Source organism: Vitis vinifera, chromosome 7, assembly GCF_030704535.1.
Source record: "Vitis vinifera cultivar Pinot Noir 40024 chromosome 7, ASM3070453v1".
NCBI lineage: Eukaryota > Viridiplantae > Streptophyta > Magnoliopsida > Vitales > Vitaceae > Vitis > Vitis vinifera.
In genome coordinates this window covers 17,786,660-17,930,838 of record NC_081811.1, presented here as the reverse complement: position 1 = coordinate 17,930,838, position 144,179 = coordinate 17,786,660, and the positions used below count along the sequence as shown (strand labels likewise).

The window sequence follows — 144,179 nt, the reverse complement described above, 5'->3', positions numbered from 1 at the left end:
ATTTTGTTTTACGGGTGAATGGGACCATGAAAAAGGAAAAAAAAAAGGAAAAAGTTAGTAGATATTGAATAAAATGGATAAAACACACACACACACACACACTCACAAATATAAAAAATTCCTCAACCGGTTTAGAAAATTCCTCAATCGGTTGAAAAAAATTCCTCGACCGATTGAGCAAATTCTCAACCGATTGCCACTGGTTAAACCGGTTGCCACTAGTTAAAAAAATCCTCAATCGATTGACAAAATTCCTCAACCGGTTGAGCAAATTCCTCAACCGGTTGCCACTGGTTAAAAAATTCCTCAACCGGTTGAGAAAATCCGTCAATCGGTTCCCTTAATTCCTCAACCGGTTGCCACTGGTTAAAAAATTCCTCACCCGGTTGTTACAATTCTTTAACCTGTCTCCACTACCTTCACAAGTCGTACCTATAATTCACACCATAACCTATAGTCCTATAGGTACTAACTATATAATTTTTAGCATAGATAAATGAATATATATATATATTTGAAAAGCAACCCAAACTATATAGGGACAAAAAAAAATCTAATTATCTAAAAGATCGTAGAAAATCAAACATGTCGAACATGACGATATGTGGAGATGGAAATTATAAATATTAGAAAAACAACAAATATCATAATAATAAGTTTTTCATTGCTCGTGTCGACGTCTTTGTACAAACAATAGCGATGATGGTTTGTTTTTCTCTATTGCCTTCGTGTAAAACTAAATCACTTGCTATTTCCCGACGTAGTTTAACAGAATTACATAAGTCGGAGACCATCATGGAATCACCATTGTTGAATGTCTGCATATGTTTAATGACATGCACTCCACAATCCCACCTAAGAAAAATAAAAGAAAAGAAAAACAACTTATTGAATGGTTGTATAATTATAGCTCAGATAAACAATAGTAATGTGAGTTATGTATTATACTAACCCATTCTCTTGGGTCGGAATCGAAGGAGCCCAATCAATGGAGAATTGGAAGACATCTTTCCCTATGTCATACAGTTTGAAGAACGTTTGACAAAATTCAACCTAATTTATTATGAAAGTGTTAATAAATATGGAAGAGAAAAAAAAATAGAATAAAAGAAAAATATAAACATGAAAGCATACCACTGTTTTGACACTCTGAAACCGGAACTTGTCTCGATTATTCGATCGTAATGAATCCAAAATTTGGATATGTGAGTTTTTGAAGTCAATGATGCACAGATACCAATGACCGGGGCATTCGTCATGCATTGGAATAAATAGTTGTAAAGTTAGAAAAACAATATATATGAGTTGGGGCACAAAAAATCTACTATATTATAGGTGAAAACAATATTTATTCTTAATTTCATATATGCAATTAAACATTAGAAATAATTACTAACCTTCTCGCAATCATCCAATTCGCTAATGTACTTACTCATGATGGATGTTTTTCTATCAAAAAAAGGATGAGGAGTCCCGCACAAAATCATTTGCTAATAATAAAACATAATACAAACATTAGTATATTGTACTTAATACGTAAGTAAACAAGAAGAGAAATATGAGCTTACTGAAAATGTCGTGGGAAGATAGCATCTTATACTTGTAATGCCTATAAATTGCCTCTGAAAATAATTTAGCTTTGAGGCTTCTAGATTTATTACCTGTTGTTAAACAATAACTTCAATAAATTAATTTAATTAATTTAGCACACAATTGAAATAAATGAAGTAGGTACTTACAACATCCATCAAATTTTGTCTAGGGCGTAAGCACTCAAAATCTCCATGAACTCCATGTTCATGATCAAAGTCAACAAGAAGCTCACTAAAATAATAATATGTTAAAACATTCTTTACTAAATTGGAAGCATATGAAGGCTAAAATTGTAACAAGACATCTATTAATATTCTAGACACTACAAACCTTTTTGACAATGCTTTATTGAAAACATAATCAGCAACAAGAGATTGAAGTACATTGAATGATTGACCATCCACCACGTCTTCACGAATGGACATGGGGATTGACTAAATCGAAAACAGGACATAATTATTACCTATATATGTTGAGTATCCAAAATAAGAACATGATATTAAACTATTTGTATTAAACCTCTAATGTTTGACGTTTTCCCATCTTCCTTAAATTGTGTACAAACGGGGAGACCTTGAATTTACTTGGTTTCCTCTCCCTTGATGTACGTGTTTTCATGACATGATCGGGATAACCACATAGTGCTCGTAATGGTTCCTAATATGGAAAATACCACTAATATACATCTATTTACTATGTAATGGTTAAGTAGTTGTAAAGAAAATATTTTTTTTCTTTTGTATGATACATACCTTTCCATAATCTCTTCTACTCCTTTTGATTGGAAGTGGTAGAATATCTACATTTTCGTTTGGAATGATATGCACTTCAATTGATGTAGCACATGCATCTTCATTCTTTCCATTCAAGTCCTCAGTGCATAACTTCTCAATTGACAAAGTGCGAACATAATGTTCATTTCCATTCTTATTGTCCTTATCTTCCAAACTTCTCTCGCATGAGAGAATGTCATTCTTCATTCCCTCATCGTGCATTCTCAAAGGTTTTCCGCTTGATCCAACGAAGAGACCTTTCAATGTAGTATATTTCTCCTCAAATTCAGTCAAAACTTTTTCACACCTACTACTTGCACCATGACACAAATCAATTAGATGTGTCTTTAATTGTTCAAAGGTTTTATCCATCTCCATTAAGCTTCCACCGTGTTCCTAGTGATATATAGGAACTTCATTAATAACATAATAATACAAGGGTTCACTACTAATATTGATACTCACAATGAATATTGTAAAACGTACTCGTTTAATAACATCTTTATTTGGATTGATTTCAAATTTCTGCTCATCATCATTCTCCCTCTCCATTGTCATCACATTTCTATCAACACAATCCCTTATCTCATTTTGTATCACCCATATTTTGACCTACAATATATTCATCAAAATATAACACATATCAAATTAAAAATCACTAAAAACTTAAACCAATATTAAAAGACTTTTGAAACTATAACTTACATTGTCATTTGCATATCCACTGACTTTTTTCAATCTTCGTTTCATGTCCAGTACTTCATCATCTCCCCAAGCAGTAATTCGAGGACAAGGTCGAGTATATAATGGTAGAAATTTCTCTTCAAACGATATATGCTCGTGGTAGAATAACTGCGATTATATTTGACATACATATATAGTTAGTTAACAAATTTTATTATAACAAATTCGAAATTCACTATGATGTCGATTAATTACAAGGACATTACCATTAAAAACAATAAGCAACCGCAAACCCCACTTTGTTGTTTCATCTTAAACTCTTCAATCCCATGCATAAGATAAGACAACACAAATTCAGCCCAATTCATCTTTTTTATTGAATTGATGTCTTTCACAAGATGTAAGAAAGAACGTTTCACAAAAAGCTTCATTGTTGGGCACAATAATGCACCCAACACAAATAATACAAAACGAACTTTGAAATCATTTCCACCTTCTTTATCCTCCCTAATTTGATTTTCTAACATCACTAATGGCAATCGCCCATTTTTATCACAATATTTTTTACATAAATCATTGTTATGACTAACATCTTTGTTCATGCCAATCTTCAACCCTCTTGCCCTCAATCCCATAATAAATTCAACATCAACGAAGGATAATTTGATACAAGTATTATACAACTCTAACATATAAGTGTTCGGGTTGAAACTATTTATCAACCAAAGACATAACCCATGATCAATTTTCCTACATCGAAGTTGTAAGAGGCTACCAAAACCTATTTCTTCTATGGCTGCTCTTTGCTTTGGTTTTAATTCTTCAATAACTCTAATCACTCGCTCGGGTGAGCATCGAGTCTAAAGATATAACTGAAAAAAATACACAAACATCAAACATGTTTAAATTAATATAATTTCCAACAAATACATAAGTAATGAAATTAAATATTCATTACAAAAAAAATACCTTTGGAACCACACCCTTTTGAAGTGATTGTTGTTTTGAACTTTCTTTGGACTTTGCCATGAAATCTTCTTTTTCTACTTTTGAAAGTTCATTCCACTTCTTGCCCAATTTTTTCCTCAACTACATTAATTGGTCACATACTTTAAATTCTAATTTTAAAATGTAATTATATTAGACACAACAATATTACTCTTTACATCATCATTTATCTTAACTCCTTTATCCTTCTCTTTGATCATGGCCAATTGATCGTTACTACAAAACAATTTCAAACAAATTTAACTATAACAACCACAAAAAAATACATTAAAAAACATATTCTTTTACATGTTTCCATTTTTCCTTACTAGTAATGTATCCAAGCTCCAATAGGCCTCTTTGGATTTCGAACAACTTCAACAACATTGCGTTCGCTCCTATAAATTAAATCAAATCATTTAAGTCAATTTTTATAATATGATTTCAAATATAATAAATCAAACATACTTTCACCACCACTACAAAATCCTCTCTAAATCTATGTACATTTTAAATGGTCACAAAATTAGCATATCAATTATTTTCAATCTCCAATTATGGATCTAACCACATTATTTTCATTAATGTCATCAATCCATAAATCTCACAAAAAGCATGAAATATAATGGCTACAATATTGTAAAACACATTATCAATACTCACAATTTTTTTCCTTGATATAGAACTCGGCAAATAATTACAACACAACCGCCTTTCGATTAACAAAAAATTGTGTCCTTTTTAGCTTTCTTTCTCTTAGTACTACACGTCTTCTTCTTCTTCTTCCAGCTATGTCTTCAATTCGGGTCTTCAAACCATGAAATTTAAAAGCTGAAAACACCCCTTAAACAAAATATAAAATATGAAGAAAATACAAGGGTTATGGATAGGATGGGGGAGCGGGAATATCATACTCTTTACTTAAAAACCCGAAAAAACCCCAAATATGAAAACTAAATATGGACATAATCAAAGGGGATACAAAAAAAGCCAGAACTTGAAAATATGGCCCCCGAAACGGCTACAATATCTCACCCGAAAACACCCAATAACACAAAAACATCCAACAATACACAAAGACAACTGAAAACACCATAAAATAACAGCCGATGGAGATGAGCAGAAAACACAAGTACCTGGAGAAGAGCCGAGTATGGAGAAGAGAGGAAAAGAGAGGAAAATATCGGGAAACTCGATAAAAAAGGGAGAAAACAAAAACTCGACTGAAGATTAATGGTGAGAGGGGTCTCTATCTCCTTCTTCAGTGCTTTATTTCCCCCATTTCTTCATTGTCTCGCATTTGCCTCTTAGGTTTCTTCCGAATATAGGATTTCTTTTTTTCTTTTTCTTTTTTCTGGAGTAGACTCTGGTTTTTAGGTTGGTTTTGAGTTTATTTCGAAGTTGTTTGAGGTGGGTTTGGAAGATGATGAGATTGTGAGCCAAGATTGAGAGAGGGTTGTGATTGTGGAGGCGGGCTGGAGATGAGAGCACGAGACACAGCCAACCATGGAGGAGAAGACGCACGGCTATGAAGAAGAAGAGAGGGGGAAAATGGGAAAAAAAGGGCTGAGAGGGGGAGACAACAGGTAGCCAGTTTTTCTTTTTTCATTTTTTCTTTTTCTTTTGAATGGTTGAGATTTAATATCTTTCATCCAACGACTACAAAAAAATCTGAGGCATGGTACCTCCCTCGGCACCATAGAATTTTTCTTTCCCTAATTAATTATAGGGAGAATTGTGTTTTGGGCCCAACTGGGCCCAAAAATTAATATTTGGTCCATATAACTTCCATAATTGATGGAAATGATATAAGATGTTAAAAGACCAATATATCCTTCAAATTTCTATACATTACCTTTTAAGGATATAAAATAGTGATGGACTAAAATACCATCTGACCTTTCACATAAGCTTTTTTTGTCTTTATTGCACCACTATTCATGCAACCATAATAATTATATTTTAACAATTTGGATTTTTCATTGTTTTTTTAAAAAAATTTATAAATAATTGAAAATCGGTATTATTTTCTATTTTAAATTATAAATAAAGAAAAATTATGTTCAAAAACTATTTTAAAAAATACTTTCTAAAAAATAATAATATGATTTATATTTTCTTTTTGAAAAAACATTTAATTAAAAAATGAAAACTATTTTTAAAAATAAAAATTGAAAACATGTTTAGTACTATTTTTTATATGAAAATAATAAAAAGAATTAAATTTCATTCATTGATTATCCATTTTTATTTTTTTCCATTAGTTATTTTAATAATAAAAAAATATATAGTATGTTTACAATTAAACAAAGAAATTGATCAATTTTGTGTTTTTTATGGGACTATTTTTACATGAAAAATAATTAAATAACTAAATTATATATATTTATTACTCCTTTTAATTTTATTTTCTTTATTTATTTTTTGTCTAATAGAAAATTTTAATATATCCATAATTAACAAAGTAATAAATCAATTGTGCACATTTTAATCTATTAAAATAAATTACTTTCTAATTTAAATAAATAAAATGAAATAAGTAAATAAATTTGGGGTTATTTCTATTTTTTAACATATCTTATATCAATATTTTTTATGATTAAATAAATTTTTCATTTTTTATTTCTTTAATTCCAAAAATAAAATGAAATAAATAAATAAATTTGGAATTTTCCAACTGATCTTATATTCATATTTCTCATGGTTAAATAAATTTTTTATTCTTTTTTCTTTATTTCCAAAAATAAAAGGAAATAAATAAATAAACTTGGCTTAAATAATAGTTTTTAAGTAATTTCTTTGTCTTATTTTTAATTACATTTTGCATTGAAAATAAAATAAAATAACATTTTATTTGAGTCACTGTACAAGATATTTACACTAAGTGTACATGACAAATATACTAACTGTACAAGGGTGTACAAAACTATTATTTGTGAAGGATTTTAAGTGATTCTAAAAAACTTGTTTGTTTATTTCCCCTAACTGATGATAAATGACATTCCTTACACACATTGGTTAAGCATACATTCATCTCATGCACTTTATCTAACTTGTATATGGTCATTTGAATAGGTACCTTACTTATGATGATTGTAAAACGAAATTATACAACAATTTTTCTTCTTTTTTAAAACCAAACCAATGCAAACATGGTTAACCGACCTATTATCAGATATTCATGAGATGATATATGAAATTTGAGTTATTGTACAAGGGTATTATACTAACTGTACAAGACAAATTTACTAATTGTACAAGGGTGTACAAAACTACTTTTTGTTAAGGATTTCAAGTTATTTTGAAAAACTTTCCCATTTTTTTCCATTCAAATATTTTTTTCCCCACTCAAGAATTGTTTCAAATTTTATTTTTAAATTTCATCATCAAATTTTTGTAATTGCATATTTTGTTTTTGTAGTTTTAGCAATGTTCTTTCTTTCTACTATTTTTTTTTTTTGGTGAAATTTTATCCAAATGAATCTATATTTAAAATTATAATCATATTTATCAAATTTTTTTACTAAGATTATCTTTAATTCTTTTAATATATTTATACTCATTTATTTAAAAAATGAAAAACTAATTTATTTATTTTTTTTAAACATGTTCTATTACCTTTCAAGTAAAAAAATTAGATAAGTTTGAAAGTCAATAAAAAAAATTAAATACCACTTTCAATAATTTTTAGATAAAATTTGAAATTTGAAAATATTTTTGAAAATTTTAATTTTCAGTTGTAAGGTTTGAATACAAATCACTATAAAAAGTTCTTCAATTTTTAAAATTTTAGATTAAAATTAGATTTTTTTTTATTTTATTTTTTTATGCTAGACAAAATATCTAAAACAACAATTGAACAAAATGCAACTTTTTTTCTGAAAATATTTTACAAAAAACATCTTTATAATGAATTGCCATTTGTCAGTCTTACTTGATGATATAGTCATTAAAAAAAAATTATTATTTATTATGTTAATTTTAAGACATTTAAGGCTTTTTAAAGTAGTTTAAAAAAATAATTTTTAAGAACTCTTTTTAAAAATGGGTTTTAATTATTTTATAAACAAAATTTTACTTAGAAAAAATTAATGAATTTATAAATTATCAAATTATTTTTTATATTTTCAATTTTTTTCTCAAAATATTTTACAAAAAAAAGACATCTTCAAGTATCTTAAATTTGTTTGAAAAATATAATAATGACTAGTAATGCTAATAATGATTTAAGTGGTGTTTTGTTTTTGGTCGAATAGTTTGGCTTTTTCTATTCAAGTTAAAAGTAATTTGTTGATGTCAACTAATATAACTAAAGTAAACTTATTATCAATAGATTCATTTTAATTATGTTGGTTGATATCAATATGTTATTTTAATTTAATAGAAAAAAACAAAATTTTAGATTTTTCCTTTAGCTAAAAAAACAAACACCTATAAATTTGTTTCATTTCTTCTTTTGTCCCTCTCTTGCTCTATGTGGAGAAAGGAATTAACTATTAACTTTTCTTGCCATAGAACTTATTAAGTTATATTCGATTCTCGAAAAATTTAAGAAAAAATGCGAAGGAAAGAAAATAGTGAGAAAAAGTATAAGGAAAAAAAATAAAAGAAAAATAAAAAATAAATTTAAATTTAATAAATTATTTTTATATATTTCTTTAAACTCATTTTACTTTTTTTATTATAATAATATTAAATAATTTAAAATTTATAAAATTTAAAATAATTTTAATTATATTTAATTTTTTTAATATTTTTTTAGTGAAACTAAATATGAAAAAACTATTTTGTTCTAAGATTTTTTTTTTCTAATATTTCTTCAAACCAAACATAACCTTAATAAAAAAAAAAACTATCAAATAATTTTTAAAATTGTAAAGAATAGAATACTATTTTCAAAAGAGATCCAAAGCAAGTCGTCGTTTTTAATAAAAAAAAATTGTCTCATGTGGAAGATGGTTGAAAGAGTGACTTGAATCAAATCAATTGCTTAGCTGGCAAAGCTGAGCTGGTCAACTTGATTTGCTTACATATAATTAATCAGGGAAAACATGTCAGGTGGGTGAGGGGGTGGATTTGGTCATCTGGTGGGCGGAGATGGAAGAAAACAGTACATATATAATTATTGGAGGAGGGTTGACGTTGACTGCCAGGGCAACTGAAAATGACAACTCATGCAGTACTTTTTCACTTCACTGGACTTTCTCCCTCCCTAATATGACAAATATTAAATGATAGGTGACGTAGCAAAAACCACGTCACCTATGTTGAAAATATGTATGAAAAAAAATAGAAATGGGATGATGCACATGGCCTGAGCCGTACGTTATTAATTTGTTTTTGTTTTCGTTTATTTGTTTCAGCTTTCGCTTGTATATACTAAGTAAATCAACGTATCCTATACATGTGAAAGTGCATGTATACTCAGATCGACACATGCTATACATGTGAAAGTGCACATGGATGATCTCCTAATTTAATTTTTTTTCAATATTAAGTGTGTATATTCATCATCAAAATTTTTACTTCTAAATAACATATTTATTATATATAAGACATGTATTTGTTTCGTGTCATTATCTAATATTTTATCTTATTTTAACTAAATTGTTTAAATTAAAATATATTTTAGTAATTTGAAATATCCAATTATTTAATATTTGAGAATTAATTTTAATTATTATTTTTAATAATTATTAATGATTTGTATTATATTAATAAATAGTTATAATTCATATTATATTATTAAATTATATCAATCCTAATTAATTGGGAAATTCATTCGGTATATCATCATTATATCATTATAATGGATAATATCGTTTCTTTTACAATTTACACGATGTGATAATGATGATGATAATAATAATAATTTATATTATTATGTTATATATTATATATTTCACTATTATATTGAATTTGTTCATTTTTATTATATTTTTTATTTTAAAACATTTTGTTAAGATATTCTAATATATTTATAATTAATCAACTAAATTATTTTAATATAAAAATATATTAATTTATAGTAATGAAATCTAATAAATAAACAAAATATTTATAAAGTATATAATATTTGCTTTCAAATATATATATAATATCAATAATATTTCTATTGCTCATATCTTATTGGTTTCAACTTTTCTAATTAATTTAAATTACTTTTGGAATATATATATATATATATATATATATGTATATATATATATATTTAAAGCATATAGGTTTTAGATATTTTAAAAATAATAAATATTTGTTAAAAGGAAATTTTTTTTCTTATTAATATCAATTTGACTTTCCATTGTATCCTTGCTTCATAGTTATTGATAAATATTTTATAATTAATTAATTTATTAAATAATATGAATTCTGTGACACAATACCATATTAAAAATAAGAAAATACAATCTTTAATCTAATATAATTCTAATAATGAATATAATACAATCTTTAATCCTTTTACAACATCAATCTTCATGAAGAGGATCAATAACATTGGGTGCTATGGTAGCCTTAGAGAAAAATCATAACTACGAAAAAGAATGGCATCGAGCACCAACCCTTTCCTGAGAGAAAAAGAGAATTCAAAACTATTAATGCCTCCATGAGAGGAAAAACATAGAATTTGAACCCTTAGGAATCAAACAATTAGAATAAGGAAAAATAGAGAATTATGAGGCGAGAATCCGAAACTCTAGTAGAGGTTAGGTTCAACCACAATGTGAAAAATAAATGGAGCATCTCACATGGCATCTTCACAAACCAAGAAATATGATATTACCCCTTTCATTCGGAGGTGACATAAGAATCATGTATTCAAGTGTTTTTGAAACTATGGAAGATGTTTCTTGAAAAAAATACTTTTAGTATAAATTTAATTTTTTTATTATATAAATGGATATGAAAATTACGGAAGGTATATTTTGAAAAGGCACCTTTTATATGAATTCGATTTTGTGTAATTTTGGAAAGCGTCTTTTCAAGAGAAACCTTTAGTATAAATTCAAATTTTTAACGTGTTTGACCGATAAAAAAATTATAAAAATATATATAAATTCAATTTTTTGAAATTGTGGAATGTATCTCTTCAAGAAACACCTTTATTTTAAATTCAATTTTTTTTATAATATTTATCATTGATATGAAACCGGTGAAAAGTGTCTTTTGAAGAAAAACTTTTAATTTAAATTTTTTTTAGCATGTGTCATTGATATGAAAATAAACAAAAACATGCGTTTCTCTAATACATCTACCAAATAGAGCAAAAACAAATTAATAACGGCTCACGCCACGTGGTATTAATATTGTCTTGCATTATCCTCTTTGTGTTTTTTTATATATATTTTTGAGAGTTTTTTTTATCAAAGTAATATGTTTTTATTTATTTATTTTTTAATTCTCAATCTAAACTTACGTTAAAAATATTTGTCAAACTAGTGTGTTGGTACAACATCAAGTTCCATTTTATTATTATTATTATTATTTGTTTTAAAACCACATAATTAACTTTTTTATGACTAAGATGACAAATGTCAATTCATTGTAAAGATGTGTACTAAAAAATTATATTATTTCAAGTCTATGGTCCGATTTAAGAATTTTGAAAAATGATTTGGCAACGAAGATTACTTATTGAAGCCTTTTTTTTTTGTTAACAAAGTACTGGCTTGCAAGAAATGAGCCTTAGAAGAAAAAGAGTTTCATTTTTTTCAATTGTTATTTTATATATTTTTGTCTAGCATAATATTTTTTTTAAAAAAAAAAAATCTAATTTTAATCTAAAATTTAAAAAATTGAAGAAATTTTTATATTGATTTGTATTCAAACCTCACAACTAAAAAATTAAAATATTCCAAAAAAAAAAAAACGGATCTTTCTCTAAGATGGGAAGGGGCCTCTGTTATCTCTGAATTTTCATTTGGAAATTGAAGGATGAGCATCTGTGTTCAATCACGACTTTTTATATGGGTTATTTAATTAAAAGGATCATTAAAAACCCAAAATATGAAATTTAATCATTTATTCTATTTTGGTCTCATTTAGATAAAAATGTCTTTTATTATTTTTTTGTAAAAATAATAACCATCTCTTTTAAAACCTACATGTAAATACTTAAAATGGTGAATGATATTTATATAAAAAAAATTAGTTATTTTTTAAATAAAACTATGAGAGGGGTTAGATTGACAGATCGAATGATCATTACATCCCATTTAACTAATTAATATATATACAAAAACGAAAAGAAAAACAAATTAACAGTGCCAGAAGAAAATATTCAGGTGGAGGATGGTAATGGTAGGATCTTTCTATCTGCAAGTCTATTCTTTATTTTTTCTTTTATCCATTTTTTTTCTTCTGTAAATTAATTTGTTTTTATTTCTTTCTCATATTTTTCTATTTTTTTTCTAGTTTTAAATATTAAATTCTCATAAAGTGTAAAATGTGGTATGAATGTTGGAATTGATTTGTTTGTAGGGATTTATTTTGGAAGAATTTAATATATAATTAAACTCAATTAAAAATAAATAAATAAATTATAAATTATAAAATAAATAAACTAAAAAAATCCAAAAAAAATTGTAAAGAATTTGTGGCCATTTGATTAAATTGAAAAGCAATGTTTATCTGTTTCATGGTGGCAGGTGAGAGCATGTCTTCTGAGACTGCGACAATAGAACATGTAAGTATTGACTTAATAAAAGAAAGTGAGGGAGATAGGGAATTCAAACTTGAGAGGATATTAGAGGAGTCGAGTTCACATAAGTTATACGAGTTTTGGGCCAAAATGGCTTCTTCAGAAACTTAATATTAAAAGTGGGCTTCTTCCAAAACTAATGTTCAAAATAGCCCCCATCAATCCACATAAGCATAAAACTCAGTTTTTTTATACTATTTTTGTTAACTTTCCCAACTTCCCATCCCGTGCTCTATTCTTTGTGTAATTTTTTTCTTCAAAACCCTAGCCCCACTAGTGGGCCACTGTAAGAGAGACATTGTTGGAGCTACAAAGCATCAAGGTTGAGGTTGGTCCCAATCTTCTTTTTGGCTTGTTGTATGTAAAGTTTTTAGCACTTTCCTTTTTTTTCCCATCTCGGAATCTCAGTTTTCAGAAGAAAAAAAAAATTCTCATTGCTTTTGGTTTTCTCTTTTGTTTACATCCTTCATGGCTATTTTAATATAAATGGTTTGTTATCATCCAAAGATTGAATCTCTTTAAGATGCAGACGTTTGTTGAAGTTTTTGGGGGAAATCAAAATTTCTGGGTAAAATGAAATTTTCTGGGGAAAAATGACAAATCCGTGATTCTAATATCTGACATTTATTCTAGTCTATTTTTTTTGTCCCTTTTCTATTGGGACTTTGGGATAATGGATTTTATATCATTCCTTAAAGTTACTTTCCAATGCATCCTAACTTAAGACATACATGTGAGCTTGGTGTCTCACATAGGGCCTACAATTGTATATTGTGATGATTAATGTCTTGAGGGTTGGTTTCAGCTTTGGCCTTATTAGCTTAAACATCATATAGGGTAACCTGCATGGAAAAATAGGGCTCGATTTTGTAGCATTTGTTTCTAGATCTAGATCTGCAACGCACTTAAATGGTCCAATCTTGATTTCTCCTATGAATCAGTTCAGTTTTTTTTTTTTTCATTTTTTGGTTGGTAATAAAATGCTTTTAAGTCTTAATTGGTTTTTAGCTTGAAGGTGCCCATTATAGTGCCTGATAGCTTGAAGCTATAGTTGAGTCGTCGAGTAGCAAAAGAAAGGGTTTGTTTAAGGGTTTTAGGTCTTTTAGGTCAATTATTATTAAATTAACACTACTTATAATATAATTTATGTCATCTACATCAAAGACTTATTATTACTTATTAAAAAAAATTACTATATATTTGTAATATATTTTACTATCCTAAACTCGCTTTTGGATTTTTCAGGGGCTTAATGTTAAGTTTTTAACTTTTGTGAATTTGATAATATCATTACTAAATTTATAAAATATTTATATATTTGGATATTTAAATGAATAAATGAATATAATAATTAAAATTTGAAGGCATAGTAGAGTCATTTTTATAAATATATCATATTTAAATACTTCATTTTTAAATAAACTTTATAAAATATACTGTTATTTATTTTTATTTTCATATTTTCAATTGCTAATTTACTTAATACCTTGTTTTTAAAAAAATAATATTATTTAATTTTATGACAAGTCAACACAATACATGAATAATATTTAATAATTAAAATATCAATTGTATTTATTTTGACACATTAAAATCTATATATAGACCCGATGTGATTTGATTGGTCGTGTTTTTCAATATGTATCGAATCAATTCGGTAGTTGGATTGAGATCACAACGAAAATTTGGAGACATGATGGGCCCTAGACACAGTAAGAAGAGTAAGAAAAAAAAAATGTCATTCATCACTTCTTGCTCATTGGATCTTTTCATGTATGGGTTTGTGAGAAACTAACCAAGAAATGCTTCCCAACATTATCCCTTCTATAAGATAAAAGGGACAAATCCTTCGTAGAAGGATGAGCCATATCACCCGAGGTTTGCTTTACCACTAGCTAAAATAAATGCTTGGATGTTGGAGGAAATAGCCAAAAAATAATAATAATGAGTAAATATTAGTGCTAGTAAATTTCATCAAAAAAATATTCTTTTATTCCTCCCTATTTTTAAACAAACAACAACTTTCTAATGAGTAAGCAAACTAGAATAAAAAATGCATGATATTCCCATTGACTATTTAGATATATACCATGTACCATTCCCAGAACCTCCACGTACAGAAAAACATAGTTTTCAGTATTGGGAATTTTTTCCCTCTGTTCTCAAAGAAGGAAGAAGCTTTTAAGTTTATTCCATGTTATATGCATCGAAGCCACTCTATAAAAGCTATTTTCCAACCTACTTGTAACTTGTAACTTATAATGTTACATCCTTCTCAATGTATGATGCATCCTATCCTATATTCACAAAATACTAGATGCTAGATCTTGTTTTGGTTCTCAATTAATCGATATTGTTAGGGTACTCAAGCCCCATGAAAAGAACTTGAATCTTACCTAAACATTAACGTCTATATCATTGAAAGTTAAACACATGTTTTAAGGGTGTTCATACAAAATTTTAAATCACGGTTCCCAACGTACATTTTGTCAAAAAAATTGACATATTTAACATATATTTATTTTAAAATTTAATTTTTAATATAAAAATATTAATTTCATTTTATCAATAAAATATTAAAAGTTAATCTCATCCTAATTATCAAATTAGAAAAATAAACTAAACGTGTTTATAACCCAAACACATGTAAAACATTTTATTGGACAAAAAAATAACATAAAATAAAATACGTCAAATTACACAATAATAGACATAGTAGTAAGCTCAACAGTTTCTCAACATCCAAACAAGAAAATTACCATTAGATAGTTTTCTAAAAGTATTTTATAATTTTTTTTATTGTATATAAGTATGTTGTAATTTTATGAATAATAAGTTGAGAAAATTGTATTTCATATTTCAATTCTCGAACATAAATTTGTTTTTTTTAAAACAATTTTTAAGAATTATAGAATAGAGTTAGTTGACTAGTCTTTTTAGATGTGATATATGTTATTGGAACTCGGGGAACTTCCTTAGTTGCCTTTTATTTTTATTTGTTTCATGTGTTTGTACAAATCGTCAATGGAGAAACCGTTAGGTAGAAACTAGTATTTAGGGAATGATGAAATAATTCTTATCCATTTCAAATATACTACCACCCCAAACAAGGGTCCTAATGTCCATATTGATGTTTAGTATTATGACCAATGCTACAATTTATTGCCATTATTTAGGCCATCTAAGACATACTCACGATTTTTTATTTAAAAATCAATAAAAGAAATTGAACCTAAACCCTATGCTATTTTATTTTATTTTTTTACTATAAAATGACATGTTAATTTGTTGTCATGAGTTCTTCATCTCTATGAGTTCTTCATTTTGAAATATTTATGGATATTATCATATTAATTCATAATGTCATCCTACTCTTTACTTATACACTTATTTGCTTATAAATTGCTTTCATTTGAGTTGAACTTGGTATTTAGACATGAAACTTTGTTACATTCCAATATTTATTTGGCTTATTCTTGTCTTTTATGAATCATTGACTGTAAAGTATTACTTTTTACTTGAATAAATATTATTTTTTATATAATAACCATTTGTTATTATCTATATGAAGGCAATTATGACTAATTCCACAGTAGAAGTGTTATGTTATTAGAATGGAACAATTTTGAGGACAAAAATGGATTTGAGATATATTGGAAATAATGTAGAGATTGAGCCTATAGATGTGCTCATTCATATGACCTTTGTGGTGTTGTTGAACATGACATATGATATCATTGGTGTTGACAAACACTATCAGTTGGTCTTGAAATGTCAACATCCAACTGAAATGAACAAATTTCAACCATTAGTGGTTAGGAATGATCGGACAGTTGCACGTATGCTAGTGATGCCATCAAAGTATGGAATGTCTTCAATTTAATTATTCATCGAGCAAGATCCCAATTACAATCATTTGAGTAATGAAATGGGTCATTTGACACGGTTGTCGGCAGGTGATACTGATGTTGATGATGAAAATGAAAGAGATGAGGAAGATGATAGAGATGATGCAATCAATACAGATAAGATTCATTTACCTAATGATGATGAAAATTGTTGTGAAAGATGAAATATTGATTTGGTGATGGTCCAACAAGTTATGGAATGTGAAAGCATAAGATATGTGAACCTTGAAGTTGGTGATAGGTCTAATAATCTCGAGGTTGAGTTTGAGGTTGAAAACACATCACCAGTTGCCTCCCCACATGGCACCCAAGTTAATATCTCTAATGACAACCTAGAGGCAACATTTGCACCCATTTCATACCATATGCCACCTACACGAAATTTTTTTAATATGGACGAGGCAATTAATTGTGTTGTAAGTGATTGCACTCCGTGGAAAAACCCAACTTTAGGAAATGTTAATGGGGAGTTATCAATTGGCCAAATGTTTTCCTCAAAATCAAATTTTCAACATGTTGTGAAGATGTTTTCCATAAGTCGCACCAAGAGTTTACTATTTATAGATCAAATGCAAGTATGTTAGTTCTTAAATGTAAAAAAGCACCAGAATGCCAATGAAGACTAAGGGCAATGAAGGTGAAAGATACAGGTATGTTTAGAATCACAAAGTACAAAGGTCATCATACATGTATCAATCCATGTATAAATCAGGATCATTCTCAATTGTATTCTAGCTTTGTATCTGAGTATATTGAAACATTGGTGAAGACATAAATAGCCATTACAATTGCTACAATTCAAGCTGTTGTTTCCAAACAATTTGGTTACCAAATTTCTTATCAAAAAGCAATGAAGGCTAAAAGGAAAGCAATGACTCGATTATTTGGTGATTGGTACAAGTCTTATGCAGAGTTGCCTCGCTTCTTCCTTGCTTTAGAGCAGTCAAATCCTTGGTGTATTATGTATTCCAAAATGGTTCCTGGAAACAACCCAAATGAAGAAATTTTCCAACGTGTTTTTTGGGCTTCGCTCCATCTATTAAAGGTTTTACTCACTATCGACCAGTTCTTAGTATTGATGAGACACATTTGTATGGAAAATATAAAGGGACTTTATTGATTGCTATGGGATGTGATGGTAATAACCAATTGTTTCCACTTGCATTTTCCATTATAGAATGAGAGCATACAGATAGTTGGAGTTGGTTCAGAGTTGGAGTAACACAAAGGAAAGGCTTGTCTCGTCATCCTAGCATTATAGCTACTGTGAATGAAACATATTCAGGATGGACTGAGCCAAATGCTTAGTATAGATTTTGTATGCTTCATTTAGCAAGTAACTTCAACACAAAGTTCAAAAATAAGACTTTAAAAGATCTCATGTGTAGGGCTGCTATGGAGAGTAAAGTTAAAAAGTTTATTTCTCACATGGATACAATTGGCCGAATAAATGTCAAGGCTAGAAATTGGTTGGAGCATATTCCTTTTGAAAAATAGGCACTCTCACATGATGGTAGGCGGAGATATGGGATTATGACAACTAACATGTCTGGAGTTTTTAATGGTGTCCTTAAGGGTGCTCATAACTTACCAATAACAGCTTTAGTCCAGTTAACTTTCTATCGGGTTAACAGTTACTTCATAGTCAGGTGAGAGCATGGTGCTAATCGACTCGCTTCAGGTGAAGAATTCACTCCATATATTAAAGCCAAGATGAAGGTTAAAGTTGTCAAGGCAGGTTCACATGAGTTTGTTTTGTATGATCATGTGGTGGGACGTTTTCATGTTAAAACTAGACACTCTGTTGGAAACAGTAATAGTAAACCTCACACATATCATGTTACCCTTCAAACGGGGTCTTGCACATGTAACAAAACACTTTTGTTATGATTCCCATGTTCACACATTCTTGCTACTTGTCATTGTCGAGCAATTGATTTTCAACAATTTGTACAAGGTTATTACACCACTTGTGTTTACCTATCAACATGGGCTCCCTTGTTTTATCCCATATTTGATGAGTTGGAGTGGCCTTAATATAATGGATCAATAATTGTACCTTCAGACTCAATGAAACGGCTAACTTATGGTCGACTAAAATCAAGTCATTTGTATAATGAGATCGATGCAAGGGAAACTAGAACTCCACAAACATGTGGACTTTGCAAGCAATCGGGTCACAATCGACGTTTTTGTCCTAATAGAGAAACCAATGATAGGAGAAGTTGATGTACTTCATGAAAATCTTATTGTACTGTTTTTTTTTTTTTAATTTACTAGTATTGACCTTAATCGTTTTAAGATATATGTAGAAACTATCTTATTGAACATCTTATTGATGTTTGCTTGTTTGAAATTGTTATTTTTTGTCAATTCATTCTTATTTTGCTTATACCAGGTTACATGGAAAAAATATTAATCTCTATTGTTTAAGGGAGATGTTGCTCAAATTTTTAAAATTTTAATCATGAAATTCATATTGTTAGAAAATGTTGTGAATTCATTCATATTTTGCTTATATCAGGTTACATGGACAAAAACTGAATCTCTATTGTTTAGGGGAGATGCTACTCAAAATTTTAAAATTTTAATCATGAATTTCATGTTGTTAGAAATTGTTGTTTTTTGTCAATTCATTCATATTTTTCTTATATCAGGTTACATTGAAAAATTTTGAATCTCTGTTGTTTAGGGGAAATGCTGCTCAAATTTTTACAATTTTAGTCATGAAATTCATGTTGTTAGATATTATTGTTTCTTGTCAATTCATTCATATTTTGTTTATATCATGTATTGATGTACATGCAGACATGGAAACTCTGTTGTTTCCTACTCGTCCTGACCTTGAGGATACATCTGTGCTTACTCTTCAGCGTCGACATCGATCATCCACCATTCGTGTTGATCCAAATATGGGTAATGTTTTGACTTGTCGACACAGGTTTCATCAAGAGTGGGTTTTGGATGATCGTGTTCGGCCATACATTATACAATCAAGATTTTATGTCTTTCATCGAGTGGGCCATGTTAAGGTTGATTGGCCTTTGATTACTGCACTGGTAGAGAGATAGCGCCTAGAGACGCATACATTCCACATGCCAATTGGTGAGATTACCATCACATTGAAGGACATAGCCATCTTTTTTGGATTATGTGTACATTGTCATCCTGTCACTAGTTCTACAAATATTGATTGACATGCACTTTGTGAGGAGTTACTAGGTGTTCAACCGACAGAGACTGATATTCATGGAGCATCCCTTAGAGTTCGTTTTATTACTACCCATTTCTCCCACTTACCACCAAGGGTTGTAGATGAGGTCACGTTACAGAGTCATGCTAGAACATATCTTTTATTGTTAGTTAGTGGTTCATTATTTCTAGATAAGAAGGGAAACTATATCCAATTAGTAATTCTACCCATGTTAAGAGATTTTGGTGAGACTGCACAATATAGTTGGGGGAATGCAACACTAACACATCTTTATCAAAAGTTATGTCGAGCTAACTTAGATAGTGCAGAAACCATTGCAGGACCATTACAGTTGTTGCAAGTATAACTACAAGTCTTATTAATTATGTAATTTTATCATAATTATGTGTATTTAAACATAATTTTGTTTCATTTTTAATTATGGTCATGGGAGCGATTACATGCGGGTCATCCTAGTAGATCACTTCCTCATGCACAAATGCCTATAGATGAGAGATTCCTTCTAGATGCAATAGAGAGTAGGTGGAGAGTTCTCTTATCCTATACATACACTCCTCATCATGTGTTGGTCACATACAGAGATGAGTTTGATAGACAACGATCTGATCAGGTTTGGGCTAAATATTAGTATTCTTTAACAAAATTATTAATATTAATATTATAATTTAAACTTTATTAAATACATACTAAAATTTGAATATATCAGGTATTATGGAAGTCTTACACAGATGATATACTAGTATTGCTTCTAGACATTTGTTTAGCTGATCAGGATATTTGGCGGACGATGTCACCACTTTTTTTTTTTTTATATATTATTGAGTGGCATCGTCCTGAGCGTGTGTTGCAACAGTTTGGACTCATACAAGGTATTCCTTCGACATCCCCTGTAGATTCTAACCTTCACTCCATATATCGATGTGGTTGACCTCAGTTTGATTGGAGGTTGTATCATGAGCACTACATGGCATTATGGGAGGCTGGGGGGACCACATTGTCATTGCGGAGCCTATAGAGCCTCATATGGACTACCATGCTCTGTACATGACATGGTATCGTCGTATTACACGTTGTTTTATTACACCTATGGATGATTTTGGACCTATGCAGTACCAGGCTATTGCCTTATTTACCCACTTATTGGTTTGTATCACTTTAATATTATGTACATATTATGTATAATATTTATTCTAACAAATAATTATTTATCATTTTATGTGACGGATTGAGACTATGACATCTATCATATCTCAAGGAGGTCATCCATTGGAGGACTCTGATAGTGATGCTTGTCACACTGGTATTGTTGATATTATTTGTATGGCCACTAATGTTATGTGCATTATTCAGGAGGATTATCGTATCCCACATGTAGAGCATGGAGGAGGTAGATCACCAGCTCAGTCAATAGTTGCTCGACTACCACTTGTTCGAGGTTGGTCGACATCTCGAGGGAGAGGTAGATATATTAGTTGTCAGCTCATCACATCGTCAGTATCAGCATCATTATAGCCCTCTACCTTTTTATCCTCATGATTAGTATAGTCACTCATATCTTCAGACGTACCATCAGTGCAACACCCTATTTATTCAGACCTACCATCAGTGCAACCCCCTACCTCTTTAGACCCACCATCAGTATAGCCCCCTATTTCTTTAGACTTATCTTTAGTTCAGGCCCTTACTTCTTCAGACCCACCATCAGCACAATCCCTTACCTCTTCAAACCCATCATCAGTACAACCCCTTACCTCTTTAGACCTACCTCCATTACAACCTCCTGTCTCTTCAGACCCACCATCAATGCAAATTGACACATATACTCAGCTAGATTTACCACCAGCCATTCCAAGGGGTAGGTGGGGCCTACGTCGACCTAGATTACTATTTCCACCACCACCTCTATTTCCAACTCCAGCCCCATCACAGACAGATGTTCTTCATGTGTCACATGTAGTGCCTGCTACAGTTTGAAAAAAACGTCCAAAAAGGAAAAGAGTACCAGTTATACATAGGTTCTCTCCTTGTGGAGGCATGTGAGATTATAGATGTTTTTTATTTTCCACTATATTAATGTTTATTGGATATTTTTTGAGACTTTGATTAAACTACTAAAAATTACATTTTGTAGTAGACTTTTTCTAATTAATTTCATTAACTAATTTTGTCAAAAAATCTATATATGACAACTGCGGCTTAAGAGTATACTATTATTTCAATAAAGATAAATTTGTCATAATACAAATAAATTAGTATCATAAAAAACAACAAATTAAATATCTTAAATTAATAAATTATACAATTTTATATATTATTTATATGTTATATAAGTTTATTATTTTAAGATTATTAATTTATTAATAAATAAAATATTCATTTATAATATCTTCTATTTATGAATTTATGTTTGTTGAAGTAATACTAGATTCTTAAGTTTAAATATAAATAATTTATTATTAAAGTATATATTTTTTATTTCAATAATAAATTGTAATTTAATAGTTTTTAATTAAATTTGAAAGTAAAAAAAAATTATAATTGAAATCTCAGTTAGCAACTACGGCTTAAAAGTATACTATTATTTCGATAAAGATAAATTTGTCATAATACAAATAAATTCATATCTTAAAAAATGATAAATTAAATATCTTAAATTAATAAATTATGCAATTTTATATATTATTTATATGTTATATAAATTTATTATTTTAAGATTATTAATTTATTAATAAATAAAATATTCATTTATAATATCTTCTATTTATGAATTTATGTTTGTTGAAGTAATACTAGATTCTTAAGTTTAAATATAAATAATTTATTATTAAAGTATATATTTTTAATTTCAATAATAAATTGTAATTTAATAGTTTTTAATTAAATTTGAAAGTAAAAAAAATTATAATTGAAATCTCAGTTAGCAACTACGGCTTAAAAGTATACTATTATTTCGATAAAGATAAATTTGTCATAATACAAATAAATTCATATCTTAAAAAATGATAAATTAAATATCTTAAATTAATAAATTATACAATTTTATATATTATTTATATGTTATATAAATTTATTATTTTAAGATTATTAATTTATTAATAAATAAAATATTCATTTATAATATCTTCTAGTTATCAATTTATGTTTGTTGAAGTAATGCAAATTCTTAAGTTTAAATATAAATAATTTATTGTTTAAGTATATTTTTTAAATTTCAATCATAAATTGTCATTTAATAATTTTTAATTAAATTTTAAATTTTTAAAAAAAAATTAACTAAAGTCTCAGTTGACAACTGCGACTTTAGTTAAAAAATGAAGTCTCAGTTGGCAACTGTGGCTTTAGTTCAAAAATGAAGTCTCGGTTGCCAATTGAGGTTTCAGTTTAAAAATGAAGCCTCAGTTACCAACTGCACCTTCAGTTCAAAAATGAAGCTTCAGTTGTCAATTGAGATTTTAACTAAAATGATGAAAATATATATATTTTTTAATGACATAGCGCCTACGTGGCATCAAAGAGGTCAATTTGAACATAAATTTCAAAAAGTGACTAGATCTTTTTTTTTTTTTTTGAATAAATGGGTCATTTTGACCCACAACTCAAGTTTTGTCCTAATTGTAAAGCTTGCATCGAAAATATTAATGTCGTTCGTCGAGGAGACCAGGAGCCATCAAAACCATTTGAATGTACATTCTGCAGCAACTTTCTGGTTGTCATAGGTACTCTTTTATCCCATTCCCATCCTTGTCTTAAAGTCACTTACTTGCATGATGTTCATGAAGGATCTGTCATTTTATCACCATGCATAAGAGATTGAAACCTGATTTATGCATGTTCATTTAGTATAAGTATAGTCATGTTAATGTCAACTTTGTAATTTATACATATAGATAGATAGATAGATGATTCCAAGGGGTTAAATGGATCCAAAATCTTGTCAGCTAAATACTAAGACTGTTGCTACCTTATCAACACCGTTACACCACACTCTCAAGAAAGAATTGAATAGAGATTCCAATAATGGGTCCAAAGTCTTGCCAGATAATAACTAAGACTGTTGCTACCTTGTCAACACCGTTACTCCACAAACTTTCGAGAAAGAATTGAATACAATAATAATAAGTCCTAAACCTTTAAAATTATATAGTATAGGGAAGAGATTTCAATATTATTAAGGTTATCTTTGGTTTTCGGAAAATACATATTTTTTATGTAGTATAAAAAAAAGTAAAAGAAAATAAAATATAATCAAAATTAATAAGAAATGCGTATGTTTTTAAATTATTTAAAGTTTGTTTGGTAACTATTTTTTATAACAATATTATGTTCTCCAAAAAAAAAAAGTTTGACAACAAAAACTTCTTTTTTATTTTTTGTTTTTAAGAACAAAAAATAGGGTGTTTTTAGAGAACATATTTTTGTTTTTTGTTTTTTATTTTTTTGTTATTTTTAATTGTTTTTTAGGGTTGTTTTAAAAAATAATTATATAAACATGTAAAATGATTAAACATAAAACACTAGACATAAAAAATTATTTTTAAAACATATTTAAAAATATTAAAAACAAGTTAAAAACATTTTCAATTTTCATACAAACTTTGGTTCTACAAAATATTATAAAACAATTTTTAAAAACTATTCTTAAAAACTATTTTTTTAGAATTGTTTTCGAAAATAATTATGAAACATACCCTTAATCTTTACAAGTGAAAAGAGTTTGAAGTGGTATATAAAAATAATTTATTAATTTTAAATCTATTTTTAATTTTTCTTCATATTTTTTTACTTTTCCTTTCTACCTTATTTCCCTTATATTTTTTTCAAACTTTCTACGAACCAGCCTAAGTTTTTATACCTTTTAGACTAACCGGTTTTATCATCTTTAATATTTTTATTGTTGAACTTTTTAATAATAAAACTTAATTTATTTTAAATTAATGCTTTTTATTACTATTTCCTTAATACAATAAAATCAAAACTATAAAAATTATCTACTATAGTTGATCTATGGGATTTACTTCTAATGAAATTCTTCTAAAAATTTTACAATTTTTTGCATTTCATATTTATCATTTTTATGGAATAAATATTTTTATCTAATGATTTTCTTTTAAAAAAATTATAACTTTTTGCATTTTATATTTATCCATTTTATGGAATGAATATTTTTAATATAAATTTGTTTAATTTTAAATCTTTTTTTTTAATCATCATTTTCTCCATGTAATAAAATTAAAATTATATTAAATTAAGCCAAAATATATTTTTAATTATTTTTGCTAAAATTGAATTTCATTTAGAATAAAATTCTTATTTAATAAACCCTACTTTATTCATTTATAAGAACTAATTTTTCATTCAAAGGTTAATAAAAACTAAAAACTAAAATTACATTTCTTTAAATGATTTTGATAAAAAATAAAAATGGTGGTTAATATATCATTTCTATTTATTATGACGTATTTATATATAAAAGATTTGTTTTCTTTCCTGTAATTGAGATTATGTGATATCCTACATTGAACAAGTTTCTGTGATGATTGTAATATTGTACCTTCAATAAGGGAAAGAGTTTTTGAACTTCTCTTAACTTTGTAGACATCTTTTAAAAGTTTTAGAGCAGATAATATTTATACAATTAGGACCAAGTCATTACAAGTTGAGTCGATGGTCAAGTCTCTCTTCCCCTTTTCCCCTCCTCTTCTCCAAAACTAGTCATATGACGGAATTGATTGACTGTGAAACATCATGAATGGCCTATTCCTTTAACGTATCATAGAATATTATTTATATTTGAAATTTGTTTTTGCATTTGTCACCAAGGAGCTAGATTCCTATTAAAAAAATGGAAGAAGAAGCATATATTAAACCTGCTCTTTTAGGTGTACAGACAAGACCTGAAAATGATAATTGGTTGCTTTATTTATATTTGGTATTTAATTGCGCTTTCTATTAGATGATGTAAATAATAATCAAAATGTGTTCCAATTCTTATGATTAAATTTAGGCCTATTTACTTGATGTGCTAATGTAGGAGATAAGAGGTCAGCGGCCATGGGAGATCCTCATGATGAGCCTTTGGTACCACCACAAGGTTTGGGCATGTCACCAACTTCTCACAGTAATAATCAACCTTATGGTAGGGAAAAATATGTGATGGATATTGCATTCCTAAACCAATAGCTTCTCTAACCACACAAGTTACTCCTTTTCCAAGCGTACCTGTAAAGAAATGGGACATTCTAAAAAGCATTGTGTATGGTGGTTCAATAGAATCAATTACAAGCCTCAACATTGTAACCTCTGCAGCTGGTGTTGATGCTATACCGCATGTAAGTTTTTTTGTATTTAATGCACCATATATAAAACACTAGTACAACAAAAAATCCCATCTATTATTTTTTCCTACCACCTTTAACTTCTTAAAAGTAAGGCTACAACTTGGACGGGCTGATTGGGTTGATGGTTAATCCATGCCCAACTCAAATTTAGAAATAACAAATTCAAGCTCAACCCAACCCAACCTCTAACCCAAGATACTCAACCCAAGTCCAACTCAACCTCATTTTTTTAAACTCGGGTTGAATTAGGGTTGAACTTGGGTTGATCGGGTTAAACTCAAATTGATCGAGTTAGACTTAGGTTGATGACTGGAGTTAGAATGCATTTGGTAGTGATTTTAGGAAGTATTTCTAACATTTATTAGTTTTAAAAGATAAAAAATTTTAAAAGGTTAAAAGCATTTCCTAAAATACCAAACGGACTCTTAGTCGAGTTGATTGAGTTGCATGATTCAAAATCCATTTATAGTGTTAAAAAAAAAATCTATATATTTATACCAAAATAGTAAATAAGACAAAATTTCAAGATAACAATAAAAAAAAAGTAAAAATAAATTTATATATCTTTCTAAAACTGAAAAAGTATATGATATAATTATAATTTGATATTTTAAAAAAATCTAAAAAGAAAATGAATATTATTATATAAGATATAAATATTAAAAAAAAAAACATTAAATCGGGTCCAGGTTAGGCTCAAGTTGTTCAAACCTTGGTCAAAACCCAACCCAAATTGAGTTCAAGTTAAAAAAACATAACCCAAATGTGGAACCCGTATTTTGGCTCGATGTGTTCCCACTCGATGGCGAAACTCGTTTTTTTTTTTTTTTTTGGTGAAAATTTGATTTTTTTTTTAGGAAAGACTTAGAGTTGCCACTTATTTTTGTTTTATTTTTAAAGGGTAAACAAAATAAGAAAGAAAACCCTAAATATGACTCCTTATTTGGAAAAGACAGTTTGCGAGAAACCAAAAACAAGTTCGAGGGTCAGGTTACTTATCGGGAAGGTACGATAAAGACCATAGCACCCCTCTTAAGTCCTTAAAAACGGGTCTCTACTAAATAAGGTGAGGCAGATGTGGCAATTGATGAGGAAGTCAATGGATACCAGTGAAATAATCAAATAATAAAGTGAATCATGCATCGGAATAAGCGAAGTGGGAATGAGATTATACCTTAACAGCAATTAATAGTGCGTTATCATGGAAAGAATGTTAGCTCAAGTATAAAATCATCACATGCATATCAAAGAGTAAGACAAAGATCAAGCAATATTCATTAAGCATAATAGCTGACAATCAAGAGAGAAAACTCAAGTGTAGGGCCCCCACCAAAGCCCAATTTATCTTGCATGAATTAGTTTCACAAATTCCATTATTTTGGAATTGTGAAAAATTCATTCTTGCTTATTTAAAAATCAAGAGGAACAGAAAAATTATTTTAAAATCAAATAAAAATTTATGAAGGTGCTTGCCTGAAAGAAAAAGGCAACAAGTATACTAAAAACAAGATTTTTGGTGACCCCAAACCTTAAGGAAAGATGAAGAGTGGTAGAATTAAAGAAATATTTGAAAACTGAAGTGAAATCAAAATTATTTGAAAGAAAACTAAAGTTTTGAAATTTATTCGAAAATTAAAAGCTCGAAAATTATTTGAAAATTGGCGTTTTGAAAATTAAATTTAAGAATTGGAATTTTGGGAATTAAATTTGAAAGGACTTGGAATTTATAAAATTATTTGAGAATTGGAGTTCAAGAAATTATTTGAAGATGGTATTTAGAAATAGATAAATAAATAAAATAATAATAATAGTAATAGACAAATATGAAAATTGGAATTTTGGAAATTGGAAATTAAATTAGGGAATTGGAATTTTAAAGAATTATTTAAAGATGGGATTTTAAAAATAAACAAATAAATAAATAGAATAGTAATAATAATGAAAATAATAATGATTAAATAAATAAATGTGAAAATTGGAATTTTGGAAATTGGGAATCAAATTTGGAAATCGGAATTTTGAAGAATTATTTGAAGATGGAATTTTAACAATAAACAAATAGAATAATAATAATGATTAGATAAATAAATGTGAAAATTAGAATTTTGGAAATTGGAAATTGAATTTAGAAATAGGAATTTTGAAGAATTGAACTTTAATATCAAAATATGAAGGAATAAATAAATAAATAAATAAAATGATGAGTGGTGGTGATGGATTGCATGCCAAGATGGCCATGCAATGTGTGGGCCCACGTGCAAGGTGGTAGGTTTAGTTGAAAAGTGAGTTGAAACACTAGCTGTGAAACCAATTGCAAAGTGGAATTTTGTTTATAAATAAATAAATAGAATAATAATAATAATGAAAATAACAATGATTAAATAAATAAATGTGAAAATTGGAATTTTGCAAATTGGGAATTAAATTTGGAAATCGGAATTTTGAAAAGTTATTTAAAGATGGATTTTTTTAAAATAAATAAATAAATAAACAAATAGAATGATAATAACAACGAAAATAACAATGATTAAATAAATAAATGTGAAAATTGGAATTTTGCAAATTGGGAATTAAATTTGGAAATCGGAATTTTGAAGAATTATTTAAAAATGGAAGTTTGAAAATTAAATTTAAGAAAATGGAATTTTAAAGAATTATTTGAGAATGAAATTTAAAAATAAATAAATAAAATAATAATAATAATAAATAAACAAATAGAATAATAACAACAATGAAAATAATAATGATTAATAAATAAATACGAAAATTGGAATTTTGGAAATTGAGAATTAAGTTTGGATATCGGAATTTTGAAGAATTATTTAAAGATGAAATTTTTTTAAAATAAATATAATAAATAGATAAAATAATGATGATGAAAATAATAATGATTAAATAAATAAATATGAAAATTGGAATTTTGGAAAACGATGATCAAATTTGGAAATCAGAATTTTGAAGAATTACTTAAAGATGAAATTTTAAAAAATAAGTAAATAGAAAAATAATAATAACGAAAATAATAATGATTAGATAAATAAGTAAATATGAAAATTGGAATTTTGAAAATTGAAAATTAAATTTGGAAATCAGAATTTTGAAGAATTATTTGAGAACGGTATTTTGGAAAACCAAATTTTGAAGATTGGAATCTTGGGAAATTATTTTGAGAATGGAATTTCGGGGAATTAAATTAAAGAAATTGAAATCTTGAAAATTTATTATGAGAATGGGATTTCGGAAAATTAAATTTCGAACATTGGGATCTTGAAAAATTATTTTGAGAATGAAATTTCGGAAAATTAAATTTTGAAAATTGAAATCTTGAAAAATTATTTTGAGAATGGAATTTTTATAAGAAGACGATTCAGGAGGATGACACGTGGCCTAAGGAAAGGCGGCCATGCATAGCCAAACACTCCAACGTATGCTTTATATATAATATCAAATTCAAATCAAGCTTGTGGGGCCTCATCCCAAAATTCATTTATCCATGTGTTCAAGCCTATTCCTAACTTTATTGTGTTGTCTCCAGTACGCAACTAACCCATTTTCATATTGCAATAATATCATACCCACACCACTATCCTATTTTCCAATGCATATATCTATCATACACCACAAACCCATTTTTTTATGCATATTTAATGAGTGAATCTCATACTTGGGATGTGGTTTGTGAACGACGAAGAGACCCGTCTTATATTTCTACCTCCCATAGTCCAAAAGATGGCAGGAGCCATCATCATAGGTGCACAAAGGGGTCACGACGGAAGGGAATGCAATTAATGGGTAGTGGTAGAAGTGGATTGGTGGGTATTGGAAGATGATGGTTTGAAGGGTAGTGTGTGAATTTGATGAATAGGTAGAAGGCAGTGGGTATAAGAGAAGTGAGGACGGCCATGCATGCATGGTTCCTATGCATGAGTGAGAAATGAGCAGTAGGGCAGCTGGTAGGGCATCTTGGGCATGATGGGTATGGTTATATATAAGGTTATGGGTATGAGGATGTAGAGAGAATGAAGGTGGCCATGCGCTTTGGACGTCATGCACGCAGGAAATGGAGCTAAACAGGTAGGGAATGAATGATAAATGGTGGGGGTGATAGGAAAATAGTGAGGGAAGTGGATGATGGAGGTATAGAAAGATGAAAGGATGTAGTGAGATTATGGGAGATAAGTGGTTCAATGGGTATGGAAAATGGGTATATGCATGAGGGGGCATAAAAGATGGGTATGAGAATGTGATGGGGTGAAGCTTTCTTTAAAAAGGAGTAGATGAGGACCGAATACCCAATGAACATGAAGAGATCCATTTCATTTTTCCTTCATCTGTGGGCTCAAAAATTGGTGGATTAAACCAGAAAAATGTCTAAAAAAACAACAAAATATGAGGATGTCCTCAAATGTGAAACAAACAATCAAAACACAGTTAAATTGTCCTTGAGTGAAAAACGGAGAAGCATGGAATGAAATTACATTAACCAAACCAAAGTCAACTCACAAACGATGCAAAGTAATTACTTGAAAAAGAGACGAGAGAAGTATGATGACATAATGAACTATGAACACAAATAAACTTACTAGGTAATGCTTATCTCAAAACTGAGTTTGCTTAGCTCCTCAAAACTAACTTCCTCTGCTCAGCTCATTTTCCTTTTCCCCCGCCTTGTCCTCTCTACCAAGCTACTAAAATATTTCTCTATAACAGCAACGGAAATCCCCTTCTATTTGTAACCAACAGCAGAAATCACCCAACACGCTCCCACTCTCCCACAGCCTCCAAAAAACGCCCATTTCTCTCTCCGAAACCTCTCCATTTTCTTTCGTTTTTTTTCTCCAATTTTTCGCTCCCATCTGGATGTTTTTTTCTCTTGTCAACTCTTTCTTTTCATGCAAGCTGCTACCCGTCCTCCTGTTCCAGTCGTGCTTCCTTTTTACTCAATTATGTCCCCTCTTTGCCCAACTATGTCTCTCCTTTTTGAAACAACTCACCCATTAGTTGTTTTTCTTCCCTAATTCCATCCTATCTAGCCACCCAAAAACAGCTCATTCACAGTCCTCTCTAGCCGCCTAAAATGACTCATCCTCGGGGTGGTAAGAAAAATGGGAAACCTTCTCCTGAGAGGGCCTACACCAAGTTCAACCAGAGTATTGAAAATATTTGTCCAAACCTACTCAAACATCGGGTTGTATTCAAATTGGGTCGGACCAACCTCTCCAAGTTGCACCCCTACTTAAAAGTCATGATTTGTTTTTGAATAGATATATCCCATTACTTTCTTCTTTTAGGTATTAGACAGTGTTTCAAATTCTTATTTGGTATAATGCTTTTTGCAAAGAATATTATATAGAATATTTCTATATTGACATCATTGTAATATTAGATTTCCTTACAAAAGTAAGAAAACTTATTAAAAATGTCTTTACAAATATTCTAAGTTATTAAAAAAAAAGTTGAGATGAAAATAAAGATATATGTAAATTTTATACTCTACAAATAAAAGATACGACAAAATATGAAAGATGTCTGGTATAACAAGATCTTACAATTGAGAGCATAGAATAGACTTAACGATAATTATTTTTTATAATATTATTTGTGATATTGTAGAATGATTCTCACCCTCGTAGATGTAAGTATGGTTCTTCGAACTATGGTGTTGATGATTTTATCCTTATGTTATTATAGAATTCACTCATGGTGCATTAAAGCTTCCGTTAACGTAATACCAAGAATAATGTTTTATAGTTAGGTGTAGTTATAGTTGAATTATATTAAATCAAAGCAGTCAACAATGGCATCTATGATGTAATATGGTTGCAGCTAGCAATGAAATTAACTTATCTCAAATACTTTGTAATAGAAGTTTTCATCTATTGTTTGATTTGGGGAAAACAGATCAACTATTTTCCTTTTGTTTTCACTATATAAGATGGTATATAATCAGTTTGTGACATAAATTTGTCTTTTGTTATTGTAGTGAACATTTTAGCTTTGGGATTGGCAAATCTGATTGGTGGACTCTTTGTAATTGGACATGATGTCTAACCCTAAACCCATAATGAATTTATGTAAGGATATAAACTAACTTTAGTTACTAGGGGGCTATTGGTTAGGCTTGGATGACTAAAGACCCATTTATTGGCTTAAGTAAGTAATGCCCCATTAATTGTTAAATAAAAGCAGACCAACTAATAAAGAGAACTAGTCTATGTCTAATTAAATATCATGATTCAGTTTATCCTTGTGACACTAATGCTCCTCGTTACACCTTGCTGAAATCCGAGACTTGACATCTTAATAGGATCATTTAGACTTGATAAGTTTGAATCTCACAATTGATTCCCAACTAAAAATTGTTGCTAAGACCTTATTTGTTAACTGTTTTTAAAAACAGTTTTTAAAAATAGTTTTTAAAAACAGTTTTTAAAAATAGTTTTTAAAAACAGTTTTTAAAAATAGTTTTTAAAAATAGTTTTTGAAAATTATTTTACGATATTTTATAAAACAAAAGTATGTTTGGGAACCTGAAATGTTTTTAACCTATTTTAAATATTTTTAAATATGTTTTAAAAATAATTTTTATGCTTATGGCTTTATTTTTAATCATAATACATGTTTATATAATTATTTTTTAAAATATTTCTAAAAAAATAAGTGAAAACAACTGAAAAACAATTAAAAGATGTTATCTAAAAATACCCTATTTTTTGTTTTCAGAGAACAAAAAAACATAAAACAGTTTTTGATTATCAAACGTGTTTTTTAATTTTTTTTGTTTTGGAAAACAGAAAACTGTTCTAAAAAACAGTTGTCAAACAGGTCTTAAAACTCTTATTTTTTGGATTGAAAGTATTTTTGAGAATATTTCAAGATAATTTAATTGATTTTTGGAATTCTAAAGGAAATTGGAAAACGAAATACATGGACAAACTAAGAAATGAGAGAAAAATGCAGGATAAGCATCCTTCGTGTGCGCCCATGCAAGTGGCCAAGAGGACTTGGCACGCTTGTCCAAGTGAAGAAAGCAAGGCATGATGCAACTTTAGTTTAAAAGAGTGGCGCACCATAGAAGAACTCAACCTCAAGGACAATTAAGTTGGTAAACCCTTGGTTTGAGAAGTTGGCACACCCTCCCCCAACATAAGTGACACACCTTCTAAATGCACTTAAGAGAAGAAAGAGCTATGACACACTCTATAAGGCTTAACTGGCACACTCACATACCACTCTTGACCCACAAAAAGACTAATTTTGTGACATAATTTTGGAGTTCAAAATTTGATCAACCCCCAATTATACCACACAAACACTACCCCTTCTAGCATTGGAACTTAGAGTTACTATCAACAAACGAAATAATTTAGCAAATCAAGGAATCAGATTAGTATACGATCAATAATCTAATTCCTCTATATCCTCTAGACATGCAAGAACACTTGAAGGTAGGAGAACCTAAACATGATATATTACAAAATTTTGTTCAAGCTTTTTCTGCAAACTAAGCAAACTAACTCAATTGTTCCGGGTTCATGAAAATCCTAATTAATTAACTCAACCAAACCCTTTAGATGTTAAACAACTAAAACTAATATGCACAATCTTTAATTACTCAGCAAAAGAATCTAGTGAGGAAAATTCCAAATTTCCAAATACAATAATAAAGCTAAAAAAGAAAAAAAAAAATCAAGCAATGTGTAAATCTCCATTTATTAAAGACTACACAACACCAAACCCATTGGAATCATAAATTAAAAATACCTTAAAAATATTGTTCAAATATACTTTACTGTGAAGCATTGCAAAGAGAATCCACTTTGTCTTATGCTGAGAATAAAATTCAAATGAGAAATTTCATACATCATGTTTAAACCAATGAAAAAGACATATACTTGCTAGTAAATTATTAAGAAATCCTAAAAATCAATAAATAATTATTTTAATTTATTTATAAATGATTTTTTCACAGCGTTTTAGTGTTATAACTTTATATCATAAAATAAGTGGCAATTTTTCTTTCATAAAATTTTTATTTTGACAATTTTTTTTTATAAAATTTTAAATATTTTACAACTTTTATAAAATAATTTGTTAAATATTATAATTAGTTGTGGTAAAGATAACTTAAATGTGAGGTACATGAGATTGCTTCCTTTTAAAATATATTTTTTTTTCAAATTTTTTATTAAAACAATTATATTTTAGGGGCGAATATGAGGTTAAAATCCACAAAAGGTATAAAATTCGATTCAAAGATTAACAAACATTTATAATTGATAATGAGGTTAAGATCCACAAAAGGTATAAAATTTAGTTCAAAGATTAACAAACATTTATAATTGAGTTAAAGGGTATGATTTTCTCGTAATGTCAAAAATACTTAAAGATATGGAAATCATATAAAATGAATTTGTTTTGTGTGATTATATTGTATATAATCTACCATGCACCCTATTTTTTTTCTTTAGGCTTCTAATTCTCTAGTGATTTATATTTTAAAATGATAAAAATAAATAAATTAATCTCATGTGCAAAGTAAAATCTTGATTTGAAAAGTTTATTTAATATATAAATTAAAATTATTTTTAAATAATTTCAACATGATTTTTATTTTATATAGTAACAATATATATAGTATGAAAATTCTAAAATATATGTGTGGACCCCGCATTTCGGCTCATGCGTTTCCCACTCGATGGCGAGCTCAATTTTTATTTAAAAAAAACGATTTGTTGATTAAAAATGACTTGGAGTCGCCACTTATTTTTGTTTTATTTTTAAAAGGGCAAACAAAATAAGAAAGAAAAACCCTAAGTGTGACTCCTTATTTGGAAAAGGTGGTCTACGAAAAACCGGATCGGGCTCGGAGTTCAGGTTACTTATTGGGAAGGTACGGTAAAGACCATAGCACCCCTCTAAGTCCCTAAAGTTGGGTCTCTACTAATACAATGAAATTGACGTGGCAATCAACGAGAAAGTCAATGGATACTCACCTAAATCATGCACAATATGGGAATCAAAACACGCAATAGAAATTGACTAGAATGAGAGTGGATGCGTACCTCGGCCACGAGTCACAATGCGCTATCAAGAAACGGGATTAGCGCACAATTAATGAATACAAAATATAGCTCATACATATCGAAGTGCAAAATGAAGGTCAGACAAAATACATCAAGTGCAATAGTTGACAATCAAAAGGGATCAAACATCGGGCCCCCACCAAAGCCCAATTTATGGTTCATGAATTAGTGTTACACATTTCGTGTTCTAGAATTATGAATAAATTATTTTTGTTTATGTAGAATCAAGAAGATCAGAAGATTATTTAAGAACCGAAATGGAATTAAAACTTTTCGAGTGAAAACTGGATTCTTGGAGTTTATTGGAAAATTGGAGTCTTGGGAATTAAATTTAAAAGATTAGAGCTTCGGTTATTAAAATGAAATTTGCCAAAGAAAATGAGAAATGAACTTTAGGGAATTAAACTGCAAGGATATAGATTTTGAAAGTTGAATTTGTAATAATAATAATAATAAGGAATGAACTTTAGGAAATTGAACTGCGAGAATATAGATTTTTAATAATAATAATAATAAGAATAAGAAATGAGCTTCAGGAAATTGAACGACTAGAGTATAGATTTTTAATAATAATAATGATAACAATAATAATAATAATAAGAAATGAACTTCAGGAAATTGAACGGCTAGAGTATAGATTTTTAATAATGATAATAATAATAATGATAATAATAATAATAAGAATTTAAAAGTTGAATTAATAATAATAATAAAGATAAGATTTTAAAAGTTGAATTAATAATAATAATAATAAGATTTTGAAATAATAATAATAATAAAATTTTGAAAGTAGAATTAATAATAATAATAATAAGATTTTGAAATAATAATAATAATAATAATAATAATAAAATTTTGAAAGAAGAATTAATAATAATAATAATAAGATTTTTGAAATTATAATAATAATAATAATAATATTTTAAAAGTTGAATTAATAATAATAATAAAGATAAGATTTTGAAAGTTGAATTAATAATAATAATAATAATAAGATTTTGAAATATCGAAAGTAGAATTAATAACTATAATAATAATAATAATAATAAAATTTTAAAAGTTGAATTAATAATAATAATAATAATAGATTTTGAAATAATAATAAGATATTGAAATAATAATAATAATACTTTAAAAGTTGAATTAATAATAATAAGGATGAGGTTTTAAAAGTTGGATTAATAATAATAATGATAAAAAGTTTAAAAGTTGAATTAATAATAATAATAATAATAATATTTTAAAAAGTCAAATTAATAATAATAATGATAATAATAATAATAATAATAAGATTTTAAAAGTTGAATTAATAATAATAATGATAATAACAATTTAAAAGTTGAATTAATAATAATAATAATAATAATCATAATAATAGGATTTTGAAAGTGGAATTAATAATAATAATAATAATAATATTTTAAAAAGTTGAATTCGTAATAATAATGATAATAATAATAATAATAATAATAATAATAGGCCTTGGACTTCAAAAATGGGTCTTGGACTTAAAAAAAAAAGCCTTGGTCTTCAAAAACGGGCCTGGAAGTGCAAACTGGGATTGGGCCTGGAGATGGCTGGCATGGAGAGCATGAGGCCCTCCATCAGCATGCTTGGACTGGGCTGCTTCTCAAGCCCAATATCTGCCACCAATGGGCAAGCCCAAGGCTTCCTCACCATCACAGCTTGGGCCTAGTGTCCCAACTCAAGCCTAAGCCCAATACTTCATCTCCTTCACCACTTGCCTCTCCCCCTGCGTATCAACCTCATAGGGAGCTTCCACCATCGACGGCACGAAGAAGAGAGGAGTTGTGGCGGTGGTCCGGCGGCGTCCAGAAGATGTTGCCGCCATGGCGGCCGGTGCAGGTGACGATGACATTGATTCTGATGGGGATTGGCCAGCACTAGCCGCAGGTGATGACGCTGGAGACTTGCCCGGAGACGCTGGCTTTGGAGACTTGGCTGAAGACACTTACTCGAGAGCCTTGGCCGGTGCAATCAATGCCGGAGTTGCAAGTGGAAGTGCGGACGGTGGAGTAGAACGAGAGAGAAGCAAGCTTGACGGGCGTGAAAGATGCATGTGAGGGTGTTTGGGAGGTGAGAAAACGGGAGGGAAACGAAGGATAAGGGTGGATGGGCAATTTCTGTGTGCACGGGTAGGAAGTTGTGGCATGAGAGGTATGAAGAAAGGGATTACAAAAGAACAGGGCAAGGATGAGAGGTATGAGGATTTAATAACTGTAATCTCACCTCATGAATCATCAACGGATTGAAAGAAAAAAAAAAAAAAAAAAAAACAGTAGAACAAACGGGAAATAAACTAATATAGGACCATCAATCACCAACTTGAGCCTAAACATGAATCTAACCATTGGCAACCAAAGAATAAGTAAATATGAAAGGGAGCCAAAACAGAGCAATACTCACAAGCAATCGGGTCCATCCATGCCAGTCTAAAAAAAACTCGGAAGTCTCAGCAGAGAGATCTCCCTTCTTCTTCGCTCCAGATCCCCCCCCTCTGCTTTTCCTGCTTCCTCTTCCCCCTGTAAACTCCCGCCTTTTTGCTCCTTGCCACCCACTCTCTCTGCCCCCTGTCTCAATCCGACCGCCTCATTCAGTTGAAATCCCGGGTAGTCAGAAAAGTAAACATAAAAAAAAGAAAATAACTGTCCGGGGGGTCTACAATATGCAAAAAAAATCTTTTAAAAAAAGAAAATAGTTATTGTAGTCTTTTAAAAATAGGAAATTTACATTTTAAAAATACTTCTATTAATATTAAATTTTAATGAAAGTTTTATTAATTACTTTCATCAACTTTACTATCATATTATTAATAAACTAAAATAGGAAATAAAAATAAAACTTAAAATAAATTTAAAATATAAAATTTATTCGTTTTTACTTAAAATTTAACTTATTCGATTATAAAATATAAAAATTAAATTAAATTTTAAAAATTAAAAATTAAAAAGATATAACAAAAATATGTTTGCCATGCTTTCCTTTTTAAAAATTTTTTAATAAAAATAAAAAATAAAATATTAGAATGTGAAATTAAAAAAGTGAAATAAAATATGCACATAAAATATTAGAATGGGAGAAAAATAGTGAGAATTAAAAAAAATTATATAAAAGTCAAAGGATATGGAACATAACCACATCCATTTTTCCTACAATATTTTTCTAATTGGTCAAAAAAATGGAGTTTTGACCCAAAATAGTACATGGAAAAAAAAATTCCATAACATAAACTTGTTTCCAAAATAATGTCCAATTTAGTGCGTCTGTGTCATATAAGTTTTCATGTTATAAACCATAGTTGGTGACTACAGCTTTATTTTTCTAAAATGGTTAAACCATAGTCACAAACTATGGCTTTAACTTTAAGTTTAAAATCGCAGTTGGTAACTACGGTTTTGAATTCTTTTTTAGCTTTAACTTTAAGTTTAAAGTCGTAGTTGGTGACTATGATTTTGAATTCTTTTAAATGGTCAAAGTCATAGTGTGGACCTCACATTTCGCTCGATGTGTTCCCACTTGATGACAAAACTCGTTTTTTTATTTGTTTGGTGAAAGCTTGATTTTTAGAAAAAGACTTGGAATCTTCACTTATTTTTGTTTTATTTTTTAAGGGAAAAAACAAAATAAGAAAGAAAAACCCTAAGTGTGACTCTTGAAGGAAAAAAACAGCTCTGTGAAAAACCAAGTCTGGGTCTAAGGGTCAGGTTACTTATTGGGAAGGTATGGTAAAAGATCATAGTACTCATCTGAGCCCTATAATAAAGTTTCTACTAAATAAGGTGAAGCAAGTGTGACAATTGATAAGGAAATCAATGGATACCAAAATGAAATAATCAAATAATAAAGCGAATCATGCATAAGAATAAGTGAAGTGGGAGTGAGATCGTACCTTAGCAGCAATTAATCGTGCACTATCATGGAAACAATGTTAGCTCAAGTATAAAATCGTCATATGCACATTAAAAAGCAAGACAAAGATCAAGCAATATTCATTAAATATAACAGATGACAATCAGAAGAGAAAACTCATATGTAGGGCTCCCACCAAAACCCAATTTATCTTGCATGAATTAGTCTCACAAATTTCATTATTTTGAAATTATAAAAAAATCATTCATGCTTATTTAAAATCAAGAGAAAAAGAAAAATTATTTTAAAATCAAATAAAAATGTATGAAGGTGCTTGCCTGAAAGAAAAAGGCAACAAGTTTATTAAAAACATGATTTTTGGTGACCCTGAACCTTAAGGAAAGATAAAAAAAAAAAAAAAAAAGTGGTAGAATTAAAGAAATATTTGAAAATTGGAGTGAAATTAAAATTATTTGAAAGAAAACTAAATTTTTGAAATTTATTCAAAAATTGAAAGCTCGAAAATTATTTGAAAATTGACGTTTTGAAAATTAAATTCAAGAATTGGAATTTTGGGAATTTAATTTGAAAGAAATTGAAATTTTGAAAATTATTTGAGCATTGGAGTCTTGGAAATTTAATTATGAATTAGAGTTTTTGGAAATTAAATTTGAAAGAAATTGGAGTTTTGAAAATTAAATGAGAATTGGAGTTTTGAAATTTAAATTATGAAAATTGGAATCTTGGAAATTATTTGAAGATGGAATTTTAAAAATAAATAAAATACTAATAATAATAATAATAATAATAAACAAATGTGAAAATTGGAATTTTGGGAAATTATTTGAGAATTGGAGTTTTGAAAATTGAATTATGAAATGGAGTTTTGGAAATCAAATTTGAAAGAAATTGGAGTTTTGAAAATTAATTAAGAATTGGATTTTTGAAAATTAAATTATGAAAATTGGAATCTTGGAAATTATTTGAAGATGGAATTTTAAAAATAAATAAAATAATAATAATAATAATAATAATAAACAAATGTGAAAATTGGAATTTTGGAAATTGGAAATTAAATTCGAAAATTAATATTTTGAAAATCATTTTGAGAATTGGAGTTTTGAAAATTAAATTTGAAAGAAATTGGATTTTTGAAAATTAATTGAGAATTGGGGTTTTGAAAATTAAATTATGAAAATTGGAATCTTTGAAATATAATTTGAAACTGGAAATTATGAAAATTGGAATTTGGAAAAATTATTTGAGAATAGGATTTCTTAAAAATTAAATATAAAAATTGGAATTTTGGAAAATCATTTGAGAATGGAAATTTTGAAAATTAGATTTGAAAGAAATTGGAGTTTCAAAAATTTATTTGAAGATGGCATTTTAAAAATTAAATTTGAAATTTTGGAATTTTTGGAAAATTAAATTTAAAATTAGAGTCTTAGAAAATTATTTCGAGAATTGAATTTTGAAGAATTAAATTTAAAAATTGGAGTTTTGGAAATTTGAATTTCAAGAATTAAAGTTTTGTAAACTAAATTTAAAATCAGATTTTAGAATATTATTTCAAAAATGGTATTTAAAAAAAATAAATACATGAATAAATAAATAAATAAATTTGGAACTTCGGAATTTTAGGAGATTTTAAAGAGTTATTTGAGAATTTTAAAAAAAGAGTAAACAAAAAAAAAATAAAGAAATAAAGCTTTTAACATTAAAAGTTTAAAAAAAATAAATAAAAAATGGCATGGCTACTGCATGTGCATTGTTTTTCCCAATCACATATGACTATTCATGATTGCCAAAAGTAAAGTTTGAACAATAATTCCACTTAGCATTCCAATCTAGATACCATTGATGCCCAAAATATAATAACCATCCCAAGAGAAACCAAGAGTAATTGCAATCCCAACAAAACCAACCTTAAGCTTATAAACCAAGAGCCAAGTAACAAACATGTGGACCAAAAGAGCTAACCCAGAAACCCAAGCAATCACTGCACCCTGACAGCATCACCTTAAACACCTTCTCCAAAGTCGTAGCTCCTTCCAAACACACTCATCATCACATAGTCCAAAGACCCGAAATGCAACATCTTCTTCACCTTCACCTCACCTTTCTTTTCCATCATCTCATCCACCATTTTCAACCCAATAGTCTTCCAAAACTCCCTGAAACCAATGGTTCTCCTCGGACTAAACAAACGAGTGGCCGAAATCCTCCTCAGATTTCTCTAGTACACCCCAAACGGAGCAAAACCTATTGCTCGGTGGAATAAAATAAAACGTGTAAGCCGACTAATTACTACTCAAAAAGTGCACTTTTATAACTTGTTATAAACTCTTTTAAACACTTTTGAATAGTATTTATTACCTTTTAACTTGATTGGCACATTAAGGACCCTTGCAAGCGTTACTAATCAATTTTTGGCTAGTTTTGGTGTTTTTGGTAGTTTTTTTATCATTGAAGCAAGCCAAAAATGAGGGAGAATTTTGTGCAACCCTTGAAAATAGGTTTCCAAGCCAATCAAGAGAAACAAGGAAGAAAAAAAGAGAGAGAAATCCAACATGAAGCAACTTCGCATGGCATTGCAAAATCTTCGCATGTTATGCCAAATTCAAAAGGACAGCAGCTCCAAGACAAATTTAGAGCACTTCCTGGAGCCATTGTATACATACTATATATCTTTTCGAAGCTTGGGAAGTCAGGAGTCCAACGCTTTAAATGGTGTGCAAATCGGAGCTGAAATGAAGAAGTTATGGCCATTTGAAGACAACTGCACCAAGCTAAAAATGAATTTCGCAGCACCAAATCCAAATGCGAAATTTTCGCACCAACCGAAGTCAAACGTGAAAATTTCGCAACACCAAATCCAAATGCAAAATTTTCGCAACTCCATATCTAACTTGCGAAATCTCCCTGTGTAAATCTTCAGATATTTGTGCACCGACTCAATTAGATTTTTTCTTAAAATATTTTGTGTAATTTTCTATTTTCTCATTGTAATTAGCTAAAGTTATTATTAGGATATTTAGGATATCTAAAGGGAGGTTATATTTCTTAGAAAATATCTTCTATATATATCTCTGAACCAATGTAAAGAAATTAACCACAAAGGAGGATCATAGTAAGAAATATATCTACAGAGCACTTGCTCTACTTTTCCTTTGAATTTTGTTTTCATTTTCTTTCTAGCCAAACATCCTCTGAGGCCTTAGAGGATGAGTGGCTAGACTTTTTGTCTCTTGAATTGAAGGAAGCTAGGTAAGGGATCCGGATACAAAGGTAGGAGTTTTCCTTGTTTCAGTTTTTAATGAAGAGAAAGTTTTGACCCATTAATGGTTTTTATATTTTTAGTTAACTTAAAATCCCTTATAATTACCTGAACCAATACTTGGTAAGCTTTTCAAATTAAATAATTGATATTTATAATTTGATATAAATAAATAAATAAATATATATATATATATATATTAGTTTTATTAAAACAATTGACACTATTTTTAATATAAATATAATTAGTTAATTAAAATTAAATATAAATATATTATAATAAATTATATTTATTTAAAATCAATACATTATGAAAGCTTATTTAGAAAAAAACAAATAATATAAATTATTATATTAATTAATAATTTTTTATATATTATATGTAAGTGGTATATAATATCACATATAGTATATAAAAAATTATTAATTAATATAACAATTTATATATATATATTTTAATAGACTTTCATAATTTATTTGTTTTAACTAAATATAATTTATTATATTTTATTTATATTTAAATATAATTAATTGAATATATTAATATTAATATTAAATATAGTGTCTATTGTTTTAATAAAATAAAAAAAATATTTTTATATCAAATTAAAAATATTAATTATTTAATTTCATATATTATTATTTTTTAAATAATGAAATAAGTTTATTTAAAATCAAAATGATATATTATTTTTATTTACAAAATAAAAGTTATATATATATAAGGTTAAAGCCCCAATAACCATATGACATGGCAGCTTCCGTGTCTCATGTGTATTACATGGTGCATTTTTTGGAATTTTTTTTCCACCGTTCGGGTCAAAACTCCAAAAAAATGGAGGTACGGTACTTTTCGGCTATGTTTGGTTCCCGGAAAGTACAAAGGAAAGAAAAAAATACTAAAGAAAATGATTTTCTCATGTTTGGTTGTCCAATAAAAAATATCAAAGAAAATCAAATATAATTAAAACTAATTAAAAACTTATGTATTTTTAAATTATTTAATCTTTATATTGATGAGTTAAAATAAATAAAATGAGTTTGAAGTAACAAAAAAAATAATTTATCAACTTTTAATCTATTTTTTTATTTTCCTTCACTTTTTCTTTCCTTCTAGTTTTCCTTTGTATTTTCTTTCCCTCGCATTTTCCCTCAGATTTTCCGGGAACCAAACATAGCCTTCAACACCGTAGCATCACCCAACTACAATTGGTTATGAAAAGGAACTATACACTTCATATGAAAAGTGTTTTTCTCAACTTTTAGTATGAGTTAAATTTTTTATCAATGAATAACTGATATGGAGAGAGAGAAAAAAATTGGGCGATGGGTATGGGTTTGATGGGATCCATGGGTAAGAAAGAGAGGGGGAAGGAGAGATGAAGGGAGAAGGGAGGCTGTCGGAGGGAAGGCATCGACTAGCAGTGGCGCCGCTGACAATGGCTATGAGGAGTGGCATGGGTGAGATGAAAGGGGGATGAAGGAAAAAATAGAAGGGAGAAGAAGAGAGAGGGGTAGAAGGGGCGCCTATGTCGGAGAAAACTCGGTTTTTTAGGGTTTAGAATGAATGGACGGTGAAGATTAAACCAAGAAAATGGAAGATCAGGATTTGATTTTCCTAAATAGGCATGAAGATGGGTTGAAGACTTGGGCCAAAATTCAAAAAATATGGAAAAGGAATGAACTTCAAATAAATGCTGAAGATGGGCTTAGACAATTTTGAGGTCTACACTCTTATATAAAAAGGTTGTATTTAAAGTAATATTTTTATTGAAATAAGGTGTTTATCTTAAATAAAAATTATATCTTTATCAAATAAATAAATAAATAACAATTATTTTTAAAAATTATTAAATTAAAAATAAATAAATAAATAAATAAAAACCGAGGTTGTCCCTTGAAGTAACACCTTTAAAAAAAAAAAAAATTAAGTTTTCAATATCTACAATTTAAAACTTACACCTACATTATTTTTTAGAAAGAGAACTCTCATGAAAAATGTTATTTATTTATCTTTAATAAAAATTATATCTTGATAAAAAAAATTAAATAAAAATAATTTTAAATAAATTATTAGCTTTAATTGAAAAAAATCAATGTTTAAGAAAATTGTCCGGTGAAGTAACACCATTAATAAAAATTAAGTTTTCAAAAAAATTGTCTGTTTTTAAAAAAAAAAATTTACATAAATTATTTCTATTTTAATATTTACTATTTTATTTTTTAAAATAATTAATTCATGTTTTTTTGAAAGATATTTTTAATACGAATTTTTTATTTTAATGAATAATTGATATGATAATTTTGGAAGAAACAAATTATACGCAGGCAACAACTAGAGTTTGGTGGAAAAATAATTCCTTTTTAAAAAAGAAAAAAAATTGTCACATCTAGGTTGTTTTTCAAAATATTTATCAATTTAATTTTTCAATCACATGAACTCCTATTTAATTTTATTAGTCTTAAAACTATAATTGATAATTGTAATTTTAATTTTAAAGCTAAAACCACAATTGATAATTGTGGTTTTTATTGGTATATGATTAATAATGTTTTTTTTTTACTAACTTTTTTCGTGTAAATAGCTAGTGTATTTGTAATAAGGTATGTTCAAGTGATTTTTTTTAGGCACATCCCTCCTAAGTTTAAGATAGTTTTTAGAAGGGTTATGACTTTTTTAGAGAGCTTAATTTATATCTAAAATTAATATTTTGTGGTTTTTTTTATTTATTATAGTAGAGTTATAATGTTTTATATGCCTCTTTAAGATTTTAAATGAGCCCATAATTGGCCTTATAAATAACAACTTACGAACTTAAAATTAAGTGTTTATATTCACGATTAGTCTTGTTGTAATGATTAGGAATATTTATTACTTACACAATGAATATGAATATTATCATAATAGTCCTTTACCCGTTTAATATTTGAACAAGAAATGAATTTATGCATATGGTCCCATAGTTTTAAAACCAAGAAAAATTAAATAAAAAAATAAAAATAAAATGGTAGGTACATATTACTTTCACAAATATTTTCAACATGTTTAGATCGATTTTTTTTTAAAAAAAATGCTACTTTTACCGCAAACTCTAAAAACCATTCTAAATTCCAAAGAGCACAATTTTAATTTTATTACCAGCTCTCTCCCTAACAATTTTTTGGAAAACGAGAAGGTACAATGGGAAGGTCCCACGGTTTTATGAAAAACAGAACATGGGAAAGTGTGTATTAAAATATATGAGAAGGAAAGGTAATGGTATATATTTGGGCCATTAAAACGTAGGTTGACGCCGATAACACTGATGACAGAAAAACTACATTTAATACTGTGAGATCAGGTATGGACAAAGCCCGTTAAGACGGGTGGGAAGTCAGGAGACTCAGGACATACTGCATTAATGCCCATTATTCCTTGCTCTCCCAAGTCAAAATCAACGTCTACCCTCCACTTATTATTATTATTATTTTATATTATATTTTTCGTACTTGTTGCTTCCGTCTCCACCTATAACCCACACCTACCACAGGTAAGATGACCTTAATCATCCACTGATCCGTACATTTTGGACTCGTTAATATTTTTAAAATATTGCATATCAAGTGGATTTTTCGGTAATTTAAAAAAGTTATGATTAAATTATTGTAGTAGAAGAAGTTATTACAAATATATGGTAGTTTTTGCCACCTAGGAGGGAGGAGATTGGAGAGAGGAGAGAGGGTGAACGGATAATTTTTTTTTAAACCAAAATCATCTTTTCAAATTTTACAAAAATTTCAAAAGGAACTCTCTTAAAGAGACGAGTTCCATGAAAAAAAAAATATAGAAAGAAAAAATTTCTTAAGGGAACTCGTCTCTTGAAGAGACGAGTTCCCTAAAAAAAAATATATATTTTTTTATAAAAAAAATTCCCAAATTTAAAAAAAAAAAAAAAAAAAAAAAAAAAAAACAATTCCTCAAGAACTCGTCTCTTGAAGAGACGAGTTCCATGAAAATATATATATATATTTAAAAAAAATCTCAAATTATAAAAAATAAAAAAAATAAAAAAAAACAATTCCTCAAGGGAACTTCCCATGGAAAAAAAATATATATATTTTTTTAAATTCCTAAATTAAAAAAAAAAAAAAATTCCTCAAGGGAACTCGTCTCTTCAAGAGACGAGTTCCCATGGAAAAAAATTCTCAAATAAAAAAAATTCCTAAAAAAAAAAAAAACAATTCCTCGTCTCTTTTTTAAATCTTTTTGTTTAATTTTTTTTTTTTCCATGGGAACTCGTCTCTTCAAGAGACGAGTTCCCTTGAGGAATTGTTTTTTTTTTTTTTTTAATAATTTGGGAATTAAAAAAAAAAAATCATGGAACTCTTGAAGAGACGAGTTCCTTGAGGATTTTTTTTTTTTTTTTAATTTGGGAATTTTTTTTTTTTAATTTTTTTTTCCATAGGAACTCGTCTCTTGAAGAGACGAGTTCCTTGAGGAATTTTTTTATTTTTTTTTAATTTGGGAATTTTTTTTAAAAAAATATATATTTTTTTCCATGGGAACTCGTCTCTTGAAGAGACGAGTTCCCGTAAGGAATTGCTTTTATTTATTTATTTATTTTAAATTTGGGAATATTTAAAAAAAAAAAAAATTTTAAAAAAAATTTAAAATTTTTTTTTTCCATGGGAACTCGTCTCTTGAAGAGACGAGTTCCCTTGAGGAATTTTTTTTTTTTTTTAAATAATTTGGGAATTTTAAAAAAAAAAATTCATGGAACTCGTCTCTTGAAGAGACGAGTTCCTTGAGGAATTTTTTTTTTTTAATTTGGGAATTTTTAAAAAAAATATTTTTTTTTTTTAATTTCTTTTTCCATAAGAACTCGTCTCTTGAAGAGACGAGTTCCTTGAGAAATTTTTTTATTTTTTTATTTTTTTAAATATTCCCAAATTTAAAAATAAATAAATAAATAAATAAATAATTTTCCTTAAGGAACTCGTCTCTTCAAGAGACGAGTTCTCTTGAGGAATTGCCTTTTTTTTTTTTTAATAATTTGGGAATTTAAAAAATAAAAAATAAAAAAATTTAATTTTGGGAATTTTTTTTAATATATATATATATATATATATATATATTTGTTTTAAAAATATATATATTTTTTAAAACAAAAATTCCCAAATTTAAAAAAAAAAAAAAAAAAAAAAAAGAATTTCCTCAAGGAACTCGTCTCTTGAGGAGACGAGTTCACATGGGAAAAAAAAATATATTTTTTAAAAAAATATATATTTTTTAAAACAAAAATTCCCAAATTTAAAAAAAAAAAAAAAAAGAAAAAAGAATTTCCTCAAGGAATTACTTGAAGTTCCCTTGAGGAAAATTTTTTTATTTATTTAATTTTTTTTTTCATGTGGGAATTTAAAAAAAAAAAAATTATTTTTTTTCATGGAACTCGTCTCTTCAAGAGACGAGTTCCCTTGTGGAATTTTTATTTTTATTTTTTATTTAATTTGGGAATTTTAAAAATATATATATATATATATATATATATATATATATATATATATATATTTAATGGGAACTCGTCTCTTGAAGAGACGAGTTTCCTTGAGGAATTGTTTTTTTAGGAATTTTCTGGGAATTCCATGGGAACTCGTCTCTTGAAGAGACGAGTTCCCTTGACGAATTTTTTTTTTATATATAAATAATTTGGGAATTTTTAAAAAAAAAAATATTTTTTTTTCCATGGGAACTCGTCTCTTCAAGAGACGAGTTCCCTTGAGCAACTTTTTTTTTTTTTTTTTTTTTTATAATTTGGAAATTTTTTTTTTAAAAAACAAATATATATATATTTTATAAAAAATATATTTTTTTTTCATGGAACTCGTCTCTTGAAGAGACGAGTTCCCTTGAGTAAATGGGGATTTTTTTAAAAAAATTATATATATATTTTTTCATGGAACTCGTCTCTTGAAAGGACGAGTTCCCTTTTTTAAAAAATTTTATCCGTTCACCCTCTCTCCTCTCTCCTCTCTCCTATGTGGCAAAAACTACCATATATTTGTAATAACTTCTTCTACTACAATAATTTAAGCATAACTTTTTTAAATTACCGTACTGTTGAGAAAAGTCCCATATCAAGTCATAATCTCATCCAATGGGTATTTTTCTCTCTAATTAATTCTATAACAGCAAGTCAACTTCACTAACTGATCTTTGCCACTCGCTCTTTCACACCACCTTCTAACTACACAAATTTTTATAGCACCCAACTCAAAATTGTTCCTTTTTTGTGTTCACATCAACTCCTCTCAGTAAGGAAGTGTTTGTTTTTTTTCTTGCATATAAATAATTAAAATATTTAATTTTTTTAATCTAATTAAAAATACCTTATTAATATCATTCAATATAATTAAAATAAATTTATTATAAAAAACAAACAACACTTAAATATTAACATCAAATTTCTTATTGAGGAGCCCACCCTTAATACAAAGGAATTGCTAGCCAACTAATTCATACCTTTTAATAAATTAATTCCCTCAACTAATTCATACCTTTTAATAAATTAATTCTTTAATTTTTAGCTCAAATTAAAAAATAAATAAATTGAAAGAAGTTTTTTTTATTGATCTTTGTTTCAATCTCACAACTGAAATTAATAAAATCATTAAAAAAAAAAAGGAAAAGAAATTTGAAATGTATGTTTCTCTTAAAAAGATGTGAATGGTCCCGCGTCCCTTTGAACTTTTATGTGGAGTATGAGGATTATGCAGGCTCTGTCACCAGTCACCGGTCACCAGTCGCGACTTTATATATGGATAAAGACAAGAACAAAAACAAATCAATAGGAGGAAGAGAGGGGAATAATGGGTCAAAATTAAGGGTCTCCAAAAAGCCCGCGGCCCGCCCTTAGGCCCGCCCCTTTAAAAAAAAACTACAAAAATAAAAAGTATTAAAAAAAATATTCATTTCAAAATTTTATTCATTGAATGTATAATTATATTTAAAAATGTGGGAAAAGTTTACATCACTACAAAATAAATATATCCCAACTAGGTTGGCACCTATTTATTTGTCAATCATCTGTATTTTTCAACCACAAAAAATAAAAATAAAAATAAAATATACATTTAGTCATTATTTTCTGGCGATGATGGCGAACTATCATGCATCCATGAAGATCTTGATAATTTTAAAGATTCCATATCGGCAAGCATTTCTGTTTCTCGAATGGAATCGTACATCCTTTTATCTGCTATTTCCCAATCTTTCACACATATCCCTGCTTCAATAACATCTGGCGCTAAGTTGCATCGTTTTTTACTAACTACTCTTCCACCTACACTACAAGCAGCTTCTGATGCAACTGTACTCATAGGAACTGTTAGTACATCACGAGCAATTATAGAAAGCACAGGATATTTGTGTTGATGTGATTTCCACCATATTAAAATATCAAAATCTTCTTGATCTTCAAATGAAATTATATCAGTATTAAGATATTTATCTAAATCAGATGTATTATTTGGAGAACTATTTGTTGTCTTTTTTCGACTTTTCAACATTTCTAGAGCTCCTTTATAAAAAGATGAGGAGTTTGTAGATGTAGGTGGTAATTTAATAGTATTAATATCATTACCATATTTTTCTTTATAATAGTTATATAAATTATATAATAATGAATTTATTTCATTTTTAATTTCTTCAATTTTTATTTGATCATTAAAATAAATAATTGTTAACCATTCATCCAAAGCTTCAAATTTCAATCTAGGGTCCACAATTAAAGCAATATAAAAAATTAAAGGTATTTCTCCCCAATATTTTCTAAATTTTTCTATCATTGCAAATATTGTATCATTAAACATTTCAAAACTTAAATATTTTTGAAGTACAATAAAAATATTAGTTATTTGCATAATAACTCGATTTGAAGTTGGATAATATACACCACAAAAAATGTTTGTTGAAGTATCAAAAATTTCAAAAAAATCTCTTAAAAGATCCGTAATATGCCAATCATAATCATTTAATGCATAAATATCTGCTTCACAATCATTGTTAATTAATTGTATTTCATATAATTTGACTACTTTTTTACATTTTGTAATATTTTGTAAAAGTTTATATGTGGAATTCCATCTAATGGCCATATCCAAATTTATATTTTTTTTCTTTTCATATTTAACATTTTGCAACAATAAAAAAATAATTCATGTTTTTCTTGAGAACTATTAATACTATATGCAATGCATCTAATTTTTTCCAATGTACTATCAACATTTTTTAATCCATCCTTTACAATTAAATTTAAAATATGTGCACAACAACGCACATGAAATATTTTAGCATGATCTTCTTTTACTTGCCAATATCGTTTTAGTCTATGTATTGCTGCATCATTATTAGCAGCATTATCTAATGTTATTGTCAATATTTTATCACGAATGCCTAATCTATAATTTCATCATTTATTAAAGATGTTATATTTTTACCACTATGTGGAGCATTTATTAATTTAAATGAAATTATTCTTTTATTTAATTTCCATTCATTATCAATGTAGTGAGCAGTTATACATAAAAAACCAGTGTGAGTTAAAGATGTCCAAATATCATATGTTAAACAAATATTTCCTTCAAAATTTGCAAAAAAAAAAAATTTAAATTTCTTTTTGTGTATAAAATTTTTTCATGATATCTCTTTTAACTGCATTTCCAGACCAACCTTTAAATTGAGGATTAATACCTCGTTGAATTGTTCCTGCAAAATCATGAGTTTCCATCATGTTGAAAGGTTGTTCTGCTCTTATTATATAATCAATCATTTCTTCACGACAGTTAAATTCATCATAAGAAAATGTTTTTAAATTTCCACTTTCATTTTTACCTAATTGCATATAATTTCTAATATCTACATTATTTTTAGTTTTACAATTTTCGTGATGTCTTTTTAAATGACTTGTGCCTGCATTTGGGCCACCAGTAAGAAATTTATTACAAATTTTACATTTTGCTTTTATTTCTTTTTTATTATTTTCTAAAATTATTTCTATTTTATAAAAAAAATTTCATATATTTGAAGTAAATTTTTTGTTTGATGATATTTCATCACATGGACTAGATGAAGAAGCACTTGTCATATTATAATTATTGATAAAATATTATGCCAAAAATAATAAAGTAATAAATATTAAAAAAAATGTAACAAAAAAATAAAGTAGTAGGGGTGAAGTATGTTACTCAATTAGAGAACTGATGCAAAAATTCCTAGCAAATTTGAACTCTTGGAGCCACCAATGCTTGTTTTGCACCACCAACAATATTGTATAATTTGAGGGAAAAATAAAAGAATTTGAAATATTGTAGAATATGAGAGAAATAGAGAGAATTTGATGAAAAAATGAAAAGGAATAAAATGTATTTATAGGAAGGTTTAAAAAAAAATTGGCCATGTGACCGTTGGAGGCTTAGCTCCAACGGTCACATGACCCACATGGGTTGGAGCTACATGACCATTGGAGCCTATATTTTTTTTTTAAAAAATAATATACTTTATTTTTATATATATATAACTAACTCAATTAATAAGCACAAAAGGAATGTAGCTCAGTTGGTTAGAGCCTTGAAATTTAAGCATGAGGGGAGGGGTTTGAATCCCCCCTCTCCCTTCCCTTCCATTTTGGCTTATTTAAAAAAGCCCACCGGCCCGACCCGGCCCGCCCGTTGGAGACCCCTAGTCAAAATAGCCAAACATAATGTTTAGAATGACCTACTTTTCAAACAATTGTTCAAAATAGCCCTTTTGAGTCCACGTCAGCATACAAAAGTAATTTTTTATTCTTTTTATTTTTTACTTTCCCAAACTTCAGCTACATTTTTTCTTTCCCAATCCCAAACTTCCATCCGAGCTGCTCTCTTCCCCCGTGCTCTGCGTGTGGTTTTTTCGTTAAAAACCCTAGCCCCACCAGTGGGCCACTGAGGGAGACGTTGGAGCTACAACTTCCATCCGATCTGCTCTCTATTCCCAGCCCGTGCTCATTTTTCCTTAAAAATCCTAGGCCCACCAGTGGGCCACTGAGGGAGACGTTGGAGGTTGAGGTTAGTGTTAATTTTTTTCAGATCTGAGCTTTTTTTTATCATGTGTTGTTAGTATTTTTATTTTTCCCGTTGGATGCTGAGAAAAGTGGGAAACGAGAATGAAAACAGAAAGAAAAAAATTCTTGATTTTTCCTGTTTCTCAGTTTTGATTTAGGGTTCTTGAAATTGAAATCCAATGGCACAACAACAAAGAGACCCCTAAAACGGATCTAGAAAACATAGAGAGCAAAAGAAAAGCAATTTTTTTGGTTTTCCTTGGGGGTTTTGCATGGATTTTCTCGGAAATCAAACGAGGATGAATTTTCCCGGAAATCTAATGGGGCATGGATTTTATTGGGAATCAAAGGGGGGTTGCAAAAAAAAATAATAATAACATGATTAGATTAGTACCTGCGAGGATTGAGAGTGGCAGAGTGAGAGAAGGGTTTTTTTAGGGATTCTCCCGGTTGGAGGGCAACTTCAGAAAAGGGGTTCTTCAGAAGTGGGTAGCCTTTTGATTTTTAGATTTAATAGAGTTAAAAAAAAAAAAAAAACAAATCATGAGAACAATTTTATCTCATCTTAATAGAATATATTATAATTTTTAATAAAATTAAAGATTAAATAAAAAAGATATTAATAAAAATAATTTTATCATATTATTATTATGAAATTTTCCTGTGGAATTATTATTATGGGTTTGCTTTGGTATTGGTACATCAGCTTATCACTTTTCCTATGGAATTAACTGAATTTACTAAATTTATATTAATATTACTAAATTTTCCTATTGATATTAAGTAAATTACTAAATTTATAAAATATTTATATATTTGAATATTTAAATGAATAAATGAATATAAGAATTAAAGTTTGAAGGTGTAGTAGAGTCATTTTTATAAATATATCATATTTAAATACTTCACTTTTAAATAAATTTTATAAAATATAGTGTTATTTATTTTTATTTTCATATTTTCAATTGCTAATTTACTTAATATGTTGTTTTTGTTAAAAAAAATATTATTTAATTTCATAACAAGTCAACATAATACCACAGTTATGCGTGATGTTCATTAATCAATTATCAAATTTCAATTAGAAAAATTTCTCTTTATTTATCAAAAAAAAAAATTCAATTAGATAATTGCTGGCTTTTGAATAAGACAAGGGGACCCACCCTAGTAATTGTTAATTATTCAAATCAAAAGGGTAGTTGGTTGGTTTGAAATTTGAAACTTTGGAATTGGAATAGTTGTTTTATTGTTTGTTTTTTATATTGATTGGAAGAGTCAAAGTAAATACTTAATAATGGATGATAATAATATAACTATTGAAACCTTGGAACATCTTGATTCACTTGAGGTAAGCTAAGTTGCTAACTAGTCATGGTTTCACTTTTTATTTATTTTTCATCCTGCTTAGAACTCTTTGACAGTGTTAAGTTCATCAAGAAACTTATTGTATCATCATGATCATTATGAGCCATTCAAAAGATGAAAATATGTACTTTCATTGACATTAAATTTCATTTGTGATTTGGTTGGTGATCTTTTGAATGCTGTGATTACATTTTGTGTTTAATTGATTGCTTGATATTTGACAACACTAGGATGGTTTTCTATAATCAAATAGGCGGACTAGGACTTCAATCTTTTGAGATTTAAGGAGAAGAAAGATAAAATTATAATAGTAGGGAAAAAATAAAATAAAAAATAGGAAAAAAAAAAAAGATAAAGAAACAATCTTACAAACTTACATAGGCCCTAGGAGTCTCACTTAGAAGTAAAATAATTAAGTCCTACCATGAAAATTGCAAAATTTGCACCCATAAAAAAATAAAAATAAAAATCTTTGGATCATCAATCATCATCCCCTTTTACATCCATTAGCCTTATTTATAAAGTTTTAGAACCCTTAAAACTAAAAAAAATTATGGAAAGCAAACCTAACCTATGTAGCAACTTGTTAAGACTATTGTTCATTTTTGAGAACTCCTAAATCTTTGAAAAATAAAATCAAAAAAAAAAAAAAAACTCCCTTTTTAGAATTAACATCCTACTTTATAGAAACACCTTCGAACAAAATTTCTAATAACAAAGACTTCAAAATTCTGAAGACTCAAACTAGAAACTTAAGAGAAAAGAGATTAATTTATAAAATAGAAAGTTTAGAAATATTGACACTTCTTTTAAGAAGAAAGTTTCAATAAAAAAACTTTTCAAATTATGAATACAATTCAAGTACCAATTTTTTACTAATAACATTAAAAAACGCCAAATTTGCAAAATTACCTAAATGCACTTTATAGAGTAATTTAGGATTTCATTTAATTCCTTTCTTTAGCAGGTATTGTCAATTCATCCACGTCACTGTTTCACTTTCTTTGTATTATTTCTTATCCTTAACCTAAATTTCAGAATATTTGTATCTTCATCTTAGGTAGTTCTCGTATTGGTTGATTTTTTTTCTCATTACACATTTGATTTTGTGGGGATCCTAATCTATGGTTGATTGTGTGGTTAGGAGGTACTAGAGTTCACTATTCAAAATATGTATATTCTAAAAATTATTCCTTAGCTTGTGGACTAGGGTGGATTTCTTGCAATTACTAAAATCTCATTTTTTTATTTAAAATAACATATTTAATATATATTTATTTTAAAAAATATATTTAACAGATAATTTTGAGTTGTAAAAGAATTAACATAATTAACACATATTTATTTTAAAATTTAATTTTTAATATAAAAATATTAATTTCATTTTATCAAAAAAATATTAAAAGTTAATCTCATCCTAATTATGAAATTAGAAAAATAAATTAAACGTGTTTGTAACCCAAACACATGTAAAACATTTTATTGGACCACAAAAATAATATTAATTCATAATATCATCCTACTCTTTACTTATACACTTATTTGCTTATACATTGCTTTCATTTGAGTTGAACTTGGTATTTAGACATGAAGCTTTATTACATTCCAATATTTATTAGGTTTATTATTGTATTTTATGAATCATTGACCATAAAGTATTATTTTTTACTTAAATAAATATAATTTTTTTTTATGTAATAACCTTTTGTTATTATTTATGTGAAGGCGATTATGACTGATTCCACAGTAGAAGTGCTATGTTATTGGAATGGAACAATTTTGAGGACAGAAACTGACTTACCGCCAGTCAGACCCACCATTAGTGCAGATTGACACATCTACTCAGCTAGATTTACCGCCAGTCATTCCGAGGGGTAGGCGGGGCTTACGTCGACCTAGATTGCTACTTCCTCCACCACCTCTATTTCCAGCTCTAGTCCCATCACAGACAGATGTTCTTCATGTGTCACATGCAGTACCTGCTACAGTTAGAGAGGGGCGTCCAAAAAGGAAGAGAGTACCAGTTACACATAGGTTCTCTCCTTGTGGAGGCATGTGAGATTATATATGTTTTTTATTTTCCACTATATTAATGTTTAGTGGATATTTTTTGTGACTTTAATTAAACTATTAAAAATTACATTTTCTAGTAGACTTTTTGTAATTAATTTCATTAACTAATTTTGTAAGAAAATCTATATATGACAACTACGACTTAAGAGTATGTTATTATTTTGTTAAAGATAAATTTGTCATAATACAAATAAATTAATATCTTAAAAATTAACAAATTAAATATCTTAAATTAATAAATTATACAATTTTATATATTATTTATATGTTATATAAATTTATTATTTTAATATTATTAATTTATTAATAAATCGAATATTCATTTATAATATCTTCTATTTATCAATTTATGTTTGTTGAAATAATACTAGATTTTTAAGTTTAAATATAAATAATTTTTTATTTAAGTATATTTTTAAAATTTCAATCATAAATTGTCATTTAATAGTTTTTAATTAAATTTGAAAGTAAAAAAAAATATTATAATTGAAATCTCAGTTATTAACTACTATACTATTATTTCGATAAAGATAAATTTATCATAATATAAATAAATTAATATCTTAAAAATTAACAAATTAAATATCTTAAATTAATAAATTATACAATTTTATATATTATTTATATGTTATATAAATTTATTATTTTAATATTATTAATTTATTAATAAATCGAATATTCATTTATAATATCTTCTATTTATCAATTTATGTTTATTGAAATAATACTAGATTTTTAAGTTTAAATATAAATAATTTTTTATTTAAGTATATTTTTAAAATTTCAATCATAAATTATAATTTAATAGTTTTTAATTAAATTTGAAAGTAAAAAAAATATTATAATTGAAATCTCAGTTATTAACTATTATACTATTATTTCGATAAAGATAAATTTATCATAATATAAATAAATTAATATCTTAAAAATTAACAAATTAAATATCTTAAATTAATAAATTATACAATTTTATATATTATTTATATGTTATATAAATTTATTATTTTAAGATTATTAATTTATTAATAAATAAAACATTCATTTATAATATCTTCTATTTATCAATTTATGTTTGTTGAAGTAATACTAGATTTTTAAGTTTAAATATAAATAATTTTTTATTTAAGTATATTTTTAAAATTTCAATCATAAATTGTGATTTAATAGTTTTTAATTAAATTGGAAAGTAAAAAAAATATTATAATTGAAATCTCAGTTATTAACTACTATACTATTATTTCGATAAAGATAAATTTATCATAATATAAATAAATTAATATCTTAAAAATTAACAAATTAAATATCTTAAATTAATAAATTATACAATTTTATATATTATTTATATGTTATATAAATTTATTATTTTAAGATTATTAATTTATTAATAAATAAAACATTCATTTATAATATCTTCTATTTATCAATTTATGTTTGCTGAAGTAATACTAGAATTTTAAATTTAAATATAAATAATTTATTATTTAAGTATATTTTTAAATTTCATTCATAAATTGTAATTTAATAAATTTTTAATTAAATTTTAAATTTAAATAAAAATGAACTAAAGCCGTAGTTGCCAACTGCGACTTTAGTTAAAAAATGAAGCCGTGTTTGGCAAATGCGGCTTTAGTACAAAAATGAAGCCGCGTTTGCCAACTGCGGCTTTAGTGCAAAAATGAAACCGCAATTCCCAACTGCGGCTTTAGTACAAAAATGAAGCCGCGTTTGCCAACTGCGATTTTAGTGCAAAAATGAAGCCGCGTTTCACTATAATGACGAAAAAAAAATATTTTTTTAATGATGTGGGGTACATGGCATCAAAGAGGCCATTTTGAACAATAGTTTCAAAATGTGCCCGTTTTCAACATTAAGTTTAAAAAATGGGTCCTTTTGACCCAAAACTCAAGTGAGGGAGGGGCACGTGAAATGAGTGAATGTGAAGGCAGCAGCAATTAAAATTAATCATGCTGCTTTGGTCTATGTTTATGAGGTAGGCATACGGGTCGGAACTTTATCATCGTATCTGTAGGTCAGACAGTGATATACCCTTAATTACAGTCATGCATTTTCTTTTACCTTATCCTCACCCTCAATTTCTTTCTCTGTTTTATACATATATATATATATAGAGAGAGAGAGAGGAAGATGAAAGATGATGGAGAATGCAATAGCAGCTGAGTGAGGAAGAAATGGAACAAGCGAGGCAGTGGGAGGAAGTGGGTTTGAGAAAAACAAGGTCTCAGAACCACGCCGCCGTCCCCCCCGCCCCCGCCGTCACCACCGCCACTGCCACCGCCACCGTCACAAGAATCGAAGATGAAGTAGTATTTGAAGAAAGGGTTGATGTGGAGGATGGTAGAGGTAAGGGCTCCTCTCTGTATCTGTAAAGTCTTCAACTTTTGGGTGTTTTTGAGGAATGGGGCGGATAGAGAGCAAATGAATGATACGGGTTTAAAGTGCACCTTTGAAGGAAACAACTTTACCAATCCTTCAATCCAAGGGGACCAAAATGGGATGGGATCTCTCTTTCAGTTCAAGCCAAAGGACCTTTACCTCGCTGACCCACATCATACTTTTTCTTAATTAAGGTTCCCAATTATTATTATTTTTAATTTAAAAGACCCAAAATTTTGATATTAATTGTTTTTTCCTTGTTTGCATACATTACATTTTGTTTTCAACTTGAAAATATATGCCAGCAACTCTTCCCTCTTTTCCAATATTTTAATTATTTTATTACAACTTACTAAAGGACAAAAAGGATCACGTTTAACTGCCTTTTATTTTATTTTATTTTTATGATTGACTAAGATTTAGGCAATTTGAGTTTAATTTAACTCAAAATTATTATTTTTATAATATTTATAATTTATATAATCCAAAATGATAATATTCATTTTACATGTTTTATTTTATTTTTTTAATTGTTAAAGAAAACATATGAAATTGTACTTATATACATGCTTTTTGATTTTGTTATGGAGATAGATTAATTAATTTATTTTTTATTATTTTATTATATTTGCATGAGATGTTATTTACCATTTATATTTTGACATACATCTATAGAAAAAAGCTTGAAAAATAACATTATGGGTGGGTTCTACCTAATCTAAATTTGATTTACAAATTAGATAAATAGGCAAAGGTTGGTAGATGGATAAATAAATAGAGCGGCAAAGGTTGAAGAATTTATCTTTGGGATGGCTAAAAAATGTTCTTGATTTAACTTAGTAGTAAGTGTTGATTTATTCATTTTTAGTGGTTAAGCACTAAGCACTGAAGTCTTTGATGCCCGTGCCATCTTTTAGCTTTCCCAAAAAAAAGTAGAAACAACATGTTAAACAACTAAAAACTATTTTCTGTTTGTAAGAGAACATCTTTTAATTATTTTCTATCGTGTTTCACTTGTTTTCTTAAGACTGTTTTAAAAAATAATTATATAAATATGTGGAATGATTAAAAATAAAACACTAGATATAATTTTTTTTTAAAACATATTTAAAAATATTAAAAAGATTTTAGGTTTTTAAATAGACTTTTATTTTACAAAAATTAGAGAACAAATTTAAAAAACTGTTCGTAAAAACTATTTTTTAGAATTGTTTTAAAAAATAGTTACCAAATAAGTCACTCCGCCTGTTTGGTAACTATTTTCGAAAATAGTTTTGAAGAAAACGTTTTTGAGAATAGCTTTTGAAAATTGTTCTCTAATATTTTGTAGAATAGAAGTCTATTTAGAAATCTAAAATCTTTTTAATATTTTTAAATATGTTATAAAAATAATTTTTATGTCTAGTATTTTATTTTTAATCATTTTACACATTTGTATAATTATTTTTTAAAATGACCTTATAAAACAAGTAAAAATAGGAAAAAACAACTAAAAAATATTTTCTGAAAACACTTTATTTTCTACTCTTAAAATAGTTTTTTGTTGCCGAATGTGTTTTCCTAATTTTTTGGTCTAGAGATTAGAAAATCGAAAAAAGTTGCTAAATAGACCCTCAAGCTTGATGATATTTTTTCTATAAAATTAATGAAATTCATCATAACAAAAAACAATGAGATTTTGGTATTATTTGAATTGATTGAAAAGCCAAAAGTCTTTTAAATGCCTATTTAATTAAGAGTACGTTTCACAGTGATTTCAGGAAGTGTTTTTAATCTTTCTAATACTTGAAAAATAAAAATTTCCAAACATGGTAGAAACATTTCCTAGAATCACTTTGGCTTTTGTAGGAGCTATTCTATATTAAATAAAATTATTTTTGAGTTATTTAAGAAAATGAAGAATCTCCTGTTTTCCTACCCTCATAACCAAGGGGAGGAACCGCGTTCAGGAGAAGAGGCTGTCATGCATCAATGCGTAAGACTTGTATCCGAAATCTTTCCTTTGTTGCCTTACGTAACTTTCTGCTGCTCCTTATTGGGAAAATGGTTAGTTTTTCTGTAATGGTTTTCAGTTTAATTTACCAACATGTTATGCATCTCCTCGTTGTTAGGAATGGGAATGGGGGTGAATCAAAATGCCATGTGGAAGACAAGATTGGGTTTTAGTTTGTATTAGAATGAATTTGAACTCTTATTCCAATTTCTAAATTGAATGGATTTCCCATTCCCATTTCCTATTCAGACACTTCAAGCATGCCTTGAGTGGTGAATAGACAGGGGTGATGACTTGTTTATTCCTAGCTTGCAAATTTGTCATCTTCCTTTAGTTTTCCTGTGATTTATTGCTTCATAAGTACCTATTTATGGTCATGAATTTGCATTGAAGAACAAAATTTCTGAATGCAATGTTTATTTTGTTGCTTGATGGCAGGTGTGATCAAATTTGGTGACACTGAATCTTTTGTTCTTGAGAAAAATTCTAGTGATGAAGGATTGGATGTCACAGCAAAGATCACTGACATTCGGAAGAGTCTAAGCACTGTTATCAACCATCAAAATGGAGAAAACATTAGGGATGAAAGTTTGCCTTGCAATCTTTCAACTTTTGATGAGTCATATGAAGAACGAATCACACGCTTCAAACCTTCTGACAGTGAGATAATAGAACGTGCAAGTATTGATTTAATAAAAGAAACTGATGAAGAAACAGAATTTGAACTTGAGAGGTTATTAGAGAAGCCAAATTCACACAAGTTCTACTGCCCTAATTGTAATGCATGCATTGAAAAGATTATTCTTCTTAGGAGAGAACAGGAGAGGCTTCTTGCAGCTGTAAACAACCTTGAACGTAGTGAGCCCATTGAGACGACATTCACATGCACATCATGCTACACCTTTCTTGTTTTCATAGGTATCATTTCATCTCATCCTTGTCTAAAAGTTACTTTTGCTTCTGGTTGTCTTGTTTACATGAGGAATCTGTTCATATTTATTGATAGTATTATTTTTGAAAGTACTGGTTGAATTTCAAATACAATATTAACATATTGAATAAATGTTTCCAGTATTTCTGAGTGACAAATCACTATAAATATAGGACTCATTATGTTGGGTAATGCTTGTCATCTCTGTCATTTCATCACTATAAGAGATTGAAACTTCATGCGTATTCATTTGTTTCACAGATATTGTAACTAATAGAGCTGTAGGTAAGTTTTGGATACTGCCAATGACACATTCCTAGAATGTGTGAACTCACCTTTCTTTATTGTGATCATGGAGACAACCCCCTTGGAGTTGGATCTATGTTTGAACACTCTGAGAATCCCAGTGGAAATAGATGATAGCAATGGTGCAAAGTTGCATGATTTACAGGTATGATTCCAAGAGTTAAATGAGTCCTAAGTCTTGCTATCTAAGTAGTAAGACCATTGCTACATGATGAACATCAATACACCAGAAACTCTTAGAAATAATTGAGTTGAATCATAATTCCAAAACCTATAAGATTTTATTGGGGAAGATCTCAATTTTATTAGGTTTTCCAAAAAGAAGTTTGGGTTTGAGGATTACTAGAAGGATGAGAGCCTTTCATGAATGGCTTAGAGATTGTGGGTTGGTAGGCCCTCTTAGAAGTGAGCCTTTTACCTCATCAAATATGCAGGAGACACCGGTTTGTAAAAGGTTGGATAAGTTCTGGATCTCAATGGAGTGGGTCCCAATATTATCTAGGAAGTATTATGGACGTTTATTTATGACTATTGTGCATCATGTTGGAGATAAGATTCAGGTCTAAGGCTGGAAAGGCACAAATTTATGCAAAAACTGAAGTCGATTAGAAGTTTTATTGCAAGTATAAACTTATTCTGTTCTTGGAGAAAGGAAAGCTGCAATAATCAAGGATATTGGAAAAATTGATACCACTGAGGAGATGCATCAGTTGATGGAAGAACTCAGATATCTTAGGGTAGAAAGAAAAGTTTAGCTGGGAGATTTTGTGAGGAGGGAAGAGATGGGAAATGTCTAGGTTGAAATGGTCAAGAGGGGGACTACAATTCTAAGGTACTTCTCACTGGGTGGCTAATAGGAGGAACAAAAAATTGATTGCAATTTGTTCCCATGATGGATCAAGGAGAAATCCAGATTGTCAAGACTTAATCTCTAGGGAAAATGACTAGTTTTCCTGCTGCCCATTATAATAGGCTAAAGAGTAAGACACCTTGAGGATTGAAGGTTTAGAGTGTGCCCTTATCTGAGACTAGTGGCAAATGGGTGGAAATAAGTTTTCAAGAAGAGTAGATTCTGAAGACGATTTTTCTTAAGGATAGAGGTAAAGCTCCTAGACTGATGCTTTTTACAATAGCATTTTATCAGGATTGTTTGTCAATCATGAGAGAAGATCTATTAAGAGATTTTGAGGAAGTTCACAATAATATGACAAAAAATCAAAGCACTAACTCAGCCTTCATCATGTTTGTCCTGAAAAAAAAGAAAGAAAGTATTATTGAGGTTAAAGAATTTAGCCCCATCAATCTTGTGTATAACTTTTAGAAGACTCTCATCAGGGTGCTGTCTATGTGTCTGTGCTTTGTATTCCATGAGACTGTCTCCTTTTCCCATTGTGCCTTTGTTCAGGGTATAGAGGCTCTTGATGCTGTGTTAATAACTGAAATCATAGATGAGAAGCAGACTGAAGGAAGAAGATGTGGCTTTCAAAGTGAATTTTGAAAAGGCTTGTGATTATGTGGATGGGATTTCTTAGATCACACTGTTTGCAAATGAGTCTCAATCCTAGGTGGAGGAAATGAGTACAGTGTTTTCTTTTATCTATTAGCTTTGCAGTGCTAGCAAATGGGAATGTCAAAGACTTGTTTAGGTCCTTGGGAGGTCTTCATCAAGGTGCTCTTTCACCCTTCTTATTCATGCTTATGGTAGATTCGCTTAGCAAATTGATATCTAGATTTGAGGATATGGTCAAATGGTTGACTTTTAAGTTGGTAGCGGTGGGTTGAGAATGTCTTACCTCCAGTTTGTATATGACACAATTTTTTTCCTCAACAAAGGAAGAGTACACAAACTTTGGCTGATCCTTTAACATTTTAGGTAGTGTCTAGGCTTTAAGATTAGCATTAATAAAAGCTTCTAGCTAGTATTAGTGTTGATTCTTACCACACAAAGAATTTGGAGCTTTTATGGAATTGAGATAGAGTGATTGGCCCCTTACATTGGTCTACCCCTTGGAAGGAACCTAAGGGACGATCATTTTTTGGGATCTAGTGGTTAAGAAAGTTTATACATGGTTGTATGGTTGGTGGAAGCCATTTGCCATTATGAGGCAGGATCACCTTAATCAGCACATTCAGAGACAACACAAAGTTAAAAATTTCAGAGATTTTTTCTGGTTGGGGATCTAGGGACAGTTGGAAAGATTACTTTGTTAGGAAGGACCATATTGGCTAGAGCTTTGATTGGTAAATGGTTGTGTTGATTCCTAGAGAGTGTTTCTTTATGGCACCAGGTGCTTTTAAGAGTATTTAAGGTTTGTATGTCAAGGGTTTGGATACCAACATTGTGGGTTGGGAGCTCTCATCATGCCATTAGAAGCTAATAACCAAAATTTATCCTGCTTCTATTCATTGTATTGGTCTCATGTGCGTGAGTGGTTATTCTATTCTGTTTTGGGAGGACCTGCGGTAGGGATATCAACCCTTTTGTCTTCTTCTCCCTTGCCTTTACTTCTCTTTGTGTTCAAAGGGTCTCTCTGTTGTTAAATTCTAGTCCTTTCTACATGATTCTCTCATTTTTCAACTTCTGAGAAATCTGTTAAATGGGATACTTGACCTATCAGTTCTTCTGTTATCTTTATGGAGTATCTTCCTCACTTCAAGCCCAGCTTGATGAAAGGTTTTGAGGCTTGTGCCAAATGGTTCTTCCTCTAATTTTTTTTCCAAGCCCTTTTGAAGTTTTTCTGAAGTTGATGTTTCTTGTGCCTTTTGAATTCTAAACAAACCTCTTCCCCACTGAAAGCAGAATGCCTTCACTTTGGTTGGTGGTTAAAGGCAAAATACAGATAATATACTTCAGTTATGGGGACCATATATGGCTGTTAGCCCATATCATTGTGTTGTCTACCTTTTTTTTTGATAGGAAATGATAAAGGAATATTGATAAAAAGGAAGTATAAGAGAAGGATGAGGAATCCTCCCACCAAAGAAAAACAAAACTACAAGGAATCAAATATAAGAAAATACAAAGTAAAAACAAGCAAACTCTCTAGTTACACCAACCCATTGGGATTACACACCGCTAACCAATCAAGTTGTAACACGTTAAGGGAAATCCCCTTAAAAACCTTAGAACAAAAAGCCCAAAGAGAAGCAAGGAAACGAATAGAATCCCAAAGGTTCTCTAAATTCCTTGCTTTATTCTAAAAAATCCTTGCATTTCTTTCCTGCCACACCACCCAAATTAAAGCAATGCACGTGGCTTGCCATAAAACAATCCCCCCCTTAGAAGATCCAAAACCATTAAAATTAGTAGATAACATGTCAAAGATGCTTCTTGGGGGGACCCAATCCGTCTTTGCTAATTGAAATAATCTGTGTCACAACCCCATCATCAAAGAGCAATGGAGAAAAAGATGATCTATCGTTTCTCCATGCTTCATGCACAACTTACAAATGTTGGGACTAAGTGCTTTGTAGGGTTTTCTCAACTGTAGCAAGTCATTAGTATTAACCTTCTTGTGAGCCACTAACCAGACAAAGGACTTGACTTTGAAGGGGACTTGAGAATTCCAGACAAACTTAGTAGGGAAAACTGGAGGCAAACTAGAAAACCAGGATAAGGCAAGAAAGAAAGATTTGACTGTAAAAAGTCCTGAAGGAGATAAAGATCAGGATCTCATATTTGGAACTGAAGGTGATAAATGTAGACGATCAAGAGACTGCATGAGCCTTCTAAATCTTCTATCTAAATTTTCTATCTCAGAATCGGAAAGGTTTCGGCAAAAGTTAAAGTTCCAAGAGAATGGGCGAGTAGATCCGAGAATTGAAGAAATAGGAGTATTTTTATCCGTGACTACTCTAAGTAGTCTTGGATATTGGACCCCCAAAGGTTGGTCCCCCCATCATAAGTCTTCCCAGAACATAATTCTATCCCCATCTCCTACCACAAACCGAGTAAACTTGGAAAACTCTTGGGAGACTTGTGCAATAGCCTTCCAAGGACAACGATGTGACCAGCTGACTATATTGTTGGCACCCCAACCATTGGAGTGTGATCCATAAATGCTTAAAATAACCTGATGCCACAGAGCTAAACCCTCCCTACGATATCTCCACAACCATTTCCCTAAGAGAGCGAAATTCCTTATAGAAATCTTTCCAAATCCCAATCCCCCTTTCGTCTTCGGATTACACACTACATCCCAGCTAACCAGATGATCTCTTTTGCCTTCCCCAACCCCTGACCATAAAAAATCTCTTTGCAATCTCTCAATTTTTGCTGCCACTAAGGCAGGAATCTTAAACAAGGAGAGAAAGTAACATGGCATATGGGTGAGACAAAATTGAATGAGAGTTATCCCGCCTCCAAAAGATAAATATGCCTTTTTCCACCCATCTAATCTTCTCGACATCTTCTCAATCACAGGATCCCAAAAACCACAAGCCTTGGGATTCCCTCCCAGAGGAAGACCCAGGTAGAGTATAGGCTCCTAGAAGCCTTGCAATCGAGCATCTCGGCCAACCTAGAAAGATGATTCTGTTCAAGATTAATGCCATAAATATTGCTTTTGTCAAGGTTAACTTTCAGCCTAGAAATATGCCCAAACACTAGCAAAACACTCTTGAGGGTCAGCATATCCTCTTCTCGAGTGCTAGAAAAGAAGATGGTATCATCTGCAAATCGTAAATGGGATACCTTTGTTCTGTTCCTACCCACCCTGAAACCCTCCAAGACATTTATTTCCTCTGCTCTCAATAACATCCTGCTCAATACATTTGCAACTAAAGTGAACAAAAAAGGGGATAAAGGGTCTCCTTGTCTTAAACATCTAGATGCCTTAACCCACGCTTTAGCGTTTCCATTCACTAGGACTGCAAAAGATACCGAGGACAAACTACCTCTCATCCATTTCCTCAATTAAGGACTAAACCCCTTCATCTCCAACACATGATCCAAAAAACCCCAACTCACATGGTCATAAGCCTTTTCAAAGTCAATTTTGAAGACAACTCCTTCCTTTCCTGATCGTCTTTTCTCATCCACTATCTCATTGGCTATGAGAACTGCATCCAAAATTTGTCTCCCTTGAACAAAAGCTCCTTGAGTAGAATGGATAGTTTCGTGAAGTACCCCTCTTAGACGCCTTGCTAACACTTTGGCTATTATCTTGTAAAGACTGGTGATCAAGCTAATAGGTCTATAGTCTGAGATTTTCTTTGACATGTTTTTTTTTGGGAAATAGAACTATGAAGGAAGCGTTAGTGCTTTGATTGATAATCCCACTCTTGTGAAACTCTGCAAACACTCTCACTAGATCCTCCTTGATCACATCCCAACAATCTTGAAACACTGCAATGGTAAAGCCATCAAGCCCTGGTGCCTTATCCCTATCCAACTGAAAAATGGCATAAGAAATCTCTTTTTCAGTAAAAGGGGATTCCAACCTAGACGCACTCTCACTAGATATAAGGGACCAATCTAAGCCTTCAACTCTCCAAGACTCTCCAGAAGGACTCGCGTAGAGCTTTTCAAAATACTTTAAGGTCTCTTCTTTGATGCTCTCTGAATTATTCAACACTAGGCCTCTTTCATTCTCCAACACCTTGATAAATTTCCTATTTTGCCTGCCATTAGCCACTTTATGAAAAAATTTTGAGTTACAATCCCCTTCCTTAACCCATTTCACCCTAGCTTTTTGTCTCCAATGTATTTCTTCCCTCACAATCAACTCCTCTAACTCCCCTTTTCTTAAAGCTCTCTGGACTAAAAGTTCAGGGGAGAGATCCCTTCTTGCTCCAAGGTATTAAAGTTAGCTAAATCGGACAGGATACTTTTTTTCCTTTCATTTAGCTCTCCAAAAGAAGCCTTATTCCACTCTTTCAATTTAGCCTTAGCGAATTGTAATTTCCTCATGAACTTGTGACCTTCCCACCCATTTCCTTGAAACTCTCTCCAATAACTTCAAAAACTCTCCTTAAAACTAGGATGTTGTAACCACATATTCTCAAACCTGAATGGTGTTGGGCCCCACTTGAATGGATTGGTTTCTAAGACTATCGGCCAATGATCCGATGTCCAATTGTGTTGTCTACCTGTGGAGTGGGGAATGTGCAAACTGCTCTCTTCCTCCATTCTCCCCTTGCTTTGCAGTTAGGATAGAGACTTTTTTCGATACCAAGATTAAACTGCATGGCTCCCAGGATGTTTCTGATGTGATGCTCAATTTTTGTTTTTTATTTTCCTTTTTCCAGGTTTTGATAGATCCCTCAAAAAAAGGGCGAGGAGGCCTATCCTAACAAAGTTATAGATTATAGAATTAGAAAGGAATGCCCACATTTTTAATGAAGGAGGAGATTAACATGTAAATTGTGGGAAAATATTTGTTCTCTCCCTTCTCTTTGGATGTCGGTCACCAAGAAGTTCTTAGAAGTTCCTCTTAGCACCATGTCAAGGGATTGAAGTTAGGGAGTTGTGGAGATACTGATTGAATGAGCTTCTCCCGTCAATCCTTTTTATGAAGCTTAATTTTGATGGAAGTTCAATGGGAAGCCCGGGTGAGATGGTTATTAGTGAGTGCTATTTTGTGATTATTGGGGTCAAGATTATTCAAGCTTTTCAGAGAGAGCTGGTGTAGGGTAGGGCTAGCTATTGAGGAGGAAAAACTTGCTTTGCTTGAGGGTCACAAAGTGGCAAGAGGGTTAGGTGTCAGTAAGCTACTAATAGAGAAGGACTTATGACAATTTTGTCTTAGGTAACTAGTGGCCATATAAGGTCTTTGGCAGAGTACTGGGTTTGTCTTTCTCATGGAAGCTTACATCAGCTAATAAGGGAGCCAATATGATGGCCAAGAAAGGAGGCTTTGCTCCTGTTGATTTTATTGGGGATTTCTTTCCCCTTTGAGGTTTTTAAACTCTGTGGGTGGAAAGCCAAAGTCTACATCAGGGACCTCTGATCTTTGTTTCCCTTTTATACTTTGTACATTTTCTTTTCTTCTTCTAAGGATTTCCATCCTTACTTTTTTGTTTTGGTATACTTGCTTTTATCTTATATAGTACAAGCATAATTTCTTTTTATAAAATAGTTGGTAAAAAGCAATCAATTTATTTCTTTTCCATGGATGGTTTGACAAAAAATTGAGGAAAGGAAGGAACACCTATCATTATTTAGTGTTTTTTTTTCTTTATGGGAGTTTATCTAATTTGTTTCCCTTAACTTGCCATCCAATGGTGATGCTTCTAAGAATCTACACCATTTGATAAAGTTTTCTATAATGATGAGAGAGTGAATCTCAGGTATAGAAAGTTTAAAGGATGACTTCAGATTTCCAAGGACCAGGAATTTTATTACATAAAAAACCATAAGTGAATGCACTTCTGTGTTAGACCATTCATATGAAGGGAGAGAACATTATATGGATGCCATCTACATGTCATTTCACCAATAACTTAGCCACTTGGATTTGCTATTATCAAGTTTTCTGTTATTGGAAATTGACCTTCTATATGGCTTGCATGTATGACTATTGGAACTTTCGAGTCCATTATTTCTTTGATTAATTTCAGTATTAGTACTCTTCTTATGGGCTGCAAGTTTAAGTCTTTTCTTCATTTTAACAGGGAATCAACTCATCTCTATTTTCACCCCTAGAAGGAAAGAGCCAAAAGGTAATATATTTTATCCAATTCTTAAATCTGTTAAAGTTTGTATCCATGTTCTTTTTAACAAGCAATTAAAAATATTGAGAAAATGTTTTTATGTTAAATGTTGACATTGAGGAGACTATATTGATTGGTTAAGATTGAAATAAAAGTGAGAAGTGATGCTTCATCATTTTGTTTAGGAAGTCTAATTTGTAGCATTGCTTATATTTTTGTTTAATTCTTTTGCTACTGCCATTAGCTTCTTTACTTTGCACTGGAAGAAAAAGACTACCTCTTGCTCTGAAATTAAATGCATTATAGTAACTGATTCTGTTATCTAGATGACCAGTTGCCTTAAGTGAATCCCCTTTTAGCCCCTGTTGCATTATTCAACAAATTGTCTCCTAGGCACCTACATGGCTGCAATAGCTGTCTATATTCCTCATTTAAATATTGTACCATAGAATCTCATCTATTAGAAATGAATCTTTTTCCTGGATTTGAAGGAAAAACAATAGATCCCCATTTTAGTCATTATGCCAATTGCGGATTCCATTTATACTTTATTACTTTGTTATCACCAGGATATGATCCTTTCAGTTCCAACAATGAAACATCATAGTATTAAGAGAAGCAAATTTATTCTACTCATTTTGCTTTAGTTGTTGTAGTGCCATATTTGCATTAAGTGAGGTTGGGCCCAGTGATCAAGTCTCACCTCCTCTCCTCTTCTCCAAAACTGGACATCCAAAATGATTGACTGTGAAATATCAGGAATGGCCTATTCTTTAATGTATTATTGAATATTATTTATATATGAAATTTGTGGTCTATTCTTTAATATACTATAGAAGATCATTTACTTATGAAATTTGTCTTTGCATTTGTTACCAAGGGGATTCCTATACAAAAAAATGATATTAAACCTGCTCTTTCAGGTGTACAAGGCCTAAAAATGATAATAGGGCCCATTAGTTATATTTGGTATTCAGTTAGATGATATGGAGTAATAATCAAAATGTATTCCAATTCTTATGATTTTAGGCATACTTACTTCATGTGCCGATGTTGGAAGTGAGAGGTCCTGCACGGAAGGAAGTGATGTTGAAGCTTTGGTTCCATCACGAAGTTTGGACATATCATTGCCTGATCAAAGTTATCAGCCTCCATCTATTCAAAAAGCTTCATTGCCTGTCCTTCCATCGGACAATGGAGGACTTGCTTACAATTTGACCCCTACCCTCGAAGAAGTCAAAGAAGATATTGTGGAAGGATCCTCACTGCCTCAAGGTATGGCAATTGATGTCAGAGAGATATCAGAAAATGCAATAAGAAATAAGACAGGTATGGAAAGATATCTAGCTCATGCATTGCATTGGGAATTTATCTCAATTTTTTTAGTATTTCCTTTATATAGATATTATTTTAAGGACAACTTCTTTTAGTGTTTTCTAGTTGGAAATGGGGTACTGAGTCTACTGACTTGCTATTCCTTGTCCAACATGGGTTTGGGTTTAGAACTCTATTGCTATGTTTGGCTTAAAAAAGTACTAAGGAAAAAAAAAATATTAAGGAAAATGATTTTTTCATGTTTGGTTTTATTATGGAAAATATAAAAGAAAATAAAATATAATTAAAAATAGTTAGAAACATATGTAATTTCAAATTATTTAATCTTTATATAAGAGAGTTAAAATAAGTAAAAATGGGTTTGAACTAGCATATAAAAATAATTGATTAACTTTATATCTATTTTTTATTTTCCTTTACTCTTTCTTTCATTCTACTTTTCCTCTCTATTTTCTTTCCCTTGTATTTTCCTTCAAAGTTTATGAGAACCGAACATAGTCTTTAAGAATGGCTGGTTCCATGTTTTTAGTTTTATTGTAATAAAGAAAGTTTATCTCCTCTAATGAAGCACCTTTTGAAAGAGCATATAGTGGTTCTTATGACACTGTTTATCAAGTTTATAGAAATTCTCTGCATGGTTCTTTAAAGATTTTGTTCTAGGCACTTTTTTTTTTTGGTTTTGGGATAAAACATTACTCTGAGGTCTGGCTCAAGTCACAAGGAATTGGTTTGATATAGAAAATTCCAACTTCAAGTTCCTTTTGGGACCAAAACATAAAAATTGATTGTGACCTATCTATCTATATTAAAATGGAAATCCTAAAAGGATGCAAATCCTAGGACATACAAGGTCCTCCCCCTTTGAGGTTTCCATAGCCAATAGTATGATGTTAGTTTGATAATACATGCAGTTCATGTCATCCCATTTTTATTTTATTTTTTTGAAAATGCAGTTTACCCTTGTTTCAAATTAACTCTAAATTAACTTATAAATTAATTCTAGCGAACCTAATTGAAATCAATCTAAACACTATTATTTACTAAAAAGCTAATTTCTAAATAAGCCAATTAGCCTTGAATTAAACTTAAAGCTAACCATAAATGAAAGTACCATCATTCTATTGTCATAATCATCATTGTCCCCATCTTTGCATCTTCATCATTCTCTCCGTCTCTAAAATCCTGATATCCAAATGCCATTATTCAACCATTGTCACCAAATTCCTTATCTTCAAAACCATAATGTCAAAATTCCATCAAGCATCATCTTCATAATCTTCATCAATCTTACCTTTCCTTTTTGTTCCTTTTATTATTATTATTATTATTATTATTTTTGTTGCTGGGCTTTGACAAAATATCTGGTGACTATGGCACATATTTTCTCATTTTATTTGCTTATTTTTTATTTTGTTTTATTCTTCACAGAAATTCTCTAGTCTTTTAAACAAATTTTCTCCTTTTTTTAAATTTCCTTATTCTTTTTGTTATCTTCTTTGAAAAAAAAGGAAAAAAAAAATCATTTTTGTTTTAGGTTCTCCCATGGTTCTCATCTCTAGTGGGAAGAATTTATGTCATTTGTCTATTTTTTTTTTATATATATTTTCTGTTTTATTTTCAACTTGATGGATTCTATCTTTACGTTCCTCTTATTATTCCTATTTTCTTCAAATTTTTTTCCTGAATTTTCTTCTGTTGGTCTTGCCATGGCTATATGAACTCTTCTCCATGTTACCTCAACCTAAACTCCCTCATTTTATTTTTCTCTATCTAAGGTCCATCCACTTTCTATCCCCAAAATCTGCTTCCCCTTATCATCCTCCCTCCAAAACCTAATTTCATTTCTTGCTTTCTTCTTAGCTTCCATTGTCATTATCATCTAAGGCTTTAATTTCATCTCCAAATCCTTTTGGTGAGTGCTAATTCAAAGATATGCTTATTTTTCTCCACAACCAAACAAGAAAGTTTCTTATATTTGATTTTTGTTTGCTTGATTGTTTGTTTGTTTTTCTTGCTTTTTTTTATTTTGACATGCTTCTTGTTGTAATGATTTTATTTTATTTCTTGTTTAGGATTTGAACAACATTCAAGAAGGGTTTTTTATGTTCACTTTTTGGAGGATGTAACAAATGTTTTGTTCCTTTCTTCTTTCTAGTTTTTGTTTGTTTTTTCCTTATCATTCTGAAGGGAGCCTCTGCAACTGCTAGTGTGATTCTACCATTGATGCAATGGTACAATGCTTTTTTTGTTTTTTCCCTTAAATTCTTTGATTTTGCTCGTGTTAAACTACCAATTGACCTAAAAATTTAAGTTCTTAGATAATGCACTAAAAATGTATATCAAACTGATTTAGGATAAAGTCTTAAGAACTTGAAAAGTGATGAACATTGGATTGTGCTTCTCTTAACTGAGGAAGTAATGAAGATTAGATTATATATCAATGCTTTTGAAGTAACATTCGGACTAAGGAAGACTGAAGATTGAAAAGGGGGAAAAGAAGGAAAAACCATGTTCTGTTGCTATCATTTAAAAGAAGGGAAAATATGTCAATGCACATCTTGGCCATTACTGAACAAGATCTAACAGGAGAGGTCACTTTTATTTAAAAAATAGAGAGGTGATGTATGCATTTGTTAGAAACCTCAGTGGAGGTTCATGTAATTTTTTTAAAAAAAGGCATACAAGCATGGTAACAAGATGGGGAATGATAATCAAAATGCTCTGGCACAAGAAACACTATCAATGAAATCCAGGTTGTACCTGGTAGAGAGTGGTCCTTCCCTTGTTGGAGAGTGCCTTTTGGGAAAGAGTACGCTGTCTTTAAGGTTTCTTGAGTTAGGAGAAGTTCTCTATGTCATTCTTTTTCTGATATAACCAATATGCCACCATATTAGTAATGTACATGAGTAACAGCCTTTGTTAATTCAATTGTGCTTTGCATGGTATATTTTTGTGTTTTCATATAGGAGACAATAAGATAATTAATGGGGAAAAACCACTCTCCTTGTTCACACTGGTACAAATGAGTTGGAATCAAGTTACACTTTGTGTCAAAATTTTATTCTCACGCCCTTCAGTAAAATTTTTATGGGCTATATCTCAGTAAACTTACCTCCGGAGAATATATCCTCATTTTTGTAATGATTGTAAGGTCTCAAGTTGATTAGATATTGATGACCCCCATTCCATTAGCTAATAGCTTGTCAAATGAATATAAAGACCTATAATAGAGCAATACATGAATGGATAAATCTCAGTTTTCCTTTCAATTTGATGTTTTACAAATATGACGAATGTGATTTAGGCATCTTAGCTGATGATAACTTTCTGAAATATATGATCCCCACCAAAAGTATTGAAGGGGGTAAAAATAAGAACAGTTACATGAGGTATAATTTGATCTTGACTTTATTTTTCTATACATACACATTAAACTACTAGTTAACCCAAAAGCTTAGGCTTGTGGGGAAAGGATCTATCATGTTTTTCAGGATAATTATGCTTCACATCCCACCTCATGGTCAACATCCTTTGCACATAGATTTAGTAAATAGAGGAATAAATAGATAGGCTAAAACATAAGACCTCTAGGGACTAAAACTCTGATACCACGTTCCTCTACAAATTACCCCAAAAGCTTAATCTTCTAGTGAATGGGCCAACAAGGCTTGTTAGGCTCACTAATAATAGCAGTATATAGTTGATGCCTTATATATTTACCTATTTCATTAGTCAGATTTTTGTTGAGTAACAGAAGTGCTCTTCCATTTTACTGCTGGGAAATTATGCAGAAAAATCATATACTGTAGATCTCAATGAAAGAAAGCAAACAAAACAGTACAATTATGATTCCTGAGCAATCAAATTATATAATAACCTGAAACAAAGAGGTTTTGGAATCGCTCAGCATTATGGACGCTATAGTTGTGTTTTATTAGAATTTGAACTCCTTCATAATTGAGGCTCTTTTCTGTGAGCTTTTGATCACTTTTTCATTTTTCAAGATTTTTTATGAATTGCATAGCCACCAGTGGCATGTATTGTGTGTGGGCGGTTCGTATAGCTTTATATTTCTTTTATGCTTGCTTAGTTTCTGGAAATTTTTTATTTGGGCAGTTTCTACTTTTGAATTATGCATTTAAGTGCTGGTTTTGATGCTTGTGTTGTTTGTATATTTTATTGATGTGCGGAAATCTTAGTGAAACCTAAAGAAATTTTCTTAGTGTTAGCAAAGTGTTGACATATATATGATTAAATAATAATTTTCATTTTGTTGTCAACAAAGTTCGGCATTTTCTGGGTGAAAGTGGGGTACCAACACCTTTCCACTACATACCTGTTGTAGGACAACCCTAGGATGGTTGCCTACACTCAAGGGTAGGTGGACTAGGGTTTTATTTTTTAGGGTGTAAGGAGAGGAACAAAGAATAAATTTTATGGTAGAGAAAATTATAAGATAAGAAATAGAGAGAAAGAAGAAACAATGAAGAAAAGATGAAAAACCTTAGAGTCTCACTAAGGCCTTCTAGGAGTCTCACTTAGAAGAAAATCAATGGAGTCTCACCATTGAGGGTTGCAACCTTGCAATGAAAGAAAATATAATATTATTCATAACAATTCATCCATTTGATTTACATTGATTAGCCTATTTATAGGCTTCTCTAAGAAATCCAAAGTCTACTAGAACTCTAATAACCTATTATGATTCTAATTCTAATTATAACATCCAAAGTCTACTAAGACTCTTATAACCTATCATGACTCAAATTCTAATTATATTATAACTTAACTAGCTAATCCTAATTAGACTCTAACAAATACCAATCCCAAATCAATTCTAATTAATATTAATCCTACTTAAAGTTTACGTAGGTCTTGCCTTTCTTCCTTGAATAAACTTTAAAAGGCTTCCCCCCATCAATACCCCAATCCCAAAATTCAGAATAGTTTTAGAATCACAGAGACTGTTCCATAGGTGGTAACTCTACTTCCACACAACTCATGTGGTAGTAGTAAACTCCTGGGCTTATTGTCAGAATTTCACCCATGGAGGATGCAATTGTCCCTGAAACTCCTCTATTGAGAATGCTTATGGAAGGAAAAAGGAACCATTTTGTTTGAGGCCTGTTTATTTTATTTCGAGACAAAGGGCTGATACAGCTGTTGCTTGACTTTTAGTACGACACAAGGAAATGCACATTGAGGTAGATCCACATTTTGTCTAGAAAATAAAATTCTAAGTTGGTTGATCCTATATGTTTTGCAAAGATTAGGGCCAAATTGTTGATATATTGATGAAAGGAGTCTCCATTTCACAACCCTATGATGTTTAGAGGAAGATAGGCTCATGATATGCATGCAAGCAGCAAGTTAATGTGAGAGATGAATGGCTATTTTAATTATATTGAGATTAATTTGGGATTTTAGACATTGGATATTTTTATTATGGAATGAATTAACATTCAACTAAGCACATAAAGAGAATTCTTTACTGTCATCCTTGTCTTCTTCTTCTCCCAAAATCCTAAAGTCCAATCTAATAGATTCTGAAACATTGTGAAAGGTCTGTTTCTTAAGATATTAAAATGCTTATCTTTCGATTGTTGTTTGAAAATTTGTGTTTTCATTTCTTAAGAAAAACTTTTTCCTTGGAGCAATGGTATTAAACGTAGCCCTAAAAATATATGAAAGGTTGAAATTATCAATGTTTTAATGATGCATTGGATAAGATTGGAGTTTGCTTATTTTTTCTGTTTGTTTGACATTAACTGAGCAATGCTTAAATCTTCTGTTCCTTTTGCTCTAGATAATACTTCTTACTTGATGTGCTGATTCAGGAGATGATCAGAGACAATATGTGGAAGAGAATGGTGTTACAACAAAAGATCCATTGCATAACTTGAATGGAACGCTATTTGACCAAAATGGTCACATTCCCTATACACAAAATGCTTCAACTTCTGTTAATTTATTTGGCATTGAAGGAACTGAAATTGGCACAACTATTTCTCTCACTGAAGGATCTTCACTCACCAAAGAAGTGAAAATTGATATTAGAGAAAAAGTAGATGATGCAATGGAAATGAACAATGAAGGTATGGGCAATATATTGTATTCGTGCATGATAAGAATGAATGCTAAGTCCCTTCAGAATGTTTGATCTGCAATTCTGTTATCCCTATTCTTTTGCTACATCATTTCATTTCACCAACATGCTTTGTATCTTTACAACAAAAACTTGTTGAACTACATATTCACAGCTCTGATTTAGTTGTGTTATGAAATTGAGGTAGCATATTGTATCTGTGAAGAAATTTGTGTAACGCTGTTTCCTTCTTTCTTTTTTGTTCTTTTATTTTATCTAAGGTATAATTACATGACTACTGCCTGCTAATTTGCCTTAATCATCCTTAACACCTTCCAATCAGGGACAAAAAAAAAGGGTTCAAACATCTTTGCTCATTAAAACTCTTACAATCTTTCTCTCTCTCTCTCTCTCTCTCTGTGTCTGAAATCAAACGACACAGTGTGTACAATTGTGTTTTAAAACTTGTTAGATCAGATGACCTTGCCATGCATAATCACAGAATAAAAATTCACCCAAGAGCACCGTATGGATTGTTTACAGCCCTTAATCTTTCATCAGCTTGATATCTTGGCATGTTTGATGGGCATTATAGGTATATCCCATCAAAATTGGACTTGCCAATACTAGGATTCCACAATTTTGAGGGATGTAAGGATTTTTTTTCACTAGTTATAATATAATTCCAAGCATTTCTCAAGGTAATAAGATGTGTGTTTTAGTGTCTTGATATATTACTGCTATCAATAGGGTTTTTTTCCTAACAACTTGTGGTTAACAAGACTACTGATTAGCTGGTCATTTTATATAATAATATTTTCTTCTGTGCTCAATATTCCTTTGAAATAGGTCTTTTTTTATTTATTTATCTTTTCTTATCTTTTTCATCTTTTTTATCTTTTGGTTACAGATTTTGAAGCATCAATGCTATGGTGCAGTTAAAGATGTTAATTAGGTGCCTTATTCATTAATTGAGTTTCCATGTATCCTAAATTGTATTATGCAGATGAAAATAACATACAAGAGGCTGCATTTCACAAAGAATCCATAATTGAAATTGGAGAGAGTGGCAAACAAGAAGAAACATTTCATGAAGGATATGCAGATGAAACTAAAGGAAAAGGTATGTTGGTATGATTTAATGTTGTTCATCCTAAAAAGGCACCTCCTTGTCATGTTCTCTTTTCAGTTTCCTGCCTTTTTTAGATCTTAATTCTTGATTAAGCTATGAAAAAATGATTTAATATTATCTGCTTCACAAACTATCCTAGACAACATGTTGAAAATTAATATGAACATAACTTTTCCATATGAGGCAATGATACCAGTATGTTAATGTCTGGAGTGTATCCATTTGAAGTTTCAAACATACTTGCAGTGGAAAGGACTTCTTTTAGGGAAACCTACGAATAATTAGTGGGTTTCTTGGTTTTCATTTATAAAAGATGCTAATCTCTACTAGAAGGATAGGTTGCCATTGGAAAAATTCTATATCTGTGAAAATGGTGTATAATTATAACCCTCCAATCCTAGAAATTATAAACGGTGAGATTTGATGTTATATGTACTAGAGAACAAAGAAGATGAGGAGAGAATGTGTTTACTCTAACTAACAGACTGAAAAACTGGTGGGCAAGGTGGTTTCAACTTCTCAATGCGCTTTTGTAGAAGGTAGACATATCTTGCGGTCCTCATAGGAAATGAAGTTATTAATCCTAGGTTGAAGAGTCCTGAAAGTGAGGTCATTTGTAAGTTGAATATTGAGAAGGCATTCAATCATGTTAATTAGGATTTTGTGCTGGTGGTTTTAGAAAAAATATGTTTTGGCTTCAATTGGATTAAGTAGACTAAATGGTGCATTACTATGACTCACTTCTTTGTATTAGTTAATGGCACCCCGACAAGTTTCTTCCAGAGTTCCAAAGGTTTGAGACAAGGAGACCTATTGTCCATTAGGATGACGAATGTATTCGGTAATCAAGAAAGAATATAGTGTGAATTGAGATGGTGATTGTTGAATATAATGTATATATAGTGTACAGTCTTTCCTTTTTTAATATAGGTTACGTGTATGGTAGTTAGTTCTCCTAGGCTTGTATATATATATATATATACTTCTCAATTGTAAGTAGTTAATCATATGAATGAGAATTAAGGTTTTCTTCTCTCTCTCTTAATATGGTATCAGAGCTAAGGGAGAAAACCTAATTCTTTCCAGTTTCCCCGTGTCATCAATTCCGGGAAACCTTCCGGTGACCGTGTTTCATTCCGGTCACCTTCCCCATCTCCCAAAACTTTCCGGTTAGTCGAATAGTCGTCAGAAAACACTCACCGCTGACAACTTTTCCGGCGACATCTTTTTCCAACACCGACCACACAAGAGGAGCCCTTGGAGGAGATCTCCAACTTTTCCCAAAGCACCGGAGCTAGAAAACAGTCCACGCGCCGGCCACGCGCACTTTTACGGCCTACGCGTGAGGCCTTTTCCGGCGACGCACCTCCTCCTCCAGCTTCGCCTGACGTCGACCAGCCTCCCTATATCCCTAGTTCTCCCATCCGAGCCCTGCACGTACCTCTTTTGGGGATTTTTGTCTCCGTCGGCCCTCCAAACAGTCTTTCCGGCGAAGCTCCGGCTACTTTTTCTCTACCCCAATCCCTGCACGTGCCTTGGGAAGTGTTCTTCTACCTTTTTGGTGGTACCACGCCGCGATCTGAGGCCGTCTCCCTTTTTCGGTGGTGCCACGCCGCAATCTGAAGCCATATTAGGGCTCTCTTCGATCCAAACATACTTCATTCTCCAGATAAGTGGATATGGCTACTAAAACTTCCATTTTTTCCTCTATCAAATCTGGATCTCCTATGATTACTTCGGAGAAATTGGTTGGCAGTGAAAATTATCTTTCCTGGTCTGCCTCTGTTGAACTTTGGTTTATGGGTCAAGAATATGAGGATCACTTGGTTACCCAGGAGGCAGATATCCCTGAGGTTGACCGCGTACAGTGGAGGAAGATAGATGCACAGTTATGTAGTGTATTATGGCAATCGGTTGATCCCAGGATTCTTCTTCATCTTCGGGCCTACAAAACTTGTTTTAAATTTTGGACTCAGGCCAAAGGATTATACACGAATGATATCCAGCGTCTTTATAAGGTGGCTTCTGCTATTGTCCATATCAGCCAACAGGACTTGGATCTATCTACTTATATTGGTCAGATTGCCTCTCTTAAGGAGGAGTTATTGACTGTGATGCCTCTTACTCCTGATGTTGGGGCTCAACAAACACAGCTTGACAAGTTCTTCATGGTCCTTACTCTTATTGGCCTCCGTCCGGATCTTGAGCCTATCCGTGATCAGATTCTTGGTAGTTCATCAGTTTCGTCCTTGGATGATGTGTTTGCTCGCCTTCTCTGTATCTCGTCCACTCAGACTTTGCCATCTGATAGCACTTCAGATTCTTCTGTGTTAGTTTCTCAAACTACCTCTCGAGGAGGACGCAGTGGTACCCGAGGTAGAGGCCAACGTCCTCATTGCACCTATTGCAATAAACTTGGCCACACTCGCGATCGTTGCTATCAGTTACATGGACGACCTCCTCGTACTGCCCATATGGCCCAGTCCTCTGATTCTCTGCTGCCTCAGCCTCCGAGCTCCTCCGCATCTCAGACATCTCAGGCTTTTATTGCCTCTATTGCCCAGCCTGGTAATGCCTCTGCCTGCCTTACCCACACATCTTCTCTTGGACCCTGGATTCTAGATTCTGGAGCTTCTGATCACCTATCTGGTAATAAGGATCTTTTCTCCTCTATTACTACTACCTCTGCTTTACCTACTGTTACCCTAGCTAATGGTTCTCAAATTGTGGCTAAAGATATTGGTTTGGCCCTTCCTCTGCCTTCTTTACCTCTCACTTCTGTCCTTTATACTCCTGAATGTCCTTTTAATCTTATTTCCATCAGCAAAATCACTCGTACTCTTAATTGCTCTATTACCTTTTCTGATAAATTTGTGACGTTGCAGGACCGGAGTACGGGGAAGACGATTGGCATAGGACGTGAGTCTCAAGGCCTCTATCACCTCACCTCGGATTCATTTCCTGTAGTTTGCATTTCCACTGATGCTCCTCTCCTCATTCATAATCGTCTGGGTCATCCTAGTCTCTCCAAGTTCCAGAAGATGGTCCCTCGTTTTTCCACTTTGTCGTCGCTTCCGTGTGAGTCATGTCAGCTTGGGAAACATACTTGTGTCTCGTTCCCTAAGCGTTTGAATAATCGGGCAAAGTCTCCTTTTGAGCTTGTCCACACTGATGTTTGGGGTCCTTGTCGGACTGCGTCTACTTTAGGATTTCAGTATTTTGTCACTTTCATTGATGACTATTCTCGATGTACTTGGTTATTTTTAATGAAAAATCGAGCTAAGTTATTCTCTATTTTCCAGAAATTTTATGTTGAAATCCAAACCCAGTTCAATATTTCTATTCGTGTGTTACGCAGTGACAATGCCAGGGAATATTTTTCAGCCCCATTTACTTCGTTTATGTCTCATCATGGGATTCTTCATTAGTCTTCTTGTGCTCATACTCCTCAACAAAATGGGGTAGCTGAACGCAAGAATCGACATCTTGTTGAGACAACTCGTACTATCCTCCTCCATAGTAATGTTCCTTTTCGTTTTTGGGGGGACGCTGTTCTTACCACTTGTTATTTGATTAATCGTATGCCCTCCTTTGTCTTACACGATCAGATTCCTCACTCCCTTCTCTTCCCTGACCAACCACTTTATTTCCTTCCTCCTCGTGTCTTTGGTTGTACTTGCTTTGCTCATATTCTCACTCCTGGACAGGACAAGCTTTCTGCCAAAGCCATGAAGTGCCTCTTCTTGTGATATTCCAGACTTCAGAAGGGTTATCGTTGTTATTCCCTTGAGACTCATCGATACTTTATCTCCGCTGATGTCACCTTCTTTGAGGACTCATCATTCTTTTCCACCACTTCTGAGTCTCTTCCTGTTTCTGAAGTCTTGCCCCTTCCCATTGTCTCCCCAGCTGATGTCGTGCCTCCTCGACCACTTCAGGTTTATCATCGTCGCCCTCGTGTCGCTGCTCCTCTCCTTTTTGCTGAGGCACCTGCTGACTCACTTCCTACCCCTTCGACTTCTCCTACACCAGCTCTGCCTTTTCCTGATGATTTACCCATTGCTATTCGGAAAGGTACTCGCTCTACTCGTAATCCTCATCCTATTTACAATTTTTTGAGTTATCATCGATTATCTTCACCCTATTCTGCTTTTGTTTCTGCTATATCCTCTGTTTCTCTTCCAAAGAGCACCCATGAAGCTCTTTCCCATCCAGGCTGGCGACATGCAATGGTGGATGAAACGGCTGCTCTGCACTCTAATGGCACTTGGGATCTTGTTGTTTTACCCTCTGGTAAATCTACAGTTGGCTGTCGTTGGGTCTACGCAGTTAAGGTTGGTCCTGATGGTCAGGTTGATCGCCTTAAGGCCCGCTTAGTTGCTAAAGGCTATACTCAGGTTTATGGTTCTGATTATGGTGACACATTCTCCCCTGTTGCCAAGATTGCTTCTGTCCGTCTGCTTCTCTCCATGGCTGCTATGTGTTCTTGGCCTCTTTATCAGTTGGATATTAAAAATGCCTTCCTTCATGGTGATCTTGCCGAGGAAGTTTATATGGAGTAACCTCCTGGTTTTGTTGCTCAGGGGGAGTTTGGTTTAGTGTGTAGGTTACGCCGTTCTCTATATGGCTTGAAACAATCTCATCGAGCATGGTTTGACCGTTTTAGCTCTGTTGTTCAAGAGTTTGGCATGCTTCGCAATACAACAGACCATTCAGTTTTCTATCATCATAACTCCTTGGGGCAGTGTATTTATCTGGTTGTTTATGTGGACGACATCGTCATTACAGGTAGTGATCAGGATGGTATTCAGAAACTAAAGCAACATTGTTTTACCCACTTTCAGACTAAAGACTTGGGGAAACTCAAGTATTTCTTGGGAATTGAGATAGCTCAATCCAGTTTCGGTGTGGTCCTTTCCCAAAGGAAGTATGCTTTAGACATCCTGGAAGAAACCAGTATGTTAGACTGTAAACCGGTAGACACACCTATGGATCCGAATGTCAAACTTGTACCAGGACAGGGGGAGCCTTTAGGAGACCCTGGGAGATATCGACGACTCGTAGGTAAATTGAACTGCCTCACCATTACTCGTCCAGACATTTCTTTTCCTGTGAGTGTTGTTAGTCAATTCCTACAGTCACCATGTGATAGCCATTGGGATGCCGTAATCCGCATTCTTCGATATATCAAAAGCACACCAGGCCAAGGTGTGTTGTACGAGAACAGAGGTCATACTCAGGTTGTTGGTTACACAGATGCAGATTGGGCTGGCTCACCCACAGATAGACGTTCCACTTCAGGGTACTGTATTTTTATTGGAGGTAATCTAATATCTTGGAAGAGTAAGAAACAAGATGTAGTGGCCAGATCTAGCGTTGAAGCCGAGTATCGAGCTATGGCTCTGGCAACATGTGAACTCATATGGTTGAGACATCTTCTTCAAGAGTTGAGATTTGGAAAGGATGAACAGATGAAACTCATCTGTGATAACCAGGCCGCATTACATATTGCATCCAATCCAGTCTTTCATGAAAGGACTAAGCATATTGAAGTTGACTGTCACTTCATTAGAGAGAAGATCGCATCAGGATGTGTTGCTACAAGTTTTGTTAATTCAAATGATCAATTAGCAGATTTTGGGACTCTTCGGGAGTGGAAGGGGCGTGGAGTCCTAGATTTTCTAGGCCCTTCAATGATTGGGAGGTGGAGGAGGTGGAGAGGCTTCTTTTGACAATCCGAGGTGCAAGGCTTAGTCCTCTTATGGAAGATAGAATGATGTGGAAAGTGACTTCGAATGGGAGTTTTTCAGTTAAATCTCTTTATAATGATCTATCTTCAAGAAGAGCTGGTCTTTTCCCTCATGGTGTGATATGGAACCCTAGTGTGCCTTCCAAAGTGAGTTTCTTTGCTTGGGAGGCTTCTTGGGGTAAGGTGCTTACTATGGATCAGCTTAAAAAGAGGGGATGGGCTGTTGCTAACAGATGTTTTATGTGCTGTGAGGAAGAGGAGTCAATTGATCATATTCTTATACATTGCTCCAAGGCAAGAGCTTTATGGGATTTATTGTTCGCCCTTTTTGGAGTGTGTTGGGTCCTCCCTTATTCGGCTAGAGAGACTCTTATTGAATGGAGGGGCTTTATGTTGGGCAAGAAGCATAGAAAGGTGTGGAAGGCAGCCCCGTTGTGCCTCTTTTAGGCGGTTTGGATGGAAAGAAACAGGATTACTTTCGATAATGAGGACTTTTCAGTTCATAGGTTGAAAAATTCTTTTGTTTGTAATCTTTGGGTGTGGACAAAATCAATTGTAAATGAAGGCCCTCTCACTTTACCTAGTTTTCTTGATTGGCTAGACGCTAGATGAGGGTCGGGTTTGTTTTTTCTCTTTTCTTGGGTGTGCCTTAAGGGTCCTTTTGTATACTCCCTGTATGCTTTGGGCTTTCCTATTGGTGCCCTTTTCTAATATATTTCTGCTTTTGCCTATCAAAAAAAAAAAATAGCAGACATCTTCACTAAATCTCTCAGAGGTCCTAGGATTAAATACATTTGTAACAAGCTTGGTGCATATGACATATATGCTCCAGCTTGAGGGGGAGTGTTGAATATAATGTATATATAGTGTACAGTGTTTCCTTTTTTAATATAGGTTACATGTATGGTAGTTAGTTCTCCTAGGCTTGTATATATATATATACTTCTCAATTGTAAGTAGTTAATCATATGAATGAGAATTAAGGTTTTCTTCTCTCTCTCTTAACAGTGATGATTAAAAGGTGAGATAGTGAAATATCATAGATGCAAATTGAGAAATGAACAGGTAAAATTGGCTAAAATTGGAACAAGATCTATTAATGAAAAAACTCTCAAATTCAAAATTCATTAGAAATCAATATCTATGGTGAAAATGTCATTAAGATCTATTATTCATCAAGTTAAGTTAAAAATCTTATAATCTCACCCAAACCAATATTTGATTTAACTTTAAATCTAGATCCATTAAAATCTCAAATTAGGAATCTCAATTACTTAGATCAATTATTTGTAATTAACCTCAGTTCAACTTCAATTACCTTCCAATATATCCTATAATGAAACCATATGATCTTAACACTAGTTATTTCTTGCTTCTCCAAGTAACCAAATTATCTCCTAAGAAGGTGCTCTACCTAGTAGTTGATCTTATGTCTGTCATGGAGCTAGCCCAATCAACATCTATATAAGCTCCTAACTTAGGCTCACCACCCTTATGAAACAAGAGGCCTGTCAAGTATCTAACAATTTTGTAAACCGCTTCACTTTAGGGTTTTAGAGGAGCATGCATAAATTGACTCACCACTCTCACAAAATAGATTATCTCTATCTATTCTGATGCGTGATAGGTGGATAAGCTTCGTAACCAATCTCTAATAAATACCTCGATCAATTGGTTCTTCCTTCTCTTGTTTTTCTTCTAGTCAATTATTAGCCTCTATTAAAGTGTCAATGAGCTTTTGCTACTAATCATACTCATTTCTTGAAGGAGATCTTGAGTGCATTTTTGTTGGGAGATAAAAAATCCTGATTGAGATCTAACCATTTCAATTCCAAGAAAGTATCTTAGACTTCGACTATCCTTGATTTCAAATTCTTTTGTCAAATTAACCTTCAATCCTAACATCTCTTATCATTATCATCTACATACACAATCAGTAGTAACTTTCCCAATTGAAGATAGCTTTATGAATAAGGTGTGATCACCTCGAATTTGGGAATAGCCTCTGTCAAGCATAGACTTGGTAAACCTCCCAAACCGTGCTTGGGGTGATTGTTTCAATCCATAGAGGGATGTTTTCAATCTACATACCTTGCTCTTCTATCCTCTCTCCTCACATCCCTTGGTATGTCCATATAAACCTTTTCTTCAAAAGCTCCATGAAGGAAGGAATTCTTCACATCAAATCAATTTAAAGACCAATCCTTAATGGTAGCTAAAGGTAGAAGAATTCTGATGGTATTCATCTTTGCCATTGGTGCAAATGTCTCATGGAACTCTCTACCATAGGTTTGAGTATACTCTGTAGTGATGAGTCTTGCCTTGATGTCCAATGATCCATCAGATTTGTACTTTATGGTGAAGATCCATTTGTAACCCATGGGTCTCTTTCCTTTTGGTAAATCAACAATTGCTCAAGTTTCTTTTTTTAAATGCTATCACATCTCCTCATTCATGACATCTTTCCATGGTTTTGAGGTTAAAGATTCTTGAAAAGAGATAGGTAATCGTTGAGACAACACTTGTGAGGGAAAAGCCTAATATTGAAGTGAAAGTTTCTGCACAGACAAAAAATGAGATACAGGGTGCCGAGTGCAGGCTTGAACCCCTTTTCTAAAATTAACAGGAAAATCAAGATTACTAGGAGTATAGATTTTTGAAGTAGAAGATGGACTTAAATCATTATTTTCATTACCTGTTTCATGGTTAACAAATAGAGTCAAAGAAGTTATGATGGATCTTTTCTACCTGGAGTACTGATTACTACCAAAAAGTGCTATTTTGTAGACCTAATTATAATGGTTTTAAGCACCTTTGAATAGTAATCATATTCATTTAACCCAATTAATTCATTAAGGTCCTTAGTAATTGGTTTTAACCTTTTTGTGGCAAAGTTGACATGTTTTTATCAGCTTATGAATCGATTCAAGCATGCCAATTGATGGAGGAGCTACTTGGGCGAGTTAAGCAAGGATTTTGTACGTTTATAGGCTTGAATTTCAAGTGGAAACACGAGCACAAGCAATGGAGAAGAGGAAAATAGAGTGAAGAAAACAGAGTGAAGAAAACAGCTGCAGTCTTCCTTTGAACTTTTGGAGCACTTCCCGAAGTCCATTTTTTGCATGCTATATACCATTTGAAAGCTTAGGAAGTCAAGAATCCAACGCTTCAAACCGTGTATGATTTGGAGCTGAAATGAGGAAGATATGGCCTTTGGAAGGCAACTGCATCATGTCAAATGACCAAATTCGCAATGTGAATTTCACATTGCGAAAATTTCGCAAGGAGATTTTCTTCATGGTGCGAGCGAAAATTTCGCAAGGGGATTTTCTTCATGGTGCGAAATTTTGCCATTTCGCAATGTGAATTTCACATTGCGAAAATTTCGCAATGAGGATTTAGGCACATTGCGAAATTCCTTTGAATCCCCTGTTTTGAGACATTGTTGATGTTATTCCACTACCGGTTCTCCAAGATATTTTGCTTGATTTTTAGCTTTGTAAATACCTATTTTACCCTTGTAATCAACCAATGAATAGGTTGCTTTTGTAATAGCTCTTGTAATTTAGCTTGTTATTGTCTTTAAATAGAGGTGAAGAGCCTCAGACAAGGATCATCTAATCTTGTAACCTGTAACTTTATAAGTTATAAGAGCACTTTTGTTCAGAAGCTTCTTTTCTCTTTTCTTTCTCATTTTCTTAGTAGCCAAACACCCTTGGAGGATGAAATCCCCAAGGATGAGAGGCTAAAACCTTTTAGTTTCTTGAAGTAATGGATGCCATGTGAAGCTCCCGTGTCAGGATGGAGATTTCCAAGCCATGAATGTAAGTAGCTGAGCGTCATAAATGTTTTCATTCAAAGTAAAGCTTTTAATCCCTCTGACTTGCTTTGAATGACCAATACTTGATAACCTTTTGGTCTCAGTGGATTCTTATTGTTAGATCCACTGATGTTCATTAGTTATCCCCTACGAGCCATTGTATTGCAAGTCGAGGAGATGACCTATATCATTAAAAGAGCATTTATGAGGTTCAACTACCCTTTTTGTAAGTTTTTAAGGACTAAAACTCAGTTGTTAAACTCATACCGGTTCGGGAAGTAAGCATCACCTTAGTTGCTTCCCCAACTCGAGGTGAAAAGTCCCAAAATCTCCATTTTTACATAGTGAGTTAAGCATGGCTATCCAAAGCTTTGAGAAACTTCTTTTTCCATATTTTAACCTATTTTCATGTTAGTTTAGTTTACACACCTTCATCTTTATATGTTTTCATCTTAACTTAATTTTTATTAAGAAAAGTTCACTCCATCCTCCGAACTTCACCAGTTAAAGTAAAAACCCTTCCCAGTGTTCGATCCTAGAGCCACTATGCTATAGTAGCTTTGCTACTTTAGTGTAAGGACGTTAGGTATAAATTTTGTTGATACCCTTACATGCCAAGCTACCAAGAGTCGGGTTATCAAATGGCGCCGTTGCCGGGGAGGGGTGCTACTTCACTGTGAATAAATCAGCCGGAGGTAACTTGTGAGACTTCTCATGAGTAAGGTGAATTCTATCTCATTTTTCATTTACTAACTTTTTATTTTAGTTTTAGAACATTTTTAACTTAGTTTAGATAAGTTTCTTTTAGCTTTTAACTTTCATTTTTAGTTTATTTTTCATACTCTGTTTTTCCTTCCGCATGCTCTGTTTTTTCTTCTTTTTCTTTGTTTTGTTTATTTGTTTTGTTCCAGCTGAATCCGTGCATGCCCTATTGGATTAGAGACCAAGAGGGAAGGTTAGTACGGATAGAGACTCCACGAGCTACTGAATTAGAAATTATTTTGGAAGTCATGGAGAATCAGACAGAGGATCAACATTCACAACACGGGCAGGGGAATGATCCGAACTTGTATAGGTCCATGAGGGACAGGATGCACCCTCCGAGGATGAGTGCACCATCTTGCATCATTCCTCCTACAGAGCAATTGATTATCAGGCCACACATCGTGCCTCTGCTTCCTACTTTCCATGGGATGGAAAGTGAAAATCCATATGCGCACATAAAGGAATTCGAAGATGTGTGCAATACTTTTCAAGAAGGGGGAACAGCTATTGAGCTTATGAGGTTGAAGCTCTTTCCATTCACATTAAAGGACAAAGCCAAGATATGGCTCAATTCCTTGAGGCCGAGAAGCATAAGAACATGGACAGAACTTCAAGCTGATTTTCTGAAGAAGTTTTTCCCTACTCACAGAACAAATGGATTGAAGAGACAAATCTCCAACTTCTCAGCACGTGAGAATGAAAAATTTTATGAATGCTGGGAGAGGTATATGGAGGCCATCAATGCATGTCCTCACCACGGCTTTGATACATGGCTTTTGGTGAGCTATTTTTATGATGGCATGTCATCTTCAATGAAGCAGATATTGGAGACAATGTGTGGGGGTGATTTCATGAGCAAGAACCCTGAGGAGGCTATGGATTTCCTAAGTTATGTCTCAGAGGTTTCCCGTGGATGGGATGAGCCCAACAACAAAGAAATGGGGAAGAGGCCAGTTCAGCAAATGTCAAGAGGGGGGATGTACAATCTGAGTGAAGACATGGAGATGAAAGCCAAGGTAGCTGCCATGGCTAGAAAAATAGAGGAAATGGAGTTGAGAAAAGTTCACGAAGTCCAAGCTATTTCAGAACCTCAACAACAAGCCAATCCTTGCTCCATATGTCAGTCATTTGAACATATGGTGGAAGAATGTCCCACCATTCCGGCAGCAAGAGAAATGTTCGGGGAACAAGCTAACCTGATTGGCCAATGGAAGCCAAATTCAAATGCTCCCTATGGCAACACGTACAACTCTAGCTGGAGGAACCACCCAAACTTTGCATGGAAGCCAAGGCCAAACCCATATCAGTCACCAGCCCAATCAAGCCAACAGAGTCAAGGTCAATCCTCAGTTGAGCAAGCACTTGTAAGCCTTAGCAAGGTTATGGGTGACTTTGTGAGTGAGCAAAAATCCATCAACTCTCAACTAAATCAGAAGATTGACAACGTAGAGAGTACATTGAACAAGAAGATAGATGGGATGCATAATGAGTTGTCTCAGAAAATTGACAACATCCAATATTCCATCTCAAGGCTCACAAATTTGAACACTGTCAATGAGAAAGGGAAGTTTCCCTCTCAGCCTCACCAAAATCCTAAGGGGATACATGAAGTGGAATCCAAAGATGAGGATTCTTCAAAGGTGAGGGACGTGCAAGCTATTATCACTTTGAGAAGTGGTAAGGAAGTGCATCAGCCGGAGCATGATCAGAGGAAAGCCAAAGAAGATAAGGCTGATAGAAAAGAAGAAAAGAAGAATGAACAAAAGGGAAAGGAAGTTCAGATGAAAGAAAGCATCATTCCTAGCATGGATGAGGAACCTCAAATTCTTTTAAAGGAAGGCATGATGAAGAAGCACATGCCTCCTCCATTTCCTCAAGCCTTGCGTGGGAAGAAACCGATCAAGAATGCTTCTGAGATTCTTGATGTGCTAAGACAAGTGAAGGTGAATATTCCTTTACTTGATATGATCAAGCAAGTACCCACATATGCAAAGTTTTTGAAGGACTTGTGCACTGTGAAAAGAGGACTCAATGTTACAAAGCAAGCCTTCCTAACCGAGCAAGTGAGTGCTATAATCCAATGCAAGTCTCCAATCAAATACAAAGATCCGGGGTGTCCTACAATCTCAGTCAATATTGGAGGAACCCAAGTGGAGAAAGCATTGCTTGATTTGGGGGCAAGTGTTAACTTGCTTCCATACTCTGTATACAAGGAGCTGGGGTTGGGAGAACTCAAGCCAACATCAATCACCCTATCCTTAGCTGACCGATCAGTGAAAATCCCTAGGGGGGTAATAGAGGATGTATTGGTTCAAGTTGACAAATTCTACTATCCAGTAGATTTTGTGGTGCTTGATACGGATCCCATTGTCAAAGGGATCAACTATGTTCCAATCATCCTTGGAAGACCATTCCTTGCAACATCCAATGCAATCATCAATTGTAGGAATGGGGTCATGCAACTCACTTTTGGGAATATGACATTGGAACTCAACATCTTCCATCTATGCCAAAAGCACATCCATCCTGAAGAAGATGAGGGCCCGGAAGAAGTGTGCATGATAGATACCCTGGTGGAGGAGCATTGTAATCAGAGTATCCTTGATCAGTTTGAAGAGAATTCAGATGAAAGCCATGAAGATCTTGATGATGGGTTAGCTGAACCCATGGGAATGAATGTCGTTATGTCAAACTGGAGACAAAAGCCAGTGATCCTCCCTTTGTTCAAGGATGAGGAAGAGATGAAAGAAGCTAAGGATGCAATCCTTAAGCTTGAATTGAAGACCCTTCCTGCCGAGTTGAAGTATGCTTACTTGGAGGAAGGCAATAAAGTCCCGGTGGTAATTTCTTCTTCTTTAACCGTTTCACAAGAGGACAATCTTCTAAGAATCCTTAGAAAGCACAAGAAGGCCATCGGATGGCAAATTTCTGATTTGAAGGGGATAAGCCCATTGATTTGCACGCACCATATTTATATGGAGGAGGGAGCTAAGCCAACTCGTCAGCCACAGAGAAGATTGAATCCTCATATGCAAGAGGTAGTAAGGGCTGAAGTGTTGAAGCTTCTTCAAGCGGGCATCATTTACCCCATTTCGGATAGCACTTGGGTGAGTCCAACCCAAGTTGTTCCAAAGAAGTCCGGGATAACCATAGTCAAGGGGGAAAATGGAGATGAAGTGTCCACACGCCTCACAACTGGTTGGAGGGTGTGCATTGACTACAGGAAGCTGAACGCAGTAACGAGAAAGGATCACTTCCCTTTACCTTTCATGGATCAAGTCCTTGAGAGAGTATCTGGGCATCCTTTTTATTGCTTCTTGGATGGGTATTCCGGGTATTTTCAAATAGAGATTGATGTGGAGGACCAGGAGAAGACTACCTTCACTTGTCCATTCGGCACCTATGCTTATAGGCGGATGCCTTTTGGATTATGCAACGCTCCTGCTACCTTCCAAAGATGCATGCTTAGCATCTTCAGTGACATGGTTGAACGAATCATGGAAGTCTTCATGGATGACATAACTGTGTATGGGACTTCTTTTGAGGATTGTTTGTCACATCTTGAAGATGTATTGAAAAGATGCATAGAGAAAGACCTCGTACTCAATTGGGAGAAGTGTCATTTTATGGTAAATCAAGGTATTGTTCTTGGGCACGTAATCTCAAAGAAGGGTATAGAGGTAGATAGAGCTAAGGTGGAACTAATTGTGAAGTTGCCACCTCCCACCAATGTAAAAGGAATAAGGCAATTCCTTGGGCATGCCGGGTTCTATAGGAGGTTTATAAAGGATTTTTCCAAGATTGCCAAACCTCTTTGTGAATTATTGGTGAAGGATGCCAAGTTTGAGTGGGATGATAAATGTCAAAGGAGTTTTGAGCTTCTCAAGCAATTCTTGACATCAGCGCCCATTGTGAGAGCACCAAATTGGGAGTTGCCATTTGAAGTGATGTGTGACTCAAGTGATTATGCCATTGGGGCTGTTTTGGGACAAAGAGAAGATGGTAAACCTTATGTGATCTACTATGCAAGCAAGTCTTTGAATGATGCTCAAAAGAATTACACCACCACTGAGAAGGAATTACTTGCTGTGGTGTATGCTTTGGATAAGTTCAGAGCTTATTTGATAGGGTCTTCCATTGTGGTATTCACGGATCATTCAGCTTTGAAGTATTTGCTAACCAAGCAAGATGCCAAGGCTAGGTTGATTAGGTGGATACTTTTGCTTCAAGAGTTCAACCTCCAGATTAGAGATAAGAAAGGTGTTGAGAATGTGGTAGCTGACCACTTGTCAAGGCTCAACATTGCTCATGACACCCATGGACTTCCCATAAATGATGATTTCCCTGAGGAATCCTTGATGCTTGTGGAGGAAGTGCCATGGTTTGCACACATTGCCAATTACTTGGTCACGGGAGAAATACCAAGTGAATGGAGCTCTCAGGACAAGAAGAATTTCTTTGCCAAGGTCCATGCATATTATTGGGAGGAGCCTTTTCTCTTCAAGTATTGTGCGGATCAAATTATAAGGAAGTGTGTGCCTGAACAAGAGAAGCATGGGATCCTATCTCATTGCCATGAGAATGCATGTGGAGGCCACTTTGCCTCACAAAAGACAGCAATGAGAGTTCTTCAATCGGGCTTTTGGTGGCCCTCACTTTTTAAGGATGCCCATGAGGTAAGTAAAGGATGTGATAAGTGCCAAAGACTAGGCAAGCTTTCAAGGAGAAACATGATGCCTTTGAACCCCATCTTGATAGTGGATCTTTTTGATGTTTGGGGCATAGACTTCATGGGACCTTTCCCTATGTCTTTTGGCCACTCCTACATCTTGGTAGGAGTTGATTATGTTTCAAAGTGGGTTGAAGCTATACCCTGTAGAACCAATGATCACAAAGTGGTTCTCAAATTCCTAAAAGAAAACATCTTCTCGAGGTTTGGAGTGCCTAAAGCAATCATCAGTGATGGAGGCACTCACTTTTGCAACAAGCCCTTTGAAGCTCTTTTGGCCAAGTACGGAGTTAAGCATAAGGTAGCTACACCTTATCATCCTCAGACGAGTGGCCAAGTAGAGCTAGCCAACCGGGAAATTAAGAACATCTTGATGAAGGTGGTGAACACCAATAGGAAAGATTGGTCTGTTAGGCTCCTTGATTCCCTATGGGCGTATAGGACGGCTTATAAGACTATCCTTGGGATGTCACCATACCGTCTTGTTTATGGCAAAGCTTGCCATCTTCCCGTTGAGATCGAGTTCAAGGCATGGTGGGCCATTAAAAAGCTCAACATGGATTTAACTAAGGCTGGGCTAAAGAGGAGTTTGGATTTAAATGAGCTTGAGGAATTGAGAAATGATGCCTATCTCAACTCAAAAATAGCTAAGGAAAAGCTAAAGAGATGGCATGATCAGTTGGTGACCAAGAAAGAATTTTTCAAGGGACAAAGAGTCTTGCTATATGACTCTAAGCTTCACCTATTTCCGGGAAAGCTCAAATCAAGGTGGGTAGGGCCTTTTGTCATCCACCAAGTACACTCACATGGAGTAATTGAGTTACTCAACTCAAATAGTGCAAAGACCTTCAAGGTAAATGGGCAAAGACTCAAGCCCTACATCGAGCCATTTTCCCGTGACAAAGAGGTACTCATCCTCCATGACCCATCACATCCTTGAGAAAGTGTGGTAAGTTGATGAGCTTAGCATGAAAAGCTAAGTGCTCATCTCTTTTTGTTTTAGTTTTAGTATTACATTCTTGTTTATTTTGCATTTTTAATACTTTTGCACATATTTTGTTTAGGTTTCTTAGTTTTGATTTTGAATTTTTTTTATGTTTTTAATGGAGCTTTGATGTCCAATAGCAAGTATGAAAGCTCAAAAGCTCACAAATGTGGATAGAAAGGTGAAATAGGGGAGAAATATACCTAAGTCCAAGCTTAAAAGCCCATTTCGCAACTCAAAAAGTGAGTTGCGAAATGCACATTTTGGCAAGATGCAAAATGTAACCTCTCGGGATTACACTTTCGCAAGGAGTAACCAGTGCGAAAATTTTCGCAACTCATTTTTCACCTTGCGAAATTGTTTTCAAAGCAAATATCAAAATGCAACCTCTCGGGATTGGTTTTTAAGGGGAGTAGCCAGTGCGAAAATTTGGCAAGGTGAATTTTCACCTTGCGAAATTTCCAGCACTCCGCCATGCTCTCTCAGATCCACCATCACTTGGGCATATCACCTCCTCCACCTCAGGAGCCACATCCATGATTGGATATTTCTATCTCCATTTTGTATATGTTTTTTTGTATATGTACATGTTTTATATTCTGAGATTGTATGTACCTCATGCTTATATCTTGTACTCAACTCTCTCAGTTTATATAAGCATCATTTTTTGTATCTTATTTCCTCTCTCACGTTTCTTATGGTTTTTGAATCATGTGGATGCACTCACACGCCTTGAATACCACATCACCATAAGGTATATCATTCCTTCCTCGTATTTTTCGATAGAAACATTGGGGACAATGTTCATCTCGGTTGGGGGGAGAGTTGAGGAAGTAAGTATTTCCTATTTTAGTTAGTTATTTTGTTGATTTAGTAGTTTTTGCCCTTTTTCAAAATTTTTTGTTTCATTCTCTATGGTTGTTAAATATAATTTCTCAAAATAAAATAGGATAAGTCGAGTTTTAACTTAATTACTTAAGTCTTAGAGTTTGTTTTATGCTTTCAAAGTTGATAATCTATTGAAGCCCTCTTTGATTTCGAACTTTTTTCTTCCATTTCAAGCTTTACACACACCATGCACATTAGATCCCGGATTTATGATGTAAAACTTTCTCACCCTCTAAGCTTAGGAAAATTTTGACTTGGTTTATTACTTAACCTCTTTTTAATAGTGTTGGGACACCTCAAAAAGACCAATGAGTCTTAGAAAAAGAAAAAGAAAAAAAAAAGAAAAAGGAAAAGAGAAAAAGAAAAAGAAAAAGAGAATAAGCTTCTATTCTTTCCTTGAAACCTAAGCATGATCCGAAGGGGTGGCGAAAGCCTTTAAAACCCGATGCCCTAAACCTTGATTGGTTGGAAGTCATCGATCCTCTGCTTGCTACATAGGTGAATTGGTTAAGTTTAGTGAGTAAAAAGAATTGTGAATAAGAAGGTGCGTTCCTAACCTATTAAGAGTTGGTTAATTTTGCCAATGTCCGAGAAAAGCTTAGGTTGGGGGGAGAGGATAGTTGTGCATACTATATCCGGAAGCTAATCTCATTAACACTTAGCTCATTATGGAAGAGTTTGATCCGGAACCTTGAGAGTAGAGATTCTTTTTAAACTTAATTGCATAATCTCCACTCTTTGTACTTTTTGTTTAAGTTTTAGCTTTGACAACTCCTATTGCATTTTGAATCTTCGTATCTTTAGTTCACCATGTGAGATGTGTTTTGATATCAGTCATGCCACTCAATTATTTTTTGGAGTGATTTGCATGATCCCTTTTATGTATATTATTATAGTTTACTTAGTTTTTATCTCCTCCATTGCTAAGGGACTAGCAATGAGTCGGTTGGGGGGTGTGATTACTACCAAAAAGTGCTATTTTGTAGACCTAATTATAATGGTTTTAAGCACCTTTGAGTAGTAATCATATTCATTTAACCCAATTAATTCATTAAGGTCCTTAGTAATTGGTTTTAACCTTTTTGTGGCAAAGTTGACATGTTTTTATCAGCTTATGAATCGATTCAAGCATGCCAATTGATGGAGGAGCTACTTGGGCGAGTTAAGCAAGGATTTTGTACGTTTATAGGCTTGAATTTCAAGTGGAAACACGAGCACAAGCAATGGAGAAGAGGAAAATAGAGTGAAGAAAACAGAGTGAAGAAAACAGCTGCAGTCTTCCTTTGAACTTTTGGAGCACTTCCCGAAGTCCATTTTTTGCATGCTATATACCATTTGAAAGCTTAGGAAGTCAAGAATCCAACGCTTCAAACCGTGTATGATTTGGAGCTGAAATGAGGAAGATATGGCCTTTGGAAGGCAACTGCATCATGTCAAATGACCAAATTCGCAATGTGAATTTCACATTGCGAAAATTTCGCAAGGAGATTTTCTTCATGGTGCGAGCGAAAATTTCGCAAGGGGATTTTCTTCATGGTGCGAAATTTTGCCATTTCGCAATGTGAATTTCACATTGCGAAAATTTCGCAATGAGGATTTAGGCACATTGCGAAATTCCTTTGAATCCCCTGTTTTGAGACATTGTTGATGTTATTCCACTACCGGTTCTCCAAGATATTTTGCTTGATTTTTAGCTTTGTAAATACCTATTTTACCCTTGTAATCAACCAATGAATAGGTTGCTTTTGTAATAGCTCTTGTAATTTAGCTTGTTATTGTCTTTAAATAGAGGTGAAGAGCCTCAGACAAGGATCATCTAATCTTGTAACCTGTAACTTTATAAGTTATAAGAGCACTTTTGTTCAGAAGCTTCTTTTCTCTTTTCTTTCTCATTTTCTTAGTAGCCAAACACCCTTGGAGGATGAAATCCCCAAGGATGAGAGGCTAAAACCTTTTAGTTTCTTGAAGTAATGGATGCCATGTGAAGCTCCCGTGTCAGGATGGAGATTTCCAAGCCATGAATGTAAGTAGCTGAGCGTCATAAATGTTTTCATTCAAAGTAAAGCTTTTAATCCCTCTGACTTGCTTTGAATGACCAATACTTGATAACCTTTTGGTCTCAGTGGATTCTTATTGTTAGATCCACTGATGTTCATTAGTTATCCCCTACGAGCCATTGTATTGCAAGTCGAGGAGATGACCTATATCATTAAAAGAGCATTTATGAGGTTCAACTACCCTTTTTGTAAGTTTTTAAGGACTAAAACTCAGTTGTTAAACTCATACCGGTTCGGGAAGTAAGCATCACCTTAGTTGCTTCCCCAACTCGAGGTGAAAAGTCCCAAAATCTCCATTTTTACATAGTGAGTTAAGCATGGCTATCCAAAGCTTTGAGAAACTTCTTTTTCCATATTTTAACCTATTTTCATGTTAGTTTAGTTTACACACCTTCATCTTTATATGTTTTCATCTTAACTTAATTTTTATTAAGAAAAGTTCACTCCATCCTCCGAACTTCACCAGTTAAAGTAAAAACCCTTCCCAGTGTTCGATCCTAGAGCCACTATGCTATAGTAGCTTTGCTACTTTAGTGTAAGGACGTTAGGTATAAATTTTGTTGATACCCTTACATGCCAAGCTACCAAGAGTCGGGTTATCAAGTACACATTGAGAATTGGAGTCCTAGGTTTCTCTACCATGGTATCATTATTTGTGAGTGAACTGGGAGAAGTTTCAGCAGAATTTTCAACATGCATTTGTTGGTGAAACATTGTTTGATTGATTGTAGGAAAGATTACTGGGGTTATCTATGATTTAGGTCAACAATTGTTTTATTTTAATCATCCTTATTTGCATCAATACTTCTAGCCACTATATCATTAATTTCAGCAGCAATGACATTTGTTCCTTCTTTCAACCCTTCTTCCACACCCAATCCCACATATCTTCCCATTTTGATGTATTCTTCCCTTGAAGATAGGTGATATCAAAGTATGGTTGATTTACAACAAAAGTCACATCCATAGTGACATAATGCTTCTTTGTAGGAGGGTGAAGACATTTGTAGCCTTTCTTTATGGGGGACTACCCTAAAAACACATCCTTCATAGCTCTAAGATTTAACTTTCCATGTAATTGTTTATAGACATGAACACAGGATACACACCCAAAGACCTTTGTTAGCAAGACGCCTACTCCTTCAAAGTTGGGAAATGGTGTCATGAGTTTGTTTGCCGGTTGTTGGTTTTCTAGGACTTTAGTTGGCATTCTTTTGATAAGGTATGCAGCTATTAGTATAGCATCACCCTAATAGCATTTCGACACTTTCATTTGGAAAAAAGAGTCGGGCTACCTCTAGATGTCTATTTTTTCTTTTAGCCCCTCCCCATTTTGATGTAGAATTGTTCAAGTAATTTATCAATTCTTGATTGAAATATTCCTTGCTGTTATCAGATGTTAAGGTTTGAATTTTGACTTTAAACTGAGTGTTGGCATACTTGTGAAATGCAAAGAAAATTAAGGGCACTTCTGACTGGACTTCATGAGATAATCCCAAGTGGTCCTACTACAATTGTCCACAAAAGTAACAAACCAACGAATACTTGGAATATTGGTAACATGGGATAGGCACCAAACATTTGAATGAATCAAAGTAAATGGAGAAACAAATTGAATCTCTTTTATTGGAAAGCTCACACAATGATGTTTATTTAGAGTACAAGAAAACAATGGAACTTGCTAACATCTATTTCTCAAATAAAGAAGGGGACAATCTGTTTAACAAAGGGTGTGAGGGGTGTCCTAAATGGATATACCAAAGGAGGATTTGGTCCAAACTGGTTTTGTTCACCTCCAATTCTCTAATCAGTCTCCAGGCAGTAAAGTATATCTTTCAGCTTACCATGCCCAATCGTCTTCCCCAACAATACTAAGATAATAACCAATAGAAGTGAATTCAACGGAGTAATTCAAATCTTTTGTAATTTTTCCAATAAATAATTCAATATAATCTATTTAGAACATGAACAACAGAGTGTAAGGTAAGGTGGATGAGATGTGTACAGATCCTTGGCTAGTAACTGAGGAGAATGATCCATCAACTACCTTGATTTATTGTTTTCCTGAACATGGTTAGTAACTGGAAAAAAAATTTAGACATGTTGGACATGTGGTCTATAGCACCTGAATCAATGACCCAAGTATTGGAGTCATTTTAGATGGGAATAGAAGCCTTTGTACCTGATTGAGCCAAGAAACAAGAACCTGAATTTGAAGAGGAGTTTGCATTGGAATTCTCCAGCTGGTTCAACAATTGTTTCAGCCTCTCAATACTAGATTTGTTCAATGCTAATTGTTCTGGTTTTTCTTCTACAATGACTGTATGATTGGCTTGTCCCAATCTGGTAGGCTGATTTCCTCCTTTGTTGTTGATCTGTTTTAAGTTTTGAGGCTTTTTATGTAGCTTCCCACACATGGCTCTTTTGTGTCTTGGTTTGTTGCAATAATCACACCACATTTTATCCTTGTCCACTGGTTTTTTGTTGTCCCCTAGATTTTGATTTGGCTTGGACACTGCTAGAGCAGAATTTTCTATTGTAGGACCTCAACTATTTTCAATTTTGTTGCCCATCAATTCTTTGTGCCTTTCCTCCCATAGATGTGTGAAAAGCTTCTTCAAATCAGGAAAAAGGTCTTTCCCTAATACTCGATCACAAATATAGCAACAATGAAGGCTATGAGCTAAGAAACAAACAAGGATGACGACGATGAAGGTTGTGAAGTAGGACAAAATGGTGACAATCAACTCCACCTAAAACAAAACAGACGGAAGGCTGCCAAAAAACCCAAGAGCCTAAATGGCTTTGATACCATGTGAATTAGTAAAAGAAATATGAAAAGCTGATACATTCCTTAGAAAACAAAATATTACAAAATATATAGAATACACTAGTTGACCTATAGATTGCTAAACTTGGAAAATATCCTAACCTTCTATACATAGAAGGTACAAATCAATGGTAATGATGTAGCTAGAAATATACAACTAATTTACTGAAAATAATTGCCTATTCTAACACATAATTGCCTATTCTAACCAAAAATTCCCCCTGTATCTCATGGATCACATTCCTAAGATTGCTTTTTAGATTGTTCTTCATCAAATTCTAATTCAGGAAATTATACATTACTACTTATTGGGGCAGGTCCACTTGAGCCAAGATTTTCTCAGGCTGCACAAAGTGTTAGTGTTTCAGAAACACATATAGCACCAAAGAGTGCTAACAAATGGGGTGTTGTAAAAGGCGTTGTGTATGGTGGCTTAACAGAATCAAGTAAAGGCCCAGGAGTTGTTACATCTGATATTGCATCAGGTGAGTGCTCAGAGTTTTATTTTATTCCCTTCTGTTACACCACTATACAAAAGACTATGGTTCGACTTATATTTTGTTAACTAACAAAAACTATGATGTAGTTGTAATATATTCCTACTATTAGTGTGTGTCTATAAGAACCTAGTTTCTATAAATGTTTATAGTTTATTCTAGGCTTCATTGAACAGAATAAATCATAATTTGTTGTTCAGCCAAGTTGAATATAAGAGCAAGGATTGATAATCCTATCCTAAAAGGTGCAGTGTGTACGAGATGGTGAGACCCAGTCTTGATTCAAAGTTTGATGAGATAGTACATGTTGAAGATATTTCCCCTGAAATTTTGGATAACTCTGAGAGTTGAGTAGTTGAAACTTTTGGAAATTTTCAATTACAACTATCAGGGTGTTGAAACTAAATAGATGAAACTTTTCAGATGGATTAAAAATTGCTGATGTTTTGGTTGCTTTACGGTCCTCAAAGTCAAAACGAAGTTTTAAAGGCTTCAAACTATGTTCTTATTATAACTGGTGTGGAAAAACTGAAGAAAATCTCATTCACTTCTCTCTATTGAATACAACAACCAGCTTTTTATATTAAAAGCTATACAGGCTATACTTTAGGCATATTATAAGAAGAGGAAACCGTCCTAAATCAGATCCCTATCAATCAGGGACTTAACTACCAATATTCTATTTTTACAGAATATACAAAGTCAAAAATCTTAAATTAGGAAAAACCTTATTTTCCCACAACTGGTATATAAAATCTCGAGTCATCATGAGGTGGCACACTAGGCGCAATAAATTGAGCAGCTGATATTGCTATGCTTGAACCAGTTGGTACTTACCTCCCCATAAGAGATCAATAGTCTTCCTGTTTGTGTATTCAGTAAAGATTTGGTGTCCCTGCGCATCACTTAACTAGATACATTTTCTTGTTGGATGGTTGTATCCATATTAGATTATGATGCAGGAGCTGATCTGTTGAAGCAGGGTCAATGGAACCAGGAGATTTTCAGACTGCGCAAGATGTTACTGGTTCAGAAACAATTACAATTACTGAAACAGAAAATGCTAAAAAGTGGGGTATTCTAAAAGGCATTGTGAATGTTGGCTTGACAAAATCAATCACAAGCCCAAGTGTTGCGCCATCTCCAGTTGAGGCCATAGGTATGTGTAAACCACTGCAGAATACTAATGTATGAGATAGTTCCCATTATTTTTGAGAGATACCTTCTTAATAATTACAAGGTATTAGCAAATACTTCATCATATATATTCCCACTGACAGTATGTGATTCTCAACTTCCTTTATTTGGATGTTTTATGCATGGATCGTATTTTCATTCAACAGATTATATCATAGTTTATTGTTCTATCTGAAACAAATATATGAGCTTAAAATAAATTTAACCATAGTATTTATTAGTTAAATTTGTTATATTCTTGTATTCATATCGGAGGTATGATTATTGAATCATGTTAGATAAGATTTTTTGATGCTTGAGTTACATTTTATTGGGAACATGTAAATGGTATCAGACATTTACAGGGAGATGAATTTTTAAATTCCTTGTTATCTAAAATACATCCATAGTCTCTGATTGTGGAATATAGATGAGAGATTTCTTAAGCACCAGATTAGGATGCTCTTACTTGGAAGATGACCAATCACCATAAGGCACTTTTGGAGGTTTTCCAGTAAAGAAAGAGGTTCTGTTCATAGTTCCTTAAGGGTTATACAATCTTATGCGTGGTTTACAATTTTGATATTGTAAATAGGATTATGTGCAATGTTGATGGCTGATTTGTTGTCACGGTCGAGTCTCATAGGTGCCTCCCATTGAATCTTCAGATTTTCTAGAATTATTTTTAACCATAGTTGTTCAGAAATTCCAGGTGTCATCAATCTAAACTTAGCCTTAGTGCTTGATCTCACAACTACATTTGGTTTTTTGCTCCTCCAGGTTATTAGGTTTCTACCAAGGAATGTGCAACAACTTGACGTTGAGCGTCTATCTATGGTTGAACCTGCATAATTGGCATCTGAATAAGCTTCAAGTGTCAAACTTGTCCCCTTCTTGAATAGAATCCCTTTCCCCAGTGTTCCTTTGAGATAATGTAGTATTTAGTGCATTGCTTGAAGGTGAGTCTCCTTCAAATTGTGTATAAACTGGCTGACCACACTGGCAGCGATGCTATATCGAATCTCGTGTGAGATAAGTAGATCAATCGGCCCACTAATCTCTAATAGTTTCTCTGATCCACACTAGCATCTTCATTATTGTCTTAGAGCTTATGATTAGGCTCAATAGGCTGTCTGCTGGTTTACACGCTAACTTCCCGGTTTCCTTTAACAAATCAAGCACATCCTTCTGTTGAGATACAAAAATTCCTTCTTGTGACCGTGTCACTTCAATACCTAAGAAGTACTTCAACTTGCTAGGTCCTTTAATCTCAAATTCTCTTGCCAAACACTTCCTCAAACCATCTCTTTCCTCCTTATCATTTCCAATCACAATTATATCATCCACATAAACTAACAATGCAGTAACTCCCCCTGAAGTCGAGTGTTTGATGAACAAAGTGTGATCACCTTGACTTTGCTTGTATCCATTAGTAATCATTACTTTAGAAAATCTTCCAAACCATGCACGAGGAGATTGTTTTAAGCCATACAAGGCCTTCTTGAGCTTACACACTTTTTTGCCTTCTAGGTTTTTGTCAAATCCAGGAGGAACTTTCATATAAATCTCATCTTCAAGATCACCATGTAAGAAGCATTCTTAACACCAAATTGTTGCAAACTCCATTCAAAGTTGACAGCCAAGGATAATAGCACCCTTATTGTATTCATCTTGCCTACAGGTGCAAAGATCTCTAAATAATCCACTCCATAAGTCTGGATATATCCCTTGGCAATAAGCCTCACTTTGTACCTTTCGATTGACCTTGTCTACCTTATATTTCACAATAAAGGCCTACTTACTCCCCATCGGCTTCTTTCCTTTTGGCAACTCCACTATCTCCCACGTTCTATTCTTTTCTAGTGCTTCCATTTCAATATTCATGGCACACCTCCACTCTTCACTATTTAATGCCTTAGACAAGGTGTTAGGAATGACGATAGTGTTTAGTTGGATAAGGAAGACTCAATGGGAAGGTGACAATCTCTTAAAGGTCACGAAATAAGAAAGTGGGTATAACAAGTGTTTGATGCATTCTCTTGTGCCTTTCCAAAGAGCAATGGGCAAATCATGATCACCATTATCAATGGTGGTAGAAACATTATCATGAGAAGATTCAGGTAGAGAAATTACCTCATTTCTAGGGGTTGGTTCCAACTGTTGGATTTGCACAAGTTCAACGATGGGTGCTTGCCTCTTTAGGTATACCTATAGTGGTCTAGTAGGATTGTAAGTTGATTTTTTGTTAGCCAAAGACATGGGATCAAAAGAGGATAGTTCGACAATAGGCAAAGTAGCTGGAGTGGGGCTAGGCATGGTACAAAAAGTAGGGTTAGATGAAGAAGATTGGGAAGTAGAGGGCAAATCAAATAGAAATTTTTTTTTGTCCTTATCTTCCTTGAATGATGTCTTTCCCTGAAGATAAGGATCTGTAAAATAACCCTCTTTTTCAACAAAAGCCACATCGGCAAAGACAAAATCTCCTAGAAGGTGGATGATAACATGTGTAACCCTTTTGTGTCGAAGAATACTTAACAAAAATGCATTTAAGTGCCCGTGGATCTAATTTCCCCTATTGCGAGCATGAATGTGAACAAAGGAGACACAACCAAAGATTCTAAGTGTGAGATTATTCGAAGTATGAAAGTCAGGGAAAAAATGAGAAAACTCTTGCATAGGACTTTGAACCCCAATACCCAAGAAGGTAATCTGTTGATAAGATGGGCAGCCGTAAGAACTACCTCCCCCCTAATAGTGTTTTGGAATAGAAAGGCATGGATAATTACAAGAAGATGACCATATTTCTTTTTGGTGACCCCGTTTTGTTGAGGAGTACTAATACAGGACGACTTGACGACTCATGAATAATTCCATGTTTTTGAAAATAAGGAGACAAAATCTGATTAAAGTAATCTTTGGCATTGTCAAATCTAAACTTTTTTATTCTCACATCAAACTGGGTTTTCATTCATATTATGGAAGTTTGGAAAGACATTACTCACATCAGATTTTTGCGAAGAAAGATCCAAGACACATGAGTACAATCGTCAATAAATGAAACGAACCATCTTGCTCCTAAAATATTAGGAACTGGAGAGGGACCTCAAATATCACTATGGATAAGAGAAAAAGGAATAGAAGCTTGTTTATTGCTATTTGGGAATGAAGCACAATGATGCTTTGCAAATTCACAGATTTCACAACGAAAATTTTCTATATCCAATTCTTTGAATAATGAAGGAAACAAGACTTTGAGAATGCTAAACGAGTACTAATTGAAGATGATGAAACAAAATCTTGTCTTTATTTGAGATGGAGCTTTTGGTGAAGTATGGCAAAGGAAATTTATTCTCAATCCTATTTTAATCACCCAGCATGTCAAGGTAGTAGAGCCCTATCTTTTTCCTTAGCAAGTCCAATCATCTTCCTTGAACCTTGGTCCTGAAAAACACGATGAGAAGGATGAAAAATCACACTGCAATTCATGTCTTTAGTGAGTTGATATATGGAAACGAGATTAGTTGAAAGCTTTGCTACATGAAGGACATTTTTTAGGATAGGCGATGGGTTTATATGGATTTCTCCTTGACCGGCTACAGTTGTCAGGGAACCACCTGTTGTGGAAATTTTCTTGTTGCTTGGACATGGTGTGTATGAAACAAATTTATGAGAAGAATTAGTCATATGGTCTGTGGCTTCTGAGACATTAAACACATGAGAAGTGGAATACTTACCTGAGAATGCTAAGGAGCAAGCACTGGGAGGTTTTTCTAAAGACTCGAACAAACTTTTTAGCCTCTCAATATCTTCTTTCTTGAACTTGAACTCTCCATGCTCCTGAATCTCATTCTCATTGTTCTTTTGATTACTGCTGGTAAAATTCGCGTGTCCTTGACCTTTTTGTTGTTGTCCATTGTTAGGCTTCCAACTCCTATGGCTGTTGTTGGATTTTGATGGTCTGTCGTGCAGTTTCCAGTACATATCCTTGGTGTGTCACTGTTTTTTGCAGTAAGTGCACCATATAGGATTTTTATTTGTGATTTGGGAAAAATATAGTCGCCAGTTATCAGCACCAGGCTGATGTTCCATGCCTGAATTCTTCAGGTTTCTAGCAGTTGAGAGTAAAACTGGACTTTCTGCAACAGGGGTTTCATTCATCATCACCCCTCTTCTTTCTTCCTCTGCATGAATCATAGAAATAGTCTCCTTTAATGAGGGTAGATCCTCTTTTCCCAAAATCTGAACTCTGACCTGATTGAATTCCAAGTTTAAACCAGTAAGAAATTAAAAAATTCTTTCTTTTTCCACAAACCTCTTCAACATAGCTGCATCCTTGCTGCATTTCATCTGAATACATTGATAATGATCCATCTCTTGCTACCAATTCTTCAAAATATTGGAATATTCAATCATAGATTGCTCTCCTTGTTTGGTTGCTGAAATCTTGGTCTTGATTTCAAATATTTGTGCAGCATCACGTACCTTTTGAGTAAGTCTGTCTCACCGCCTCCCAAACTTCTTTAGCCATGGAAAAAAACATACAAGTGCTACTGATCTCAGGTAGCATCAAATTCTATAGCCATGACATAATCATGGAGTCGTCCTCGTCCCAATTCTGGAATTTTGGATCACTCTGCTTTGGTCCAGTGCTGAACAAGTGGCTGAGCTTTCCTTTCCCCTTCAAGAACATCTTCACAACTTGGGACCACTGCAAATTATTTTTTTTTCATTCAATTGGTATGCTACTTGAATGTTTTGGAGTTCCCCTGTGGACTGATCCGATGGGGCTTCAATCGGCTGCACTGTAAGAGTGGTAATGGCTTTAGATATCTCGGACACGGTTGATTCTGTTAGGTTAAATGAGGATCAGAGGACCAGCAATGGGCATAAAGGAGAACGAATGCCAAAAAAGAATACGAATAAGATTAAAGGAAAGATTGGGTAGGCAGAAAATCGAGAAGGCCCAAGCAAAACAAAGCTTGAATCTTGAATCTCAGAGGGCAGGGAATGCCAAAAACTGCAGATCCCTAAGAACCTAGGGCTCTGATACCATGTGGAAAAATTGAAGAAAATCTCATTCACTTCTCTCCATTGAATACAAGAACCATCTTTTTATATTAAAAGCTAGTTTAGGCATATTATAAGAAGAGGAAACCATCCTAAATCAGATCCCTATAAATCAGGGATTTAACTACCAATATTCTATTTTACAGAATATACAAAGTCAAAAATCCTAAAATAGGAAAACCTTATTTTCCCACAACTGGTATATAAAATCTCAAGTCATCATGAGGTGGCACACTAGGCACAATAAATTGAGCAGCTGATATTGCTACACTTGAACCATTTGGTACTTGCCTCCCCATAAGAGATCAATCCTCTTCTTGTTTGTGTATTCAGTAAAAATTTGGTGTCCCTGCACATTACTTAACTAGATACATTTTCTTGTTGGATGGTTGTATCCATATTAGATTATGGTGCAGGAACTGATCTATTTGATCTGTTGAAGCAGGGTCAATGGGACCAGGAGATTTTCAGAATGCACAAGATGTTACTGGTTCAGAAACAATTACAATTACTGAAACAGAAAATGCTAAAAAGTGGGGTATTCTAAAAGGCATTGTAAATGTTGGCTTGACAAAATCAATTATAAGCCCAAGCATTGTGCCATCTCCGGTTGAGGCCATAGGTATGTGTAAACCACTACCGAATACTAATATATGAGATAGTTCCAATTATTTTTAAGAGATTTAACTTCTTAATAATTACAAGGTATTTGCAAATACTTCATCATATATATTCCCACTGACAGTATGTGATTGTCTACTTCCTTCATTTGGATGTTTTATGCATGGATCATATTTTCATTCAACAGATTATATCATGGTTTATTGTTCTATCTGAAACAAATATATGAGCTTCAAATAAATTTAATCATAGTATTTATTAGTTAAATTGGTTACATTCTTGTATTCATATCATAGGTATGATTATTGAATCATGTTAGATAAGATTTTTTGATGCATGTGTTACATTTTATCAGGAACATGTAAATGGTATCAACATTTACTGGGAGATGAATTTTTAAATTCCTTGTTATCTAAAATACGTCCATTGTCTTTGATTGTGGATTGGACAACATGCTTTAAGATTGTTGTCACGTAGTGTAATATAGATGATAGGATTTCTTAAGCACCAGATTAGGATGCTCTCACTTGGAAGATGACCAATCACCGTAAGGCCCTCTTGGAGGTTTTCCAGTAAAGAAAGAGGTTCTGCTCATAGTTCCTTGAGGGTTTTACTCAATCTTATGTGTGGTTATACAATTTTGATACTGTAAACAATAAAGTCCTATTGGAGGTTATATATATATGAATGGTCATGTGAATCAGATGTCAAGATTTGTAGACATCTAATAGGGGATCCACCACTCTTATGTTAGGAAAGAACATTTTGAGTTGCACCTTTTGTGATTGGATCTAAAACCAGCCTGTATGATCTAGAAAATATTGTTATCCGATGTTAACAGAATTCTACACACAAATATGTATATTATATAAATGTAAGCTAAATGGTACAAGGAACACATGTAAGCTAGAAGTATTGGCAATGAACAATGGTAGCCCAACCGTATTTAGTTGGAGGGGCTAAGATGTTTTAGGCCTAGGTAAAGAGAGCTTCACTGATAATTCTCAACTCCATGGGTGAAGTTTTAATTTGTTGGTAGTCATGGAATAGAATATTTTAACTATTAAGAGTTGGTGCTCATGAATCTTGAAACTAGAGTTTCAGTATGCTATCATAGGAGTTATATGTATCCTATTAGTGACTCCAAAGACCAGTTCCTATATCCTTATTATAAGAGTTAATGAATCTTGAAAAGAGAGTCCATGTGTCCAATTAAGGACTCTTTATAACAGTTTATATATCTTAACATAGGATTTCATTTTTAAAATGGTGGTGATTATTCTGTGGGAGAATTTATGTATTAATGACTCTTAAAGTAAGAGTTCAGGTATCACTAATCTTGAAAGGAAGTTCGTGCATGATATTGAGGATCGGTATGAATCTTTTACTTTCTGATATAAAGATTCCTGAAGATCCTATGCCACATACTTGCTTTTCGTCTATAAATAGAGTTTAAGGAGTTTGTATTTTTCTTTCCTTTCTTATTTTTTATTTGTTTGAGTAATTCTGTTGCAATTTGTAAGAGGAATGCATCACTATCTCAAAGATTGAAGGCTAAAGTTTGGAAGTCCAAGACTCCAAGGAAATAGGGAAGCAATGCATGTGAGTTAGGAGGATTCTGAACTTGTAAAATCCTGTGAAGCAACCTTAAAATTGCTCTTGATTGAACTGATCTAAATACATATATGGTACTACAGTGTGTAAATTTTTTCAATCAAGCACAATCAAAGAGCAGTAGTTGGTAATTCTCTCTTAAAAGCTATATTCAATATATGAGGCTCCAATTTAGATTTTGAGGTTGATCAGATACTACAAATTGAAGGAAATGTGTCTATTTACTGAAATTTTGAATTTGTCCAAAAGCCTTGAGGAGTTTCAGTGAAAGTTCTTGAAACTATAAATTCAAGTGAAACATCAGGTGTAGAAACTATATGTGTTGAAGTATCAATTTTCCTAAAAGTTTAAATGTTTAGGATTTGGGTTCATAATGTATATTATGGTCTTCAACATCCTCCCTCACATGTAGCCACTTTTTGGGCTTACATCTGGGCTTAGTAAATTGGTGAAATAAACTTATGGTGGTGAGGTTTGAACACATGATCTCCTACCAAACGAGGCTTTGGTACCATGTTGTAACTACCAATTTTCCTAAAAGCTTAATCTTGTAGGATTTGGGTTCACAATGTATATCATACTCTTCAACAATATGGACGCCTTACTTGGGATGCTTTAAAACTTGGATATGGTTTAAAGTCTTATTGTCCCAAGTGTCAGCACAAATTTTATAAATTCAGAACCTTGTTACTATTGTGGAATCAATATTAATGTTCTCCAGTCATCACCAGGCTGCAAACAACATGGATACATTTATATGAATATAATTGGATGGTTCACTTCCAATGACAGATTCATTCTTGGTCCTTTCGGATTCCATTAGCTAGTTGAGTCTATCACAAAGTTAATAACTCACTCAAATGCTCCTTACCTTAATAATAATTTATGACTAGCTTTCTAGTTATAACATATACAACTAATTTTTGTTGTTGCACTTGAGTTTGCCATCATTTTAATGCATCGTTATATGTCATGCATATTGCATTTGCTTGATAAATTTACTTATTAGATTGTTGTATCTTCATTAAGTTATATGCAGGAAATGATGTGATGCTATTATTATGGCAGGGTCAGATGAACCACTAGCTTCTCCAATCACACAAGTTATTCCTGTTCCAGAAGCACCTACAATTTCTGGACCAGAAAATTCTAAGCAATGGGAAATCTTAAAAAGCATTGTGTATGGTGGTTTAATAGAATCAATTACAAGCCTGAGCATTGTAACATCTGCAGCAGGTGCTGATGCTACCACATGTAAGTGGTTAGATGTTTATGTATTTAACACACCATTACATAAAACACTTGTATTGTAAAAAATACCATCTATTATTTTGTTTGCTACATTTAACTTCTTAAAAACCATTATTTGTTTTTGATTTGGTAATTCATATATCTCTTATAAAAAAATGGTAATCATACATCCCGTTGAAAATATGTGATCATCAACTTCCTCCTTAAGTGTTGAAAAATGTTTCAAATTACTATTTGGTATATATCCCTTTTGGTAAAGAATATTATATAAAAAATTTCCTATGTCGACATCATTGTAATATTAGATTTCCTTATAAAAATAAAGAAAGTTGTTAGGAATATTTTTATAAATATTCTAGGTCATGAGATGAAAAAAGTTATGAGATGAAGATGAACATATGAAGTTTATACCGAGTGGATAGAGATGTGAGGAAGTGTGGAAGACACCCGGTAGAACAAGGCTCACAGTTTAAGGTGTAGATATAAGGTGTGGGGAACATGCGACATTTTAGTGCTCAATAGTTGTATTTGTTTTTTCTATTCCTTGTCATATTCTCCATGTTATAGTGGAATCATTTTTTCATCCATGGGTATAGACATGATTGGTTGAATCACATTAAAATCTTATGTGCTTTTGTGTGGATGATTTTATCTTTATGTTATTATATAAACTCGTGGCATTAAAGCTTCCGCTAACACAACATTAAGGATGTTTCATATTTAGAATAGTTATTGTTTAATCATGTTAAATCAAAGCAATCGTTGGTAACTCTCCTAAAAGATAACATGGGCATGTATGATGTAACATGGTTCCTGTCTCACTAGCAATGAAATTAACATAACTTGTAATAAAACTTCTCATATATCCTTTGATTTGGGGAAAATTGATTACCTTTGTCTTTTTTGTTTCCATAATGTAAGATAGTAATTACTTTGTGTCATAATTTTTTGTGTCCTGTTATTGCAGTGAACATTTTAGCTTTGGGATTGGCGAATCTGATTGGTGGACTTTTTGTGATTGGTCATAATGTAAGTCTTTTCCATTTCAATAATGGTAAAAATTAGTCTTACTATCACTATAGCAGTTCCAGGCTTGATGCACATTGGTAAATAATGATATAATTTGCACTCTGAAATAGAATAGCATCTCTGTAGATATAAATCCTTACAAACATGCAAATGGAACCACATTTAAGTTTATATTTTAGGTCATATTGTGTTTTTAGGAAATGCAGATATGGTTTGGTTGAACTTTCATTGCTTTTGTTCAAGACACCATTGCTAGCCGGATAGAGCATGAGGGGGAGGGGATGAATGGTGAAATCATCTTTTGGCAGCATGGATGAATAGTTTGTTTGTTTGTTTGTTTTCAAACAACTCTTTTAGTTTGTTTCTACTCATTCTGATCACGAATGTTCCTAAATTTTACTGGTTATTTTCTGTCAGTTTTTATGGGGTCCTTTCATATTAGTTCAATGAAGGGAAAATATTCTTAATTTAACAGGATAGATCAAGTGTGTATGATAGGGCAATGTATAAGAAAATCATGCAGGAAAAGAGATAACATGAATTTATGTGGAAACTTTGATAATTAAATTAAGGTTAAGAACCACAGAACCAAAGTTCAAAGCTAATCCTCTATGAATTAAGGCTCTGATGCTAAAGGTCTTTCATTTTCCAGTTGATGTGTTGCTTCATTAGCTAACCTAGGTCTCAAGAAGAAATATCACCCTACACTTCTCAAGAGATCAATGATTCTATTAATCCAAGCATCTGGTTTTCACAGCCTCCTCTGCTTCTGAAATATATAAAGGTAAGAAGAGTAGAATCCACTTCCAGTTGCATATTTTGGAACACAAAACGGACACCTCAATCAACCTCTCCATCAAAGCCAGAAATTCAGCAGCCAATCTAAAATCAGCTGGAATGAAGAACTCTCTAATCATGTTGCCTTCAGAACCTCTGATGACATCACCAATCCCCATAGGACCCAGGTTGCCCATGGAGCAACCATACAAAAACAACTAAATTTGAAACAGCCCATTAGTGTTTAGTCTACTCAACCCTCAACCTGGAGTCTCTTCTACTATCAAACCAACATATTTCCTTCCATAAAACCATGTTCAATGGAATGCCCGAGTACTCTGTAGTAACTCAACCTCATTAGAAGCATAGAAACTAAAAACATCCATCAAGTACTCCATAGGCCTCCATCTATTCTAGAATATTCCAGAATTTATCTCAATCCAAATAACCTGAGGATCAGAAGCAAAGTTCCAAGCAAAAGCATAATTTGATATAAGCACATGTATTATGGTTTTAGGCACCACTCTTGGTTAAGATAATGGTTGGTCCTTGAAGAATTTATTGTCATTATTCTGCAAAAAAAATTTTGTGTATTCGATATACATAAAAATCATAAAGAATCATTTTTGTAGAAGAATACGGTTAAAAGTCAGAACTATAAATTTGGTAAAATTCAAGTTTAAGGCATGCAATACAATGTGTTTTTTTTTTTTTTTTTTTTTTGGAAAAAAAAAAAGGCAATTAAAACGAAAGGAGACTGCATGCATTACCATGTTACCCTGTCTTACCACTCCTACGAGCCCCTTGCTTCAATATCAAAACTTCTTCATCAATTATATGTTCTACAAGGCTGTCTGTTTTTTATTCTTTTTTTCAATATCTTTTGCTCAATTTTTTCCCCTTCTATTTTTCATGTTGGAGTTTATAAAAAACCTACTATTAATGGCTAAAGATGTGGCATATTTCCCAGCTTCTTTTGGGATGATCTTTCCTGATGATTGTTAGATATTGCCGTGTCATGCTGTATTTCGGTTATGTAGTCTTTATATAATTCAGTTGTGGAAATACTTGCCATAATTGATCTAGGTATCATCAGGTACATGATTGCCTGTCCCAAAAAAAAAAAAATGGAGTACATGATATGATTTGTCCCAAGCAATATTCATAGTTTCAGCTATACTTTTAAAAAATGACACCTATTATAGGATCTGTTTATTTTTGCATTAGTCCAAATTTCTTGCATCGTAAACCTTCACTTAACCTTACAGCTTATGGAACTGAGAAATGATCAATCTAGAGAGTCCACTAGTCAAACAAGCAAAGAAATGGATCGTTATTACCGACAACTGGGTCAGAGAGAGAATTTCAAACTTCATGCAACAGTGGTTGTGTTATCATTTCTCCTTTTTGGCTTAGTGGCTCCTGTGACTTATGGCTTCTCATTTCTTAAGAGTGGCAACAAGGATATGAAGCTTGTAGCAGTTGCAGCAGCTTCTCTATTATGCATCACTATGCTTGCTATTGGAAAGGCTTACATCCAAAAGGCATCCAGTTTTTATGGGTACATCAAAACCATACTTTATTATGTTATTGCTGGGTTTATGGCATCAGGTGTTTCTTATGTAGTTGGTGATCTAATCAAGAAGCTCCTTGAGAAGCTGGGTTTGTTTGAGTCAGCTTCCACTCTGTCCCTTCCTGGGACTGCACTGGCAAAATCCGGATGGGGATCCTACTGATGAAATCCCATGACTATGTAGTTGGCCTTGGTAGTAGGTGGAGTATATTGAAGTGCTGCAAGTTGACTGTCAAATCTAGAGGATCCAACCAATAATTGCGACTGACTTACGGTAGTTTCTTCTCAGATTCCACTTGCTTTTCACTTGGCTTATTGTAAGACATATTTGCTGCCTTGCAATTTTGGTATGTTAGTAGAATTGCTTTAGCTTCTTTATATTTACCATCTTATTAGCTAACAGAGACTAAATTGTACCTGTCCTCCCAGAGACAGGTGTAAACTCACCCCCCTTTTTTGTTAAAACTTTTACCTGGGACCTGTTTGATGGTCTCTTAAGGTAAGAGAAATTCAATTTTGACACATAACTGATAACCAATTTACCATTTTGGCTTTTTGACATATGCATACACCCCATTAATCTAAACTTGTTTTATATATCAAAGTAGTCAATAGCCATCTCAGAACCAATGCTACTGTCATTTCTACATCTCTTGCTTTCCAGAGAGTGTTGTATAATTTGTGGGATTAAAGACTATTTATTCGCTGGGGATGCAAACATTAGTTATTTGGATCACATCTTTTATGACTTGCAAGTGCCAAACTTAACACTTTTCTGATACCATCTACACGACCCGTTTTATGTACAAATTATTTTCTTAGGATTAGACTCTTGTGGTTTCAAAGTGTGTCTGCATATTTTATGAGTTCCATCTTATGAGCGGAGAAGATTGAGACATGGACATGTAAATGAATATAAGATAGAGCTACCTTTAGGCTTATGCATGCTGGAGTATCTCTAGAGCCATTCCAGGAAACAATACCAAGGTCCTCTAAATACACAACAGTAAACAGTGAAAAGAGTACATAATAGTTGAAGAGTGAATGAAAGAAACAAGAAACCGTGAGCAAAGAGGAATTGCTGAACAAAGAATTTACTGGCCTAACTCCTTTTTAGTGGATTTCAGAGGGTGAGAAAGATGAGCAACCCTGGATGCTATTGATTTAATTTTTGCTGAAAAGTTGCTAATTCTTCAACTCCATGCTCCATGATGTTGGTTCCTTGATGCTAAAACCTCCATAAGGTGAATGCCATATCCCCTACATTACTATTTGTAGTTTACAAACAGATATAGTGCTGAATTTTCAGAACCAAAAAGTCTTTATGTTATTGGACATCTCATAGGCTGTGAAATGTGCTACACTGGAGAATTAGGCTTGCATCATTCTTCATAGGACACAAGTGAAAGATCTTTTGAAGGCCCATATGCCTTAAGAGGAGGGGTCATTCTTTCTCGTTTTTATAGGATCGCCTAGTTTGACGAAATGGATCCGGAGCTTAGATTATGACACCTACTTCAAGATGCAGTGGATGCATTTTCCAACTTATCTAATGCTCACAACACAGAGGACATTAGCTTGGCACTTCAGATTTCGGTCGGTTGTTTTAGACGTCTTGAAGGGATGACTAATGGGGTGAAAAAGAAACTTTCATGGCTATAGAAAACGGCCAACTTCTGCATACTAATGCTGAAATTTTAAATATTAAGCATCTCATTTACAGCAATTTCAACAATAGATGTACCAGTGTTTTCGGAGAGGAAAGTCAACACAATCTCTCTGTATAGGATTATGCACTACTGAAATAGTCATATTGCTCTAATTTTGAGGGTGAGCTCCTCCATATTGGCTATTCCGTGGGAGTGAGATATAGGGTAAAATACTGTTGGCTTCGGAGATTTGGCATGCAATGGATATTAACCCATAGTCCCTTACTGATACACCATTTGAACCTTGCTTATGCCTGATTATGGGCATTCAGAAGCAAACAACTAGATTCATGCCTTCAACAAGGAACACTAAACGGGGTTGAAAAGCACATGACAAGTCCAATGTATGTTTAGGAATGAGAAGTGTTTTTCATTTGGGCCTCCCTAGGTTCCCCTAATGAAGCAAATTATGTGTCATGGAAATGACCCCAATGCCATCATTGGATAAAAATGAATAAGCATGATAGCATGTCCATGGCTAAAAAATTTTCGAAGCTTGTTTAATCAAGTCATTTTTCAAAAGTTCATAGCACATCATAATTGTTAGGATAAAACCCTTAAAAGAATGATATGATATAATAATAAATGGAATTCATTAATATTTACATTATGAGTCTAGTTCTCCTTTGGTTTATTAGGGTTAGTTGAGTTCTCTATTCACATGTGTGCATAAGGGTGTTTTGACAAAAATGCAAGTTTATACAAGAGCTTGTAAATGGTCTCTTTAGACTAGAATAATTGATTAATTGGAGCCCAATAGGGCGAACTTAATCCATTAGGACCTAAGTGAGCTAGATTAAGTGATATAAGCCTAAGATGAGTTCAAGTCACTCAAGCCCACGAGAAGCTTATATAACCCCCCCTCTTAAGGGTTAGAGTTTTAATTTAGTTGTCTTATTCACTCCAAAGAGAGGAAAGCTCTAGCTACCAATCTTAGAGAGGATTCTACCCCTCTAGTGCTATGATTCAAGGAAGAGTCATTATGGCGAAAGATCGTTGGATTTGTGAGATCTACAACAATTTCTAAGCCTTTGACCTATCTCTTTAGAGACATAATCTAATTTAAGAACATCCAAATCTTAGCTATAATCTTTATTTTCTCAAGATTTATATTATTTATGGTTTTTATTGTCATGGTTTTAGGCTATGATTAGATTTAGAGAGTCTTAAAACTAGTAGCATGCATCCTAAGTGACCCTCAAGGTTGAAAATGGAGTGATCCAGGGATTCCCAACAATTGGTATCATAGTCTTAGGTTAGGATTTAGCATGCTAGAACTATTCTATGTTGTGTTAATTATATTTTGCATGGTTATTTTATCCGTTCCATGGCCCTAAGGGATGAATGCATGAAGTTTTTTTTTTTCATGATTATAGATGGATGTGATCATCTTCTTTTGATCTCATAGATGGGTTGTATAACCCATAAGGGAAGTTTGATTGATTGTAAAATGCATTTTCAATTATGTAGATGGGTTGTAAACTCTAGTTTGAAGAAGTGTATGATTTTTTTTTTCCAATGTAAAAGTTCAGCTTTTATTCATCTATGTAACCCTTGAGATGCATGGAAATAATTTGGACCATCACAACACATCCATGGTGGAGAATCCAATGGAAAAAGGTAAGTTTTCCGATGGAATGGAGGCTAAAGATGCAAAAAACTCCTCGATTTTGCAATTGCAACGACAACACTCAAGCACCTTGATTAGTGCTTTAGTGCCCAAATTAGCGCTCTAGTAGCCTTGAGATGGTTCTTAAATGGCGCACCACAGTTTATTGTCTAAAATAGCGCACCTTTGGGAATCCCCTAAACATTGCATTGTATTTGTTTGGATAAAGTTCTTAAAAGTAAGACATTATAATAATGTTATACTTGAGTTTCCACTTATCTATCATTTGCATTGATATTCATTTGAGCATTCATGCATGCATCACTTGCACTGTACATGACTTGAGTTCATTAGGAGTTGTACAAAAAATTCAAGTCATGGGTTCCTTTCAAGATTAATGAATTATTCAAAGCTAGTTCATGGACTTAGGCAGTCCATATGAGATTATAGTGCATTGCCTCCTAATTAAAGGCTTTAACCTATGAGTGATACTTTAAGGTGATCATATATTTCCTACAAATTAAGTCACTATTGATTAAGGTTGGTAATAAGAAGTATTATTAATAGAGACACCATGATATCTCAAGAGATTAAGAAAATGTGTCCCCATGGATGATCCTAAAGACTTGTGATCATGAAATATGTGGTATCGTAGTAATTTTTTTTAATGGAACTTGACATATGCTCTTCATGAGCTAGAGTATGTCCTTTGATTACATAATAGGAGGATTTGTAACTCAAAGATTAGAGAAATAATCTTAAGAGGTTGATAGCATGTATCTTATTAGATTATGGACACCAGTTCATAAAGAGTCTGCATGAAGTAGATAGTAGGTGATGAACTTGAATTCTATTTCGTTGTAATATATATAGGATATTGGAATATAATTGACTTTTTGTAATGAGATGTTGGGTCAACTTTGAAATTGGATTGTAAGAGAGCCAATATTTTCCTATGGGTCCTAATGGTCCTCATTCGAATTCTAGATTCACTGTGGTATAATTTTAAAGGTATTTTTGGTTTCTAATTCATATGTGTGCATAAGGGCATATTAGTAAAAATGTAAGGTTACACTAGATCATATGAATGGTCTTTCTAGATTGGATTGATTAATTAATTGGAGTCCAATATGACTAATTAATTATATAAGACCCAAGTGAGGTAGATTAAGTGACCTAAGTTTCAGTTGGGCTCAAGTCACTTAAACCCAAAGGGAAACATATATAAACCTCCTTAAGAGTTTAGGGTTTCAGTTTTTTACTCTTTTTTTAGAGATTCTAGAGAGAAAACCCTAGCCTTTCCCTTTAAAAAAAGACAACCCTTCTCTTAGGTCAAGATCCATGCAAAGAGTGATTAGACAAAAGATTGTTGGGTCTAAGAGATTTATGACGCCTACAAAGTTTCTTCATTGGATTGGATTTGATCTAAGAACATTCAAATCATAGGTATGATATTTGAACTTTCTAGATCTATTTTGTTTATAGTTTTTATTGACATGTTTTTCTTATGCATTAGATCTAGAGAGCCTTAGGAATAGATTTCATACACCTTAAAATATTTAAAATTGGGAATAGAGATGTCTTGGTTTCCTTATAGTATTCTCTTGTGATGAAAAAGTATGTAAATTTTTAGCACATTTCTTAAAAACACACCTTGTAGTTTTCAAAAATTACACCCCCATTTATCTTCAATTAAAATAGCATACCTCAATCGTCTAACAAATTGCTAATTCTTATTACAATTTTTTCCTTGACTCAAAAAGTGTGTTGTTCTTATTAACTTGATAAGTGTGCAATTTTCAAAAATAGGGAAGAAGAATCGGGCACCACCTCACATGAAGTTGGTTGAACATGTCTTCTATAACAACCTCAACCCTATAGAGCATGAGTTGGAGGGGAGGGGAGCAAGGTTTTAGGCCTTGTATGCCATGTTCAAGGAAGAATTCATCAACATTTTTGCCATCATCAAGGAGAATTTTACATGAGCCCACCATCTAAATAGGATCTAAAGACTTGTTAAGTATGGGTCATTGGAACCTTTAACCCCATAGGATTTTCTAGTTTGTGATTTCTATATAAAAGGTAAAATGATTAGAAGGCTCTTTTACTACTAAAGGATATAGAGTAAAAAAATGTCTAGAATTAGTGCATACTAACATATGTGGCCCTTTTAATGCCCATGCATGTGAACAATATGATTATGTCTTCAAACAATGCATAACCAAGAGGAGCATGTTATTGAAATTTCCAATATCTTGTATTCAATATCAATTTAATTCAACATCATGTTAAACATTCAATCCAATGTTAGTTTACAATCCTAACTTTACCTTTTTGGGATCACAAATTTCAAAATCAAATTTGGTGCATGTTTATAGAGATGTCAAATGAGTGAAGTTGCCTAATTTAGTCTATGGCTTGACAAGCCAAAAGACCGAGTTAGGTCGGCCCAACCCACTTATTGTAGTAGACTATAGTGGCATGACTCAATCCTTTGGGTTGTGTTAATCCTAAGAGCATGACTCATCATGTCGGCCTCGTGTCAACTCACTTGTCCTATCCAAATATCATTTTTTTTGCTTTTTTCCTCTTTTCATGTCAAATATCATAAACACCCCTTCCAACAACTATATAGTGACTAGTTTGAGGGATAAATAAGTAAATCAATTATTATTTTTATTTTGCATGTCAAAAGTTTAAATTATCTCTCTCAACAACTATACGACAACAAGTTTAAAGGATAAATAAATAAATCACTCACTATTATTATTTTGTTCATATCAAATGTTTAAATTACCTCTCTCTACATCTATATAATGACTAGTTTCATGGATAAATAAGTAAATCACTCATTAATGATTTTTCTATAAATATACTCTCATTTTGGTCATTTCTTTGAAATATATCCAATGTGACTCATTTTTAAAGGTTGAGTGATGCATATGATTGATAGTTGGGTGAGTGCCAACCTAGTGGGGAAGTACTTAAACTATAGTGATGTAATTTGTTAGAAACCCCATATTATTCCATTCCTTGACCTTAGATCATATAAGGTGCATGCATACTATTACTAGACTCTTTAGATCTAAGTACAATGGAAACATAGCATTAAAAACCAATATAAAACATAGATCTAGAGATTGTAAGTTCATACATGTGATTTGGATGTTCCTAGATTGAATTGAGTCTAAAGAAGATGTTGTGGGCATTATTGATCTTCTCTACCCAATGATCTTCCACTTGATCTCTTCCTTCATGGATCTTGGTATAAGATAAGGGTGAGCTTTCTTTCTCTCTTGAGGGTAGCTATGGTTTTCTTTATCTCTCTCTCTCTCTCTCTCTCGAAGACGATGGCAAAAAGTCTGAAGACCTAACCCCTAAGAGGGTATTTATGGGTTTCCTTATGGGTTTAAGTAACTTGAGCTCAACTTAGACTTGGGTCACCTAATCCAACCAGTTTGGGTCTTAATTAATTAATTAGCCTTATTAGTCTCTAATTAATTAATTAACTCAATCCAAAAAAGTCTATTCATAAAGTATAGTGCAATCTTGCATTTTTACCAAAACCCTCTTTTGCACACTTATGAATTACAAATCCAAAATCCCTCAAACAAATGTGTCACATGAAATAAGAGTTCAAGCGGGGATCATTGGGATCTATAGGAAAATATTGACATCCTCAAAATCTATTTCTAAAATTAACTCAACACTGCATCAAAAAGAATCGATTGCACTCCAATATCCAATGATATTATAACAAGGTAAAGTTTGGGTTTGTGACCTACTATTCATTGCATGTAGACTCCCCATGAATTAGTGTTTGCAATCTAATGAAGTAAATGTTATCATCCTCTCAAGATCACTTCTCTAATTCTCGAGTTACAAATCTTTCTATTATGTGATCAACTGACATACTTTGGTTCACAAGAATATACATCAAATTCTACTTAAGGAATTATTATTACCACAAATTTTATGATCACATGTCATTAGGATCACTCAAGAAGACACGTTGTCTTAATCTTATGATATATCATAATGTTTTATATCGAGAATGCCTATTGCCACCATGTACGAAAATTTTGGTAAATGATATATCATGGATATATTGTGTATTGGGAGACATAGAAACGATATCGAGATGTGATATATCGGGAAGACAATATTTCGAAAAAAAAATTGCCAAAAATCATCAATATATCGATGATATGTCGATATATGGCGATAAATCTCTAATTTTTTTTTTTTTCATTTAATCAAAATTGAAGACATTTTTTCGCCGAAATATTGAAGATAAATTGTCGATTTTTTCGAAAAGAATCGCCCAAAATGTCCACTGCACACTTCATGCTGTTGTGGGCCCGTCATCTAGCCCAATTGCGTTAATCTCGTCATCTAGCCTAGCTACCTAACTGCCAACATCTAACCTAGTTGCCCAACTAACACGCATGCATCACACAAAAGCAAAGCTGCTATTGGAAAAAATTAAATTTTAAAAAGTTATGGTTGAAGGGGTTTGAACCCAAGACCTAACGTTTGAAGGAGGGAAGGCCATGCCACAAATAACATTAAAATTATTATATATAAAAATATATTTCTTAATACTTTTATATATATATATATAGGCTTATAAATTAATACATATTTTTTTTGTGTATATAGATATCATAGAATCAAATTATTATAAATAAATAAATAAATTTTAATTATCATGTATTTTGTATAATAACTAAATACAAAATAAATATCAATTAATAAATAAAATTATTAACATTTTAATAAAAAAAAATACTTATACATGTATTATCATTCCTTTTATGTCATTGAATATATATATATATATATATATATATATATATAATATTTTTAAGTTATAAACTTGAATATTATAAATTATATTATATTAATTTCTTCAATAAAATAATTTTAAAATATCTATTATATTTCTAATTTTATTTTTAAGAGTTTTATCTTACATTTTCATGAGTTTTGATTAATTTTGAGTCATTGATATTTTGTGTCAAAATATCCATCGATATTTTTTCGATATATTCGATATTTATGTAAAATCAAAATACCGATTTATCTGTAATTACTGATATTTTCATCCTTGGTTGTCACTAGCTTCCATCAATAGTGACATAATTTGGAACAATATATGATCACATTAGAGTTTCACTCATGGGTTAATGCATCATATTAACTTTAGCACATGTTTAATATTCTCTTAAAGTTGAGAGTTCATGCAGTATAGTAGTTTGATGAATCATAACTACCCGATAGCTCATGTTATGATTTATTGTAGTTCTTGTCCAATGTATAACTATACACATTAACACTCATCATAGAAAGTCATCATGATAACCAAAACAAGTCATTCCTCCAATTATGAGGTAGTATATTATAGTCTCATATGGATTATTAAGTTCATAAATTAGTTGTGAACAACTCATCAATCTTGCAACAAAACCCATGACTTGAATCTTCCTTATAACTCATAATACACCATAGTCATATACAATAAAAGTGATACAAACATTAATATTTAAAATCAATATCAATGCAAAAAATGGATCGATAAGCGAAAATTCAAGTTTAATTTTGTTACATCATATCTTACTTTTAAAGATTCTATCCTAACACAATTCTCACATTTTTTTTTTTTCATGTAATTAGTTGAAATATTCAATAAAAGGATTATATTTTCTATATTTAATTTTTTTTATTCCAACATTTTTTAAAATTTATTATTATCATGATCAACAACAAATTCAAATATAAATTTTTTATATATATTTTTAAAAACAAAAATTTTAATTTCTACAAATTTTATAATTACAAATTTGATAAATATAAAACAGGTGTAATCATTTAAGATATTTAAAGTAACAAAAAAAAATTTCACTTAATAATAAAAAGTTTATAAGAAAATAGAATTACTTGAAAAAATAAATTAAATATTAACAAAGCAAGGTGGCCCACCAAAATGGCCTACTAGAACGATCCACTGACACAACCCACCGACATGACCCATTAACACAACAAGATTGGCCTATAGGCTCATGGGTCATGTTGGGCTACCCATTTGACTTGCATGGGTCAACATGACACAACACAGTTTTCAATTGGATCATGCCTACTCGACACATTGGCCTGTAAAGGCCCATTAAACACTGGGTCATGCTGACCCAGCATGACCCATTTTGTATCTCCACTTGTTTCTACCAACATTGAATTTGATATATCCGTTTTGATGAACTGACTACCATAGATTTTCACTCTAATATTGGTTTGGATATTCCTTGCATATTCAATTACTATTATCATTTTAAAACCTGCCTCCTGAACTATTAATTGATGATTTTAGATTTTGTACCAAGTTTTGAAAGTTTGAAAAATCTCTATAGTAAATAAGGGTACGTTTGGTAATGATATTAGGAAGTATTTATATTCTTTTTAACACTTAAAATTTTTATCTTTTAAGTATAAAAAATGTTAAAAACACTTCTTAAAATCACTATCAGACACACTCTAAATAAGTTCATCCATGGTTTGACATTAGATCTCGATCATATGAATGCATCTTGCATATGCTATTGTAGATCATGCTATCTTATTTAGAATATGTATCTAGAATGTTATTTTTGCTTCTTTATTTGTTAAATGGTCCGTTAAAAATCACTTTTTTTCCAACTCAATGGTAGAGATTGAGTTGAACTTAGGAATAGAGGGATATCCTTGGACCTTCCCATTCAATTCGCATGATCCCAAATTAGCTCACTTTTTATTTTAAGAATCACAAAGGATTTTAATTTATTTATTTTTATTACAGTTTTTCTTTAAAAATAATTAAAATAGGTGATCACCGTAAATTTTCCTCAAAAATAAAACAAAATGTTTATTTTTAATATCATGGATGAAAGTTTCGATATATATTGATGATATTTCGTTGATATATCGCGTATCGGGGCTCACTGACACAAAACGGGCTACCGAAGTTTCCATGAGGTGAAATTTCTAAAAATATCGGCATTTATCACCGATTTTTTGGTATTCATCGGTATTTTACCGATTTTTCGACGATATTGGCCGAAATTTTGGGCGGTCAAAGAGTCAAAGCAGGCTGGCACACGGGCAACGTGGGGCATGGGTCAAAGTAAAAAAAATGCTACAATTTTCTTTTCTGGGGACTCAAAAACATTCCATCTGCACCTTCACTTACGACTGGGACAAACTTAGCCCTTTTATGAATATAATGCACCAAATGTATATAGATTGAAGGTTATTATATAAATAAAATATTAAAAGAATATTTTGAAAAATAAATAAATTATAATTATTTTAAAATTAAATAAAAAAATTTCATTTAATTGATTATCAAAAATATAAAAATTATCATTATAATTTTCTTCATAATTTTTTTAAAATCATTAATATATTAATTAAATATTAAATTTTTTTACATATATCATCATTTATTTTATATCAATTAATATCATTCAATTAAATATATCGTAATTTTAATATTAAATATATTTTAAAATTAGACATTATAATCAAATATCATAATATTATTATCGAATAATATTTAATATAATTTAATAATCAATATACATTTATATAATTTACATTTTTTATTGATGCATATATATTATTATCAAATATGATAAATTATATCAAATATATATATATATATATATATATATATATATATATATATATATATATATATATATATATATATCAATTTTTTCAATAAAACAATTTTAAAATATCTACATTTTTAAAATATCTAATAGTTTTTTCTTATATTTTTATAAGTTTTAATTAAACTTAAATCAATAAATATCTTATATCAAAATATTCGTCGATGTGTATTCGATATATCCGTAAAATCGAAGTACCGATATATCTATAATTAACGATATTTTCATTAATGTCTAATATTAATGAGTTCAACTATAAGTGGTGGGATGAAAAATGAAAGATGTGAGTCCACAAGTACAAATGGTATTTTATATCCTTATCAATATCCCCTAATCTAAATGAATTGCCAACAGCAACCCCATTACTCATAGTATCCAGTTTTACATTTTTATACGGTTTTTATTTTATTTTTCGAAAGGAATCTTTTATTGCCAAGCTCTTAAAACTTTTTATGAGGATCTAAAGTTTGGAATACTAATTGTCATGTAACAACTAGTATTAAGTAAATTCAAGGTATTATCAATGACAGAATTCAGGATGATATGTCACTTATTTGGGATCACACTTCTCAATGTTTACCCTAACCTACTAAGCTACCTTGACGGATTATGTCATCAGTTGCACATTGTCATCCAACCTTATTCTGAGGGGTCGTTCGATATCACTTTTTGAATCTTCTTAGGAGTTATTTTAACTTCAGGTTTGTTCATGACGACGCCACTTATAAGCCCAACCCGGAATAGAGAGATGAGAAATTACTTGAAATGCTCAGCAAGGCTACATTGATTGGACTGATTTCATCTTTATTAATCTTAAGATAGCATATGTAGTCAATAAATTAGTTACAGCATAGGTATATGGAATCAAATGGGCATGAATTGAAGCCACCAAAAAGGTACACGAGGTTGTCACTGTTGGTCTCTAATCAGAACATCCATCGTGGAGAAGAATGAACTGCACTTTGCCGGGGCTTGCTTGGCTGCTCCGAGTTGTTGTTTCGCTTCTTCATGATTGAGGAGACAGTTGGGCCGAAGTAATCATTACTCCTTTGAGAAGTTGCCCCTTGTGAATGCATCTTTCTCCCTTGGATGAAGCTCCTCTGCTGTTCTAGATATGCCCTGCGAGTCATGGGATTCCTCTGCCCAGTTCCCCATCTGTTATAACTCACACAGCTTTGACTCCTTCCCACCTGTTGAAACCTTCCCTCCCTAGGACTTGTATAGTTTCGGCTCTCAGCAGTTTCTGCAGAGTACATGGTCTCTCCTTCACTGCTATACCCATTCTGCAACTCCGAGATCTCTACGGGGGATGAACTGGACTGGACCTCACTATGGGCCACATTTACTGAACCAGTTGATGCAATCTCAGCATCTGCATCAGACCTGGCCATATCTCTGTTCTCAAACTGCTTTTCTTGCAATCCATCATCTAGAGAAAGTCCCCTCACATGATTCTCATCCGAGTTTGATGGCAGCGGTTTGGCAATCTGTGGGACAGTAGCTTTGGCCACCTGTGGAGGAAAATTAATATCCAAAAGCTGGATTTGGGAACTTTCCTTCATCCGGACAGGGATTGCAGTCAACTTTGGTGATTCATATATTTCAGGAGTTGGGATTCCCTGCAGATGGGTAGCATGGGGATCAGTTGTATGGACCACCTCTTCAAATGTGTTTGCAGCAGTGGAACAGGTAGCAGGCCCATGTTGATCTCTAGTTTTTGAGATTATATTTGATGATGATGGGGTTCCATCATTGTCTGCATCAGTTGATTTGAAGACTCGCCGCATGGTGAAGGAAGTACAAGAATGCTCACTCTTCTGACCAGTGGACATCAATCGAATAAGTGGTAACTTGGGTTTGTTGAGTTCGTCAAGACTACCCTCCCAATGCTGGTTTAACCAATCACAGATGATGGGAATGGGGATGCCAAATTGCATGGGAAGATCTTTCTTCCATGATGATGAAGATGACGATGAAGTTGAGGAGGATTTGGTGTTTGGCGATGTAGCTAGTTTCATAGGATCGCAAATCATGAATGCAAGATTGCCTTGTGCATCGAAACCAGCAGACCCAGGACTCCAAGTTACTCCATCAGTTGACATTTTTATGAGATTGTCAGTGGCAATCACTACTTTTCCTTCACCAACTGTTAATTCCTTTTTCTCTGTGTAACCCAAGAGGTAAACCACACTGCCCAGATCCAGATTTGGTTTAGAACAGGTCTTCAAGTAGTGAGGCTGCTGACCCTGGGCATTCGAGTCTCCATCCACAGTATCTAAACCAACTATTGTAAGATCAAGAACAGAGCTGGTGATGAAAAACCTGCAACAAGATGAAAGACATGAGAAAATCCATTCCAGTGAATAGTCTTCAATGGACTGTAGCCCATTCTAGAGGAAAGTCTACACATCTTTCATTACCTTAAAAGTCTGAACAGAATGTATAAGGTGATAAGGCATGTGTTATGATAAGTAGAAATTTGGTAAAGAAATACATGGGGGAAGGAGACAGCATTCTAGCAAGACAAAAACTACTAAGGCACACAAGCAAAAAGACCAATCACCAACTATATACAACAACAAACCAAACATTATAAAAACACAGCCTAAGAAAAGCCTCCTAAAATCTGAGAAGCCATTTGAACACTAGCTATTGAATTCTCTTCCAAAACACTCCCATCAGATATTTCAGTCTCTTTCCAAAAGAGAAAAAAAAAAAAGCAATAACAATTTTCCTTTAGGGCATAGGGCCTCCTCTATCAGGACTATCTACCATCTGTGAAGGGCCTCTATTGCATTATTGCAGATGCTGGGGCATTTAATAGCCAATCTACTAATCAAAAGTAGTGGCACATATGAAAGGAAACAACTCTTTTTAAGGATTTGTTACTGAGAGATTGGCAAATAGTGGATAGGAATTTGCTGCAAACACTACAAAAACAGAAGTTCTCTGGACTCATTTCATAGATCTAATTGTACCCATAGTTATGACATGAGAAAGGGAGACACATACATAGGGCAAAGGTTTCCTAGAGCCAAGTCACCAGGTGCAGCTCAAGGTGCATGCCTGAATAAAGCGGTGGCACAACCAATACATTTATCATTCCATATATATATAATATCAGGATTTGCAATTATGCACTAAACTCAAAAGGATAAAAATGATATTGAAGAAATTATCAAAAGGGCTATATTTGCTAGAGAATTGGGAGTTCCTATCACAATGCATGACTACTTAACAGGGGGATTCACTGCAAATACTAGCTTGGTTCATTATTGCCGAGATAATGGCCTACTTCTTCACATCCATCATGCAATGCATGCAGTTATTGATAGACAGAAGAATTATGGTATACACTTTCGTGTACTAGTTCATAAAACAAGTACATAAAATTGCCAAAACAATGTTAACATAGAGCATTAATAAATATCTAGAATTAACCTAATGCTCAATAATATTATAATTAAAATAGAAAGCAGAGTATTATTAAAGATCAACCAGGCATTAGACAAATATACAACACTATGTAATGTCAAAGTAAGAACAAAGGCTTTTGAGATAAAAAGACCATATATAGAAACCTTACCCAAAAATAAATAAACAAAGCTGTTTCAGTAAACAGTTTAGAAGAAAAAATTTTAAGATAATTTCATGAAAAAAACTGAACAAAAGAAGAAGCATCACCTGAAACCATGGCTTTCTCCAACCTTTCATGGAATGGAAAGACAAAAAACAAGGTTTAAAACAATTGCACCTTGGACTTTGCCCAAAAGTTGCACCCTTTGGGCTTACAGTGGTGTCTTTTTAAAGGTGCCTAGCCTAAGGCAAAGTAAGGTGCCCCATATATCTCTCTGTTGTGTGTGATATATATATATATATATATATATGTATGTATGTATATAAAGGTATGACACTAACAATTATTCTTGCACATGAAAGAAGGCCAAGGAAGATTCTAAAAATGCCAATAATACTTTGGATTATCGTATTTATGTCCACCTTGCAACAGATACCAAATAAATAACATAAACCACTTTATTACTGTGTGGAGAGAAACAGAGGCAAATATTCCTTCTGTTTTAGTCTTGCAGCAGTTGAGCACTGATTGGAGAGATTTTGCTGTCAGACTCTGTTACATATCACACTTTTTGTTTGTTAAGTTTTTCCTTTTCTGGCTTTTGTCATTTCCCTTTGTTTTAGGGATTCCTCATTCTTCTGTCTTTTATTGTTCCTTTAACAACACTCCAGTCCCTTATCAAGGAAATAAATGAAGCTGCAGTCAAGTCAGTCCTAGAGAGAATGCTTTCCATTTACTCCATTTGCAAACTGGAATAGAGAGGAAGAAACTTAACCAAGCAAAGGAAAGAAAGGAAAATAAATATAAATTCCTTTCTCTTGTTGAGTCTGAAGGAATAGCTTTTCCCTTCAATGTATGAAAACTAAAAATAAATAACAAAAAAGCTTGGGATCAAATTAGTAAAGTTTAGTCTTGAATTATTAGATTTGAATTCCTTCAGATCCAATTCCACTGACTTCTCAGCAGGAATCAATACATCACAAATTTCCATCCAAATTCCTCATAATTCCATTCCAATCAACAACTTCACCTGTCACAAAATGGGAGAGGAGATTTTACTGTTGCTTTTATTTTCCCATTTTTAGTTATGTTTTCATGGCGCTTCACCAATTTTGCCAAACTAATAATTGAGCAATCCAAACCCAGACTACATTTGTATTCACATCTAGAACATTTTTTTACCATATTAACATGCCTGTCAATGTTAAATATATTTGTCCTATTGATAAATGATAAGTAAAAACATTAAATTCATCTTTTAACTAGCAAGAACAAAATAGCTAACCATGTATAGAGAGACCCAAAAAAAAAAATGGGAAAAAAAAATGCATATAGGAATACTGGACATTGGAGCTCTAAGCAAAATATTTTTGAGTGGAGTGGAGTAGTAGAAAAGGACACATCACCATCAGAAGTTAGAACCTAGTAACCCCCTAGAATCAATAAGCATATGCCATGCTTTATCAACCAACTATATTAAAAGCCAGGGACTACTATATTACAACCCCCTAGAATCTAGTTTTTGTCTCTTTTTTGGATGCCGAGGATTGTGCAGTTAAGGTTGGAAAAAATTCAAAGGGACTTCCTTTGGGGAGGCAGGACCTTTGAAAGTAAGCCTCATTTGGTGAAGTGGGATACCGTTTGCTCTAACAGAACGAAGGGGGGCCTAGGTGTTATACGCCTTCACTCGCTTAACAAGGCCCTCCTTTGTAAGTGGAATTGGCATTTTGCTTCAAAAAGGGAGGCCTTTTGGAGACAAATCATTTGTGGTAAATACGGGGAAGTGGAAGGGGGTGGGTGCTCTAAAGAAGCAAGAGGTGACTATGGTGTTGGGTTATGGAAATCCATAGGGAAGTTGTGGGATTTAGTTAGTTGTAGATTGTCCTTTTCGGTGGGCAATGGAAGAAGAATAAAGTTTTGGAAAGATAAATGGTGCGGGAATGAGCCGTTAAATGTTTCTTTTCCTTCCTTATTTGCCCTTTCTAGATCTAAAGAAGCTTGGGTGGCGAAGTTGTGGCAGCACTCTAATGAGAGGGGTGGCTGGAATCCTAACTTCCCGAGGCCTCTAAATGATTGGGAGATTGTCATTGTGGAACGCTTTTTGGCAAGACTTCAAGTTAAAGTGGTAGATGAGGACAAAGAGGATAAGGTGTGTTGGGTTGAAACAAAGAGTGAGATTTTCTCTGTTAAATCACTTTATGCTAGCCTAGAGACAGGAGGTGCAGTGCAGTTCCCAACTAGTGTTGTGTGGAATGCGTGGGTTCAACCTAAGGCAAGCTTTTTTGCATGGGAGGTGACTTGGGGAAAAGCTTTAACTCTTGACCAACTTCAAAGGAGGGGTGGTCTTTGGCTAATCGTTATTTCCTATGTCTGTCTCATGAGGAGTCAATTGACCACATCCTTTTGCATTGTGGCAAGGCAAGGGTGTTGTGGGAGCTATTATTCTTTCTTTTCAAAGTTTATTGGGCGATGCAATCTACTATTAGAGAGATTTTGTTAGGTTGACATGGTTCATTTGTTGGAAGAAAGCGGAAAAAAGTTTGGAAGACAACACCTTTATGCCTCTTTTGGACAATTTGGAAAGAGAGAAATAGAAGATCTTTTGAGAAAGTGAAGCTCTCAATTCAAAGGCTGAAATTCTTGTTTTTGTGTAACTTGTTAACTTGGACCAAAATGTTTATAGGTGAAAGATTGATGTCCATAGTTGATTTCATTGATTGGTTGGGATCGGTTTGAGGGAGGGACTAGCTTTTTGTTTTCTATTTTTTTTTTTTTTGGCACTTTTTGGCAGTCATTATATACATCGTGTGTACTTTGGCGCTTCCTATTTGGCTCTTTTTAATACAAATCTCATTTACTGATAAAATAAATAAATAAATAAAAATCCAGGTATACATGCAGGTCAATTTCTCAGCATGGAAAATGTCCAAGGGGATAATGTACAATGAGGATAAGAATCTAAAATTTAAAAATAACATAAAATCCCAAGGAATTAATCAATTTCCTTTATGATGCTCAGATATCTGAACTATCAGCATTCAAAGCCTTAATTTTAGGGATGAAAAACACCTTGTCTAATTGATCAAGCAAAAAAAATTCCATACTGGCATAATTCATATACATCTTGACCAAATTCACTTAAATGTAACTAAAAAGGCACAATTGCCATATTTATATTCACTTGCAGTCAAATAAATGAAAACAACTCTACTTCAAAAAAGAAGCAATTTTTTGGCTGTTGAAAGAACCAGGGAAAATAGAAGGAAACCAATTTATCATCTTATGGTTGAATGTTGTTTTGGTTTCCAGAAAAATTTAAAAATTTTCCCATTAGTAGCCTAGGGTTTTTTACAATGATAAAGCCCCTCTGTTCTTTTCTATTTCAGCAAGATAACAAACATGCCAAAGGGGCATACCCAAGTACACATAGTATACCTGCCACACCACAAGTGCAACAGACACTTATTTAAGTAAAAGTTTCTAATTTTTCATTACTAGTGGTACCTGAACCTGCAGACTCTACATATCTGAATTAGAAAACAGTTAATATCAGAATCTCATTTGATTTAGCTGTGTTAGACAACCACAATGTATATTGTGCACTCCAACACCCTCTCTCACTACAAGGTAAAAATAGGGGTTCACATAGGGGCATAATAAAGTAGGGAAATAAATATGCGGTGAGGTTCGAACACATGACTTCCTGCCAAAGCCATACAAGGCTTTAATACCAAGTTAGACAACCAATTTCCCCAAAAAGCTTAAGCTCAAAGGATTTTGGCACACAGTGCATATCATACACTCCAATAAGCCACATGGGTTATGAAGTTCAACAAATGTCCCTCTTTGACTGAATAGAATAAATTATGTAGCCTGTGCTGTAATAGTACAGACTTGTAGATTGTTGTGAATCAAGATTCCAGTAATCCTAAAACATAGATGTGTTCACCAGGTTGACGCATATGTCTGAAACTCAGTCGGAAACCTAATGGTCTTGTCTCTGAGACATCAAAGCATGTAGTTGTCAATTGATCTTCAATTATACTAATTGACATAGTAAATAACTTCCTCTTATACAACCGGCAGCCATTAATTCTGTCACCAACACTTCCCCACAAAGCCCTTATATTAAAAAATCCAACCGAACATACCTCCTTCTGAATTCAACATCAATACCTTGTACTAAAGCACAATACCTAAAATTTTCCTTAAAACTTCATCATTTAGGGGATTCAGCACAGCGAGAGATAATGTTAATTCCTTGTCAGATTTTGTAGATACCTTAGACTTAGCTTAATTGGGGTTTGTTTTTGTTTAGTGTTGGTAGCTTGGCGTACCCAATGCCTTGTACAATCCTGAATACTTGTTCCGCCCCTTTTCCAAATAGGCCTTGTATAATTTATTTGCCCACTAAGATAAAATCACATCTAAACCTGGTGAGATGCAAGAATAAATGCAGCCCCTGTGCATCAATTAAGACTCAGAAACCCATCTAAAATGTGCACTCTCTCTTGTCAGAAAGGTGGAAAGAAAGAAGTGTTAAAATGTGTAATGGCATTGACAGCTCCAAATCCAAATAAATGATTTCGTGAAATCGAAATCTATGCCTAAAACGCGCATTCTCATGTTTGGTTGGCGAGAAAAGAAAAGAAAAATGTAAATGTTAAAGAAGGAGAAGGAGAAAGTGAAACCTGTGAGGGAAGAGGGTGGCGGGGACGCCGTCCTGGAGGCGGATCTCGGAGGCCTCGGCGGCGGCGAGGGAGGGGAGGTTGACGTGAGTGGTGAGGAGGAGGTTGCGATGGATGAGGAAGCCGGTGGCGGAGGAGGAGGAGGAAATGGTGGCCATGGCGGGGCCTTTGGCAGTGAAAATGTTGGCCTTCATCCGCTCAGACTTGCCAGCGCCTTTGCAGAAGCACCATGATTCTCCCAATACCCCCATTGTCCTCTCTTTGTTTCTTTCCTTGTGCTTCAGATCTACACTTGCTCCTCCTCTTCACCTCATTTTCACTCGCAATCACATTGAAAGAAATGGACAACACAGGAAACCGCATCAACTGCGTGGATGGATGGATAGATTTGGATTGGGTTTCTTTAATTTTTCAATCTATTCACTATTTTAACACTCGAGACGTTCAGACTCTCTCCTCTCTCTTGTTTCCCTTTTTGTCTCCTTTCGCTTTGTTTTTTTCACTTTTGTTCACTTCAGAGTTCAGATCTTGTATTAACTGGTAATCATATAGGCTATGTGGTTACCTAATAATGATAGCAAATCCCGGAAAGTCCTCCGATTCTAAGTTGTATTTGGAATTTATAAATTAAACTTTAATATGGTAATAATTACTTTTATTTTTACTAAAAAAATATAATTAATTAGTTAAAACGATAAAATCATCTTCAAATTTACCCGATTGGTAAAGTGTGGTCTTAGTAAGTAATCCTCAAATTTACCTGATTGGTGAAGTGTGGTCTTAGTAAGTGGTACATGATCGAGGGTTCTAATCCTACCACTGATAATATCCTAAATTTACTCAATGCTGGGTGTTGTGGTGTAATTAGCACCTTGAGGTTTAGGTCTCCATAAAGAGTCATAAGGACTTGACTGTAAAAGGTTTCTCGATTATTAAAAATAATAATAATAATAATCCTTAAATTTATTAATTTAACATTTTTCATGTTTTTACTTAAAAAATACCATATTTTTTATATGTCTTTTACCATTTTAAGTATTTGCATGTAAATTTTAAAAGAAATAGCATTTTTATAAAAAAATAATAAAGATATTTTTATTAAAATAAACAAAAAGACAGAAGTTTAAATTTCCAAAATTAGATTTTCAATAACCCCTTTAATTGGATAACCCTTAAATAACATGAGTTACATAATAAAGCTTCAAATTATCATTCCTTTTTTCTTTGTATTTTTACCGGCAACTTTTCAACATGGAAGAATAAAATTTTATGATGTATTTGAAAACTGTTTTTTAAAACAAGTTTTTTTAATTTTAAAAACATATTTGACAAATTTTTAAAACAAAAGGTTTAAAAAATTGTTTAGAAATCAGATTGAATAACATATTTAAGATATTTTTTATAAAGTGTTTTTAAAAACATTTGAAAATACACTATAAAACAATTTTTTATATTGGGATAAAAATATTTTTTATATTTGAATTTTTTTAAATAAGTAGATAAAAGTAAGAGGTGCATTGGAGAGTGATTTTAAAAAGTGTTTTAAATATTAAAAAAACTAGAAATACACTTTAATTTTCATATGTAAAATACATTCATCATGAATGAGTGGATAAAACTATTTTTTATATTAAAATTTTTTTAAACAAAATTTTATTATCATAGCTCACCCTTGTAATTTTAATTCTGTATTTCTTTTTTGGTATTTCCACCAGTAACATTTTCTTCTTAAAAATATTTTTTTTTCTCCTTTTTCCTTAACAATAAGAGTAAGGGGTTATTTCCAACTATTTCAAAAATTATTCTAAAAAAACACTTTCTTTAATGTTTTTCAAAATAAAAGTCTGTTTTGAAATTTGGAGTATTTTCAACTTATTTTCTGTATTTCTAAATATTTTTTAAAAATAAATTTTATATATGATACTTTATTTTTAGTTATTTTTTATATATGTCTCATTATTTTTAAAAATAAGGAAAACAATTTAAAACAAATTATAAAAAAAATTATTTTTTATTTTTTTAAGAATAAAAAATTATTTTTTATTTTCTACTTATCAAACATATTTTTCTATTTTTTGTTCTAAAAAAACAGTAACAAACAAGGCTTAAGACACTAAAATTTTGACAATTTGCCCAATTACTTCAAACTAATTAGAAAATAGGTTAATGTTGATCTATCATGCTATGTTTGGTTCTCAAAAAGTACTCAGAAAAGAAAAAAACTGTTAAGAAAAATGATCTTCTCATATTTAATTATTTTATAAAAAAAATATAAAGAAAATAAAATATGATTAAAACTAGTTAAAAAATTATATATTTTCAAATTATTTAATATTAAAATAAGTTAAATGAGTTTGAAGTAGAAAAAATAAAAATAATTTATAGACTTTGGATTTATTTTTTATTTTTCTTCATTTTTTCTTTTATACTTTTTTTTCTCTATTTTATTTTCTTTACATTTTCCTTCAAATTTTCTAGAAACCAAACATAGCCCGTAAGTCACAAAGCAAATTATTTTTATCTTATTTTGGGAAAGCTTTATTTTTACACCATAAGGTGAGCAAATTTTAAAATATTTTCATTCAAATAAAACATCATTCCATTTTAGCAAAGTTATATGCAAACAAAAAAAAATGAAAAATCTATCACAAGCTTCAATATTAAATAATCAAGTATGTTAACTGTAAATAAAATCAAATTCTTTTTTCTCTTTTAATAAAATTGCATTTAATAATAACAAACATAAATGACTTTCTTGAAAATTGAATATAAATGAAATTGAATCAAATCATTTATCGAAAATAAATTGAAACTTTTTTAAAAAATAAATAGATTGAAAGCACTAACTCAAAATTATTTTTGTTTAAATGCAAATAAATTCTTTTAAAATTTCTTAAAATTACATCATGACATTTTAAAATTTCTTTAAATTACATCGTGACATTTGAAATAATAAAAAAATAATAATAAATCGATTAGTATTTTTTTTTTTTTTTTGTCTATTCTTATAATTTGATTTTTACTATGACTTATACATTTATATTCTTTTTCTCGGTATCCATGATCAATTAATTAATTGTCCCAGTTCCTTTCATTCATTTAGTAGAGATCGTAGATATACAAGCTTAGAGAGGTGTTATGACTTATCAGCGTACCTTCCAATAAGTATTCTAACCCCCGAATTTAGACTTGATCTTTATAGACATATCTTTTCTAAATAAAGAGTGCTTTTTTTTCTCTCTCTTTTAAAAAATAAACTAAAATAAGTGACGACTCCAACTTTTTCAAAGGAATCAAAATTTTCATTGATAAAAGCAAGTTTCGGTGTTCGAGTGGAAACGTACATGAAAAATGTGAATCCACATTAATCTACAAATTTGAGAAGATATGTATAAAAAATAAATAAGAAGAAAGAGAAAAATGACAAGATCTACCTAATATTATTCAATTTTATAATTATTATTATTTTCTTTGTGCAAACATACAACTTTTCAATTATAGATGGTTGAAAATTCTTTTCTTAGGACTATAAATGTGTTTGTAAAATATTATTGGAGAAGATAACTCTTTACACTTAATTTTTTTAACAAAATTACTGATGAGTTTTAAATTTAGGTTAATTTCATTGGGACCCTTAAGGGTTGGATATAAATACACTCACTCATCATTGATTTCAAATTTCATCAATTAGCACCCCTATAAATTTATTTTGTTTATCAAATTTATTTTTTAAAGAGATTTTGAGTAAAATATTTTAAATATGAGTATTTAACAATTCTCTAACAACTAAATTTTATTATTTTAAAAATAAAATTTATATATAAAATAAGTTTATAAAAATGCTAACTAACAAAATTTGAAACTTGTGGTGACTTAGTGTATTTACAATAAACCTCGAGAGGTTTCAATGAAATTAACCCAATTTTAACCAACAACACATAATCATTTTAATTTAGGAAATATATTGATATTTGATCAAGTTAAAAATTAACTACTAAAAATATAGTGAATTATAAGTTTAAAAGTTGTAATTATTGATATCATTTCAAGCTCACGTAAAATATTTTTGGCATTACGAGTATTCATAAATTATGATTCCCATAAAATATTGAGGAAAAAAAAATTATTAAGGAAAATATAAAAGAAAAGAAAATAAAATAAAATACAATTAAAATTTGTTAGAAATTTTTATATTTTAAAATTATTTAATTTTTATATTATGAAAAAAATAAGTTGAATGAATTTGAAGAAACGTATAAAACTAATTTATTAACTTTGAATGCATTTTTTTATATTTTATTTGGTTTATTTTCCTCACATTTTCTTTCAAATTTTAAAAGAATCTAGCATAGTTTATGTGTTTATTACAATTCAAATAAAATTATAATAAGTTTAGGATGCATTTGGCATATAGGAATTGGGAATGAGAATGAGAAACTCATTTTATTTCCTTTATTATTGTTTTTGAATTACTTATTAAAAATATAAATAAAAACAAAAAATTATTATCATGAATATTGAAACTCCCTTTTGTATAAATTTTGATTCCCTTCTCTTATAATTTTATAGAGATTTAGATTCCACTTTTTCATGTCATATTTTGCCATACCCATGTTCCTATTGCTATTCTCATTCTTGCATGTCAAGTATAACCTCAAGAATAAAAGATTCTCTCTCTCTCTCTCTCTCTCTCTCTCTCTCTCTCTCTCTCTCTCTATATATATATATATATATATATATATATATATTTGTGGTGAATCCATGAGATATGAAAGCCAAATCACATGTATGGTCTAAGAAATTTGATTGATATTGACCTTTGAAATTCATCACATCACAGACTTCTTCTTCATGCACTTCTCAAGTATTATTATTGATTATAAAAATAAACTTCTCCCTCTAGTGGCAAAGGCATGGCTTATAGGACTGTTTCTTAAACAAACTTTGTGGACAAGTTTGGATCAAGAATTTTTTTTTTTTTAAATTCCAAGCTGTTTCCTCCAATAATATTTCTAGGAATCCCTTCCCACAAATTACTCCCTCCTTCCCATAAATAATAAATTAAAAATACATTTAATATTTAAAAATATTTTTCTTGAAATAAATTAAATAGTTGAAAATTTGTTAAAAAATCACCTTTAAAATCTAAATAAGCAATTCAAACAAATTTTTAATTAGTATTTAACAGTTTTTTTAGAAATTACTTTTATTACATATTAATTAAAAATATCAATAAAACACTTTTTTCTTATCTTCAAATACAAAGTGATTTTCTATAAATGTGTATTTTGATATAAGTGCTATTAATAAAAAAATTTCATTAGTACTATTGATAAAATTTTTTACCTTCACTTGTATATAAGGAGATACCCAAGAATCTTAATATGATTGTTTCACCGGCAAGTTTTATGCCATAAATTGTGAATGGAATTATAAATATAAGAACCACTTAAAGTTTCACAATACAAGAACTTTGACCGTTGTTTCTACAAAAAATAAAAAAAATAAAAAAAACTTTAAAGATGAAGAAAACTCTCTTTTGTTGTCCAAAGATAAAAAGATGCATAATTTTTCTTTGTTTTTTCTTTTTATCATTTTTTTTCAATAGCAGTTCATGGGTAGTTAAAAAACTCCCACAAACTACTCCCTTTACCTTTCTTTTTTTTTAAAAAAAAAAATCAAAATTTAAATATTAGGTCGAGTTAGGTCAATCGACTTAGGGCACCGAAAACCATGTCCAACACTTATATTAACCAACTATATTATTATAAAGGTTCTACTTAATTTCGTAAGCCTTTTGTCATTTTCAATCAACAAAAAACTTGAAGCTCCCTATGTATCTAAAAATATGAGGAGTGTGTCACAACAAAAGGATAGGGCTGCAACTCGAGCAGGTGGCTGGGTTGATGTTTAACTCGAGTCCAACCCAAATTAAGAAACAATAAACTCAATCTCAACCCAACCTGACCTCCAATCCTAGGAACTCAACCCAAGCCCAACCTAACCTCCTTTTTATAAACTCGGGTTGAACTTTGGTTGGTTGAGTTAAACTCGAGTTGATCAGGTTGATCGGGTTAGACTTGGATTGATTGGGTTGTATAGTTCAAAATCCATCCATATTGGTTTTTTAAAAACTTTATATATATATTGGTTTGAACTCTGGATGGTTGAGTTAAACTCGAGTTGATCAGGTTAAATTCAAGTTGATCGGGTTAGACTTGGATTGATTGGGTTGTATAATTCAAAATTCATCTATATTGGTTTTTTAAAAACTTTATATATATTTCTACGAAAATTTAAATAATAAATAATACAAAATTTCAAGATAATAATAAAAAGTAAAAATAAACTTATATATCTTTTTTGAAAAATAATATATATATATGAAAAAATAAAATTAAACTTATAAATATTTTAAAAAAAAATGAAAAGTATATGATATAATTATAATTTGATATTTTTTTCTTTAAAATAAAAAAATGAAAATGAATATTATCATATAAAATAATAAATATTATAGAAGCATTAAATTGGGCTCAAGTGAGGCTTTGGTTGTCTGAACCATGGTTCGAACCCAACCCAAATTGAGCTTAGGTTGAGAAAATTTAACCCAAGCTCAACCCGAGTAATGAAAATGTTTGTCCAAACTCACTCAAATATCGAGTTGGGTCAACCCATCCAAGTTACACCCTTACAAAAGGATGATCTCTTATGCATTTCATTCTTTCCAAAAAGGAAAAAAAAAAAAAATATACCCCTATCATGGTGAACCTTTCTTTGTGATAGGGATGAGGTAGATGCCTCCTAATCAGGGAGTGGATCGAATTGGAGTTTCCTTAGGTAGCCACCAACCTACAGTTATCCTTAAACTTCCATCCTTGGTAGAGAAGAAGCAAACAAAGGTACACTTGTTTCTTGTCTTATTTTCTTTTGTGAACTAGGATGACTCAACAATTAAGTTATATTGGAGCAACATTTTAAGATAACATATTACTCATCTTCCAAGACAAGGGGAAGGACAACTTTTGATCTACTTATTATAGCCTAGAAAGAAAAATGCCGTCTCGGTGTTCCCTACTACTCCGATCTCTCCTACACCTAGAACATTCTTTATTTATTAACTATAGGATCCTTGGCCATGGAAAATCTTTTGATTTATTTGCATATATGATTTTTATTTCCTTACATATGGATGAAGTATTTATTTTTAAATATTATTTTGGAAATTTCATGAGGGAGAATTTATTTTTTAAGAAAATTACCAAAATATTAGTGAAACTATTTTTCTTCAAAATAATAAGCATGAGAGGGCCTTTGGCAACCCTATCTACAAGATCAAGCCTATCTCGATTTCGGTCTATCACCACACTAAAGATGGGTTGGCCCAGTGAATTAAGGGATTTAGATTTTCATCATCATCTTAATACCCATCTTGATTTTTGGTCATCACCATCCAAATAGTGGGTTGGGCCAAGGAATCAAGGATTGTAGATTTTCTTAAGGACAAGACTAGATATGTTAGTAAGAGTGGTCAATTATAAAGATGAAACTCTCACTTAGTAACATTGATGTTAAGAATCTTCGTTGTATGCTTAACTTAGATATGAAGTGGTAGAATCATTTAAAGTGGTTTGTAGTTTCAAGGCCAAACTTAAAAGGTATGTTAATCTTGCCTTATGAAACTTTCTAAGTTTAAGACAAAGAGATTAATTAGAGAGGGTCTCTATGTAGTTATAAGATCATAACCTGCCTATAGTAGACTTGATTTTTTTTTTATACTATGATATTTGTGCAGATAAATGTAGAAATTAAAGAGCACTACATTATTGCTCAACTTACCACCTACCTTGAATTCTTAATGATTAATGCATATTAATTATTATTATAGATATCATGTCTATTATTCCTATCATCTCTCATTCTCACAATTAAGTAATGGACCAAACCTATATGTGTATTGGAAAAGAAATTTGGACATAATTCTCAAATCAAAAGAGCTAAAATGGGTAACTCAAGAATTTGCTCTCATTAACCCCTAATGAATAATTATCACAGGAAAAGAGGGATGTTTATTATAGATGGTATAAGGCATATCAAAAGGCCAAGTGTATCATGTTGGGAATCTTGGATTACTCTATTCTTTGCCCTTAGATCTCATAGGGTGCATGTTATCTATCCTTAAGACTCTCTAGATCTAAGGCAGTGGAAAAGAATGGTTTTAAAAACCACAATACATATTACATCTAGAGATAGAAACTTAAATTTGTGATTTGGATGTTCTTATAAAATCTCATTCGATAAAGATATCGAAACTACAGTAGTCATTGTAGTTCTTGTCTACTTAAGAGTCTTCTACCCAATCTTTCTTTTCATGGTTTTCAAATGGAAAAGATAAACTAGAGAACAAGAAATTAAACATTGGAAAGTTAAACTCAATTCTTAAATAGTATAAATTGGAATTTAATGAAAGTAATACAAATATTCTTTGAATGAAAATCAAGTAAAAATAATTTTCAAAAGCAAAATGAAACAAGAAAGAAAAAAAAATTGTAAAACCTAGAAACCAATAAAGAGTTCAAAGATGCCTTTTCCAAGATCTAAATTCCCTAATATTGTTGGTGAATGTAGAAGATGAAGCCCCTTCCATGGGAAAGGATCTAAACCCCCAAAATTGCCCAAAATTTCTCTTTTTATATCACTCGCAAGTCAACCCTAAGTTCTTTCCCACATGAGAGCATCTCCCCTACACATGATAAAAGCCTAGGAATGGTTTGGAATTAGTAAACCATTGGGCCTAGTCCATTGTTGGGATTGAGCCCCTAAAAGCAAGACATGATGTAACAAAGTTAGACTTAACTATCCCCTAATTTTCCCTTTGGTGTATTGACATTGATTTGAACATATAGTCCATATTTTTTACAATGTACATGACTTGGGTGCATTAGGAGTTGCATAGGAGATACAAGTCATGGGTTCCCTGTAAGTAGATAAGTTGTCCACAGTTGGTTTATGAATTTGGGCAATCCAGTAGAAATTGTAGTACACCACCTCATAATTGGAGAGATGACTTATCTTGGTTGTTGGGATGGGTTTCCAATGGTGAGTGTACTAGTGTATGTGATGCACATTGGATAGGACTTATGGTGAATCATTATGCAAGGTTATCAATTGTCATGATTCACCAAGTTACTATATTGCATGGACTTTCAACCTTGATGGGATATTGAGTCTATGCCAAAATCAAAAAGAGGCTTTGACCTATGTGTAAGATCCTAAAGTGGTCATATATCCCTATGGATTAGGTTACTATTGATGGAGGTTGGTGGCAACAGGTATTCTCAATATAGTCACCATGATATCTCATGTGATTAAGACAGTATGTCCCCTTGGATGATCTAAAAGACATGTGATCATTAAATTTGTGGCTAGAGTAATTCCTTTAGTATAATTTGACATATACTCCTTGGAGCTAGAGTATGTGATTTGATTAAATAATAAGTGGAATATGTGACTCAATGATTTGAGAGGTAATCTTGATAGGTGATAGCACTACCTTATTAGATTACGAACACCAATCCATAGGGAGTTTGCATGTAGTGGATAGTAGGTCATGAACCCGAACACTTAGTGTCTCATTGTTATTTACATAGGATACTAGAGTTTAGTTGATTTTCTGTAGTGGGATGTGGAATCTACTTTAGAATTGGATTCTAAGGGAGCTAGTACTTCTATGGTCCCAATGGTCCCCGCTTTAAGTTCATATACCTTGTTAGCACGGATTATGAGGGTTAAATTGACTCTAGGTTCACTTTTGTGCATTAGGGTGTTTTGGTAATTATGCAAGGTTGCATAGAGGTAAGTGAACAAGATCTTTAAATTGGGCTAATTGATTAATTAGTAGACCCTATTGGGTTAATTAATCAATTAGGACCTATTTTGGGCTAGATTAAGTTACCCAAACCCATATGAGGTCAAGTCACTTAAACCTAATTAGGATCCTTATAAATACCCCTTAGGGATTACGGTCTCTAGCTGTAAATTTTGTCTTCCACCATTTAGAGAAAAAGAGAGTCATAACCTCCACCTTCCTTTCCTCCCCATCGAAAGTGTGCCAAGAATAAGGTTGAGTCATCGGGCAGAAGATCGTGGGTTTACGAGACTTCCAACAACTTCAAGGTTGTCTTCAACACTTAGAATTTAAGGTTTGGGAACATCCAAATCTAAATATTAGTACTTTAACCCTAAAAGATTATTTTTTAAAAAAAATTGGTATTGCTTCCATTGCTTAGATCTAAGATGTCAAAACCATTTCCTTGTGTTTAAACATCAAAAAGTTCACTTACACTCTAAGAAACAAAAGATAGGGTGATAGAGTTTTAGTGGGAGTAAAAAAAGTCCACAACTAAATATAATAAATAGGCGCACAAATATTTTACCCACATCTAAAGGTACAAGTACAAGTGGGAAATTTTCTGGGAAAAATCTATAGTAATGGTCACTTTTGGCACCGTGTTTAAAGGGATAATTTTATATACCTATATAGCTGCAGTGATGTATTGACCTCAACTATACACATCCCTATAGTGGCATTGAACAGTGGTCACTGCTACATGTATTTAATCCACACGGGCTCAATTGATGCAATATATCCCATATAAAAGTTAGCCAAACACCTCATCTCAAAACCCTCGATAGCCAAACTCCTTAGTGTGAGACCCTGTTCTTTTTTTACCACGATTCACCTTTTTCCATTTTGCATTTCCTTATTTTGTTGATTGTTTCGCCTATTGTCTATGTTTCAGGTATAAAACTAAGCCCTATGATTGAATAGGATCTACTAATTTTAATGGTTTTGTGAGATTCAATTTGCTAATTCAATCCTTAAGGTATGTTGTGATTTTATGTCCTACAATTCAATGAAATCTTATTGTCTTTGCTTTGTTCCAATTTCAATTTGGTAATTTTAATCCTTAAGGTTTGAAACAGAAAATATTCGATGAAATCTTTTCATGGATTTTAGATTTGATTATTGTTGTTAGCCCTAAGAATATGATTAAGTTTTGAGAAATTTTTCTTACTGCAACATAGTAAGAAATTAGAGAAATCGGATTTGATTGTACTCTATTTTTTTTTACACTTGTTGGCCTGTAAAGATCGTGCCCCCACTAATTTCCTCACACTTGACTACCACCACAAAACTCAGGCACTTAGTGAGTTCTACTCTTTCATGAGATCCAATTGTCCTATAGTCTTTTCCGATTCAATTATTATTATTCATTTATTTTTATGTCCATTTGGTTGGTAAGAAAATTTGGGAAAAGAAAAGGTTTCATTCATCTATGATTCCTTATCTTACAACCAAAGAGAAAGGAAAAAGCATTGGGATACTAAAATTATTTAGCCTAAGGTAGACTAAAGTTCCATCTTTAGCAAATAATATTTCAGCTATGCCACTTATGCTTTCCTGATGGATACTCTTTGATAAGGAAAACAAAAACAAAAGAAGAAAAAAAAATTATGAATCCTAAGGCCTATCCAACAATTTTTTTATGTTAGTTTTCAAAAATCAAATTTTTTAACTATTCTTAAAAATAGTTGGTAGTTATTTTTAAAAATGAAATCCTATTTATAAACTTAAACATCTATGAAAACACTATCAACTTATATATAAAGTAAAAGTTCATAGCCT

At 32.1% G+C, this 144,179-nt stretch overlaps 2 protein-coding genes across 7 annotated transcripts; one reads left to right on the top strand and one right to left on the bottom strand.

Annotated features, from left to right (window-relative positions):
- Positions 1-58,072: 58,072 nt before the first annotated feature.
- Positions 58,073-113,746, top strand: LOC104878408 (membrane protein of ER body-like protein). 6 transcript variants are annotated; one of them, XM_059738120.1, is made up of 12 exons: positions 58,075-58,305; positions 60,770-61,249; positions 69,183-69,230; positions 70,251-70,496; positions 76,394-76,651; positions 77,648-77,764; positions 99,914-100,081; positions 101,076-101,252; positions 106,782-106,958; positions 109,640-109,825; positions 110,790-110,851; positions 112,897-113,746. In XM_059738120.1, exons 1-12 carry the CDS (start codon positions 58,134-58,136, stop codon positions 113,362-113,364), a joined length of 2,559 nt encoding a protein of 852 aa, XP_059594103.1. In that variant the 5' UTR covers positions 58,075-58,133; the 3' UTR covers positions 113,365-113,746. The 6 variants fall into 6 exon arrangements, with proteins under 6 accessions (XP_059594105.1, XP_059594104.1, XP_059594107.1 ...); XM_059738119.1 differs by having other exon boundaries at positions 70,251-70,550; XM_059738122.1 differs by lacking the exon at positions 106,782-106,958 and having other exon boundaries at positions 58,073-58,305; positions 70,251-70,550.
- An 11,262-nt stretch (positions 113,747-125,008) lies between these two features.
- LOC100259020 (uncharacterized) lies at positions 125,009-133,013 on the bottom strand. Its single transcript, XM_010648130.3, has 2 exons — positions 132,494-133,013; positions 125,009-126,547 (listed from the first exon to the last, which is right to left on the bottom strand). The coding sequence occupies exons 1-2, from the start codon at positions 132,739-132,741 to the stop codon at positions 125,152-125,154; spliced, it is 1,644 nt and encodes a 547-aa protein (XP_010646432.2). The 5' UTR covers positions 132,742-133,013; the 3' UTR covers positions 125,009-125,151.
- Between the last annotated feature and the right edge of the window lie 11,166 nt (positions 133,014-144,179).

Bases quoted from the DNA above. Each gene is read 5' to 3' on its own strand.
- LOC100259020 (XM_010648130.3), bottom strand. From the start codon at position 132,741: ATGGGGGTATTGGGAGAATCATGGTGCTTCTGCAAAGGCGCTGGCAAG. The intron at 126,548-132,493 runs GTTTCACTTTCT...ATCTTGTTGCAG, and splicing joins GCCACCCTCTTCCCTCACAG to GTTTTTCATCACCAGCTCTG.
- LOC104878408 (XM_059738119.1), top strand. From the start codon at position 58,134: ATGGAACAAGCGAGGCAGTGGGAGGAAGTGGGTTTGAGAAAAACAAGG. The intron at 70,551-76,393 runs GTATGGAAAGAT...GTGCTGATTCAG, and splicing joins TGCAATAAGAAATAAGACAG to GAGATGATCAGAGACAATAT. The intron at 76,652-77,647 runs GTATGGGCAATA...TGTATTATGCAG, and splicing joins AATGGAAATGAACAATGAAG to ATGAAAATAACATACAAGAG.